General features: G+C 46.9%; 1 protein-coding gene and 3 long non-coding RNA genes across 5 annotated transcripts; 2 read left to right on the plus strand and 2 right to left on the minus strand.

Moving 5' to 3' along the window:
- Nucleotides 1–2,354: 2,354 nt before the first annotated feature.
- Nucleotides 2,355–3,430, minus strand: LOC119566036. The gene is made up of 2 exons (XR_005225013.2): nucleotides 3,194–3,430; nucleotides 2,355–2,626 (listed from the first exon to the last, which is right to left on the minus strand). It is a non-coding gene; the product is annotated as an uncharacterized LOC119566036 (long non-coding RNA).
- Nucleotides 3,431–20,945: 17,515 nt separating this feature from the next.
- On the minus strand, nucleotides 20,946–114,418 carry LOC119566013 (deleted in malignant brain tumors 1 protein). Its single transcript, XM_043545716.1, is given in 25 exon segments — nucleotides 20,946–21,712; nucleotides 24,117–24,431; nucleotides 26,837–27,151; nucleotides 38,238–38,552; nucleotides 41,977–42,291; nucleotides 45,308–45,622; nucleotides 45,782–46,096; nucleotides 48,370–48,684; nucleotides 51,798–52,112; nucleotides 53,124–53,438; nucleotides 55,133–55,447; nucleotides 58,237–58,548; nucleotides 60,084–60,398; nucleotides 65,513–65,827; nucleotides 70,248–70,423; nucleotides 75,926–75,928; nucleotides 76,914–77,049; nucleotides 80,913–81,227; nucleotides 83,581–83,895; nucleotides 84,341–84,658; nucleotides 87,469–87,783; nucleotides 88,235–88,549; nucleotides 108,522–108,771; nucleotides 108,774–108,835; nucleotides 114,062–114,418. Coding segments are annotated over 25 exon segments (6,567 nt in total). The 5' UTR covers nucleotides 114,327–114,418; the 3' UTR covers nucleotides 20,946–21,707.
- Nucleotides 37,044–38,314, plus strand: LOC122465611. Its single transcript, XR_006290584.1, has 3 exons — nucleotides 37,044–37,813; nucleotides 37,934–38,124; nucleotides 38,211–38,314. It is a non-coding gene; the product is annotated as an uncharacterized LOC122465611 (long non-coding RNA).
- On the plus strand, nucleotides 44,774–48,473 carry LOC122465604. 2 transcript variants are annotated; one of them, XR_006290564.1, is made up of 3 exons: nucleotides 44,774–45,194; nucleotides 45,281–45,557; nucleotides 48,340–48,473. It is a non-coding gene; the product is annotated as an uncharacterized LOC122465604 (long non-coding RNA). The 2 variants fall into 2 exon arrangements; XR_006290565.1 differs by having other exon boundaries at nucleotides 44,775–45,194; nucleotides 45,301–45,557.
- Nucleotides 114,419–144,179: the final 29,761 nt, after the last annotated feature.

Raw genomic sequence — 144,179 nt, forward strand, 5'->3', positions numbered from 1 at the left:
TTAGGTTAGACATTAGGAAAAACTTTCTATAAGGATAGTTAATCTGTGCAACAGGTTGCCACAGACCCACAGGCGAATGCTCTCTCAGCTTCGACAGCCTGTGGGAGGAACCGCTCTTTAGTGTATTGTCTGTACTCTCTGCTTGGGGCTTAAGTGGGAGACTCCTCCACCTCCCAGTACCACACTTCTGAGCCTTCAGCATGCCTTCCTCTCTGTGACCTCGCCTCAGTGAGTCGACTTGGCCTGGACCCCTGGAGAAGGCTTCACACCCAGAGGAAGCAACGTAACCCCCATCTCTGGACTGCAGTGACTCCCCGCCCGTGCAAAACAGAAGGGTTTATTGTACTCAGAACCTGGCACAGGTAGTTCTCAGGGGCCTTGAGCAAGAAACTCTCAGCACCGTCCTGCTGGGCTTGTCCCCACCCAGGTGGGCTCAGGCCGCTCTTTGTTCCCAGCCCAGCAGTGACTCCTCCTTCCTGTGTCCTCCACCCTGTATCACCTCCCAGGCCCCTCCTCCATCTTTCCCCGGGCAAACGGGTCTCCAGGGGACTCTCCTGCAGCTCTTTGTTCTCTCCGGCGACCATAACTGGCTGGCTCCAAGTTGGGATGGGCCTTCAGGTCATCAGTTACTAAGTTACAAAGTGTCCAGGCCATGGTCTGGGGTCCTGGCTGCTAGACTGAGGCCTGGAGCACCCACAGAAAAAAAAATAGGGGGTGCTGAGCACCCACTAGCAGACCCCTCCACCCCCCCCAGCACTGGGCCCCACCGATTAGCTCATCCCCGCCCCCCGCAGTGCCTCCTGCTGGCTGCCATCAGCTGTCTGGTGGCAGGCTGGGGGAGGAACGGGCCTGGCCGAGGCATGGCCCAGATGCGGGGAGTGGAAGGGGCAGAACCAGCCCCTTCCAGCCACTGAGACGCTGCTCTGCAGCCCTGCACGGCTGCTGCCTGAGAGAGCAGGGCTGGGGAGGTGACTCCGGCTGCCTGCCCGGGCTCGGGTGCTGGGGTCCCTGGCAGCTGAGCCTGGCGGGGAGCGGAAGCCTCCTCCCCCCCAGCCAGGCTCACTCAGGCAGCTGCTGGGCAGGGCTGCAGAGCAACGACCAGGAGGGGTTGGCGTAAAAAGGGGCTCCCGGGGAGCAGCAGAATGTGCCAGGAGGGCAGGCGCAGTGGGAGGACAAAGTGCCCCCCCCCGCAGGTAACGTGAGGCAGGGAGAGTGTGGTGGCCCCAGGGCTGGGCGCAGGGAGACATACACGTGACCTGCCCTTTTGCTCGTATCCCCCCACTATGGGGAGGCACCAGCTGAATATGGAGCACTCTCATGGGAGGGAGCAGAGCAGGGGCGGGAAGAGGTGGGGTGGGGGTGAGGCACTGGGCAATGGGTGGAGTGGGGATGGGGCCTAGGACAGAGCAGGGGGTCGAGCACCTCCCGGGAAATCTGGAAATTGGTGCCTATAGTCACACCTGGTCCTCTGCAACAATAAACACCCCCCACACCTTGGTTAGAAATGCAGCACATAGGGGAAACTGAGGCACACAGTATACATACGCAACATTAGGAAAGGTTTCAGAGTAGCAGCCGTGTTAGTCTGTATTCGCAAAAAGAAAAGGAGTACTTGTGGCACCTTAGAAACTAACCAATTTATTTGAGCATAAGCTTTCGTGAGCTACAGCTCACTTCATCGGATGCATAAAGTGGAAAGTACAGTGAGGAGATTTTATATATACACACAGACCATGAAAAAATATACATTGTAAGGAGAGTGATCACTGTACTTTACACTTTATGCACCGATGAAGTGAGCTGTAGCTCACGAAAGCTTATGCTCAAATAAATTGGTTAGTCTCTAAGGTGCCACAAGTCCTCCTTTTCTTTTAACATTATGAAAATACCCCACTTCGTCACACAGGTTGCCTAGAGAGGATGTGGAATCCCCGTCGTTGGAGGTTTTTAAGAACAGGTTGGACAAACACCTGTCAGGGATGGTCTAGGTTAACTTGGTGCTGCCTGAGATCGGGGCTGGACTTGATGATCTCTTGAGGGCCCTTCTAGCCCAGCATTTCTATGGCTCTATGAATGGTGAAAAGGACATTAGAGGCACTTACAAACTAAACGCAGACACTTATTCCTGTCCAACAGACGTCCTCAGCTGATGATGGCAACAGAGCGACCAGCTGCGAGTAGACGCGGCCATTTACCGTGTTATAATCATGAAATTCGGCAGGAAAAAAAGCCGTCCCAACCACAGACGCACAAGCAGTTACTGCTGACAGACCTAGCGCCCTGTCCAGGGTGTGCAGACAGCACCACGCAGCCAGAGTACGGCATGCACACACTGAATGGGGCAAATACTAAACTCTGACTAACAGAGTTTTTAATCCATTAAAATGTTGGAAATTATTTTGTGCAAATAAAACATTATTACAGAAAACTATGACACCTGAAAAGCAAAACGTGGTTCAGTGAGCAGAGAGACGAGGCCAGAAATCCCACACGGGACGCTCCAAGTGCCAGAGAAAAGCTAGGGAGGGGTTGACTGGTTCTTGTAGGGAGACAGAGCAGAGCTCATCCGTCTTCCTCTCGGGGGTCCCCTCAGGCCGTGGCACAGACTCCACCAGGCTCTGTTAAGCTGCAGAAGTTAAACACGGGCAACGTCTGTCAAAGGGAACCTGCCATCATGTTTTGCAATGACAGTGCACAGTGCGGTCGGGGCGGTCGCCCTAGTGGCTGCAGGGTTCAGTGGACAAAATCTCTAACCCAGCTGACAAAGCTTGTAGCTCCAGTGTCAGAGACCCGGGTTCCTGGAGCCCCAAGTGCTGGGCTCTGTCCCTGCTGCTTCCTCCCTGCAGTTCACTGGAGACTGTTCTCTGAATCAGCTGGAGTTATCCTTGCAAAAGCTGAGCTCAGCCCACGCTGTGTCAGCAGCCACAGAGAAATCCCTCTCACTAGAGTCTTTCACACCTAAAGTCATCGCAGAGAAAACAAGGGGGATTTGGCTGCAAACCTGTTCCTGCACCCCCAGTGTGAATAAAAGGGAAATAAGAAATCCAGAACTCCCCTGTTCTGCTCCTTGGGGTTGGTTTGCTCGAGGGGACGGGCCAGGGAGACTCAGGGTCCAATGACTTGGACTAGGTCTCTCTCTCCAGAGGCCTCAGTGAGAGCAGTGAACCCCTAGGCTAGAGCCCCCCTCACTTACCCTTGGCAGATAGGTCAGAGCCACTAGATCCTTGGTCGTTTGCTGTGCAGAGGAGGAGGAGAAGAGAGTATATTAGCGTCTCTCACAGGGCAGGGTTTCAGCGTAGTTAGTAGACACGAGGACTCCTATCCAAAGGGAACAGTCATCACCTCACTCTTCCCGAGCAGTGAGCTGGTTGGTGCACAGACCAGTCTACAGGGCAGCTGCCCAGGATTTCCATTATTCACTTGCAAAAAACCTTACCACTGCAGTGGGTCAGCACTGCTCTGTGCTCTTCATGCCTCGTCAGAACGGGAGCCCGGAATACGCAACATTCAACATTCAAAGTAGGAAATGCTGGGCTAAGGATACATAAGAACGGCCAGACTGGGCCAGACCAAAGGTCCATCTAGCCCAGTATCCTGTCTTCTGATAGTGGCCAGTGCCAGGTGCCTCAGAGGGAATGAACAGAACAGGGAATCATCAAGTGATCCATCCCCTGTTGCTCATTCCCAGCTTCTGGCAAACAGAGGTTAGGGACACCATCCCTGCCCATCCTGGCTAATAGCCACTGATGGACCTATCCTCCATGAATTTATCAAGTTTTTTTTTCAACCTTGTTATAGTCTTGGCCTTCACAACATCCTCTGGCAAGGAGTTCCACAGATACCCCTGCCAAACAACCTGAACTCTGCCCTCTTCGGTCTATGCCCAGAGGGGTCCTTCAAGCACACCATAGACTTCACCCTCACCCTGTGTGCCCTCTGAGCTCCGTGGCTGTGCAGCCACATAGGAGCGAATCAAATGCCACGCACTTAATTAGCAGAGCTGCGCATGGCGGCATGTGTTCAGGTGCCCCTCCACCCGCTGCTCTGCAGCCGCGTTGCTCCTGCCCTTTGCCTTGGAGCCCCTGGCCAGCTGCTCCCTGGACCCTCCTCCTGGCTGTGCAGAGCGGGGAGGAGGGGGGTGGCGCTGATGTCAGGGTTTCCCCCTCCCTCCACCCATGTGACCCATCTCTGCAGTGCAGGCGGGGGATGGGGGGACAGGGATCAGGAGTAGGAGAGCTCAGCTGCTGGGGTCTGAGCCTTCTGGTGTGAGTGCCTTAAAGAGACAGTCTGATATTCTCTCAGACTTCCCTAGCAGCCAGCACACATGCACATTGTCTCTCTCTCTCTCACACACACACACACACACACACACAGAGTCTGGTGTCTCATACACAAACTGTTTCTCTCTCTCTCTCTCTCTTTTCATACCAGGCATTAGATGGCCTCCGAGACGGTCCATCATTTATGTAAATATTTCCCATAGTTTTAGTCTTGGTCTGTTCCTAAAGCTAATGGCAGGGAAAGCAGGGATTTGAACTTGAGGTCATCGAGGCGACAGAGTGGTGCTGATCTGAAGTCAGTGGAAAGACTCCCATTGGCTTCAACAGGCTTTGGATCAGGCCCAGATTTCACAAGCACCAAAACCAACTTTCAGGTAAGTCAAAAGAAGTGTAACATTAAAAGCAGGTCAGACACCTTCAGGGTCACACTCAGCCACACACAGCACAGCCCTAGGGGGATAATAATTCAGCCCAAAACCACCGTATACATTCCTATCGCCTTGTCTACACGAGCAAAATTGGGACCCATACCTATCAAGCAATGCAATTCCACCAGTGATAGCAAAGGTGAGGAGATGAGGTTCTGGTGTTTTAACCACTGTATCATCTAGACTTTCTCTGAGCAAGGCTAGAGAACATGTGTCTACAGCCACTCTACACAACTGAATAAGACCTCTGCTGGGAAAATAACAAAGACAACAGGGCACAGATTATCCAACAAGTTCTTGGAATGTGTTGGAGACAATTTTTCTTTCAGAATGTGGAGAAAGCTACTAGGGGAGAGGCTGTTCTAGATTTGATTTTGACAAACAGGGAGGAACTGGTTGAGAAGTTGAAAGTGGAAGGCAGCTTGGGTGAAAGTGATCATGAAATGGTAGAGTTCATGATTCTAAGGAATTGTAGGAGGAAAACAGCACTATAAAGATAATGGATTTTGAGACGACAGACTTTAGCAAACTCAGGGAATTGGTAGATAAGATCCCATCATGGGAAGCAAGTCTAAGGAGAAAAACAGTTCGAGAGAGTTGGAAATTATTCAAGGAGACTTTATCAAGGACACAAGTGTAAACTACCCCAGTACATAGAAAAGAGATGGCAAGAGACCACCTTGGCTTAACCTGATCTTCAGTGATCTGAAACTCAGGATTCCTACAAAAGTGGAAACTAGGTCAAATTACAAAGGATAACTATAAACAAATAACACAAGCATGGAGGGACAAAATTAGAAAGGTCGAGGCACAAAATGAGATTAAATTAGCTAGAAATAAAAAGGGTAACTAAAAATCCTTCTACAAATACATTAAAAGCAAGAACAGGGTAGGCCCATTACTCAGTGAGGATGGAAAGACAATAACAGAAAATGTAGAACAGGCAGAAGTGCTAAATGACTTTTCTGTTTCAAGCTTCAGAGGGGTAGCCATGTTAGTCTGGATCTGTAAAAGCGGCAAAGAGTCCTGTGGCACCTTATAGACTAACCGACGTATTGGAGCATGAGCTTTCGTGGGTGAATATCCACTTCGTCGGATGCATCAGGCAGTGGGGTCGGAGTCCACTACCAATTGAAGCACCGCACGACTAAAGGCCACATCACCTCTGGCCTGGTGGGTAATGACGTAGTGTGGCGTGAACGTATGAATTGAGGACCATGTGGCTGCCCTGCAGATTTCCTGAGTGGGAACCTGAGCCAGGAACGCTGCTGAAGAAGCCTGGGCCCTGGTGGAGTGGGCTGTAATCAGAGGGGCAGGTACCTTTGCCCTATCGTAGCATTCACGGATGCAGGATGTGATCCACGAAGAGATACATTGCGATGAGACAGGGAGACCCATCATCCTGTCAGTCTGAGCCACAAAAAGTTGAACAGACTTTCTGAACGGTTTGGTTCTTTCGATATAGAAGGCCAGGGCCCTTCAAACATCCAGAGAGTGTAGCCGCTCCCTGCTGGAAGAATGTGGCTTGGGATAAAACACAGGGAGAAAAATGTCCTGGCCCATGTGGAATTGGGAGACCACCTTAGGAAGGAACGCCAGATGTGGTCTGAGTTGGACCTTGTCCTTGCGAAAAACAGTGTAGGGAGGCTCTGACGTGAGGGCCCTGAGCTCCGAAACATTTCTGGCCGAGGTAATGGCCACGAGGAACGCAACCTTATATGACAGGTACAGCAAAGAGCCCTTAGCCAAGGGCTCAAATGGGAGGCCCCTGAAGGCAGAGAGGACCAAATTAAGATCCCAGGCAGGGACAGGCTGACGAGTCTATCCAGGCCCCTAAGGAAGCGACTGACCAGGGGGTTCGTGAAGACAGAGAAGCTGTCAGCTCCTGGGTGGAAGGCAGAGATGGCATCCAGATGGGCCCGAACCGAGAAAAGTGAGAGGCCCTGCTGCTCCAGGTGAAGTAGGTAGTCCAATATAAATGGAACAGGGGTGAGCAATGGTGCCTGCCCTTGCTGCTCTGCCCAGGTGGAAAAACGTTTCCATTTGGCCATGTACGTGGCCCTGGTGGAAGGCTTCCTGCTACCGAGAAGGACTTGCCTAACTTGGTGGGAACAGGCCATTTCAGCGGGGTTTAGCCATGGAGCATCCAGGTTCTGAGGTGGAGCGACTCCACGTTTGGGTGCCGGAGGCGTCCGTGATCCTGCGTGATCAAGTCCGGGAGCAGGGGAAACGCAAGGGGCGCCGCTACGGACACCTGCAGAAGCGACGTGAACTTGTGCTGGCGCGGCCACGCTGGCGCTATCAGGATGACCCGTGCACGGTCTCTGCGAATCTTGAGGAGCACCCTGTGGACCACTGGAATTGCTGGGAAGGCGTAAAGCAGGCAGCCCCCCCAAGAGAGGAGGAAAGCATCCGTGATTGACCCCAGACTGCGCCCCAAGAGGGAGCAGAACCTTCGACACTTCTTGTTGTCCTGCGTGGCGAACAGGTTTATCTGGGGAGAGCCCCAGAGATGGAAGATTGAGACCGCTACATCTCGCCGGAGAGACCACTCATGGCCGTGGAATGACCGACTGAGAGTGTCTGCCAGACCATTCTGCACTCCTGGGAGGTAAGACGCCATCAGGTGAATTGCGTGTTTCACGCAGAAGTCCCACAGTGCGAGGGCTTCCCAGCACAGGGGAGAGGAGCATGCACCCTCCTGTTTGTTGATATAGAACATCGCCGAGGTATTGTCTGTGAGAACCGCGACACACCTGCCCGCCAAGTGGGATTTGAAAGCCTGGCAGGTGTGAAAGTAGAATGAATTATATTGAAATTATAATTCATTAAAGAAATGCTACTTGAAGGATTTGTTGAAATATAGTTGTCAGGAAGAGAAACATTAAGGAGTGTGAGACAACGGGTCCTCAAACTAATTAACTTAGAGCTCCTACTGAGCTAGGAGATTGGTAAATGTTAGTATGCAAATAAGATATGTATGTATATTTGTCAGTTTCTGCTTTCTTTTGTCTCTTATGTTAGATTGGCTTTGGCTTAGCTGTATAAATAAGTTATCTTGAGCCTCAGAGAGGGGCTCACATCTGGGTGCATTAGCTAGGTGTTTGCTAATAAACAGAGTGGTCTGACAAATTATGTGAGTCCTGAATCTGACTTTGACAATTTGGAGGTTCCACCAAGATGGCAACCGTCTTCACTGGGGCCGTGTGACTCCTGACTGTTCTTAGGACGGCCGTGGCATTTGGCCCGAGTGGTCCTCTGCCAGAACGGAAGGGTTCATGACCACAGTGAAGTCTACACCATCGAACCTGTTGGTTCCCACTCTGTTCTGGTAGGGATCCCGGGATCTGACATCAGGACTCTGGTCAGGTAATTATTTCTGTGTTTTGTCCGGACTGAGGACTGTCTTGTCTCTGTGTCTATCCGTCCTCCCTGTGGTGTGTTTGAGTCTGGGCGCCGTCTCCGTCCGGGGATCAGCTGACCAAAGGGTTCCTGTCCCCACGGTCTGAGTGAGTGAAATCTGCACAATCGCAGCCGCACCGCGCCTTGGGTAAAACCCTTGGTGTGAAAGCAAGGGCGATTGAGGCAGTAGCCTGTGAGCTCCTTTTGTGTGTTGCACCGGGCATCGCTCTGACGAACCCGACTTTCCTTCTTGTGTGATTGGTGTGTGAAGTCCTCCTGTATGGGTAACCAGACGTCTAAGTCGGGACAGTTCCCTAAAGGAACGCCGGCTCAGTTTATGTATTTTAGGAAGAGTCCGGACTCCTGTAAATTTCTGGAAAAATGGTCTAGGCTAAGGGGGTCAGGTAGAGTGGCTACTACCACCACTACGCTTCTGTCCCCAGAAGCCTTTACAGCTATTCTGAGGGGAAATGGGCCCTTTTCCCACAGAAATGGTCTATAAGGGACTGCTGCAGGCAGCAGGCAGAGAGAGAATCTGATCAAAATTGTTTGACTATTGGGTAATGTAATCAAAATCACTAAAGGATGTAAGGGGTTTCTATTGGAACTTAACTTGGCTGCTCCTGGTTGTGTCTAGTTGTACAAGATGGAAGTGTAATCGGGGTACAGTTGTGTAAAAGAGTAATCACAGCGCAAGGGATGTTAGGCAAAAGAGAATTTTGTGTGTGTGTATAGTGCTAAAATCTGAAGCTGTGTCTCAGCTATTTTACCTGAGAATAAACCTATAGCTTGGTACAGCAGAGAAACTATTGCAAACATGGTCTGTTGCACAAGAGGGGAAACTGAGGTACACCACCTCATGAATTTCATAAATGATCAGTGAGTGGGGTAATTCACTAGCCTGTCTATAGAACAGCCTGACTATAGAACAAAATAAGTACAGCCTGGAGGTAATTCTTCTGTTTTTGCTGCAATTAGCAAGGAAATTTGTAAAAGAAAGTGGTATTATTATGAAGCAATAATCTGTCCCCACCAGGGGGGTAGAAATTGTTTCTTTTGTTTTTAGACTCTACAAGCAAGCTGGCACCAGCGGAAGAAAAACTCAGAATACCATGGATCTATGTTTTGTGTTGTTTGTCTGTGGTGTTTGTCTTGTTGCTAGCATTGTTGTGTTTTAATGAACAGCAAACCTCATGACATGGGTGGGGGATGGCTTCAAAAAGCTGACCTTGGGGAGCAGGGGGGAGATGTGTATGGGAATGCAAAAGGCTAACTCAGGAGAATCCCAAAATTCAGTGGCCACTGTTAGGATCTTGGGACAAAGACCGAGTAGACGTCTTAAAAGACAAACTCGGCCAACCTAAAACTAAATTCGCAAAAGGAGAGGTTGATTGTTTCATGCAGTGGTGGGAAGAGGCAAATCATAGGTGGACAGAACCAAAACTTGCCTCTCTCAAAGATTCTGGCTTCTATTCCACCAGATGCAACTCATTTTACTGTTGTTGATTTGTGCTCTGCTTTCTTTGTGGTCCTGGTTCACCCTGACTCCCAGTTCCTGTTTGCCTTTTCTTACAAGGGGCAACAGTACACATGGACCACACTGCCCCAGGGGTATACTGAAAGCCCGTCATATTTTTCCCAGGCATTAGCCCGAGACCTTGCTGACCTTGTTTTCCCGTCCAGGTCCACACTAGTCCAATATGTAGATGATCTACTCCTCTGTTCCCCTTCATTGTCTGCCTCTGAAACTGACTCTTTAGTGCTCCTTACTGCCCTAGCAAATAAGGGTCACAAAGCTTCTCGCTCTAAAGTACAACTCTGTCAAGCTTCTGTCACATACCTTGGCTTTCTCCTCTCCCAGGGTTCCCGTGCACTTTCTCATCCAAGCTATCCTTAGCTTTCCCCGACCCCGCTCCCCACGCCAGGTCCGGAAGTTTTTAGGCATGGCTGGATTTTGCAGACAATGGATTCCCCAATATGCCTCCCTTGCAAAACCTCTCCAGGAACTCACTCGATTCTCTGTGCCTGACCCCATGCCGTGGCCCCCTGAGGCCAATTCTGCCTTTGTTTCCCTCAAACAGGGTTTGGCTTCTGCCCCTGCCTTCGGGCTGCCTGACTATTCTAAGCCTTTTACCCTTTTCTGCCATGAACAATCTGGGTGTGCACTTGGAGTTCTCACTCAGACGCATGGAGAAAAGAACCGCCCAGTGGCTTATTTCTCTGCCACTTTAGACCCTATTGCCCAAGGCTTACCCCCCTGCCTGCGTGCTGTAGCTGCTGCAGCGCGCCTAGTCGAAATGTCTGATTCCCTTGTTCTCTGCTCTCCTCTTACCCTCCTGGTCCCTCACTGACCTCACCCTGCTCCAAGACTCTGCCCCAGAAACCGAGAAAGAATCCTGGGTTGCCCAAGGTTGCTCTCTACATCCCGATTCCTTTTGGCGCTTGCCTACTGGCGCCTTTGTAGCCCCCTTTTCACTCTACCCATCTCTGGCCATCCTGCTACACGGTGTTTCGCATGTTGGAAAGGAGGGGATGGTCTCTGCTGTAACAAAGACAGGATGGTGGGCCCCCCCCATTTTAGCTCTTTTGCAGCCCGCCACTGTGCAGCCTGTACCATTTACCAAAGCCATAATATTGGTAAACCTGTAAAAGTGGCCCAGGGGTTCCGGGGCCTGCCTCAAGCACCGTTCTTGCACAAATGCCTAAGTGTCAACAATATGAATTTATATTGGTTATGGTATGTTTATTCTCTGGTTGGATTGAAGCCTTTCCTTGTCGCAAGGCTGACTCACTGTCTGTTGCCAGATGTTTGTTAAATCATATTATGCCTGCCAAGGGAATTCCTGCTACTCTGTCCAGTGATCGGGGTACACATTTTACTGGACAACTTGTTCAACAACTGGACCGTATATTGCATATCAAACACCTGTTGCACTGTCCCTACCACCCACAAAGTGCAGGTGCAGTTGAAAGACGAAATGGTGTACTTAAGAATAAGCTTGCTAAAATTTGTGACTCTACAGGATTAATCTGGCCAGTAGCCTTACCATTAGCCCTTATGGACATGAGATCCACTCCATCCCAAAGGCATAAATTAAGTCCCTTTGAAATTGTTACGGGACGCCCTATGCGAGCTATGACGACCATTACTCCCGTTCCAGATTTGAACTTGACTCACAGTGCCCTCCTTCAGTATTGCAAGGGACTAATGCAAGCTGTAAGTCACTTCCATTCACAGGTTCGAGCCGCCTGGCCCACGGAACCCACCTCCGACGCTTGCCACAACCTCGAGCCAGGTGATTGGGTCTATGTACGGCGCCATCATCGAAAGCACGCCTTGGAGCCCCGGTGGAAGGGTCCTCATCAGGTACTGCTTACTACACAGATGGCTGTTAAACTATCTGGCATCGCAGCGTGGATACATGCTTCACAGTGTAAGAAGGCACCATCCCCAGAAAACCAGTCATCACCTCAGGACAACACAGAGTCAATTTTGACTCCAGAAGAAGACGTAGAGGAACAGTCTGCAATACCTTACAATCTACGCTCTCATAAGGGTTGCCAGAAGCAGACGCTGTTCCTTGGCTGCTGGTATCTTACGGTCTGGGGAGACCACGATGACCATTCTTTTATCCAGCAGCAGGTATGGATAGCTCAGACCCTTAATATTTCTAATTGCTGGGTCTGCAGCCACATCCCAGCCCACTCTCAAACTGGTGTTCCTGTCCTGGCTATCCCACTCAAGTCCCCAGACCTCACTGAAGGGCCTCGTCCGTTTAACAGAATATGGAACAGCAATGACACTTGGGAAGCGGTGGGAATAAATGCATCTCAATGGATAAGTGTGGTGGAGGGAAAAGGTCACTGGTGTTGGGTGTGTAATGGGACAGGGCTGGATCTGGGGAAAAGCCGTTGCCTTCAGCATATTGTGGCCAATGGTGTATGGGATTATTCAAACAAAACTAAAAAGTGGCAGGCCGGGTATGGAGATATGAATTCAAACAGAGAAATCAATCTCATGTTCTCCCTACAGTCATGCAAATAACACCACTCCTTGTAAGGAGAATTACCCTGTACCCTTTGGGGGATACTCCTCCTCCTTTGCAAACACCTATATGACAAATGGGTGCAACCGACCCTTCCCGGCCTTAATAGGCCATCACTGGGTGTGTGGGACCAGAGTTTATACCGCACTACCAGCTAATTGGTCAGGAATCTGTTATCCTGCCCGACTCTTCCCACAATTCCGAGCGCTAGGAACCTTCCCTCGAGAACGCCTCCGCAATTTCAGGCGAAAAAGAAGGGACTTAACAGATGCCCAATGGTATGTAAATAACATAAGCCCCTTAACCTGGGAAGAGGCCATTGGCGGTTCCTTCATACCATTAGGGGGAGTAATACACCATGCAAAAAGGCTCCTAAGGTTACAAGCAGTAGTTGAAATAATGGCAAATGAAATCGGAGAAAGTTTAAGAGCCCTGGCCAAAGAAACAGGGGCAATCCAACAGATGGCCCTCCAAAACCGTCAGGCATTGGACACAGTGCTGGCGACAAAAGGAGGGACTTGTGCTCTCATTGGAAAAGATTGCTGTGTGTATATACCAGACAACACCAATGAGGTAATAGATCGTGCTAGCCACTTAGAACAAATCGCATATCTTCCCCACGAAGAGCCAAGTTCTTTATGGAAGTGGCTAAGTAACCTTTTCAATTTCTCTGGCATAGGAAACTGGTTGTTTCAGGGAGCCCTAACTCTCCTGTTTGGAATCCTAATAATTTTTGTATGTTTTCAGTTACTTTCCTGTTGTATCCAAAATTGTGTCAGGCATGCTACACAGATAGCTGCCCCAAACCAGAGTGCTAATTTGATGATTTTAAATATCACTGATGAACAAAGAGATAAAGAACGATTGATATGTGGAACCCAGTAATTGTTGGCCACTGTGTAGCTTGACCAAAAGGAGGGATTGTGAAAGTAGAATGAATTATATTGAAATTATAATTCATTAAAGAAATGCTACTTGAAGGGTTTGTTGAAATATAGTTGTCAGGAAGAGAAACATTAAGGAGTGTGAGACAATGGGTCCTCAAACTAATTAACTTAGAGCTCCTACTGAGCTAGGAGATTGGTAAACATTAGTATGCAAATAAGATATGTATGTATATTTGTCAGTTTCTGCTTCCTTTTGTCTCTTATGTTAAATTGGCTTTGGCTTAATTGTATAAATAAGTTAGCATGAGCCTCAGAGAGGGGCTCACATATCTGGGTGCATTGGCAAAGCGCTTTGCTAATAAACAGAGTGGTCTGACAAATTATGTGAGTCCTGAATCTGACTTTGACACAGGCAAGGCGCACTGCCCTCAGCTCCCTGACATTGATATGTAAGGTGAGGTCCTCCAGTGACCAAAGGCCCTGGGTCCTGAGACCCCCCAGATGTGCCCCCCAACCCAGATCCAACTCATCTGTCGCCAGTGAAAAGGAGGGCTGGGGGCTGGTGAAGGGCACTCCCGCACAAACCTCTCTTGGGTCGAGCCACCACCTGAGGGAGTCCAGCACCGCACGGGGCAGCATCACCACAGCGTCCAGAGCGTCCCAGGATGGCCGGTACACTAACGCCAGCCAGGACAGGAGAGGGTGGAGCCTGAGTCTGGCATGACGCACCACGTAGGTGCATGCGGCCATATGTCCCAGCAACCTCAGGCAGCTCCTCGCTGTAGTGGTCGGAAAGCGCCTGAGACCTAGGATGATGTTGGACAATGACCGGAACCTGGACTCCGGGAGATACGCCCTGGCTTGAGTCAAGGCCCGGACTGCCCCTATGAACGCTATCCTCTGCATGGGCGGTAGGGTAGACTTGGCCTCGTTCAGCAGGAAGCCAAGCTCTAGGAAGGTCTGCCTGATGAAGACCACCTGCACCTCTACCTGAACTCTGGAGCAGCCCTCGATGAGCCAGTCGTCGAGGTAGGGAAACACCTGGATATGGTGTTTGCGCAGGAAGTCGGCCACGACTGCCATGCACTTCGTGAAGACCCTCAGGGCCATCGACAGCCCAAACGGCAGGACTGCAAAGTGGAAATGGGTGCTGCCCACCACAAAACGGAGGTAGAGTCTATGTTGAGGTATTATTGCAATATGGAAATATGCGTCCTTCAAGTCGAGGGCGGCGTACCAGTCTCCTGGATCCATGGAGGGAATAATGGAGAACAGAGAGACCATGCGGAACTTGAGTTTCTTTACAAACTTGTTCAGACGCCGGGTCCAGAACGGGTCTGAGGCCTCCTTTTGCCTTCGGTATTAGGAAATACCGAGAGTAGAACCTCTTGCCCCTGAGCTCCTGAGGAACTTCCTCCATTGCCCCAACCGAGAGGAGGGACAGCACTTTCTGAGTTAGAAGCTGCTCGTGAGAGGGGTCCCTGAAGAGGGACAGGGAGGGGGGCTGGTGGGGCGGAAGGAATAGAATTGGATGGAATATCCCCATTCTACTGTGTGGAGCACCCAATGGTCTGAGGTAATTCGGGACCAGGCACGGTAGAAGGGGGATAGATGGGACAAGAAGGTAAGGCTGTGAGGATCCAGTGTCCTGATTGGTAGGTCGTCCTCGACTGCACCATCAAAACTGGGGTCTAGGCCCCGACGGAGGTTTCGGTTGGCCGGAGGACTGTCCAGCGGGCGGATGTTGTCTTCTCCTTCACTTCTACTCCGCCTGTGTGGAGCCTCGGGACAGTTTTGAGGCTGGTAAGGTCGTAGGGCAATTTGCGGCCTAAAGTGCCTGCACCGTGTGGCCGGCGTGTGCAGGCCCAGCGAGCACAGGGTAGCCCTGGAGTCCTTTAAACTATGGAGCCGTTTGTCCGTTTTCTCCGGGAACAGGGTGGGACCTTCAAAGGGGAGGTCCTGGATGGTTTGTTGGACCTCATAGGGGAGGCTGGAAACCTGTACCCAGGACCCTCTCCACATCACCACGCCAGTGGCCAGCGAGCGGGAGGCCGCATCAGCCGCGTCCAGAGCAGCCTGGAAAGAGGCTCGAGAGATCAACTTCCCTTCCTCCACTAGGGCAGAGAACTCCGTCCTTGAGTCCTGAGGAAGGAGTTCTGCAAACTTGGATAGGGCTGAGCATGCGTTGTGGCCATAGCAGCTCACAATAGCCTGTTGGTTGGCTATTTGTAGTTGCAGGCCCACTTTTGAGTAGACCTTTCTGCTGAAGAGGTCCAGCTTCTTGGCCTCTCTGTTCTTTGGGGTAGAACCCTGGAACCCCTGCCTCTCCCTTTGGTTGGCTGGATTGACAACCAGAGAGACCAGGGGAGGGTGGGCATACAGGTGCTCATGTCCCTTGGACAGTACAAACTATCGCCTTTCTGTCCTCCTGGCCATAGGGGCCAGAGAGGCTGGGGTCTGCCAGAGAGTCCGGGAGGTGTCCACGACTGTTTTGATCAATGGCAGAGAGACCTTGGATGGGCCTGAGGGAGCTAAGATTTCCACTACTGGGTCCACATCTACCTCCACCTCCTCCGCCTGGATGGCCAGGCTCTGGGCAGCCCTTCTAAGCAGCTGCTGGAGTATCCGGTTGTCCTCCAGGGCGGTCCCTGCAACCGCTTCGTCTGGCGAAGAAGAGGAGGAAAGCACCGGTAGGCGACCTTCCTCGCTACCCTCCACCCCGTAGGGTCCCGCGGCACAAGGTACTCGGGTTGCGTGGCCAGTGCTGATGGAGGATTCGGCACCGCGACTGGTACCGGGGTTGACACGGATCGCCGAGGCGTGCTCGAGGGTGCCGGCGTCTGATGAAGCGATGCCGGATCTTGTTGAGCAGGTGGTACTCCCCTTTCAGACGGCGCTACCGACGTCGAGGAGACCGACGCGGACCTGGGACGCGGGCCATGCACATGTCCCTGGCTCTGGTGGTAAGCCCAGGGAGTCCAGAAAGGCCACTGGGAGGGCAGTTGCCACGGTGCCGGGTAAGGTTGGTGGCTTCGTTGGGATGCGGACCTCCTGCTCCTCGATCTACTGGATTGGTAGGATTCCGCCTCCGACTCCGAGGTCTCCGAGGTGCCGCGAGGCCAGGGAACGGGGAGGTCCTCCTCTCTGCACCGGCAGTGCCGGAGTTTGCTGTGCCATCATGGCTGGTTTTCCCCTTGATGGAATCGGGGGTCGGGCAGTCACTGGCGGCTCGTCCTCCCTGCGTGGGGAGGCTGGTACCGGCAGATGCATGAGGTCCAAAGCCACCTCAAACGCCTCTATGCCATGTTGGATAAATACCCACAGTGCATAGAATCATAGAATCACAGAATATCAGGGTTGGAAGGGACCTCAGGAGGTCATCTAGTCCAACCCCCTGCTCAAAGCAGGACCAATCCCCAACTAAATCATCCCAGCCAGGGCTTTGTCAAGCCTGACCTTAAAAATATCTAAGGAAGGAGATTCCACCACCTCCCTAGGTAATACATTCCAGTGTTTCACCACCCTCCTAGTGAAAAGGTTTTTCCTAATATCCAACCTAAACCTCCCCCACTGCAACTTGAGACCATTACTCCTTGTTCTGTCATCAGGTACCACTGAGAACAGTCTAGAGCCATCCTCTTTGGAACCCCCTTTCAAGTAGTTGAAAGCAGCTATCAAATCACCCCTCCTTCTTCTCTTCCGCAGACTAAACAATCCCAGGTCCCTCAGCCTCTCTTCATAAGTCATGTGTTCCAGTCCCCTAATCATTTTTGTTGCCCTCCGCTGGACGTTTTCCAATTTTTCCACATCCTTCTTGTAGTGTGGGGCCCAAAACTGGACACAGTACTCCAGATGAGGCCTCACCAATGTCGAATAGAGGGGAACGATCACGTCCCTCGATCTGCTGGCAATGCCCCTACGTATACATCCCAAAATGCCATTGGCCTTCTTGGCAACAAGGGCACGCTGTTGACTCATATCCAGCTTCTCATCCACTGTAACCCCTAGGTCCTTTTCTGCAGAACTGCTGCCTAGCCATTCGGTCCCTAGTTTGTAGCAGTACATGGGGTTCTTCCGTCCTAAGTGCAGGACTCTGCACTTGTCCTTGTTGAACCTCATCAGATTTCTTTTGGACCAATCCTCTAATTTGTCTAGGTCCCTCTGTATCCTATCCCTACCCTCCAGGGTATCTACCTCTCCTCCCAGTTTAGTGTCAACTGCAAACTTGCTGAGGGTGCAATCCACACCATCCTCCATATCATTTATGAAGATATTGAACAAAAACCCGCCCCAGGACCGACCCTTGGGGCACTCCACTTGATACCAGCTGCCAACTAGACATGGAGCCATTGATCACTACCTGTTGAGCCCGACAATCTAGCCAACTTTCTATCCACCGTATAGTCCATTCATCCAGCCCATACTTCTTTAACTTGCTGGCAAGAATACTGTGGGAGACCATGTCAAAAGCTTTGCTAAAGTCAAGGAACAACATGTCCACCGCTTTCCCCTCATCCACAGAGCCAGTCATCTCGTCATAGAAGGCAATTAGATTAGTCAGGCATGACTTGCCCTTGGTGAATCCATGCTGACTGTTCCTGATCACTTTCCTCTCCTCTAAGTGCTTCAGAATTGATTCCTTGAGGACCTGCTCCATGATTTTTCCAGGGACTGAGGTGAGGCTGACTGGCCTGTAGTTCCCAGGATCCTCCTTCTTCCCTTTTTTAAAGATGGGCACTACATTAGCCTTTTTCCAGTCGTCCGGGACTTTCCGGATCACCATGAGTTTTCAAAGATAATGGCCAATGGCTCTGCAATCACATCCGCCAACTCCTTTAGCACTCTCGGATGCAGCGCATCCGGCCCCATGGACTTGTGCTCATCCAGCTTTTCTAAATAGTCCCGAACCACTTCTTTCTTCACAGAGGGCTGGTCACCTCCTCCCCATGCTGTGCTGCCCAGTGCAGTAGTCTGGGAGCTGACCTTGTTCGTGAAGACAGAGGCAAAAAAAGCATTGAGTACATTAGCTTTTTCCACATCCTCTGTCACTAGGTTGCCTCCCTCATTCAGTAAGGGGCCCACACTTTCCTTGGCTTTCTTCTTGTTGCTAACATACCTGAAGAAACCCTTCTTGTTACTCTTAACATCTCTTGCTAGCTGCAACTCCAGGTGTGATTTGGCCTTCCTGATTTCACTCCTGCATGCCCAAGCAACATTTTTATACTCTTCCCTGGTCATTTGTCCAATCTTCCACTTCTTGTAAGCTTCTTTTTTGTGTTCAAGATCAGCAAGGATTTCACTGTGAAGCCAAGCTGGTCGCCTGCCATATTTACTATTCTTTCTACACATCGGGATGGTTTGTCCCTGGAACCTCAATAAAGATTCTTTAAAATACAGCCAGCTCTCCTGGACACCCTTCCCCCTCATGTTATTCTCCCAGGGGATCCTGCCCATCAGTTCCCTGAGGGAGTCAAAGTCTGCTTTTCTGAAGTCCAGGGTCCGTATTCTGCTGCTCTCCTTTCTTCCCTGTGTCAGGATCCTGAACTCAACCATCTCATGGTCACTGCCTCCCAGGTTCCTTGTAAGTACCAGGGTATCTTTAATCATTCCAAATGGTTACAATTAGAGTTAGGTGAAATTTTTCAGCCAGAACATTTTTCACCAAAAAATACAAATTAGAGTTGAAAGAAACATTTTGTAAATTTGTGCTGAATTTGCTGAATTGTTTTGGTAAAAAATAAAAATTAAAAATTTTTTTTTCTGTATTAAATGTTCTGATTTTTCCATTTGAAACTAACTTTTGTTTCAAATTTTACTCCATTTTCATAACTTTCAAAAATAGGTTAATAAAAAAGCTCAGACATTTCGGGCCTACATGAAATGATTTCTTTTTCCAGAATGGCCAGGGCACTGAAAAATCAGTTATTCACCCAACTCTAGTCAGGACCTCTGTTTTGCATTTCCATTGAAAGAGGGCATTGGGCTCAGTACTGACACAGCTATAAGAGCAGCATGTGCTCTCACCCGCACCACTTCCTGTAGAAGCTGAAATAGTTTACCTTAGAAATAAAATGACATTAAAAATCCTATGTTAAAAACATTGTTTATGTTGCAAAATCAATTCTATATTAGCGTTATCAGGTCACTCATTGACTGAGATACAGTATATCCCTCTACATCATCTTCGGAGCCAAGAAGTACTATTGTCAGTCACTCAAATGTCAATACTTCTAACGATCAAATCCCCCACCTCCACAGCCTGTCTTTGTCACCCATCTGTACCCCTCTCTTGCAGCAACCTCCTTGGTTCATAAGAAATTGTCAACCTCCACTCTCTCAGGCAGAAAAGGAGTACTTGTGGCACCTTAGAGACTAACCAGTTTATTTGAGCATGAGCTTTCGTGAGCTACAGCTCACTTCATCAGGCAGAAGTCAGGTCTCTTCTAAGGGGTTTGTGCAGCAGCAGGGATACTAGGAGGGGCAAGGGAGGTAGCTGCACCCCCAATGGCCGTTATGGGTATGTGTGTGTGTTGGGGTGCCTTTTCATACACATTATGCAATTGAGAAAGGGAGGTGTACAACATGAATTTTCACATGGGGCTGGTAGCATGCCTGTCTCATACTCACTTAGAAGAGGTGGCTCCTGTCCTGTGGGGCTGAGCCAGCTTCCTAGTCTGGGTGATGTAACATGGTGTGCAGGGTTATGTGAAACTGTGACCCTGTATGTTGGGTCGCAGTGCCAAGAGCAGGAAGCTGGTCCAGCCCAGACAGAAGCCATTGCTTCCAAGTGAGCGGGGGGCAGGCGTGCTATCCAGTCTTAGGTTTCAGAGTAGCAGCCGTGTTAGTCTGTATTCGCAAAAAGAAAAGGAGGACTAGTGGCACCTTAGAGACTAACCAATTTATTTGAGCATAAGCTTTCGTGAGCTAGAGCTCACTTCATCGGATGCATTCAGTGGAAAATACAGTGAGGAGATTTATATACACACAGAACATGAAAAAATGGGTGTTATCATACACGCTGTAAGGAGAGTGATCACTTAAGATGAGCTATTTCCCCATGTTTATTTCCCCCACCCCCCACTGCTTCTCGGACGTTCCTGTTAACTGCTGGAAATGGCCCACCTTGATTATCACTACAAAAGGTTTTCTCCCCCTGCTCTCCTGCTGGTAATAGCTCATCTTAAGTGATCACTCTCCTTACAGTGTGTATGATAACACCCATTTTTTCATGTTCTGTGTGTATATAAATCTCCCCACTGTATTTTCCACTGAATGCATCTGATGAAGTGAGCTGTAGCTCACGAAAGCTTATGCTCAAATAAATTGGTTAGTCTCTAAGGTGCCACAAGTCCTCCTTTTCTTTTTATCCAGTATTAGAATCATAGAATATCAGGGTTGGAAGAAATTTCAGGAGTCATCTAGTCCAACCCCCTGCTCATGGCAGGACCAATCCCCAACTAAATCATCCCAGCCAGGGCTTTGTCAAGCTGGGCCTTAAAAACCTCAAAGGCAGGAGATTCCACCCCTCCCTAGGTAACCCATTCCAGTGCTTCACCACCCTCCTAGTGAAATAGTGTTTCCTAATATCCAACCTAGACCTCCCCCACTGCAACTGAGTGGACCATTGCTCCTTGTTCTGTCATCTGCCACCACTGAGAACAGCCTAACTCCATCCTCTTTGGACCCTGGGACTCCACCCTCCTTGCACCCTAGGACTTCCCCTCTGCACTGAGCTGTGATTAGGGTTGGGGTGCTGGGGTGGAGGGTGCTGCTGCAAGTGGTTGGTGCCCCCTCACCTCTCTTCACAGAGGTGACACTTGCTCTGTGATTTTGTTTAATCTCTTGTCCCTTGGAAGCTGCACAATTCATCTCAGGACAGAAGCATCACATTTTGGTAAGACTTTAAAAAAGATTTTAATAAGAAAAAAGCAGAAATTCAAGCTGAAAAAATTACATGAATAAAAAAAGCAGGAAAATTCTACACAGTTTGATCAATGGAAAATTATACAGACGAAATTTGGCAACGTTTTCCTAGATGCTCTTATATTTCCTGCAACTTTAGAAGCCTCTCTGTGATGGGATGTTAGATGCGGTGGGATCTGAGTTACTACAGAAAATTCTTTCCTGGGTATCTGGCTGGTGAGTCTTGCCCACATGCTCAGGGTTCAGCTGATCGTCATATTTGGGGTCGGGAAGGAATTTTCATCCAGGGCAGATTGGAAGAGGCCCTGGGGGTTTTTCGCCTTCCTCTGTAGCATGGGGCACGGGTCACTTGCTGGAGGATTCTCTGCACCTTGAAGTCTTTAGACCACGAGTTGAGGACTTCAATAGCTCAGACGTAGGTGAGAGGTTTATTGCAGGAGTGGGTGGGTGAGATTCTGTGGCCTGCGTTGTGCAGGAGGTCGGACTAGATGATCATAATGGTCCCTTCTGACCTTAGTATCTATGAACAGTATTATATCAGTGTGCCACAGCTGAGCTTTTCTCAGAGAAAGAAGCTGATCATAAAGAGTTTGCTGACTAATGCTGTATTTTATCTAAACTCAGTATTCTTCTATTGATGATCCAAGGGTGCTACTATGTTCAGATTCTTCATGGTCTGGGTCATGAGAGGTTGTCTTTCACGAACCCAGAACCATTTTCACTTCTTAGTGAATGCAGACTCTAACCTGAAAATAGTATATTAAATATATATATTATATTACAAATATATATAAAATATTCTAATCAATTTACTCGTTCTATATTTAGATGCACTAGTATAGCAAGGCTGTACACCCTACAGTATGGATAAGATGTTACCCCCTCTTTATTCGTCTAACTGGGCCCAGGACAAGTATTGATCCATTAGGTTTATGTGCATCCCAATAAACACTAGCAAGATTTGCTGAGTGACAAAACTTACTGCACCACATCGCGTGTAAAACTCAAGCACTTAAAAGCAAAGAACTGAATATCATACATTGACCAGTGGTTTCAGAGTAGAGAGGGAGGAGGTGGCTTCCTGGGTGGGGGCCACTGGCGGATTGTGCAATGGGAGGACAGCACCAAGGAGAACTGTGGTAAAGAACCTCACCATGTCTGGGTTGTACATTAAGAGACATTTCTGGGGAAAGAGCCAGAGGAAAGAGAGGCAGCACATTTATTCTTCTAATAAGATCCTGCCCAAGCTTTTGAAAACTTTGCAAAACAGATAAGGGCAGTTTGTACACAAACGGTGACATTTAGAAAGAGGGAGAACATCAGAGCCAGGAGAATACAGCACCCCTGAGTAGTGAGGTTTTGAAAATTCAGTGGTTGGGCAACTTGTCAAGTCTAGACAAACTGGATGCCAATGATAAGAGTAGGTTTGCAAAGACCAAACACCTCTCCAATTCTGCTGTGAAAGCAACACTTCTTGTCTTAGGACTGGTCTACACTATGGATACTATAACCATGCCATTGTAGCACCCTAATGTGTGTGTATGTGTAGATCAGGCCTGAGTTCCCAAAAGTGGGTGCCTAAATCTTCAATAGAGTATCCAAAGGAGAGCCTGTGAAAATTCCCCTCTAAATTGCTGTAATGGGCCTGTCTAAAGAGGAAACCCACTCAGAAGAGTGTGCGTGGACAGGTTCAGGTAGGTACAGGAGCACAATGATGGCTGGGAACAATTTAAAAGGAATCTGTCCCCCAGATAGTTTTTGTAAAATTAAATACAGAGATAAATCTTTTAAAAAAATGTGTTCTCTGTTTATCACTTGCACCCTAAACCTGACATCATTTACAAACGTTTTAATTTCAATACATTTCCCTGAAAAAGCACGGCCAATCAACTACCCTCAGTCTGCACCACACGGACATCAGTGGGAGATGAACCTAGTATTCAGGGAGGGATATGCCTGTTCCAGCAACGTCTGAAAGAGCAGCCAGAGGGAACTGAATCTGGCACACATTAAAGGCTCATAAGGGGCATTATGACAGAACAGAGGACTGTGCTTACCATTCTTATTGTTTCCTACATTTGCAAAACGTTAAATCAACACACTGGACCAGATTTTTCAACAGAGCTCATTTAGGCTCAGTAATAAGGGGCCAAATTTTCAAAAGAACTCTGCCTGATACAACTCTCTGCTGCTCCAGCTATTCACCTTTCTTGGGCAGAGATTCCCATTTATGCAGAATTGTGTGGTGAAATTTGTGGTATACTCAATGGAGACTAACGTGAAAAACACCGGACTACTCACTTCTGACCGAAAAATGGATTTGAACTCTGCCCTCAGGAGTTGAACGGTTAGTTATCATTCCAATGAAAAAATTCCAGAAGCCATCATGTGACAAGGAGAATGTTTCTCTTGTGTCACATACAGCTATCTTCTCATTCTACCGCTTCTCTCTTAGTTTTGTACCCAACATTATATTAATTCCCTGTTCAGCACAGCTTTTGAAGGATCCAGAGGTGAGGGACAAAGATGATCAAAGGGATGGAATGCAAGCTGTATGAGCAAAGGCTGAAGGAACTCGGTATGTTTAGTTTGGAAGAGAGGAGAGTAAGGGGGGACATGACAGTGGACTTCAAATACTTGAAAGGCTGCCACAAAAAAGATGGAGAAAAATTGTTTTCTCTTGCCACAGAGGGCAGGACAAGAGGCAGAGCGTACAAACTATAGCATAGCACATTTAGATTAAATCTCAGAAAAAAAACTTCTTAACTGTAAAAACAGTAGGACAATGGAATATGATGGCTGTCTACGGAGGTTGTGGAAGCCCCTTTGCTGGACATTTTGAAAAGGAGGCTGGATTCCACTAGATGACCCTTGTGGTCCCTTCTAACCTTGTAATTCTCTGATTTTAAATCACATTATTTTTAGACATTTTCTGATTTTGGGGGCCTGATTCATGATTTTTGAACACGGGTTTGCCAGAGCTGGAAAGTCTGGTTACCATTTCACAGGAATATATAACAAAAGAATTGTGTGACAAGGAAGGAGACTCTTCACTGTCATACTCATTTTATGGCTTTTCTGTTAGTTAACACCCACCTTTTATATGATCCCCCTATTAATTAGATTCAATAAAACTTTCAAAGAACAGACCTGAGCAGAGAACTCCAGCGTCTTCGCCGTGCCCACAGTTATGCTGACCCCATCCACCAGAGGAACAGTCCCGAAGATAGGATTCGCTTCCAGAGCAACTCACATCATCCAGCCAGATCTGCCCTGATCCTTCCCCATAATAAGCGGAGTCATGTGCTTTGATAGCACGTCCACATCCCAATTCTTTGCAAACGACATTGGCGTCTGATGTGTCCCAGGAATCATCACAGACTGTCCCCCAGGTGCCATTGTAATGAATCTCCACTCTCCCAGAGCAAGGGTCTCCCCCATTCACCAGTCTGATCTGTTTGCTTCCTATAGGGAAAAAATCCAACTTTTAATATCATATTCCTGTGTTCTTCTGACTAATTTGAATGAATTCAAGTCAGCGAGGCCCAATGTTGTTCACCTCTGTCTGCTAAAGGAATTAGCTGAAGAAATCTCAGCCCACTGGTAATAATATTTACAAACTCAGAGATGACAGGAGAAGTCCCAGAAGACTGGAGAAGGGCTAACATAGTGCCCATCATTTAAAAATGGGGGAAAAAGAAATATGGGGAACTATAGACCTGTCAGCCTGACCTCCGTACCTGGGTAGCCACTAAAGCAAAGTATAAAACATTCCATTTGTGAATACCTGCAGGATGAAGGGATGATCATTAGAGCCCAGTATGGATTTACTACAAACAAATCATGCCAAACCAGTTTGATTTCCTTCTTTGACAGGGTAACTTGTTTGGGCAAAGGGGGAATATGGTGCATACAATATACCTGGACTTTAGCAAGTTTTTGTCCCAGGTGACAATCTGATAAGTAAGCTGGACAAATGCCAGTTTGGTGGAACTACCAATAAGAGAATACATAATTGGTTAAACAATCATAAACAGGGAGTAACTTTTTAATGGAATGATGTCAGATTGGAGGGAGGTCTCAAGTAAGGTTCCACAGGGATCTGTTCTGGGCCCAGTGTTCCTTAACACATTAATTCTGTGACCTGGATGTAGGAATATAGAGCATACTGATCAAATTTGCAGATGACACAAAACTGCGGGGGTTGCCAACAATTTGGAGAATTGAGCTAAAATTCAAAAGGATCTAGATATATTGGAGAACTGGGCTATAGATAACAAAATAAGATTCAGCAAAGACAAATGTAAGGTGCTACAGTTAGGAAAGAAAAACCAAAGGCATAACTACAGAATGGGGGATAACTGGATTGGCACCAGCACAGCTGTGAAGGATCTGGGAGTTTCTAACCATCAGAGGAGTGAAGTTCTGGAAAAGCCTTCTAAGGGGATCAGTGGGGGCAAAAGACATATCTGGCTTCAAGACTAAGCTCGATAAGTTTATGGAGGCGATGATATGATGGGATAGCCTAATTTTGGCAATTAGTTGATCTTTGACTATTCATGGCAGATATGCCCAATGGCCTGTGATGGGATGTTAGGTGGGGTGGGATCTGAGTTACTACAGAGAATTCTTTCCTGGGTGTCTGGCTGGTGAGTCTTCCCCACATGCTCAGGGTTCAGCTGATCGCCATATTTGGGGTAGGGAAGGAATTTTCCTCCAGGGCAGATTGGCAGAGGCCCTGGGGGTTTTTCGCCTTCCTCTGTAGCATGGGGCACAGGTCACTAGCTGGAGGATTCTCTGCTCCTTGAAGTCTTTAAACCACGATTTGAGGACTTCAATAGCTCAGACATAGGTCAGGGGTGTGTTACAGGAGTGGGTGGGTGAGATTCTGTGGCCTGCGTTGTGCAGGAGGTCAGACTAGACGATCATAATGGTCCCTTCTGACCTTAAAGTCTATGAGTCTATGAGTTGGGGTGGGTCACAACCTCAACATGAGTCAGCAATGCAATGCTATTGCAAAAACAAGCAAATGCAATTTCAGGTTGCATTAATAAAGGCGTAGTATGCGACTCATGGGAGATGATAGTAACGCTCTACTTGGTGCTGGTAGAACCTCAGCTGGAGTAGTATGTACAGTTTTGGTCACCTGTGTATAGAAAGGATGTAGAGAAACTGGAAAGGATCCAGAGGCGAGTGACAAAGATGATCAGAGGGATGGAACACAAGCCATATGAGCAAAGCCTGAAGGAACTGGGTATGTTTAGTTTGGAAAAGAGGAGATTTAGGGGGTACATGATAACGATCTTCAAATACTTGAAAGGCTGCCCAAAAAGAGATGGAGAAATATTGCTCTCTTGCAACAGAGGGCAGGACAAGAGTGGGACAGGACAGGCAGGACAACTACAGCATAGCAGAATTAGATTAAATCTCATGAAAAATTTCCTAACTGTAAGAACAGTAGGACAATTGAACAGACTGCCTGGGAGGTTGTGGAATCTTCTTCACCGGAGGTTTCCGAAAGGAGGCTGGATAGCCATCTGTCTTGGATTGTTAGACAAAACAAATCCTACATCTTGGTGGGGGGTTCAACTAGGTGACACATGCAGTCCCTTTTAAGCCTATGTTCTGTGATTCCATAATTTTAAATCATATGATTTTCAGCCAATTTCCCCATTTGGGGGACCTGATTCATGGTTTTTGAACACTTGGTTTGGCAGAGCTGGAAAGTCTGGTTACTATTCTACAGGAATATATGTCAAAAGAATTGTGTGACCAGCAAGGAGACACTCCACTGCCATACTCAGGGTTCTTCTCATTTTATGGCTTCTCTGTTAGTCACCACCCACCTATAAAGCTTTCAAAGAACAGACCTGAGCAGAGAACTCCAGCGTCTTCACCATGACCACAGTTATGCTGACCCCATCCTCTGGAGGAACAGTCCCGAAGATAGGATTCGCTTCCAGAGCAACCCACATCATCCAGCCAGATCTGCCCTGATCCTTCCCCATAATAAGCGGAGTCATGTGCTTTGATAGCACGTCCACATCCCAGTTCTTTACAAACAACATTGGAGTCTGATAGGTCCCAGGAATCATCACAGACTGTTCCCCAGGAGCCATTGTAATGAATCTCCACTCTCCCGGAGCAACGATCTGCCCCATTCACCAGTCTGATCTGTTTGCTTCCTGCAGGGAAAAAAAAAATCCAACTTTTTATATCATATTGCTATGTTCTTCTGACTAATTTGAATGAATTCAAGTCAGCGGGGCCCAACGTTGCTCACCCCTGTCCGCTAAAGGAATCAGCTGAAGAAATCTCGGCCCACTGGCAATAATATTGGCCAATTCATGGATGACAGGAGAGGTCCCAGAAGACTGGGGAATGGTTAACATAGTGCCCATCTTTAAAAAGGGGGAAAAGAAGGAGCCAGGGAACTATAGACAGGTGAGCCTGAGCTCGATACCTTCAAAACTACTAGATTAATGTATAAAACATTAAATTTGCGAATAACTGGAGGATGAAGGGGTGATCACTAGCACCCAGCATCGATTTACTATGAACAAATCATGCCAAATCAGCTTGATTTCCTTCTTTGACAGGGTAACTCGTTTGGGCGTAGGGGGAATGCGGTGGACATAATATATCTGGACTTCAGCAAGGTTTTTGACATAGTCCCACATGACATTCTGAGAAGTAAACTGGAGAAATGCCGGCTTGACAGAACTACTGTTAAGTTGATACAAAACTTGTTAAACCACTGCAAACGAAGGGTAACTTTTAATGGAATGATGTCAGATTGGAGGGGGTCTCAAGTAAGCCTCCACAGGGATCTGTTCTGAGTATGATGTCATTTAACACCTTTATGGATGTAGAACGAGAGAGCATACTAATCAGATTTGCAGATCATACAAAGCTAGAGGGGTTTGCCAACATTTTGAGGTTTGAGCAATAATTCAAAAGGATCTTGGTAAATTGTAGAATTGAGCTAAAGACAACAACACAAAATTCAACAAATAGAAATGTAAGGTGCTAAAGTTAGGGAACAAAATTCAAAAGCATAAATACAGAATGGGGGGAAACCGGCTTGGCAGCAGCACTGCTGAGAAGGATCTGGGAGTTGTGATGGATTGCAGCCTCAACATAGTCAACAATGCAATGCTGTTGGGAAAAAAGGAAATGCAATTTTAGGTTGCTGTGATGAAGCAGAGAAACTGCCAAACTGCAGAGCAGGTGTTAGAGAGCCTTTGGGCCCAGCTAGCCCCACTGTGCTATACCTGCAGTCAATGCAAGGCCTGGAGGCAGCATGGGGAGAAGAGAGCCTGGCTTAGTTTGGGCTAACTGGTGAAGAAGCAGGAGCTAGCTGTCTCCCCACCTGAAGGGAAAAAGCACTAGCTGGCCAGCCTGGGCAGCCATCTGGGAGTAAGCACGATCTCCCAAACAAAGGTAGACTGTGAAGGAGGTGAGCCTCTAGCACCTTGGGTAACTGAGTGAGCAGACCACAGAGACACTGTGTTGTTCACTTTTACCAAATTGCTTCTGTCTGGGACCACAGCTAGGCACCGCCAAAGACCCAAGAGGGAGTCCTACATAAAACAAGCCGCCCAGCAAAATGGACTACAGGGTCCATACTTCAAACTGAACAGAGTGGTAGAAAGTAGCCCAGGACAGTGGATTCTGACTCCCAGCTGGGTTGGCCCCCCTCCATTCAGAGATTCAGCAGCAGTTGGTCCAGCAGATGGTCAGGGTACTATGGCCACACACTCCAATGGAGCCCCCACTGTGACTGCTGCCCCATCAGGCTTACCAAGATGGGGCCCGATGATGATCCCGAGGCCTTTCTTGAAACCTTTGAGCCGGTGATCACAGTAGCCCCCTGCCCTGAAATCAGTGGCATGTGGTGCATGGCCCATACTTAACAGGAGTAGCACAGATGGCGTATTGTGCCTTAGACCCTGGTGAGTCCAAAATTATATTTATGTCAAGGCAGCCATTTTCAATGCCTTGGACATTTCAGAAGAGACGTTCTGGCTACGCTTCCCTGGGGAGCAGTGCCCACCAGGAACAAGACCTGCCAGGTCACCATGGCTGGGGCGGTGGGTGAAGCTTCCATTTAGGGAGCCAGTAGCTTCCCAGACCGCCTCTTCTGCCTGTGGCCCTGCCCATACTCCACCCCTGCTCTGCCCCAAGCCCCACCGCCTGCTCCCTCCCCAGTCTCCCTCCTCTCTTCCCTCCCCCTCCCTGTTCCCCTCCCTCCCCCCCGCTCACCACATGCACGTCCCCTTCCAGCCAAACCCCTGAACCCGGGCAAATGATATTTGAAAATAACCCTCCACTTTTCTGCAATTTCCTTCCAAAGAAAATGGAGCATGTTTTGCACTGTGTGCCAGAGGGTGTGTGTGAAGACTGGACATGCAGAAGGTACCTAATTAAAAGCACTACACTTGGGAATAAAAAAATGTCAGTCACAGGTTTTTTGATATACCCTGACATGCAGGCAGCCTACAAAAAGGCCTTTTTAAGTGCCCCGACCCCTCTCCTTGATCCTGGGGAACGTATAATGGCAAGCAGCAGTTAGAGCTAATTGAGAAAGCTCTGCCCTTTCTTCACAAAGAAACAAGGTGTCAGGCCTCATCCTCAGCTGGCATTTGCACCCTGACAAGAAGAAAATGGCTGGAATCAGACTGCAAAAGCTGCCACCTCATTTTCACTTCTTCACACAGCCAAGCTGGAGCCTTCCTGTGTCTATTGTTTTAACAGCAGTAAGCACCTCGGCAATGAATAAGAACTGCCACAGGGACATGAATCCTGGCCGTAAAATAAAGGCTGGCTGCTACTTTAACAACAACACCCGCTCAGCTCACAGAACCAAGGAGGCAAAAAGTCCCACGGAGGCAGCATGGTGGTGCCAGCTCTGTGCACCAGACCGGCAGACCCGATATCCCCGGGGAGAAGGAACCAAATCCCCAGCCCCATTCTCATGAGAAACTGGCCAACAGCCAAATCCCATCCACTGAAAAGAGTTGAGTTTTACCCTACCAATGCCTTCTTTCCTCTCCTCCCCACACCACATCCCTCCTCCCTCGGCCTCCCTTTCTTCTCCCCACACCCCTCTCCCCCGAGCTGAGAGCTCCTCCACCCCACCCTTTGTAGAATTTGAACAAGGAACTTAATTGCCCCTGGTCCACTGCTTACCCCTGGGCACGCTCTGAAGGGCTCTGGCCCAGGGGAGGGGGCTGGGGATCCATTCCTCCTGGCCATTTATTGCTCAGCCTCAGCTGCCCAGTCCAGCTTAGCTGGCCCTGAGCACAGGACAGCATAGGGTGCCTGGTGCCACAAGTGATCCAGCCCTCCCTGCAGCACACTGACTGACAGCACACAGAGCATAAGGCTGGCTGGCCTGCCTGCGTCTTTGCCTAGCCCTCCCTCCTCCTACCTGGAAAAGTGACAATGGGGGCAGGCCCGGTGGGGCCCTGCTTCTGCCCCTTTCTGTGGAGTTGTACGGGAGGAGTCTTGGTCCCTACAGTCCCACACTGAAATTCTCCGGTGATCCAGGAGGAGGGCCTACTGCATGAATAAAGCATAAAGGTTGTGGAATTGTAAAAAGCACTCTGCAAAATTGTAGCACTTTTAAGCACTTTCCATCTGGTAACCTCAAAGCACCTATCCGAAACCAATGAAATTACACAAACTCCTGTGAGGCAGGCAAGTATTATTATTATCCCTGGTTTTGGATGGAGAAACTGAGGCAGAGGCTAATTAAGTCCCCTATCCGCTGCCTTTTTACATCAGTGGAAAGACTCTCCTTGAGATCAAGCCTTAAATGATGGGTCCAGTGCCACACTGGAAGTCTGGGATGTGGGGGGAGGGCATAAATAAAATCCCAGATCTTCACACTTCTACCTCTGCTTTCAACACCAAGCCAAAGCTGATGCTGGAGCAACTCAGGTAGGGCAAGCGAGGGAGGAGGAAGGCCGGTGGAAATGGAGAGCAGTGAGGGCGGTTGCAGGGGGAGCACAGAGGCAGGGGTGAAAGTAACTTAAATTTCTTACAGGTACTGTCCTATCACAACCCCCCTGGTGGGGGCTCAGGGCAGGGGTGCGGGGAGCTGCCTGGCTGCCAGATCCCCCAGGCTGGCCGGGGCAGAGGGGACCATGCTGCCCGGCCGCCCCAGCACTGGGGCTGGAGCCTGGGGGCGCTGTGGCTGTGCTGCCCAGGGGCTGTGGGTGCTGGCTGAAGCCCACCTGGGGCTGGGGGCTCGAGCCCACCACCCCGGCGGCCATCCAGCGCTGGGGCTGGGGGCCAAAGGGGGGTGGTGATTTGGGCTCCTGTGGGGGATGGCAGAGGGGGAGAGGTGGGCCAGCTATGCCCAGCACCGGGACAGGAACTTTACTGGTCAGCTGGCAGCATCCAGAGCCCTGCCCCCAGCCAGCCACTCTCTTACTGGTGCACTGCACCGGGGCGCACGGGCCTACTTTCACCTTTGCATGGAGGAGAGGACGAGGAGAGCAGTGGATGGGGGAACAAGTTGGGGGCGGGAAGGAAATCCACCTAGCGAGTGGGAGGGAGCCGAGGGCTGGCTGAGTGAATGGGGAGAGGGGGACTGCAATGAGTGAGTGGCAGGGGGCCGAACACGAGCAGAAGAGGAGAGGCCTCATCTGGAGTACTGTGTCCAGTTTTGGGTCCCACACTATAAGAAGGATGTGGAAAAATTGGAAAACGTCCAGCGGAGGGCAACAAAAATGATTAGGGGACTGGAACACATGACTTATGAGGAGAGGCTGAGGGAACTGGGATTGTTTAGTCTGCGGAAGAGAAGAATGAGGGGGGATTTGATAGCTGCTTTCAACTACCTGAAAGGGGGTTCCAAAGAGGATGGATCTAGACTGTTCTCAGTGGTAGCTGATGACAGAACAAGGAGTAACGGTCTCAAGTTGCAGTGGGGGCAGTTTAGGTTGGATATTAGGAAAAACTTTTTCACTAGGAGGGTGGTGAAGCACTGGAATGCGTTACCTAGGGAGGTGGTGGAATCTCCTTCCTTAGAAGTTTTTAAGGTCAGGCTTGACAAAGCCCTGGCTGGGATGATTAGTTGGGGATTGGTCCTGCTTTGAGCAGGGGGTTGGACCAGATGACCTCCTGAGGTCCCTTCCAACCCTGATATTCTATGATTCTATGAAGAAGAAGAACCCGGGGAGCAGGTGAACAGGGACGGGGGCGAGGAGGAAACCCATGCAGCAAGTGGCAGGGAGGAGAGGCTGGGCGGGGAGATGGGAGAAGAATTGTAGCAAGTGCTGCAGGGCAAGGGCAGGACAGGAGGTGCAAGCAGCAGCTGGGTGCATGAGTGGGGGGGAACCCACCGACCAGGCACTCGCAAGGGGAGGGAGACAGACTGAGGGGAGGGGACTGTGGTGACCGTGCGGAGCGGCTGGATGGGGGAAACCCCCATCACCACTCCAGGCACTAGCAAGAGGGGGTGGGGGAGGGAGGCTGAGCAGGGAGAGCAGGACTAGGGTGGGGAAGAGGGCAAGGGGAGGAGGACCCCAGTGAGCAGCAGCTGGGCTGGGGGAATGAGGCAGGAGAGGAGGAAACCCCACACAGAGCAATCGGGGGAAGCTGAGAAAAGACAGGGGGACTCCCTGGCTGTGGCTGGGGATGCCAGGAGGAAGCCCATTTAGCCGACCCAAGGAGCAGGACGGGGTCAGGGGCCAGCAGCTGGGAAAGCATACCTGACTTGAAATTTGAGCTTGCTTGCCCATTCAGGGGCAGCTGAGGAGACTATCTGCTACTCAGCCTTCCCAGCCACCCTGAGAACCTGCATGAACCACAAACAAACATCCGAAGTGTGGAAGGCAGGGAGGGGAAGAAGCGGAGCCACCAGGGTCCCAGCATTTGGCTGCACATCTGCGACACCTGTGTGGGAAGTCAATGCCTTTCCTTGCCTTTGATATGGGCCCCCCAGGCTGGTCACCCAGAAGTTACAGGATGCATGCTGGAGGTGGCTCAAACCCAAAACACGGATGGGGGCTCAGGTAGCCAAGCTGCTCCTACTTGAGCAGTTCACCCAGATACTGCCCACTTGGAGAAAGGAGAGGGTGTTATGGCATCTAGAGATCATAGCAGACATCATTCGCCTCACTGAAAATTACCTGGCTGCCAAGACCCCTATAAATGATCCTGCAACATTGGTCTGGGGGAACTTCAAGCCACACACAACCACAGGAGGGAGCAGCCCAGGGAAACCAGGATCTTGAGGCACTCAAATCTGGGGGTATTGCTGGAGCCTGAACTCAGGGGATTCCTAGGGGATGGGACCCCTCAAATACATGGGTGTGATGCCAGTCACCACAGCCAAGGCCAAGACTGGTATTTCACTTGTGACTGTCCCGGGCACTGGTCCCAAGATTGCCCCTCCATGGAGTGCAGTTTTGGAAGATCTGGACACTAGGGGGACAAGCTCGACAAGGCAGACCTGCAAAGTTGGCCATCCCTGTACAAGTGAATGGATAGAAATTGTGGGGCTTGTTGACTAAGGGTGTGGCCAGATCCTTGTCCAGACCTTGGTGATTCCTAATCCTGGACCAACTTGTGGCTTCATCCTGCTACAATGTGTCGATGGGGATGTGAACCTTATCCACACATTTAAGTGACTCCAACAGTAGGGGAACACAGAGTCCCTGTTGGCTGGCACTGTACCTGTGGCAAATGAGGAGGCAGGTAGCATCCTTTTATGGACACCCAGCCAGTTAGCTATAAAAATCCTTCTCAGTATTTGTACTCTTCTTGCCTTATCTGTAAAGGGTGAAGAAGTCTCACTGAAATGCTTAGGTAAGAGGAAGTGAGTTGGCACCTGACCAAAAGAGCCAACGGGAAGACTAGCAACTTTCAAATTGGAAAAAAATCTGCCCCTCTGTCGGCTGGTCTTTTGTCTTTTGTCTGAAAGAACCAAGCTAGCAGGTTTCCTGTAAGAAGCTCAGGACCAGGTCTGGAAATTTCCCAGCATCCATACCTAGAATAATTTATGTGGAACTACATAGATGTAAGTAGGGCAGGAAATGTTTAGATAGACGCGAACAAGTTTAACTCTTTATTTTGGCTCGTGAATTCCTCTGTGCTGAACACAGGTACTTCTGTTCTTTTGTAATGGTTAAGCTGAACCCCAGGGAAGCAATTCCTTGTGTTTAATCCTTCCAGTTGCTTTTTAACATCAAGCAGCAGCCCTGATTTTCCAGATGTGTTTTCTTTCTTTCTTTCTTTCTTTCTTTCTTAAAAATACAAATCATCTTTTTAAGAACATGATTTCATTCCTGTGTCTTAGGAAGAAGAGGGGGTCTGTGCACAGGTTATTCTTTTAGCTACTAAGAGGAACAAAGGATTCCAGGGTCAGCTGGTGACAACAGCTGGTTTCTTTGCGCTTTTCTTTTCTCTGCTCTTCTCCGGACGGGGGGGTGAAAGAGCTTGGGGGTACCCCACAGGAAGGAATTCCCAAGTGAGCCTTCCTGGGCTCTCAAAGGGGTTTTGCATTTGGGTGGCGACAGCGATTTTCCAAGGCCAGGAATCTGTAAACTTGGGAGTTTAATATAAGCCTGGAGTGGCAAAGTATTTTTAAGTACTTTGTGGGCCCCCCCCCTTCTGTACTCAAAGTGCCAGAATGGGGAATCAGTCTTGACAGCACCAATGTTTGCCTACCCTGCTATTGTTGGCTGAGGCTGAACTGTTTTGGGGAGTTGCTAAAAGAGCTTGTGAGACCCCCTTCAGACTGCGGGATCTCCCTGCCTCCAACCACAGGTCCTGCTGAGACCCCAACCCTTGCAGTTGAGTGGGCATCCCATGTATCTGGGCCAACCCAGCAAAACAGGGCCCTGTCACAGCACCAGGAGGAGGCCCCTCCATTACCTAAGTCTGATATTCTGACCCAGTTCTCCAACTTTGTAGAGAAACAATGGGCGGACAACATGCTGAGCTAAGCATACACTCAAGTGGCAGTAGTAAATGGGGAGACCATCAAGCCCCATGAAGCAGGACTGTATCCACACTTTGAAATTCAGGGCGAACACTCATACCACATTGAAAAGGACCAGCACACTGGGGAAGTTTGGAATCAGCTTCTGGTACCCAACTCTACTGGAGGGAGGTGATGCAACTCACCCATGCCATACCCTTCGCAGGGCACCTAGGGAAGGAGATGTTAGCTCAGATTCTAGCCTGGAGTCCACAAAGATGTTCCAGATTTCTGTGCCTCATGCCTGCAGTGCCAGCCTACAGCTCCTTAGCCCACAGAGAGCCTCTCCCTCCTGCTAGTAGGTATGCCATTTGGCTGGATTGGAATGGACATTTGGGGGGAGGGATAGCTCAGTGGTTTGAGCATTGGCCTGCTAAACCCAGGGTTGTGAGCTCAATCCTTGAGGGGGCCATTTAGGGATCTGGGGCAAAAAATTGGGGATTGGTCCTGCTTCGAGCAAGGGGTTGGACTAGATGACCTCCTGAGGTCCCTTTCAACCCTGATAGTCTATGATTCTGTGATAGTCAACTCCCTGGAGAACAGTGCCTCAGGCAACTAGTTCATTTTAGTTACAGTTGACTATGCAACTAGGTGCCCTGAAGCAATACCATTCCATTCTGTGAATGCCAAAATGGAGGCCACTGCACTCATGAAAATCTTTGCTTGGGTTGGGATGCCATGGGAGATCGCAACAGATCAGGGAATGAACTTTATGCCCCAGATGATCAAGCAACTGTGCTGACTGCTGAAAATCAAGGTTCTCAGGACATCTGTTCACCACCCCCAAACAGATGGTGTGGTGGAAAGATTCAACAGAACACTAAAGAGGATGCCCTGGAAGTTCGTCCTTACAGACGGATATGTGACACTGAGACCAGTTACTCCCTCCTCCCCTGTTCTCCAGGCAAGAAGTCCCCCAGTCCCCCACTGGCTTCTCACCATTTGAGCTGTTATATGGGAGGCAACCCCACGGGATTGTAGAACTCATTCGAGAAATGTGGAAAGAACAGCTATCTCGGGCCAATAACGTAGTACAAAACATCCTGGACTTATGGGAGAAGCTCAATGCCCAGGGACCTATAAGGTGGTGTGAAGAGTAGGGCTAGTAAACTACAAAATCTGAGAACTGAAAAAAGTGAAAGGTACACCAAATCTACCATATAAATCTTTAAATACCTTGGAAAGCCCAATAGCTTACCAATATTAGAATCAGGCCCTCAGGTTGGCGAGACCTCAGAGCCAGCAATGGTCAAGACTGGAAACAATCTCACCCAGACCAGAGACCCCAGACTCAACAGGTGATCAATGTCTTCTCTTTTGTATTTTCTACTCAACCTAGACAGACCCATAACCCATAACCTCCAGATGAAACTGGGGCTTAAAGTCAGAGAAAATCCTCAACCCCTTCCCCAGGAGTTGAGGGGAACCATGAAGCGAGAACCCCAATCAATGCTAGAACTAAGAGTAATTGGGGAATCATTCAGAGACTGGAAACGCCCCGTAGTATTGATCCCCAAGCCTGATTGGATGACCTGGTTTAGTAATGACTTCCAAAAGGTCAACACAGTCTCAAAATTTGATGTGTAATTCATGCCTTGCATTGACAAATTACTTGACAGGCTAGGGGAAACAGAGTACATCACCACCTGGATCTGAAGAAGAAATGTTGGCACACCCCCATCACTACAGAATCCAGGGGAAAGGCAGCTTTCTCCACTTCCTTTGATCCAGCCTTCCCCGCCCCGCCCCGCCCCCAATCAGGGGTTGACATACACAGGGCCCTCAGCTGGGAGGAGTGGAGAGGGAGGACCTGGGTTCCCCTACCCTGCAAGCCTTACAGACTTAGGTTGCTCAACCAATCAGGGGGAAGAGAGAGCCAGGCACTCCAACAACTAGGCCAACTGGCCCTCCAAGCCACCTGTTGCAATTCCATTAACAGAGGCACAGCATGCAGATCACAGGAGGTGACAGTAATGCTCTAGTTGATGCTGGTAGGGCCTCCGTCAGAGCACTATGTACAGTTGTGGTCACCAGTGTATAGAAAGGATGTAGAGAAACTGGAAAGGATCCAGAGGTGAGTGACAAACATGGTCAAAGGGATGAAGCGCAAGACGTATGAGCAAAGGCTGAAGGAACTGGGTATGTTTAGTTTGGAAAAGAGGAGATTAAGGGGGCACATGACAATGATCTTCAAATACTTGACAGGCTGACATAAAAAAGATGAAGCAACATCATTCTCTCTTCCCACAGAGGCAGGACAAGAGGCAGTGGGTTCAAACTGCAGCACAGCAAATTTAGATTAAATCTCAAGAAAAACTTCCTAACTGTAAGAGCAGCAGGACAATGGAACAGAGGCCTCAGGAGGTTGTGGAAGCTCCTTCATGGGAGGTTTTCAAAAGAAGGCTGGATTGCATCTGTCTTGAATTGTTTAGAAACAAATCCTTCATCCTGGCATGGGTTAGACTAGATGACCATTTCAGTTCCTTCTTATGCTATTATTCTATGATTTTAAATCACATTGTTTTTAACCAATTTCCTGATATTTTTGGGCCTGTCTCCTGATTTTTGAAAACTTGGATACGGCAGTGCGGGAAAGTCTGTTTACCATTCCACAAGACTATGTGAATGTGAAAGGCTGTTTTCCCTACAAGCTGAGAGGGAGTTACCCCAGGTCAGCTAGGGGCACCTGATCCCAATTAAGGGCCTTTTAAAACCCTCCTCTGAGTAGAGGAAAGGGGAAGAGAGAAACAAGTTGCTGCCAGGCTAGTGGCAGTAGGGAAATAAGCTTCTCCAGGGTGAGGGGCTGTGTTCCTCCCCATAGGGGAAACAGCCAAACCTGAGTGCCTGCTAAGTAAGGACTGAGAGCCCAGCGAAAACCAACAGAGCAACACCCTGCCCCAGTGAGGAGGCAGCAAAAGGTACCTTACTGGGGTTTTAGTTTATGAGACTGTTCCTTTTTTGTTTGGTGAAGGATCACCCCTTAGGCCAACTGTCAGGGCTACCCTGAAAGTATGGCCAAGGGAACACCGAAGGGGAAAGGCTAACCCTGCACAGAGAGGAGCTGATTAACCCCAGGCTCACCATTACCAGAGGGGAAAGCACTAAGGTCTGGTGAGACAAAGGAGGTGACTTGCCACAATATGTCAAAAGAATTGTGTGACAGTAAGTAGATTTTCCACTGTTCTTTTCATTTTATGGCTTCTCTGTTAGTTAACATCAACCTTTTACATTAACCCCCTATTAATTAGATTCAATAAAACTTTCAAAGAACAGACCTGAGCAGAGAACTCCAGCATCTTCATGGTGCCCACAGTTATGCGAACCCCATCCTTTAGAGGAACAGTCCCGAAGATAGGATTCGCTTCCAGAGCAACTCACGTCATCCAGCCAGATCTGCCCTGATCCTTCCCCATAATGAGCTGAGCCAGTTGCATTAAGGGCGCGTCCACATCCCAACTCTTGGCAAACGACATTGGCATCTGATGTGTCCCAGGAATCATCACAGACTGTGCCCCAGGTGCCACTGTAATAAATCTCCACTCTCCCGGAGCAACGATCTATCCCATTCACCAGTTTGATCTGTTTGCTTCCTGTAGGGATAAATTGCACATACTAATATCACATTCCTTTGATCTTCTTACTAATTTGCATGAATTCATGTCCGGAGGGCCAGATTTTATTCACCCCAGTGTGCTAAAGGAATTAGCTGAAGAAATCTTGGTGCCACTGGCAATAATCCTTGCAAATGCATGGATGACAGTAGAGATCTGGGAAGACTGGCTAGGAACTAACATAGTGCCTATCTTTAAAAAGGGGGGAAAGGAGAACAGAGAACTATAGACCAGGCATCCTGACTACATACCTGGGAAACTACTAGAGTAATGTATAAAGCAAGCAATTTGTGATTACCTGGAGGATGAAGGTATGATCACTAGCATCCTGCATGGATTTATTAAGAACAAATCATGCCAAACCAGTTTGATATTATTCGAAGGGCTTGTCTGCAAGTCAAGCTGGATCAACAGGCAGCAATCAATCCAGCGGGGGTCAATTTATTGCATCTAGTCTAGACGTGATAAATCGACCACCAAGCGCTCTCCTGTCAACTCCGGTACTCCACCAGAACGGAGTTGACGGGGGAGTGTCAGCTGTCAACTTAACGCAGTGAAGACACCGGCACCGTGGTAAGTAGGTCAGCTTCAGCTATGCTATTCACGTAGCGGAAGTTGCGTAACTTAGATAGACCCCCTTTGGTAGCGAGGACAAGCCCTAAGACATGGTAATTGGTTTTGTGGAGGAGGGAATGCAATGGCCATAATATACCTGGACTTTAGCAAAGCTTTTGACACAGTTCTACATGGACATTCTGATAAGTAAGCTGGAGAAATGCGGCTTGGCAGAACTACCACTCGGTGAATACGTAATTGGTTAAACAACCACAAACAAAGATTGACTATTAATGGAATGATGCCAGATTGGAGGGAGGTGTCAAGTGAGGTTCCACAGGGATCTGCTCTGGGTCTGGTGTTATTTAGCATCTTTATTAATGACCTGGATGGAGGAATATAGAGCATACTGATCACATTTGCAGATAGCACAAAGCTAGGGGGGTTGCCAACACTTCGGTGAATTGAGCTAAAATTCAAAGAGATCCTGATAAATTGGAGGACTGGGCTACAGATTAAAAAAAGGAAGTCAACAAAGACAAATGTAATGTTCTATATTTAGGGGAGAAAAACCAAAGGTACAAAGGTAGAATGGGAGGTAACTGGCTTTGCAGCAGCACTGCTGAGAAGGATCTGGGAGTTGTGGTGGATTACACCCTCAACATGAATCAACACTGCGATGCTGTTGGGAAAAAGGCAAATGCAACTGTAAGTTGCTTGATGAAAAAGAGAAACTGCCAGCCTGCACAGCAAGTGTTAAAGAGAGCCTTTGGGCCCAGCTAGCCCCACCAAGCTATATCTGCAGTGTAAGCCAGGCATGGGGGCAGGGGTGAAGAGAGCCTGGCTCAGTTTGGTGCTGACTGGTGAGGAGTCAGGAGCTAGTTGTCTCCCTCCTTGAAGGGAAGGAGCAGTAATCGGCCAGCCAGGGTAGCTGACTCAGAATAAGCACTGTCTCCACAACCAAGGGAGACTGTGAAGGAGCCTACAGCACCTGAAGTAACTTACTGAGTGGAAACCAGAGGCGTTGTGGGGTTTGCCCTGCCTGAAGGAGCTGGAGATCGCAGCCAGGCGCTGCCCTAGACCAAGAGGGAACCCTGCAGGAAACAAGCCATCCAGCAAACTGCACTAGAGGGGCCGTTCCTCAAGCTGAACAGACCAGTAGGAGGTAGCCCATGGAAGAGGATTTTGACTTCCTGCTGGGAGGGATCCCTCCCTGTTCCGGGGCTGACTTACTGAGGGACCTGGGTTTGGACCCAATGGAGAGGAAGGGCCCAGATCTCAATACCCCTCTAGGCCATAAACACTGAGGCTGCTCAACCAATCAAAGGGCTGAGAGCCAGGCACTCTAACCACTAGGCTGTTCGGCCCTCCAAGCTGCCTGCTACTGCTGCATTAACAGAGGCATGGCGTGCAAATCACAGGAGGTGACAGTATTGCTCCACTCGGCGCTGGTTGGGCCTAAGCTGGAGTACTGTGTCCAGTTATGGTCACCAGTGTATAGAAGGGTTGTAGAGAATGTGTAAAGGATCCAGAGGAGAGCGACAAAGAGGAGCAAAGAAAGAGAATGTAACCCATATGAGAAAAACTGGAGGAACTGGGTCTGTTTAGTTTGGAATAGAGGAGAGTCCGTGGGGAAGTGATAGCAGTCTTAAAATACTTGTAAGGCTGCTGTTAGTACATAGACCTGTTTGTTTGCCTGAGATAGAATTTTGAGTTTGATTTTTTTATACTCTTATATCCTTACTAATATGTGTGAACAAAGACCAAAGACGCTGTGTGTTATATTTCTCACAACCAAATGGGGCTTTTAGCACAATGAGAAAAGATAAGAAATAAAGTGTTACTGGGTATGCTGGGAGTATGTATGAGCATACACTGGAAGGCTGCCTGGCTCCTCTCTCAAGCCAAGAACAAGCAACCAGTTAGGAGGAGCAAGAGGGGGTGGGGAGAGACATAAGAAACATTAAAAGCCAAAGAAAGGCCTGGCGTTGGCCAATACACAACCTCACTCCCTACCTCTCCAGTGGGATACAAAAGAGGTGGGACCAACTCAAGACCTTCCAAAATGGATCTTGACCATAAATTGTAAGGGGTGGGACCAACACTATGCATTACAGGTGTAATTATGCCTGCTAAGGAAGGGGGAACTGGAACACTGGGACAAAGGCTCTGCAGTGTCAGAGCTATGGATATGCTTGCTTGAAACTAACCCCAATAATATCGCATTGCCTGCACTGCGGACTTCCGGTCTTCTGCTTTCTGTCAGCATGACACGAATAGATGGAGAAAAATCGTTCTCTCTTGCCACAGAGGGTAGGGCAAGAGGCATGGGTTCAAACTATAGCAGAGCAGATTTAGATTAAATCTCAGGAAAAACTTCCTAAGTTTAACAACAGTAGGACAATGGAACAGACTGCCTAGGGAAGTTATGGAAGCTCCTTCCCTGGATGTTTTCAGAAGGAGGCTACATAGCCATCTCTCTTGGATGGTTTAACCACAACACATCTTTCATCTTGGCAGGGGTCAGACTCAGTGACCCTACTCATCCCTTTTAACACTATGGCACTATGATTTGAGGATTGTATGATTTTAAATCTCTTTGCTTTTAACCAATTTCCTGATATTTTAGTCGTAACTCATGAGTTTTGAACACTTGGGTTAGGCAGAGCTGGAAAGTCTGGTTACCATTCCAAAGGAATATATCTCAAAAGAATTGCGTGACAGGCAAGGAGATTCTCCACTTTCATACTCAGTTTCTTCTCACTTTATGGCTTCTCTGTTAGTTAACACTGACCTCTTATATTAATGTCCTATTAATTAGATTCAATAAAGCTTTCAAAGAACAGACCTGAGCAGAGAACTCCAGCATCTTCATCATGCCCACAGTTATGCTGACCCCATCCTCTGGAGGAACAGTCCCGAAGATAGGATTCGCTTCCAGAGCAACTCACATCATCCAGCCAGATCCTCCCTGACCCTTGCCCATAATAAGCTGAGGCAAGGACATCAATGGCAGATCCACATCCCAACTCTTGGCAAACAACATTCGAGTCTGATGTGTCCCAGGAATCATCACAGACTGTCCCCCAGGCTCCACGGTAATGAATCTCCACTCTCCCGGAGCAACGGTCTGCCCCATTCACCAGTCTGATCTGTTTGCTTCCTGTAGGAAAAAATCCCAGCTTTTAATATCATATTCCTGTGATCTTCTGACTAATCTGAATGAATTCAAGTCAGTGGTGCCTGATGCTGTTCAGCCGAGGGTACTGAAGGAATCAGCTGAAGAACTCTTGGCACCACTGGCAATAATATTTGCAACTCATGGATGACAGGAGTGGTCCTGGAAGGCTGAAGAAGGGCTAATGTAGTGCCCGTCTTTAAAAAGGGAAAAAAGGAGAAGCCAGGGAACTATACACCAGTCAGACTGACCTCGATACCTGGGAGCTACTAGAACAATGTATAAAACATTCAGTTTGTGAATACCTGGAGGATGGAGGGGTGATCACCCAGTATGGATTTACTAAGACAAACCAAGCCAAGCCAGCTTCTTTTCTTCTTGGACAGGGTAAGTGGTTTGGTGGATGGGGGAATGCGGTGGACGTAATACACCTGGACTTCAGCACGGCTTTTGACACAGTCCCACATGACATTCTGATAAGTAAGCAGGAGAAATGCAGGCTTGGCCGAACTACCATTGCGTGGATACAGAACTGGCTAAACAACCGTAAATGAAGATTGATTATTAATGGAATAATGTCATATTGGACTGAGGTCTCACGTGAGGGTCCCCAGGGATCTGTTCTGGGTGCAGTGTTATTTAACAACTTTATGAATGACCTGGATGTAGGAATAGAGAGCAGACTGATTAAATTGCAGATGACACAAAGCTAGTGGTGGTTGTGAACACTTTGGAGGATAGAGCTAACATTCAAAGGAATTTTGATAAATTAGAGAACTGGGCTATAGACAACAAAAAGAAATGCAGCAAAGACAAATGTAAGGTACTCTACTTAGGGGAGAAAACCCAAATGCACAAATACCGAATGGGGGATAACTGGCTCGGCAGCACACTGCTGAGAAGGATCTGGGAGTTGTGGTGGATCACATCCCCAACATGAATCAGCAATGTGATACTGTTGCAGAAAAACCAAACAAACCCACAAATGTAATTTTAGGTTGCATTAACAGAGGCATAGCACTCAAGTCACGGGAGGTGATAATACCGCTCTACTCAGCACTGGTTAGGCCTCAGCTGGAGAACTGTGTCCAATTTTGGTCACCAACATATAGAAAGCATGTAGATTTCAGAGTAGCAGCTGTGTTAGTCTGTATTCGCAAAAAGAACAGGAGGACTTGTGGCACCTTAGAGACTAACAAATTTATTTGAGCATAAGGTTTCGTGAGCTACAGCTCACTTCATCGATGGATCTGTTCTTAAAGGATGTAGAGAAACTGGAAAGGGTCCATAGGAGAGCAAAAAAAAAGATCAAAGGGATGGAAGGCAAGCAGGGCCGTCCCTACCCACATGCAAAGTACGCACCTGTGTAGGGCACTAGGAAATTTGGGGCATCACATTTCCTGGTGCCCTGCACAGCTGCATTGCTGCTCTAGCCCCTGCCTTGCCTCTTCCCGCCCCTGCTCCGCCCCAGCCCTGGCCCACTCCAGCCCTTCCCCAAAGCCCCCACCCTGCTCTGCTCCTGCCCCACCCCTTCCTGCCCCTGCTCCAGCCGCATGGCCCCCGCCCCTGCTCTTCCCCAGTCCCGCCCCCTCTCCACCCCTTCCCCAAAGCCCCTGCCCTGCTCTGCCTCCGCCCTGCCCCTTCCCGCTTCTGCTCCAGCAGCGGGAAGTGCAGCGACCTGGCCCCAGCCTGCTCTGCGCCACCGGTGAGTGCTGGGGGTGGTGGTTCCCCGTGCCCCCCAAGCCAGCCCTGCCCCCCCATGGAGGCCTGCCCCCCCACACCCACGAGGGGGCTGCGTAGGGCCCCAGAATAGCTAGGGACGGCCCTGAAGGCAACTCATATGAGCCAAACCTGAAGGAACTGGGTATGTTTAGTTTGGAAAAGAGGAGATTAAGGGGGCACATGACAATGATCTTCAAATACTTGAAAGGCTGCCGTAAAAAAGATGAAGAAACATCATTCTCTCTTCCCACAGAGGCAGGACAAGAGGCAGTGGGTTCAAACTGCAGCACAGCAAATGTAGATTAAATCTCAAGAAAAACTTCCTAACCGTAAGAGCAGCAGGACAATGGAACAGAGGCCTCAGGAGGTTGTGGAAGCTCCTTCACAGGAGGTTTTCAAAAGAAGGCTGGATTGCATCTGTCTTGAATTGTTTAGAAACAAATCCTTCATCCTGGCACGGGTTAGACTAGATGACCATTTCAGTTCCTTCTTATGCTATTATTCTATGATTTTAAATCACATTGTTTTTAACCAATTTCCTGATATTTTTGGGCCTGTCTCCTGATCTTTGAAAACTTGGATACGGCAGTGCGGGAAAGTCTGTTTACCATTCCACAAGACTCTACGCATGTGAAAGGCTGTTTTCCCTACAAGCTGAGAGGGAGTTACCCCAGGTCAGCTAGGGGCACCTGATCCCAATTAAGGGCCTTTTAAAACCCCTCCTCTGAGTAGAGGAAAGGGGAAGAGAGAAACAAGTTGCTGCCAGGCTAGTGGCAGTAGGGAAATAAGCTTCTCCAGGGTGAGGGGCTGTGTTCCTCCCCATAGGGGAAACAGCCAAACCTGAGTGCCTGCTAAGTAAGGACTGAGAGCCCAGGGAAAACCAACAGGGCAACACCCTGCCCCAGTGAGGAGGCAGCAAAAGGTACCTTACTGGGGTTTTAGTTTATGAGACTGTTCCTTTTTTGTTTGGTGAAGGATCACCCCTTAGGCCGACTGTCAGGGCTACCCTGAAAGTATGGCCAAGGGAACACCGAAGGGGAAAGGCAAACCCTGCACAGAGAGGAGCTGATTAACCCCAGGCTCACCATTGCCAGAGGGGAAAGCACTAAGGTCTGGTGAGACAAAGGAGGTGACTTGCCACAATATGTCAAAAGAATAGTGTGACAGTAAGTAGATTTTCCACTGTTCTTTTCATTTTATGGCTTCTCTGTTAGTTAACATCAACCTTTTACATTAACCCCCTATTAATTAGATTCAATAAAACTTTCAAAGAACAGACCTGAGCAGAGAACTCCAGCATCGTCACCGTGTCCACAGTTATGCCGACCCCATCCACCAGAGGAACAGTCCCGGAGATAGGATTCGCCTCCAGAGCAATTCACATCATCCAGCCAGATCTGCCCTGATCCTTCCCCATAATGAGCTGAGCCAGGTGCATTAAGGGCGCGTCCACATCCCAACTCTTGGCAAACGACATTGGCATCTGATGTGTCCCAGGAATCATCACAGACTGTGCCCCAGGCTCCACGGTAATGAATCTCCACTCTCCCGGAGCAACGATCTGCCCCATTCACCAATCTGATCTGTTTGCTTCCTGTAGGAAAATATTCCAGCTTTTAATATCATATTCCTATGTAGAAGTTGAATACCTGCTTTAAGTGAGAATCTCAAGATAGCTATAACCATTTAGTCCTGAATGGTACCTTCACAGTTCCACTTTAATAAGATTCAATAGAGTATTCATAGAACATACCTGAGCAGAGAATTCCTGCATCGTCGCTGTGTCCACAGTTATTCTTACCCCATCTACTAGAAGAACATTCCCAGATATAGGATTCAGTTCCAGAGCACTTCACTTTGTCCAGCCAGATCTGCCCTGATCCTTCCCCATAATAAGCAGAGACAGTTACATTGATGATGTGTCCACACCCCAGTTGTTTGCAAACAACATTCGAAGCCAGTAGATCCCAGTAATGATCACAGACTGTGCCCCAGGTGCCATCATTATAAACCTCCACTCTCCCAGCACAATGATCTGCTCCATTCACCAGTCTGATCTGTTTGCTTCCTATATGGAAAAATCCCAGCTGTTAGTATAGCGTATTGCGAGTGAAGATTTCAGAATGAAAACATCTGAACAAATGACACCAATATTCTCAAGCAAAACTAATGCTATATAAAGACCAGGAAAAAAATATAATGATGAAAAATCCTTTTTTATTTTAGTCAAGAAAATATTAAGTGGAATCTAAGGTAATAATAATAATTCTGACATTGGATCTTATGACCTTTAGAACCCGAAGTGGGTTTGAAGCCTTTTATTCTTCATCAGAACATTCATACGTATATTGTTCTTTTGTTGCCTTTGTTTTTTTATTGTGGGTTTTGGTATTTAATACATATGAATTTAAACCAACAGCACATCAAATGAATAAATACAATGGGAGGAAATGGAGAACAGGGAGATTCCACTGATACTAGACCAGTGGTCTTATCTCTCATCTCTTGACAGAGCAAATACTTTGAGACAGAGCAGAGTAACGGTTACATCTGGATATGGTCAAACAAGCAAGTTTTTTTAAATTGAAAAATCAGGATTCTCTGACGAATTTTTTTGAAAAGTTCTGTCAGAAAGATAACTGAAGAAAGTAGATAAACATGGTGTAAGGGGAAATAGCCCTTCACCATGCTTCTTTGTTTCCAACCCTATGACCATTTTTTGATCTGTTACAAAGCTGTGTCTCAGCATGGTAAGAAAGTCCATTGGTAGAGAACTGAGTTGGGAGACCTGGAGTTAATTCCCTTTTCTGTTATAAACTTTGTGTGACCTTGAACACAGTCCCTTATATTCTTTTGCCTCAGTTTCTTACCTCACAGGAGTGTTGCAATGATAAATTCTTTAAAAAATTGGAGGGATGGGGATTATATGGGGATGGGGGCCGTAAAAGTACCTTAGTTAATTTGTAAAAAGTGCACACCTTACAAATCTACAAGTTTTCCTCATAGACCATGAGTTTTCAGATCTTTCTGTGGATGTACAGAGAAAATACTGGCACCCAAGGATGTTTACTGGGAGGGATGAGACTTCCACTGAAAACAGAGAAAACATCCTTCCCCTGGGTTTTACCTATCAATGCTAGGGCCTGTGTCTGAGTGTTCCCTTTTCTCACGTACCTTAGACTGTTTGGAACTGATTAAATTTGTGTGTGGAATGAGTGGGGAGATGTATTCAAAATGAAATGTGTGGAGTGGAGATGGGTGGATGTAGAATGGGTAGGTATAGAGTGTGGAGATGGCGTGTGTATGGAATGAATAGGGTTAGGAAGTGGAATAAGTTTTGTCTGGGGAATATGCGCACTGCCAGCACGTGGGGGAAAGATGGGTTGCAGTGAAAGTTGGTGCAGGATGAATGCCGATCAAGTTGCATGGAATACATGTATGGAGAAAGTATAAATAGGACAAATGGGCAGTGTGTTTGTAAACTAATATATGTTTATGGAAGTTAATGAATATTTATACAAATACATGCACATTAGAACATGGTGGGTTTTGTCTGTAAATGTGGGCAGGTATGGAAGTGTTTAATAGTGAGATGCTTGAGAAGTCTATGCTGGAGCCAAGGTTACTTAAGATATTTAAAACAACACATTCAGATATCATAGAATCATAGCATCATAGAATATCAGGGTTGGAAGGGACCTCAGGGGGTCATCTAGTCCCACCCCCTGCTCAAAGCAGGACCAATCCCCAACTAAATCGTATGGTCAGATATTAACAAGTTGGAGGTGCAGAGGGTAGCAAGCTGATGAGGTTTGCTGTTAACATTAAGGACAAAATTCTGCCAGTGCTGCATGGTATTGTATAAGGTAGAGAAGAAGTACTTGTTGAGTGGAGGGTGCCAAGTACGATATATCTGTGATTGATGCCCTTGCTGCACTGCTCTAAGTAAGGCAGGTAATGGGAGGCAATATTTGCAGCTCATACAGTTTGTTCAAAAACTAGGTTTTCCTAGTGCTAGGCAGTACCCTGAGGCACTCATTGGACCCTCTGATTAACTCTGGAGATCTGTAGTGGACAGCTATAGCATGAATATAATATGGGCAGGAACTGTGCAGGTTTCTACACAGTACACCACCCAGTACACCATCACTGCCAATACACCTGATTTGAGATTTGGAAATGTGCTCAGAAATGCCAGACAGTAATATGTGCGTGTGATGAGCAGGAAGATTTTCCTCTACTGTGCACAGCTCTCTTCTTATTGTATTGCTTCTCTGTCACTTAATACACAATTCTTAAATTAATCCCCAGCTAATCAGCTTCAATAGAGAATGAACAGACCTGAGCAGAGAACTCCAGCATCTTCACCGTGCCCACAGTTATGCTGACCCCATCCTCTGGAGGAACAGTCCCGAAGATAGGATTCGCTTCCAGAGCAACTCACATCATCCAGCCAGATCTTCCCTGATCCTGCCCCATAATGAGCTGAGCCAGGTGCACTGATGGCGTGTCCACATCCTAGTTCTTTGCAAACGACATTGGCATCTGATGTGTCCCAGGAATCATCACAGACTGTGCCCCAGGTGTCATTGTAATAAATTTCCACTCTCCCAGAGCATGTATCTATTCCATTCACCAGTCTGATCTGTTTGCTTCCTACAGAGAGGAATTGCAGATGTTAATGTCATTCCTATTGAAGAAGAAGATGTTTGTAAGATTTCAGGAAACACCTGGGCAAATGAACATGACATTCTCAGCAATTTACAACAGTGAATGTCTTCTATGGAGCTATTGCAGTGGCTGGTAGGTTTCGTCTCCCACATTCCTTGCATTTCAGAACTGCATAGGCCCATTCCACATTCAATCTTAGGAATGGTTAGAAGCAGAGTTGTATATTTTTTTCAGAATTCATGACATTTAGGTTTTTTTCACTCTCACCAGCTGGCTATTGAGCAAAAGTCCTCTACATATGTTACACTTTTGTCCTTTTATTGACCTAAAATGGGGTCAAAGCCCATTGAACTCGATGGAAGGAATCACACTGATTTCAACAGGTCCCACATAATTAATATGTTTGAGTATGTTTTTAAAATTGTGTTTAGCTGCTAGTTAAAGATTATTAAATGGTTCAAATCAATTTTGCATGAAAACAGATTATTTCACTTTTCATGATTCCTAATTTTTAAAAAACAATTAATTCTATTGAGTTCTGATTCTATTTTTTAACTAAAATTATGACAAGAAATTTTGTCATAACAAAGTCAGTTCTAAGCTTTCTCTCTATCTCTACACTACAGATACCGGCACACTGTACTGGCATCCCTAGTGTCATGCAGATTATTATCCAAAATTCTACTTCATACCATGCAAGAAAATCTCCATGCTCCGAGAACACTAATTTTCTACATTCAGCACTCTGTGCAAATCAGAATGATCTTTGCTCTGTAGGAATGGGAAATTCGGTGAATAACATTAATGGCTATATGCATTACCTACAAGCGCTTGTTAAACAAACATTGGTAGGTTACAGGGTCGAACACCTGAAAGTTGGGAAATGCCTGGTTTATGGTTGCCTGTTCCACCGTATTTTTCTCCCTTATGCATCCAGTATGTGCACTGAATGAGGCAGGGGTCTTGTGGAAATTAAAGACTGTTCTATAATGCGTACATCCAAGTGGATTGCACAAGGCAGGGTCAACTTTCTCTCACCAATACTGGTAGCTGGGGGAGCTCCCCTCCTGCCTATGTGTTGCCCCAGAGTGGGGAAGGATGGCATGTTGGGAACCATGCGCTGGGCTGAAAGGAATAGGAAAAAGGGCTGGATGGGGCTGGGGGGAGTGAGCTGAGCTCTTTCCAACCTCTCCTGCTACAGCTGCTGCTGCTGCTGCTTTGGCAGTGGCCTGAGCCCAACCTGGGAATCTCCAAGGCTGACATTTTTCTGAAGAACCCAGGGGAAAGAAGGGAAATGGTGACTTGCAACACTCGCCAGCTCAGCTAAATCGGAACAAAATTTCACAGGACAAAGACAAGACACTTTGCTACACTGAGAGAGTTTCCCCTAGTAAATATCCAAGCCTGCTGCAAACAATGAAGGTGTCAGAGCTTCTAAAAAAAATTAAAAAAAAGATTGCAAGAGTGCATTATATTGGGAAACGTGAGGCCGCCTACATCTAAAGGTTGCTACAGTTTTACCGTTTTGTTAGAAACTCCCGTTGCATCCAGGGTATTAATGATTCTGATAAGGATGAGAATCATTATACTTTAGTTCCAGTAGAGATCCCCCCTCGCTCTCATGCCACTGCAGGGACTTGAAATGAATATTTAACAGGTGAAGTCCTGGCCCTATTCCATTTGTTGGCAAACCTCCCATTGATTTCAGTGGGGTGAGGATTTCACTCTAAATCTCAGGAAGTACAGAATCATGCCTAAAGCTTCATTAGAAATGAGATTTTTATCAGTCTAACACCTTGAAGCTAAATTTGAGTATTCTGAGTCTGTTACATGCAGCTACAGTGCCAAGAAGATAACCCGGCTGTAGAGTAGGACAGACAGGATTTAAAAGCTTTTGAGAAATGGAATGGAGAAAAATGTCAGCCAGCCCGTGAAATAAAAGAACAGAACAATAAAATATTGATCAGAGTCCTGTAAAAGGATAATTTGTTAATATGTAAAAAGAAAGAGATCTTAGAAAACTTCAGTAAAATATTGACTGTTGGGTAATGAGCATTCCTTCTAAATCTGCAGGGGAGGAAGTAGAATAATTCACTGGTGAGTGTGTTACACTATCTGCCTGATCCACAGAGGACATGAGTCTGTTACAGCCTAAGCTCGAGAGCTTTAGTTCAAGCTGTAGCAACTTCTGTGTTTAGTTCTGGAGGTCTGTAATTCAATTTCCAGTGTGCTGGCCAAGAGGGAAGTTGTCATAGGTTATATTACCTGATAGTATTACTTTATTAAGGCATTCTTTAGAAGATTTCAATTCTTCCCTCCAGATATTGAGCATTTTTACAGTACTAGAAGTGGTTCATACCTAACGTCTCTGTCCAACTTACTTCTTTCCCCGATACTGCTGTTGCAATTTATATCTGTATTTCATCAGGAACATGTGATACTTGTTAGTCTAATTAAATATAGGCTGGTGTGACAATATGGCTAAATATAAGTACATAGGGTTGAAAAGGCATTTTTGTATGGAAAAACATGCTGCTCTGACATACGAGTTTTTAAAATATCACTAAAAGAGCAGCTAAAAGTGGAGAGATGTAATTTACTTGTATTTTTCAAAATCTTTGAATAAAATCTCAGAAAAATTATTAAGGAAAATAACCACAAAGTAAGAGAAAAAGTTTTGTAATGGTACACAGTCAAGGGCTAAAAAGCAAAGAATCATAGTAAGGGCTGCACCTCACAAAACGTGAATACTATGATGCCTCATAGGTTAGTACCACGCCTGATGTACTCATTATATTTTAAATTATTAATTCTTAACCTCAGACTACAAATGATTTGGAGCAGAGAGAGGCCGTGAGTTGGAGAAATCTGGTGATAACACTAAGGACAAAATTCTATCCCAACTTCATTGTGCTGTGTAGCGCAGAAACAAGGAATTTTAGTAGAAACAAATGTGAGAAAGAATTCTGGGCCCAATTGGGAGATTCTTCTCCATCATACTCAGCTACCTTCTCCTTTTATTGCCTCTTGTTTAGTTAATATTCATCTCTTATATTAATTCTGTTAATCAAATTCAATAGAGCATTCACAGAACAGACCTGAGCAGAGAACTCCAGCATCTTCACCGTGCCCACAGTTATGCTGACCCCATCCTCTGGAGGAACAGTCCCGAAGATAGGATTCGCTTCCAGAGCAACTCACATCATCCAGCCAGATCTTCCCTGATCCTTTTCCATAATGAGCTGAGCCAGTTGCATTGATGGCATGTCCACATCCCAATTCTTTGCAAACGACATTGGCATCTGATGTGTTCCAGGAATCATCACAGACTGTGCCCCAGGCGTCATTGTAATAAATCTCCACTCTCCCAGCACATCGATCTACCCCATTCACCAGTCTGATCTGTTCGCTTTCTATAGGGAGAAATTCCAGATGCTATCGAAGAACAGGACTTTTGTAGGATTTCAGAAAACACCTGAGCTACAAAGACAACCTCAGCAATTCATGACAGTGAATATCTGATCTGGAGGGATTGCAGCATCTGGTGGGTATCATCTCCGATTTACAATGTATTTTGCAACTGCATAGGGGAGTGAAATGCACATTCAGACTTGAGGGGATTATGAGTGAAATTTTATGTTTGTCATGGTCATGACAGAAGTCAATGGTGTTTGATTCCCCTCTCCCCACAAATTCATATTCCTTGTCATTCTGGTCTATCTGCTTGTAAACAAGTCTCCTTTGTGAATTTTTACAAATTTGGGTCTCTGTGTGTTCAGTATAGTAGATTGTGAGTTTTTAAGTGGTTTAAATTATTAGATAAATATTATTAGTTGGTTTCAAATTATGTTTCTTGTAAAATAAAGAATATTAAATTTCTCATAATATTTTTATAGCAAATAACTTAATGTGTCCTGGGACTTTTCTTTTTTCAATTTAAAATTATGACTTTTCTGTTTTTTGCCTTTAGAGACAATGAGGCTTAGTTGCAGGTTTTCTCTGCATTTCCATACTGTAGCTGACAGCTCCATTTCCAGTTTTAATTTCCCAGTTCAACAGTCTGAGTTTAAAACATTAGTTAGGTTGCAACATACAGCGTGGCCAACTCTGGCATGTAATATGATTTTGCCCCCTGCTATAAGTAACATGATGACATGAAAAATTCTGGGGTTCACACAATTTGGGGGAAGGTGTGTCCCCATCCCACAAAGCCCTACAGTCAAGGGGATGGATCTGAACTCTGCTCTTAAGAGGAGACTATTTATAAGTTTGCCGGAATAAATGCCAGAAAGAATCATGACCAGCAGAGAGATTTTTCTCCATCACACTCAACTGCCTTCTGATTTTCCATCTCCATTTTCTAACATTCATCTCTCATATTAATTCCTTGTGTATCAGTTAAACAGAGTGTTCGCAGAACAGACCTGAGCAGAGCACGCCTGCATCTTCATGATGCCCACAGTTATGCTGCCCCCAGCCCTGGGAAGGACATTTTGAGAGAGTGGATTCGGTTCCAGAGCACTTCAACTTGTCCAGCCAGATCTGCCCTGATCCTTGCCCATAATGAGCAGAGACAGCTGCACTGATGGCGTGTCCACATCCCAGTTGTTTGCAAATGATACTGGCATCTGATAGGTCCCAGTAATCATCACAGACTGTCCCCCAGGTGCCATTGTAAGAAATCTCCACTCTCCCAGCACAGTGATCGGTCCCATTCACCAGTCTGACCTGTTGGCTTCCTGTAAGGAAAAGTCTTTCAATGTAAGCAGTTCAGCATTTTTTAAAACCAAGCTACTTTTTAGTTATTATTATTATTATTATTATTATTTTATTTTCTTTATTTATTTGCATTACAGTACTGCTTTGGGGCCCCAATCAAGACTGAGACTCCATAGTGCTAGATATTTGCTAAACACACAGTCCCTGTCCTGAACATCTTACAATCTAGATAGACAAGACCGACAAAGGGTAAGGGAAAGTGTTAATACCCCCATTTTACAGATGGGGAACTGAGACAAAGACAGATTAAGATCCAGATTTGTAAAGATATTTAGGCGTTGTTCCATTTTGCATTGCAACAACTAAGTGATTTAGGAGTCTAAGTTACATTATCAAAAGTGACAGACATTTAGGAGTCAAATGGCACTTGAGCTCCTAAGAGCCAGATCCTCAGAGGTATTTAGGTGCTTAACTCCTACTGATTTCACTGTGAGTTAGGTGTCTAAATTGCTTTAAAGATCTAAGTGCCCAAGTCACTTTTGAAAATGAGTCTTAGGCTCCCTACTCAGTTAAGCATTGCAACACGGAGCAAAGCAACACCTAAATATATTTTAAAAACTTGGACCTAAGTTACTTGTCCAAGGTGAATAGAAAACCTATAGCAAAGCTGGAAATGGAAACTAGATCTTGGGAACCTCAAGGCAGTCCTTTAACAACAGCCACCATCCTGCTCCCATGGTGAGAGTGATAGATGGAAAGATGTCAGTGGCTAGTAAAAGCCTAAACATGGACCTTAATTTTAGGCATCCATTTTTGACCATAGTATCTAAACTCCTTGATAAGTCAGCTTTGGTCTTGGTGCTATTCTTGTCATTAATACCCCCCTTTTCACAGAAAATGAATAATGAGAAATGAATGGGAGATTTAAAAAAATTAATCACACTTAATTTTTTTGAGTTAATCACGCGCATTAACTGGATTAATTGACAGACCTAGTAATCATGAATGGGAAATCCTCATCGAGTGGGTGTAGTTTTAGTGGTGTCCCGCAGAGATCAGTTTTTGGTACTACGATATTTAAACATTTTTATCAATTGCATGGAAGAAAATATAAAGTTTGCAGATGATGCAAAGATTGTGGGAGCGGTTAATAATGAAGAAGACAGGTCACTGATACAGACCAATCTGGATCTCATGGTAAGCTGGGTGAAAGCAAGCAATATGTGTTTTAATAAGGTTAAATGTAAACGTATATATCTAGGAACAAATAATATAGGCCTTATTTATAGGATGGGTGACTCTATCCTGGGAAGCAGTGACTCTGAAAAAGATTTGGAGGTAGTAATGGATAAACAGCTGAACATGAGCTCCCAGTGCAACACTGGGGCCAAAAGGGCAATGCCATCCTTGGATAAACAGAGGAATCTCATGTAGGAGTAGAGAGATTATTTTACCACTATATTTGGCACTGGAGTAACAGCAGCTGGAATACTATGTCCAGCTCTGGTGTCTACAATTAAAGAAGGATGTTGATAAAATGAATAGTTCAAAGAAGAGCCACAAGAATGATTAAAGGACTGGAAAATGTGCCTCTAGTGATAAACTAAAAGTCCTATGTCGTTTTTTTTGATAAGTGGTAAGGTCCTTTCTGGCCTTGGAATCGATGATTTATTTTCCAGTTAATCAGGTTCAATAGAGAATTCATTGTCCATACCTGAGCAGAGAATTCCTACGTCTTCATAGTGATGACAGTTATGTTGATCCCATCCTCTGGAAGGACATTCCCAGAGCTTGGATTCATTCCCAGAGCAGTTCAAATCATCTAGCCAGATCTTCCCGGATCCTTCCCCATAATGTCCAGAGAGATTTGAAAGAAGAGTGTGTCCACATCCAAGCTGTTTGCAAACAACATTGGAATCTGATATGTCCCAGAAATCATCACAGACTGTTCCCCACATGCCATCATTATAGATTTCCAGTCTCCCAGAGCAGCGATCTGCCCCATTCACGAGTCTGAGCTGCTTGCTTCCTGTAGGGATAAATCTCTGCTGTTAATATGTCTTATTCCTATTGAACAAGAAGTCAGTATTTGCAAGTTATCAGAAATAAAACAATTAATCATGCTGACATCCTTGGTAATTCTTGATGGTGCTCTCTCAGGAATGGAGATTTTGAAGTGCATCAAAGGAGCTATGTCCTAAACACACTATATATTTCCAAATGTCAAAAGCCTTGTTGTTCCTCATTTAGATTTTAGGGTTTCTAAGTAAGGTGTACTTTATGCCCATGGGTTCTGTGCCAGAAATTTATGACATTTAAATATTTCCCCCCTTCTATACTGTCATGATGAGGTTCAACAAGGACAAGTGCAGAGTCCTGCACTTAGGATGGAAGAATCCCATGCACTGCTACAGACTAGGGACCGAATGGCTAGGCAGCAGTTCTTCAGAAAAGGACCTAGAGGTGACAGTGGACGAGAAGCTGGATATGAGTCAGCAGTGTGCCCTTGTTGCCAAGAAGGCCAATGGCATTTTGGGATGTATAGGTAGGGGCATTGCCAGCAGATTGAGGGACGTGATCGTTCCCCTCTATTCGACATTGGTGCGGCCTCATCTGGAGTACTGTGTCCAGTTTTGGGTCCCACACTACAAGAAGGATGTGAAAAAATTGGAAAACGTCCAGCGGAGGGCAACAAAAATGATTAGGGGACTGGAACATATGACTTATGAGGAGAGGCTGAGGGACCTGGGATTGTTTAGTCTGCGGAAGAGAAGAATGAGGGGGGATTTGATAGCTGCTTTTAACTACCTGAAAGGGGGTTCCAAAGATGATGGATCTAGACTACTCTCAGTGGTAGCAGATGACAGAACGAGGAGTAATGGTCTCAAGTTGCAGTGGGGGAGGTTTAGGTTGGATATTAGGAAAAACCTTTTCACTAGGAGGGTGGTGAAACACTGGAATGCGTTACCTAGGGAGGTGGTGGAATCTCCTTCCTTAGAAGTTTTTAAGGTCAGGCTTGACAAAGCCCTGGCTGGGATGATTTAGTTGGGGATTGGTCCTGCTTTGAGCAGGAGGTTGGACTAGATGACCTCCTAAGGTCCCTTCCAACCCTGATATTCTATGATTCTATGATTCTATGCTCTTTGTGATTCTGGGAATCTGCCATTGAGCAAGAGTCCTCCATGAATTTTTACAAAATTGTTTCTTGATATGTCCAGAACAGTAGAATAGGTGTTTCCAAGTGGTATTAAGCTATTTAAGTATCATAAAACAGTTTCATATTTTTTTCTTGTAAAATAATTTAAAAAAACCTTAATTTTGGAATTTCCTAACAGGCAGCTAGATTTTCCAAATTTAATTTAATGTAATGGTCATATTCTTGAAACATGCAGATTTGCATGTTTCAGGAATATGACCATTAAATTAAATTTAAGCCTAACGTCTTCTACAACTCCTAGAGCTATTATTGGTTGCTCATGCAGCTTTTTCAAATAGATCATGATCTTCACAAGGTAGAAGTGCTGGGGTATTTATTTTATCAATCTGATAAATTCTACCTCTATAATATGGAGGATTAAAGCAGGAAAAAAAAACATGCAAAGGCATCAAGGGCCAGATTTTAAGAAGGCAAGTAGGCACCTAAAAATGCAGACAGGTACCTAGTGGGATTTTCAAAAGCATCTCTAGATGTCTGTCTCCCTCCTTAGGCTCCTAAATACCTTTGGAAATCTGGCCCTAATTAATTTCTCATAGATTCATAGATATTTAGGTCGGAAGGGACCATTATGATCATCTAGTCTGACCTCCTGCACAACGCAGGCCGCAGAATTTCACCCACCACTCCTGCGAAAAATCTCTCACCTATGTCTGAGCTATTGAAGTCCTCAATCGTGGTTTAAAGACTTCAAGGAGCAGAGAATCCTCCAGCAAGTGACCCATGCCCTATGCTACAGAGGAAGGCGAAAAACCTCCAGGGCCTCTTCCAATCTGCCCTGGAGGAAAATTCCTTCCCAACCCCAAATATGGCGATCAGCTAAACCCTGAGTATATGGGCAAGATTCACCAGCCAGATACTACAGAAAATTCTTTCCTGGGTAACTCAGATCCCACCCCATCTAATATCCCATCACAGGCCATTGGGCCTATTTACCATGAATATTTATTTACCAAAATCATGTTATCCCATCATACCATCTCCTCCATAAACTTATCGAGTTTAATCTTAATGCCAGATAGATCTTTTGCCCCCACTGCTTCCCTTGGAAGACTATTCCAAAACTTCACTCCTCTGATGGTTAGAAACCTTTGTCTAATTTCAAGTCTAAACTTCCTGGTGGCCAGTTTATATCCATTTGTTCTTGTGTCCACATTGGTACTGAGCTTAAATAATCTCCTCTCTACATCCTAGGTCTGCTAGCATTCCTCATTCCAAACCTGGACCACACCACACTATTCCAGTCCGAGGTTTCCATACATTTCTATCAGTGCACTTCAATCCCGATCTATAGCACCCATTGCTGTTCGAGCCCTTTGCCTCTCCTGGGCAGAAATTACCAGTCGTGCAGAATTAAGTGATGAAATGTGTGGTTTCGATCAATGGGGATTCTGGTGAAAGACTCACCAGACTCTTGATTTCTGAGTCAAACCTGGATTTGAACACTACTCTCAGGATCTGAAAGACAAGTTATCAAGAATTGTGACCAGTAGGGAGATTCTCCTTTATCATTACCAGCAGCCTTATCATATTGTGTGTTTGTTAACATTAATGTATATTAATTCCCTATTAATCAGGTTAAACAGGGCATTTGCAGAACAGACCTGAACAGAGAACTCCTGCATCTTCTTTGTGTCCACAGTTGTGCTGGCCCCATCCTTTGGAAGGACATTCCCAGAGATAGGATTCATTTCCAGAGCAGTTCAATTCATCCAGCCAGATCTGTCCTGATCCTTCCCCATAATAAGCAGCAGTTATATTGACGGAATGTCCACATCCCAGTTGTTTGCAAACAACATTGGCATCTGATAGGTCCCAGGAATCATCACAGACTGTGCCCCAGGTGCCTCTGTAATTTACCTCCACTCTCCCTTCACAATGGTCTGCTCCATTTATGAGTCTGACTTGCTTGCTCCCTGTAAAAATAAATTTCAGCTATTAATAGATTCTATTACTGTTGAAAAATGAGGATGTTCCGGAAATTCAACAACTAAGAAAATAATGCTGACATCCTTAGCAATTCTTGACTGTGTTTTCTCAGACTTGGACATAACACAGAATGTTACACAGGATCTCACCTCCAACATACTTCATAGTTTTCAATCCTCTCAGGGCCTGTTCTTTATTTAGACTTACAAGGATGGTTATTTGTCATGGCTATGGTTTCTTTGACAAAACCTGTGACTTTTATATTCCCACCTTGACTCTCATAAATAGTCAAGCGCTGTGTCATTGTTGCTAGCCTAATGCTCAGCATGTGCAAAGGATAAATATAGTGCAGTGGTTCCCAAACGTTAACAGCCCGCGAATCCCTTTCACTAAATCGTGAAATCTCGTGAACCCCCTCCTAAAAATGAATATTTCCAGGGATTTAAGTTTAAATTTCCTCAGTGTGATGGATGCATTTGCTTTGCTCTGCACAGCTCTTGGAAGTCCGGAACTACTGGAGAAGATAAAGTCTCAGGTCTGGTTTGGCATCAAGTCTGTTTCTGTGTTTGGTTTTCAGATGTGCACACGAGGAAAACACTTTCTCGCATAAGTATGTTGTTGAAATTGGTAACAAAACTGCAGCAGCTTTTTCTGCCAGAAGGGGGTACTCGTTTCTTAAACTCAGCCAAAAGTTGATCAATGACAGATTTCTGAAACTCCTTTTCAGTTCGTAATCACAGGAGATCTCAATTAATTTCTCTTTTTCCTCAGTGTTCAATATCTGTGGTTCGGGCTGCCAGCTCCCCCACTGATGGGGGCAGAGCTTGGGCTGCCAGCCCCAGCTGCTCGGCCCCGCTCTCCCTGGGGCTCGGGCGGTCTGCCCTGCAACAGGTGCCTCCAATGCCCGGGGTCCTCTGGCCACCATGAGTGAAATTTTTCTGGCGAACCCCCTGTAATGTTCTGCGAACCCCCAGGGGTTCGCGAACCCCAGTTTGGGAACCACTGATATAGGGCAACTAGGATGTGAGTAGATACTGATTAACTTGTTGCTCTCTATGTCCTTGCTTCTACTAACACATATCTGTCTAGACCCACAGGACTTCTGCTATTTAACATCTCAGCCACCGTAAAGCTTTAGTCCGGTGTCTGTCTTGTTGCCGTTGGTGGTAAAATCTGTGGCATGAACAGTGGGGGATTAAAGAAAGAGTCACTTCTGAACCAAACATCGATTTGAACTCCACCCTCAGGAGTCGCACGATTACTTATCGTTCCACAGGATTGAATGCCAGAAAAAATCATGCAGCCCACATGGAAATGATCCTTTATCATACTCAGCTACCTTTCCATTTTATTGCTGCACTGCATTTTATTTTATTTATTTCAATATTTACAATACAATTTATTATTTTTTATTTTATGTTATGCTTTATATTTTATTTATTTAAATATAATTCTATTAGTTAAATTCACCTCTATCAATACTCTATTGTTTGGGTTAAAATAGAGCACTCGCACAACCTACCTGAACAGAGAACTCCTGCATCGTTGGTGTGTCCACAGTTATGCTGACCCCATCCCCTGGAAGGACAGGCCCAGAGACTGGATTCAGTTCCAGAGCAGTTCACATTGTCCAGCCAGATCTGCCCAGCTCCTTCCCCATAATGAGCAGAGACAGTTGCATTGATGGCGTGTCCACATCCCAATTGTTTGCAAATGACATTGGAGTCCAACAGATCCCAGGAATCATCACAGACTGTTCCCCAGATGCCATTGTAATAAATTTCCACTCTCCCAGAGCAATGATCTGCACCATTTACCAGTCTGATCTGCTTGTGTTCTGTAAAGATAAATGCCTGCTATTAATGTGTCTTTATTATAGAACTGGAGGATGTCTGTAAGATTTCAAAAATAAAATGGCAGAGTAAGAGACACTGACCTTGTCAGCAATTCCTTACTGTGCTATCTCAGATGTGGAGATTGTTATTCAGGGACTCATCTCCATCAGAAGTTGTATTTCTTTACCCTTTTAGGGCCTGTTCATCTTTCAGACTTTGACAGGGGTTAAAAGTGAGGCTATATGTTTGTTATGGTCATGACTTCTGGGGCAAAATCTATGATATTTTTTCCCCATAAATAATGCCACCCACCAGTTATCTGGGACATTGCCTACATGTCACGAACGGAAATCTCGACTCTCTCAGCACATGGATTATGTTAGTTAAACTCTCTCTGCAGTTCAGAATCACTTATGCTCTGGAAGGATGTTATCCACTGAATAAAACCCACTACCATATTTTAGAAATTAGGAGTTCTATACACAAGTATGAAATTATAAATGGTTAAACAAGAGCTTGCAGTACTCTATGCACTGCATTACTAAAAGGAACAGCCTGTGTTCAAGGTATAAATTTGTCTTTTGAATGGAGCGTTAAGGGGTTCAAGTACAGTCCATTCAAAGGGCTAGATGACTGTTATCCAAGGATTCCAAAGGAAATAAAGAATGAAATAGGGAAATTACTGACAAATTTATGCCCTATTCTTAAACAACTGTTCCTAGAACATCACCATCATGGTGTCTATTTAAAAAAATAAGAACAAAAAAGGAGACACTCTTGGTGCGGAAGTTAATAGGGGAACTTAAGCTTCCAGTTTCCCCCAAGGCATTCTGCAGCTGTCACGTATTTTTTGTTGCTACAGAGTAGGAGGACTGACATATCTTTGGCAGGGAGTAGACCTAATCTTACATGTGTTGTTATGTACTATTTTTGGTCTTGCTTAAGAGGAGTCTAGATTTACATGGGTGGTTTAAGATCTATGTACCAGTGTATGCATAGTTATTCTTGGGGGGGTGCATGCCTTTTCATGTTTTTAAATCTAGAATTACTTTTTAATTATTATTTGCATTCTGTTGGCTCAGTAATAGGTGTGGGCAGGAAATCATTTTCCACAAAATATTTCAAGATTTTGAAAATTTTCGTATTCTGTGTTGGGATGAAACTGAAACCTTTTGAAGTTTTTCATGAAAAATCAGAGCGAGAGTGAGCGCGCGAGAGAAAATAGCCCCAGAACAGCCAATAGCCTGATGGTTTGGGTGCCCACTGGGCATGTTGGTGGTCCAGATTCAAGTCCCTTGTCCAATAAATATTTCATTATTTAATAGAAAGTGGGAAAGCTCCAACAGGAGAGATGAAAAAAGCCAGTAACAAGGTGATTAGGGCATGTACCTGGGATATGGGTGACTGTGGTTCAGGTCCTTTGTCTGAATCAGGCTATTGGAAATTCTGGGGCAAGTGCACTCTCTCTGCACAGAAATCCATTATGGACTGGAGAAATCATTTAGTTGAAACTGCTGTTTTCCCACAACCAGTTTCAGTTTCAACAAATTGTTATTTTCTGGAGAGAAGTTGGGGGTTTTTTCGAAAAATTTACAACCAGCAGCCTATCTTGGAGTTTATATTCAATTTTTGAGTCTGTATTTACACTGTTTTGGACATGTGTAAGCAGGTACATTCTCCATTTGTATAATCTTTTTAATACTTTTACAATAGAGACAGAAACACAAAAATGAGAAGTCTAAGAATGCACTTTTGTTAGAAACCCACACAGCTAATGGTATACAGAAATGATGGTTGGTTGGGTGTTTTAACTCTGCATTACTGCACCTTATCAAATTTGGATTCCTTATGTAACCTTAATTCTGAATTTCCTGGGTTTGAAATGTTTAAGTTTGTGATAATTACAGATTTTTATGTTTAATTTACTGATATGTACTCTCAACCTGAACTCTGCTTCAACACTGAAAATGAGGCAGGTTCAGAAGCTAAAATAGGGAAAGAACAAGTTAAAAGTTGCTTAGACAACTTAGATGTCTTCAAGTCACCAGGGCCTGATGAAATGCATCCTAGAATACTCAAGGACCTGACTGAGGCAATATCTGAGCCATTAGCTATTATCTTTGAAAAGTCATGAAAGACAGGTGAGATTCCAGAAGACTGGAAAAGAGCACATATAGTGCCTATCTATAAAAAGGGAAATAAGGGCAACCCAGTGAATTACAGACCAGTCAGCTTAACTTCTGTTCCAGGTAAGATAATGGATCAAATTATTAAGGAATCAATTTGCAAACAGCTAGAAGATAATAAGGTGATAAGTGGTAGTCAGCATGGATTTGTCAAGAACAAATCATGTCAGACCAACCTGATAGCTTTTTTTGACAGGGTAACAAGCCTTGTGGATAGGGAGCAAGTGGTAGATGTGGTATATCTAGATTTTAGTAAGACTTTTGTTACAGTCTCGCGTGACCTTCTCATTAAGAAACTAGGGAAGTGCAGCCTAGATGGAGCTACTATAAGGTGGTTGCAGAACTGGTTGGAAAACCGCTCCGAGAGAGTAGTTATCAGTGGTTCACAGTCATGCTGGAAGGGCATAATGAGTGGGGTCCTGCAGGGATCAATTCTGGGTCCGGTTCTTTTCAATGTCTTCGTCAATGATTTAGATCATGGCATAGAGAGTACCCTTATAAAGTTTGCAGATGATATCAAGCTGGAAGGGGTTGCAAGTGCTTTGGAAAATGGTCTGAAGTAAATAGGACAAAATTCAGTAAGGACAAATGCAAAGTACTCCACTTAAAAGGAACAATCAGTTGCACACCATACAAAAAGGGAAATGACTGCCTAGGAAGGAGTCCTGCGGAAAGGGATCTAGGGTTCATAGTGGATCACAAGCTAAATGTGAGTCAACAGTGTAATACTGTTGCAAAAAAAAAACAAACATCATTCTGGGGTGTATTAGTAGGAGTGTTGTAAGGAAGACATAAGAAGTAATTCTTCCGCTCTACTCCATGCTGATTAGGCCTCCACTGGAGTATTGTGTCCAGGTCTGGGCACCACATTTCAGTAAAGATGTGGACAAATTGAAGAAAGTCCAGAGAAGAGCAGCAAAAATGATTAAAGGTCTGGAAAACATGTCCTGTGAGGGAAGATTGAAGTAACTGGGTTTGTTTAGTCTGGAAAAGAGAAGATTGAGAGGGGACATGATAACAGTTTTCAAGTACCTAAAAGGTTGTTACTAGGAGGAGGCAGAAAAATTATTCTCCTTAAGCTCTGAGGATAGGACAAGAAGCAAGGGGCTTACATTGCAGCAAGGGAGGCTTAGGTTGGACATTAGGAAAAACTTCCTCACTGTCAGGGTGGTAAAGCACTGGAATAAATTGCCCAGGGAGGTTGTGGAAGCTCCCTTATTGGAGATTTTTAAGAGCAGGTTAGACAAACACCTGTCAGGGATGGTCTAGATCGGGGTGGCCAACCTGAGCCTGAGAAGGAGCCAGAATTTACTGATGTACATTGCCAAAGAGCCATGGTAATATGTCAGCAGCCTCCCATCAGCTCCCCCAACCCCACTGCTCCCAGCGCCTCCTACCCACTGGCAGCCCAGCCGATCAGCACCTCCCCCTCCCTCCCCGCACCTCCTGATCAGCTGTTTCGTGGCATGCAGGAGGCTCTGGGGGGGAGGGGGAAGGAGCGAGGGCACTGCAGGCTCAGGGGAGTGGGCAGGAAGGGGCAGAGGGGATCAGAGCCAGGGGCTGAGCAGTGAGCACCCCCCGGCACATTGGAAAGTTGGCGCCTGTAGCTCCAGCCCCGGAGACGGTGCCTAGACAAGGAGCCACATATTAACCTCTGAAGAGCCGCATGTGGCTCCGGAGCCATGGGTTGGCCACCCCTGGTCTAGATGGTGCTGGTCCTGCATGAGTGCAGGGGACTGGACTTGATGGCCCCTCGAGGTCCTTTCCAGTGCTATGATTCTATGATTTTCTTTTTTCTTGGAACTTCCTTTGAAAAATACTATATTAAACATTTCATACCGAATATGAAACAAGAGAATGCTACCATTCAGTATATGTAATGATTTGAAGATTTATAATATCAACTTTAATAATTGTTTATTTCAACTTTTAAAGGCAGATTCACTGGTACGCCAGACTAGTAAAAGCAGTCAGGGCAGGAAAGCTAGATTTATAGCTGCTTTGTACCTCAAGAGCAGGACAAAGCAGCCAAAGTGTATTAGTGAATCTGGACTCTAATTTTCAACTGACTTATTAGTCCAAAGGACTATGTTTTGGAGTCTGGTTCTACATGAAGGGAGTCTATGGGCCCCAGTATCACTGCATTTTAAGGAATCTATGCTCCTGCCTCATTTCTCTTGGCAGTGTTGATAATAGTGTGCAGTGGGTCCAAGGTAGCAATGCCATGGGAAGCCTTTCAAGCATAGATCAGAGCATGTGGAACCAACTCTTTAAAGAGCACTGGCAGTTGTAGTCAAGTAACGTACCACTGAGAACTCTTGAAACATGTGCCCATTTTACCTTATATCAATGACTCATCTACAACCAACAGAATTGTTGCATGCAGTTTAGGTGTATAAGCAGAGCGGTGACTGATTGAGTCACCTCTGACGCTGCCATGATTCCAATAAAGAATTACATGAGCTGTTGATCTGAGCCTATCTGTAGCATATATATTCATAACGATTAGATAAAAGAAGCATTAATAACTTAGCTTAATTATAACCTAATTTCTTGAAATACAGTGTATGCACAAAATTTTAATAAATTTTAACAGTATGGAGAGTCTGAAGAATCTGTTTTATTCCATTATTAAAACCATTTGGGACAAAAGAAAGACAGACACATTTTTAAAAATTAGTACTTTAACGCAAAATGGATATTTTAACTCAAAAACTGGAATTACTTGTGATTTCTCCGAAAATTAAGTTTATACTCATAGAATAAATGTAGTAACTCTGGGGAGGGTGTGATGTAGGTTTTTTACAAAACAAAGAGGTTGAATGCCTGCTTGAAGTGCAAAACAGAATTCAACTTTAACTATGAAACTGTGATTGGTGCATTCATAATTCTTTGTTACCCCGGTTAAATAGAGCAGAAACAGAGCTAACCTGAGCAGAGCACTCCTGCATCTTCATGATGCCCGCAGCTGTGCTGACCCCATCCCCTGGAAGGACATGCCCAAAGGTTGGTTTCTGTTCCAGAGCAGTTCACACCATCCAGCCAGATCTCCCCTGATCCTTGCCCATAATGAGCAGACACAGGTGCGTTGATGGCGCGTCCACATCCCAACTCTCTGCAAACGACATTGGCATCCGACAGGTCCCAGGAATCACCACAGACTGTCCCCCAGGTGTCTTGGTAATAGATTTCCACCCTGCCGGCACAGTGATCTGACCCATTCACCAGTCTGATCTGTTTGCTTCCTGTAGGGTTAAATCTCAGCTGTTAATTTTTCAGAGGAACAAGCTGATGATTATGAGATTTCAGAAGTAAAATAGCTGAGCACACTATACCAACATCCTCAGCAGTTTCCTACTGTGCTGTGACAGAGACTGGTTCTCCTCTCCCACGTGGCTCATTCCTCAGTAAGTGAGGCAGTATGTTGATAATGCCCATAACCCCTTGGCCAAAATTCAAGACATTTAAAGTTGCTTCCCTGCTCAAATGGCTTCTCTTTGTCATAACAGGCAGCCAGCTACTGAGCTAGACTCTTCCATGAATTTAGAAATGTGGCTATCCCTAAGCCTGCTTTCAATTGGGCCCATATGCGGTCAATGTGACTCTTTCCATTTACTTCACAAGGCTTTTGGATCAAAACTGACAGTCCAGTGCAGTGCAGAATAGGTTAATACATTGTTTTAATCTATTATGTAAGAATTATAACATAGATTCAAAAAATGGTTGTGCCATGACTTATTGTTCACATATTGAAAGGATGACTTTTGCATTTTTGCTATGACAAACGTGCAGGATTTGTTGTATGCGTTCTCTGAATCTCCTCATTGTAGCTGCGTGCACACCACCTTGGCATTATTAGTGTTCCACAGGTCACCCAGGATATAGCATTGAACACCATGGAGATAAACCTTGACTCTCCCATCACTCCAACTTTCACCACTCTGAGCAAACCAGACCTGAGTTCTGGAGTGATGTGAATATGTTGAATAGCACTTACTACAGTATACTTCAAATTATACATGCTATGTGTATGAAATTATAATTATTAAACAAATGTCTACAGTAGTGAATTTGCTACACTGATAAAAGAAGCAGCCTCTGTCACCAGGTCACATTTGTATCCAGAATTGGAGAACTGAAAGAGTTAATGAAGTGTGAACCTAATTCTGCAAAGCAATTAAACGTGTGCTTACTTTGCAGAATCGAGGCCCAAGACAGGAAATTATACTCTTGAATTGAAGTCTCATTTTATTATTTACTTAATTACATTCTTAAAGCTGGTTGAAATTTTTTAACAGAAAAATTTCCCCAATAAAATATGTGATTTTGTCAACATTGATTCCCTGCCCCAGCAGGAAAATGTCAATTTCAATGAAATTTCCCAATTTTTCAATGGGAAAGTTAGACAAGAAACATTTAGCTTCAAATCACCATTCCGAAAGGTCAAAATTTTTAACACATTCAAACAAAATGTTTAATTTCAATCAAAAATGTCAAAAAAAAAATCATCCCAACATTTCTGAATAGAACCTTTTTGGAACTTTTGCTGACATGAAAATTATTGATATTTAAACTTTTTGTCCTGTTTCTGAATGAAAAGAAATATAGAAATATCTGAATTTCCCAAGGGATGGAAATTCCATTTTCTGGACAGCTCTACTGGAAATTCACTATTATGAAGTCTATTTTCACAAAAGAAACAGACAAAGAAAACCAAAAAAACCCGAAGAGCAGTCCTTGTTGAGATGGTTCCTTGTTGAGATGGTAGTGGGGAAAATGAGTTATACCCTTGAACTGAAGTGACATTTCATTATTTATAGGGCTGTCAAATGATTAAAAATTAATCGGAATTAATTGCACTGTTAAACAATAATAGAGTACCATTTATTTAAATATTTTTGGATGTTTTCTACATTTTCAAATATATTGATTTCAATTACAACACAGAATACAAAGTGTACACTACTCACTTTATATTTATTTTTGATTTCAAGTATTTTCACTGTAAAAAAAGCAAAAGAAATAGTATTTTTCAATGCACCTAATACAAGTACTGTAGTGCAATCTCTTTATCATGAAGGTTGAATTTACAAATGTAGAATTATGTACAAAAGAACTTGTATTAAAAAATAAAACAAATGTAAAATTTTAGAGCCTGCAAGTCCACTCAATCCTACTTCTTGTTCAGCCCATCGCTCAGACAAACAAGTTTGTTTACATTTGCAGGAGATAATGCTGCCAACTTCTTGTTTACAATGTCACCTGAAAGTGACAATAGGTGTCGCAAGATATTTAGATGCCAGATGCGCTAAAGATTCATATGTCTCTTCATGCTTCAACCACTATTCCAGGGGACATGTGTCCATGCTGATGATGGGTTCTGCTCGATAACAATCCAAAGCAGTACAGACTGACGCATGTTCATTTTCATGATCTGAGTCAGATGCCACCAGCAGAAGGTTGATTTTCTTTTTGGTGGTTCGGGTTCTGTAGTTTCTGCATCAGAGCATTGCTCTTTTAGGACTTCTGAAAGCATGCTCCACACCCTGTCCCTCTCAGATTTTGGAAGGCACTTCAGATTCTTAAACTTGGGTCAAGTGCCGTACTTATCTTTAGAAATCTCACTCTGGTACCTTCTTTGTGTTTTGTCAAATCTGCAGTGAAAGTGTTCTTAAAATGAGCAACATGTGCTGGGTCATCATCCGAGACTGCTATAACATGAAATATATGGCAGAATGCAGGTAAAACAGAGCAGAAGACATACAATTCTCCCCCAAGGAGTTCAGTCACAAATTTAACTAACACATTGTTTTTAATGAGCGTGATCAGCATGGAAGCATGTCCTCTGGAATGGTGGCTGAAGCATGAGGAAGGTTACGAATGTTTAGCATATCTGGCATGTAAATATCTTGCAATGCAGCTACATCAGTGCCACATTCTCACTTTCTGGTGACATTGTCAATAAGAAGAGGACAGCATTATCTCCTGTAAATGTAAACAAATTTGTTTGTCTTAGTGATTGACTGAACAAGAAGTAGAACTGAGTGGCCTTATAGGCTTTAAAGTTTTACATTGTTTTGTTTTGAGTAACCAAAAAAATCTACATTTGTACATTGCACTTTCATGATAAAGAGATTGCACAACAGTACTTGTATGTGATGAATTGAAAAATACTATTTCTTTACTATTTCTTACAGTACAAATATTTGTAATAAAAATAATATACACTGATTTCATTTACAACACAGAATACAATATATAGGTCAGGCTTGACAAAGCCCTGGCTGGGATGATTTAGTTGGGGATTGGTCCTGCTTTGAGCAGGGGGTTGGACTAGATGACCTCCTGAGGTCCCTTCCAACCCTGATATTCTATGATTCTATGATATATGAAAATGTAGAAAACCATCCAAAATATTTAATAAATTTCAATTGGTATTCTATTATTTAACAGTGCTATTAAAACTGTGATTAATCGCGATGAACTTTTTTGAGTTGCGATTAATTGACAGCTTTAATTATTTACTTACTTAAATTCTTAAATTTCCAGATTTGAATGTACTTTTGGTTGAACAGTTCCATAAAGCTTAATTGACATCCATAGACAGAGGGCCTATAATTATACTCTAAACATTTGAAGAAATGAATAAGTAGTGTAAGTGAAACTGACATATAATAGCCTAACTGGCAAATAGAGAAGATTCTGAACTGGAGATATATAGCTCAGTACTGATACCAAAATTGCCTACCTAGAATATTATAGAATTAAAGTGAGCACCTCTTTATAATAAGACTGATTTGATATAATACTTTGAATTATTATTTCTTGATAATTTCAATACCCAATGTTAAATTCAATATTCTGTGTCAACTCTTATATGTCCATCTTTATTTTTCTGTCTGTAATTTGTTGAATCAATATTATAGCAAAGCAACCTTAACTTCCATAAAGTCATACTGTACAAGGAGAAGGTAATGGTTTAATTAAACTCACTTAACCATCTTATGTCCTTATATTATATACTGTAGATGCTAAATTTTGCAGTTGAGAACTCCAGAGATATAGCTTTCCCTCTACAATTCCCAATCTACACTGGCAACATATATGAATTTCTGAATGGATCATGGTCTTCCTGGGGAGTAGGAGAAAGTAGGGACACCCATTGAACTAGTTTGATTAACTCTAGCTCTGTGCAATGAACGGGCAGCACAAGTACAAATGTGGCAAGATACTGATTAACCTGTGATTAACCTTTGTACCTCAATAAGTTCGGTGCTGAGAGTTCATATTAATCAAGACACTGGGACTCACATGCTATTTCTGTTCTGGGCCCCCAGGCAGCTCTGCCAGTGCATTTCTAACCTGAAGCAATCATTCAAGTTAACTACTCAAGTCTTTTGCCTCTCTTGATGAGTGTTTTGTCTTTTTTTAATATTAGATGATGAAATATGTGAGTAAGTGAATAAGCAAAGAGACACAGTAGACTCCTTCTCACTTCTGACTCATATATGGCTTTGAACTCAGCTCTCAGGATCTGAAAGGCAACAAATACCAAAACATTGGGTGACCAGCAAGGAGATGCTCCTTTATCTTTATCTGCTGCCTTCTTATTTTATTGCTTTAAATTTAATTAATCAAGTTAAAGAAAGCATTCATAAAACTGACCTGAGCAGATAACTCCAGCATCTTCATGATCTCCACAGTTGTGCTGACCCCATTCCCTGAAAGGACACACCCAGAGGTAGGATTCATTCCCAGAGCAATTCACATCATCCAGCCAGATCTTCCCAGATCCTGGCCCATATCGAGCAGAGACAGTTGCACTGATGGCGTCTCCACATCTCAGTTGTGAAGGGCCCATGTTTGGTCCATCCACCTGCAAACAGTCAGGGCACACCCTGACCGTTGTGAGGAGCAACACATTGCTCCGTCCAAGGACGAGGACCAGATATGAACCCTGGGAACTTGATTAAAGGTGGGAACTTGATTAAAGGACAGTAATCGTGGGAAGCTTCCTTGGCTTGGCCTTAAGGCCTGAGAATTAGGAATGTAGTAGATAGAGGCTGAAAAACAAGAATATTAATCAATGTCATGCATTCCTTTGCGGGGAAAGTAGGTAATGTGCAGGGGGGAGAAATATAATAAAGGAGAAGGTGGAAAGCTGACAGGCAGCAGCCCATTTTCAGCTGACCAGCTTGCTTGCTTGAATAAATCTGTGTTCTGTCTCATCATTGAACCGCCACAACTGGCGCCCAAACGTGGGGCCCTCAGCACTCACCTCGCCCGGCAAGGGTTTCAGACGCGTCACTCATCCGCTTCGTGGATCCCGGTGAGTATTTTTCGTTGTGGTAAGTATGGGAAGTTCCCTCTCTGCTTTGCAAGTGCAACATCGCACTGAGCTACAGTATTTGCTGCGTAAGGCTCAGCATGTCTGCCCCACTCGAGAACTCACTCTCCTGTTACAGGAGGTGAGTGCCCAGTGCCCGTGGTACCCTGAAGCCGGAACCCTTAAGCTAGCGGACTGGGAGCGTTTGGGCCAGACATTGCATGAAGAACCTCGGGCGCCCGTGCAGGCTCTACATGCCTGGCACCTCTGCCGCGATGCGATACAGCGTGTTGCCTCGGACAGGCCCTCCGTCGCGAGGCTGGTGATCTCGCCACGCCCGTCGGCTCCTGCAGTCACCCCCCCTCCTACCGATGCAACACAGTGTGTCGCCTCGGAAGAACCTTCTCTCGCGCCAATAGAGGGGCTGCCAATTCCGCCACCGCCGTCGGCTCCTACAGCCATCCCTCTCCCTGCTTTGCCCCCAGTGCCTTTATTACCACCGCCTCCCTTACCTTCCCCGCCGGAGCCGGTGTGTGATTACCCTCCCCCCCTAGGACCCCATGCTTCGGGGCCCCCCACGGGGTCGTCTGCATCTGCTCAGAGGCTTTCGCTGGTGCAACAAATGGTTCACGCAGCGAAGACTCGCTCAGATCTTACAGCAGAGGAGCTGGCTGAGCTGGTCTCAGTTTGTCCGGTGACCTGGCAGAATGACGACCAGGGCAACCCGGTGGGAACCTGGGTTTCATTGCCTTACTCGGTGGTTAGAGAGGTAAAGAAGGCGATTCGCGAGTTCGGTCTGACTAGCACGTTTGTGCGTGGTCTCATTGAAGGGCTAGGTAGTGGGTACTCCTTGATCCCTGAAGATTGGAAGGCGCTGTTGCGCATGATGTTGTCATCCAGTCAGTATGTTATTTGGGTCAGTGAGTATCGGCAGGAGGCAGACCGTCAGGCCCAGATTCATAGAGCAGCAGGTGTTAATGTTATTTATGAGCAATTGGCAGGGGAGGGACAGTTTGCTACCGTTGAGCAGCAGACCCAACTCCCTCAGGTCTTCTTCCCTATCATTTCCACCTGCGCCCAGCATGCTTTCCGGAGGGTCCCGGATTCAGGCAAGCCTACAAAAAGCTTTGTCAGTATCCGCCAGGGTGCATCAGAGTCCTTTCTGGATTTTACCAACAGATTGCAGGAGGCTATCCTCCGACAGGTGGATAATGCTGTGGCCGCTCAGGAGATCCTGTTAAAATTGGCGGTTGAGAATGCGAATGAGGATTGCCGCCGTGCTCTCCAGACGGCGCAAGTCTCTGGCGTTTTAGAGCTCTCAGACATGCTACGGGCGTGCCAGAACATCGGCACACAAGCCCATAAGGCTGGAGTTTTGGCTGCCGCCCTGAGAAAAACCGGGAGGCCGTGCCCTTGCTACTATCCGCCCTTTTGTGCTCCCTGTCCACCTCAATATTTGGGGCCGTGATTTACTTACAAAGCTGGACACCACCCTCGATATTAATATCTGATGGCTCAAAACCCTCCCTCACCCACATTGCCCTCCGCATTACCCTTGGTATGGCAATCCTTAGAGCCCGTCTGGATTGACCAGTGGCCCCTTCCTCTAGAAAAGCTGAAAGCGCTTCATTCCCTTGTGCAGCAGCATTTGCAGGCACAGCGCTTGGAGTGCTCTACTAGTCCCTGGAACACCCCGGTGTTCGTTATTAAGAAAAAATCTGGTGCTTGGCGGCTGTTACATGATTTAAGGGAAATAAATAAACGCATCCAACCTATGGGCCCCTTGCAGTTTGGCTTGCCAAATCCAAATTTAATTCCTCAAACCGATCAGCTCTGTGTGTTAGATTTAAAAGATTGTTTTTTCACCATCCCCCTTTGCCCGCAAGATCGCGAAAAATTCGCGTTTACGGTGCCACAATATAATAATCAGCAACCCTCTCAAAGGTATCAGTGGAAGGTCTTACCCCAGGGAATGCAAAATAGTCCAACCTTGTGTCAGCTTTTTGTGGATCGGGCCCTCACCCCTTTTCGTGCCCGGTACCCTACGCTAAAGGTCTACCATTATATGGATGACATTTTGCTTAGTGGTCCCCAGGTCACGGAACAACAGATTGAATCTTTGTCTCAAATTCTCGGCCAAAATGGCCTGTTGGTGGCACCAGAAAAAATCCAACGCTCTTATCCCTACCACTACCTCGGCCATAAGGTTTTACAAACCTATGCTGCTCCGGTTCGTCCGGCACTAACTCTACCTCAACCCCTAACCCTTGTTAAATTACAACAGATTTTGGGTCATTTAAATTGGATTCGGCCCTATTTTCGTCTCCCCACCTCGATGCTGCAGCCGTTGTTCGAGCTCCTACGTGGAGCCCGAGCACCGGGTGCAGTTATTGCCATCACTGAAGAGCACATTGCCTGCATTCGTCAAATTAATGCAGCATTGAGTCAGCAGTTTGTGGACAGACCCCCTGAGGTCCGTCCCCTACGGTTGATTCTTCTTGCCACCCCTCATACGCCCACTGCGGCTCTGTTTGTACCCCGTACGAATACAGCCGTCTCTATCATAGAGTGGCTGTACCTCTCCTCCACTCCTCCTCGGAATATTTACCCCTATCTAGATGCCCTGTCTGATCTTGTTCGTAAAGCCCGCCACCGTGCAGTGCAACTCACTGGCACTGATTTAGTTGATATTGTGTTCCCCTTGTCCCGTAGTGAATTTGATTCCTTGTGCCACACCTCTTTGGCTTGGCAGGTTGCTCTTTGTGATTATGTGGGAGAAATTTCTTATAACCCCCCAAAAGATCCTCGGTTGGTAATTACCCAAAAGGTGCCTCTAATTGTTCATCGTCTTAGCCACTCTCAACCCATTGTTTCTGCTGTTACTCTTTTTACTGATGGCTCTTCACATCGAGGTGTTGTCACCTATCAATCCGGTGACCCCCCTCGCTGGCATTCTCGTTTTACACTGCCTCAGCGTTCCGCGCAGCGCTCGGAACTGGCTGCTGTTATTTTGGCCTTTCAACTTTTTGCTGATTGTCCCTTTAATTTAATTGTGGACACCCATTATGTTTATCAAGTGATTGATCATTTACCCCTTGCCCTCATTACCCCTCAGGTCGATGCGGACCTCCTTCGTCTATTTTTGTCTTTGCAATATCTTATCTCCACTCGTAATTTTCCTTATTTTGTTGCTCACATTCGCAGTCATACCCCTTTGCCTGGGTCACTCACTGAGGGCAATGCGCGCGCCGATCGCGCGCTACGTGGTCAGGTAAATTCTCTTTTTTCTGACCCCATTGAAAGCCATGCCTTTTTTCATCAGTCTGCCTCAGTTTTGGCCCGGCAGTTTCACATTCCTACTGATCATGCACGTTCCATTGTTCGTTCCTGCCCCCACCGTGCCGCTGCTGCCCCTACCTTCTCTTATGCCGTTAACCCCAGAGGTACCGCAGCGAATCAGCTGTGGCAAATGGATGTCACTCACGTGCCACAATTCCGCCCCTATTCCTTTTTACATGTTTCTGTTGATACTTATTCGGGATTTCTCTGGGCAACCCCGCAGCGTGGGGAAGCCACTGCCAAAGTGATTCACCATTTGCTAGCCTGTTTTTCTGTTATGGGTCGCCCAAGCCAGATTAAAACAGATAATGCCCCAGCCTACTGCTCCACAGCCCTCTCCACCTTTTGTGCCCGATGGGACGTCCGTCTTAAACACGGGATCCCTTATAATTCCACGGGCCAAGCCATTGTTGAACGTGCCAATCGCACGCTCAAAACCTTGCTTGATAAACAATTAAAACAAGGGGAGCTGCGTCTCCGAACCTTAGGAGACATTCAACAACAAATGCATATCCTTTTGTTTACTTTAAATAACTTAACGCTGAACGCAGATCAGCAGACCCCCGCGGATCGGCATTTTCACAAATCTGAGGTACTGGAAAGACCGCGTGTCTTTTACCGTCAGCTGCCTGATCCGCAGTGGCTGGGCCCAGTACCTCTAATCACTTGGGGTCGGGGATATGCTGCGGTGTCTCTCCCTGCAGGACCGTTGTGGGTTCCAGCCCGGTGTGTGCGACCGGCACTGAAACAGCATGGCATGGCGCCAGGGGCTGCCGAACCCCATACCGGAGTTTCAGCTGACCTTGGAGGAGAACGCGGTGCCTCCCGGGTCAACAACGGCGGGACGGAAACGGAGGAGGCGTAGCGTCCCAAGCCAGCCCGTGACATGGGGAGCAGTAAAAGCATTGGTCGCGGCGGCTCAACGAAGACTGGCAGCAAACCAACAGCCAGAGACTCCTGAGACTTTGTTTGTGGCGATTCTCGCCCAAATCACTGCTAATTCTGTACTGATTGTTTGCTTTTTGTGCCTGCTGTTTCCTGTGGGGGTTGGCTCGGAAGCGCTTCCCCCGTTACGGGCCCGAATGACGTATAACATATGGGAAAGGTTGGCTTCAATAGCAAATGTTACCCACTTTTGTTTGTCTAATTCTGTAGAAGCCGGAGAATTGTTAGGTACATGCCTTATTCCAGTATGTCATCACCCTGAGGAGATAGGGAATGAGACGATGCTCGCTGCTTACGCGAATCTCTCTTCCCAGTACTCTGGCATGGCTAATTGGGGCCCGGCCTACTATACCTTGCCTCACACGGCTATATCCCTCCATACACCGTACCCGGCCGGGGCCACCAATGTCACCTGTGCGCGTGTGGTTAACTGCACTAGTACAAAGGTGCCCTTGGGCTGTCGGCAAATTCCTCAACCCTTTTTAAATTGTTCTCATGCTGTAAATGTATCACACAATTATGGCCATATTATCCTACCATTAGGGTGGTTTTTTACCTGTGGCTCGCGCACCTTTAGTTATATTCCTGCAAATTTAAGTGATGGCACCCTTTGCTGTCTTAGTAGAATGACACTTATATTGCCTTTTGCCAGCCAAAAACGCAGTAAAAGAAATATACCCCTTTCCGAAGATTGTGTTGCAGATGTCAATCTTCTCAGCCGCTCTGAGTACACCGCCTTAGCGGCCTCTATTGTTGGGGTCCCCGGGCTTGCCACTTATACAGCCAGAACCCTAAATGCCCTGGCGTGCTTTGCAGCGAAGGCAATTAATACAACATCCAAGGCAATTGCCCTACTTAATGCAGAGCAACACGAATTAAGGGATGCAATTTTAGATAACAGAGCAGCCATTGATTTTCTACTCTTGAAACATCACCTAGGCTGTTCCACGTTTCGGCATATGTGTTGTTTTAATTTAACTGATAATAGTCGTTCCATAGAGACTAGACTGGCCGAACTGGCCAATCTTACGGCACACATACGTCAAGATGTGGGGTTTGAGGGCTTTTGGAATTGGCTTACAGGTTGGCTGCCATCTCTAGGCTGGCTGCGACAATTTTTCGGTTATGCTGTGTTTATAATCATTGGGCTTATTTTTTGCTGCTGCTGTGTACAATGTATTCCCTCTTTGCTAAGGCTTTGTAGAGATACGCCCTGGCAAGCTCCCCGAGTTATGTCCTTGTCTGTTTGGGAGTTAAATTGCTCACAAAAGCAAATTGACGGCTCCCATGAGAGGGCCGAGTATAATTAAACAAAAAGGGGGAGATGAAGGGCCCATGTTTGGTCCATCCACCTGCAAACAGTCAGGGCACACCCTGACCGTTGTGAGGAGCAACACATTGCTCCGTCCAAGGACGAGGACCAGATATGAACCCTGGGAACTTGATTAAAGGTGGGAACTTGATTAAAGGACAGTAATCGTGGGAAGCTTCCTTGGCTTGGCCTTAAGGCCTGAGAATTAGGAATGTAGTAGATAGAGGCTGAAAAACAAGAATATTAATCAATGTCATGCATTCCTTTGCGGGGAAAGTAGGTAATGTGCAGGGGGGAGAAATATAATAAAGGAGAAGGTGGAAAGCTGACAGGCAGCAGCCCATTTTCAGCTGACCAGCTTGCTTGCTTGAATAAATCTGTGTTCTGTCTCATCATTGAACCGCCACACAGTTGTTTGCAGGCAACGTTGGCATCTGATAGATCCCACGAATTATCACAGACTGTTCCCCAGGTGCCATTGTAATAAATCTCCACTCTCCCAGAGCAGTGATCTGTCCCATTCACCAGTCTAATCTGTTTGTTTTCTGTAGGTATAAATCCTATTTGTTAATATGTCATTTTCTTATCCTACAACAAGAAACTTTTTGTAAGAATTTAGAAATAAAACATCTGAGCAAATGATATACATCTTTCTAACTGCTATTCCAGATCTGAAGATGTTTCAGGTTGCCAGATGGTTTCTCATCTGCTATACGCTCTGTAATTCTCAGTCCCTACAGGACCTATCCCTCAGTCAAATTTGAGGGGGGTGAGGGTTATATTTTGTCATGGCCATGACCTCTGTGACAAAATCCATGATGCTTAAGGGTTTAAATTTGCTCCCACAAAATGTCATCCTTTTTACCATTCTCAGTAGCCTGCAAGATTCCTCCATGATGTTTTGCAAATTTTTCTCGCTATATGCACTGTGTAGTGAAGTAATGGCTTTAAAGCCTAGCTGGAAATATTCATCTGTACACTGTTTTACTGGTCAAAGAGCAAGAGACTCTTTTGTACTTTTATTTCCATTTATCCAAGTGACCATTTTGTAATTCTACATTACATTCTCAGAAAGCAAATATTTGAGATAAGAAGCCTGTAAATGACTGAAATGCATAACACCTTTTACTAACAAGTTTTACCCTAAGCTTACAAATAATTTTAGTCTCCAAGTGGCTAACAACTTCCTGGTGCAAGTGCTGGAGGAACCAACAAGGGGCCGTGCTTCTCTTGACCTGCTGCTCACAAACAGGGAACAATTGGTAGGGGAAGTAGAAGTGGGTGGCAATCTGAGCAGCAGTGACCATGAGATGGTCAAATTCAGGATCCTGACAAAAGGAAGAAAGGAGAGCAGCAGAATACAGACCCTGGACTTCAGAAAAGCAAACTTTGACTGCCTCAGGGAACTGATGGGCAGGATCCCCTGGGAGGCTAATATGAGGAGGAAAGCAATCCAGGAGAGCTGGCTGTATTTTAAAGAAGCCTTATTGAGGGCACAGGAACAAACCATCCCGATGTGCAGAAAGAATAGCAAATATAGCAGGTGACCAGCTTGGCTTAACACAGAATATTCAGTGAGCTTAAACAGAAAAAGGAAGCTTACAAGAAGTGGAAACTTGGACAGATGACTAGGGAGGAGTACAAAAACATTGCTAGAGCATGCAGGGGTGTAATCAGAAAGGCCAAAGCACAGTTGGAGTTGCAGCTAGCAGGGGATGTGAAGGGTAACAAGAAGGGTTTCTACAGGTATGTTAGCAATAAGAAAAAGGTCAGGAAAAGTGTGGGCCCCTTACTGAATGGGGGAGGCAACCTACTGACAGATGATGACGAAAAAGCTGAAGTACTCAAATGCTTTTTTTGCCTCGGTCTTCACAGACAAGGTCAGCTCCCAGACTGTTGCACTGGGCAGCACAGTATGGGGAGGAGGTGAGTAGCCCTCAGTGGTGAAATAATAGGTTAAGAACTATTTAGAAAAGCTGGACACACACAAGTCCATGGGGCTGGATTTAATGCATCCAAGGGCACTGAGGGAGTTGGCTGATGTGATTGCAGAGCCATTGGCCATTATCTTTGAAAACACATGGAGATCTGGGGGAGGTCCTGGATGACTGGGAAAAGGCATATATGGTGCCCATCTTTAAAAAAAGGGAAGAAGGAGAATCCAGTGAACTGCAGACCAGTCAGCCACACTTCAGTCCCCTGAAAAATCATAGAGCAGATCCTCAAGGAATCCATTCTGAAGCACTTGGAGGAGAGGAAGGCGATCAGGAACAGTCAGCATGGAGTCACCAAGGGCAAGTCATGCCTGACCAGTCTGATTGCCTTCTATGAGGAGATAACCGGCTCTGTGAATATGGGGAAAGCGGTGCACGTGATATATCTTGACTTTCTCAAAGCTTTTGACACTGTCTCCCACAGTATTCTTGCCAGCAAGTTAACAAAGTATGGATTGGATGAATGGACTATAAGATGGATAGAAAGCTGGCTAGATCATCGGGCTCAATGGATAGTGATCAATGGCTCCATGTCTACTTGGCAGCCAGTATCAAGTGGAGTGCCCCAAGGGTTGGTCCTTGGGCCAGTTTTGTTCAACATTTTCATTAATGATCTGGATGATGGGATGGATTGCACCCTCAGCAAGTTTGCGGATGACACTAAGCTCCGGGGAGAAGTAGGTATGCTGGAAGATAGGGATAGGGTCCAGAGTGACCTAGACACATTGGAGGATTGGGCCAAAAGAAATCTGATGAGGTTCAACAAGGTCAAGTGCAGAGTCCTTCACTTAGTACAGAAGAATCCCATGCACCGCTACAGGCTGGGGACCGATTGGCTAAGCAGCAGTTCTGCAAAAGAAGACCTGGGGATTATGCTGGATATAAGAAGCTGGATATGAGTCAATGTGCCCTTGTTGCCAAGAAGGCTAACGGCATATTGGGCTGTATTAGTAGGAGCATTGCCAGCTGATCGAGTGAAGTGTTTATTCACCTGTATTCGGCACTGATGAGGTCACATCTGGAGTATTGCTTCCAGTTTTGGGCCCTCCCACTACAGAAAGGACGTGGACAGATTGGAGAGAGTCCAGCAGAGGGTAATGAAAATGATTAGGGGGCTGGAGCACATAACTTATGAGGAGAGGCTGAGGGAACTGGGCTTATTTAGTCTGCAGAAGAGAAGAGTGAGGGGGGATTTGATAGCAGCCTTCAGCTACTTGAAGGGGGGTTTCAAAGAGGATGGAGCTAGGTTGTTCTCAGTGGTGGCAGATGACAGGACAAGGAGTAATGGTCTCAAGTTGCGGGGGGGGGGGGGGAGGTCTAGGTTGGATATTAGGAAACACTATTTCACTAGGAGGGGGGTGAAGCACTGGAATGGGTTACCTAGGGAGGTGGTGGAATCTCCATCTTTAGAGATTTTTAAGGCTCAACTTGACAAAACCCTGGCTGGGATGATTTAGTTGGTCTTGGTCCTGCTTTGATAACCTCCTCAGGTCTCTTCTAACCCTAAACTTCTATGATTTTATGAGCTCTGAGACTGGTCATTTTATTTCACTGGTGCTGAAAATGATAAATTCATTGCAGCCACATCTTATAATTTCTGCTAAACAGGTTAATCTGATTAGGGTCTTAATTCAGGAAAAAAATTAAGCGCATATTATTCCTATTCAGCAAGGCTTGTAAGCATTTCTCACTTTAAGCACAAGCTTAAATCGTATTGATGTAAATGAGATTCAAACACAGAGTTACAGTTAAGCAAATGCTTAGGTGCTTTTCTGAATACGGATGGATCACTGACTCATGGGCTAGATGCAATGAAGAGCAATTGTGTAGTGATGGCATGCTAAAGAAATTAAACACTGAGATGTGGAGATGATCATCTGTAGTGGTCTCCCATGACTCTGAAAACTTTTGGTGTTTACAGCTGTTTTGACACTGGATAAATTAATGCTCCCTGTATTATTTATTGATTGAATTCAAAAGAATCAGGGTTCACTTTTGATTTAAATGGAACCTAAGCATCTACTTCAGTGCTTAGCTAAGTAGGGATAATTTGCTGACCTGGAGTCTTAGGTATGTCTACGCTGCAGTCCAAGTTCTGACTGCACCACACTAGTTTTACCCACAGTAGCACAGCTAAAAATAGCATTGTAGACATGGCAGCAGGAGTCAGCGCAGGCTGGCAATGCAAGTACCTATCCAGTGTCTCTGGAGTCTTTGTACAAACCAAGCTGAAGCCCATAGTACCACTTTTACAATGCTATTTTTAGCTCTGCTTATGTAGGTAAAGCTAACATACGTATTACCTGTGATGCACTTATACGGCAGGTTGCAGTATAGATGCATCCTTAGTTAACATTCACCTCACATATTATTTCCCAATTAAATGGGCTTAGTAGAGCATTCACAGAACAGACCTGAACAGACAACACCTGCATCTTCATTGTGCCTGCAGTTATGCAAACCCCATCCACCAAATGGACATTCCCAAAGACTGGATTCATTCCCAGAGCAGTTCACATCATCCATCCAGATCTGCTCAGATCCTTCCCCATAATGTGCAGAGATAGTTGCAGTGATGGCGTGTCCACATCCCAGTTCTTTACAAATAACATTGGAGTCTGACAGGTCCCAGGAATCATCACAGACTGTTCCCCAGATGCCATTGTAATAAATCTCCACTCTCCCGGCACAATGATCTGACCCATTCACCAGTCTGATCTGTCTGTTTCCTGTAGGGATAAATCCCAGTTGTTAAAATGTCATATTCCTATTGAACAAAAGCAGGTTTGTGAGATTCCAGAAATAAAAACACATAAACAAATGATACTGTCATACTCAGCAATTCCGGACTGTGCTGTTTCAGATGTGGAGATGTTGAAAGTTGTCAGATGGTCTTATCTCCTATGAACTTTATACTCAACCTGAACAGAGCTCATTCCTTACTCATACTTAAGAGTTAAGTGTTAAAGTGAGTCTGAATGTTTGCCATGGTATGAGTTCTGTGACAAGGTTTTAGGTTTTTTGCACAACAAAAAAGTTATGCTCTTTGTTATTCTTAGCAGCCTGCTTTTTACCTTCTATGGGCTTTGTCAAGGTTCCTTCCCCACTCTGGACTCTATGGTACAGATGTGGGAACCTGCATGAAAGACCCCCAAGCTTATTCTTACCAGCTTAGGTTAAAAACTTCCCCAAGGTTCAAACTTTGCCTTGTCCTTGAACCGTATGCTGCCACCCCCAAGCGTGTTAAACAAAGAACAGAGAAAGAGCCCACTTGGAGACGTCTTCCCCCAAAATATCCCCCCAAGCCCTACACCCCCTTTCCTGGGGAAGGCTTGATAAAAATCCTCACCAATTTGTACAGGTGAACACAGACCCAAACCCTTGGATCTTAAGAACAATGAAAAATCAATCAGGTTCTTAAAAGAAGAATTTTAATTCAAGAAAAGGTAAAAGAATCACCTCTGTAAAATCAGAATGGTAAATACCTTACAGGGTAATCAGATTCCAAACATAGAGAATCCCTCTAGGCAAAACCTTAAGTGACAAACAGACACAAAAACAGGAATATACATTCCACCCAGCACAGCTTATTTTACCAGCCATTAAACAAAAGGAAATCTAACGCATTTCTAGCTAGATTACTTACTAACTAACAGAAGTTCTGAGACTGCATTCCTGATCTGTTCCCAGCAACAGCATCACACAGACAGACGAACCCTTTGTTTCCCTCCCCCATCCCGATTTGAAAATTTCATGTCTCCTCATTGGTCATTTTGGTCAGGTGCCAGCGAGGTTACCTTAGCTTCTTAACCCTTTACAGGTGAAAGTGTTTTGCCTCTGGCCAGGAGGGATTTTATAGCCCTGTATACAGAAAGGTGGTTACCCTTCCCTTTATTTTTATGACAGGCTTTTTCATATTTTCTCTGGGAGCCCAATGCAAATTCTATTGAAGTCAACGGGAGTGTTTCCATTGAGTTCACTGCGCTTTGGATCAGTGTAGTGCACTAAGGGCTTACCAATAGTCAACTCATAGTTTAAAACTATTATTTCTTGACGTCAGTGTTTCATGTAAAACAAAGACTAGCTGATTTTTTTTAGAGTTTTGCATCACAAATGACGTCAGAGTATGTCATGACTCCTTATGTTTTTAAACTAAAATTAAGACTTTTGAATTTTTGTCTTGACAAAAATCTAGCTTTGGTTGTAAACTTTCTGCATCTTGACACTTAATGTTCCACAGACCATCCAGGACTCTGACCAACATACCATAAAAGGGGACTCTCATCTTACTCCACACACCAATTATGTTCATTAAAAGTTTCAGCTATTCAGAGAGAGTGTCCTATGCTTAGAGCCCTGCACAGATACAAAATTTGGATCTACATCGATCTGTGATCCATGTGGATATAAAGCATGTATCTGGATTTGCAGGGCTCTACCTATGCTCTGGAGTGGAAACAGTATAGGTCTGATTCATGTAAGCCCTTTAAAATATGTTCAAGTCTCAATGACTTCAATGGGATTGAAGTGCTTTTCTGAATAGGGGTCTAGAACTAACTACTGTATATTAGATTTGATATAGTCTGTACATATGAATTACCAATATAAGCTACTAAATCAGAAGGTTTAGTACCCAATTTACTGTCATAAGAAAAGGACCTGCTTGTGTCTCAAGGCTTCCATTTATATCCACATGTGGACAAATAAGACTCAAATCCAGATGAACGGCACTCATGGATTCTGGAGGAAGTGAAGTGTGAAATAGTGGAATTAATGACAACTTTATGCCCTATCCTTGAACAGCAACTGTTCTCAAGGCCTTGAAAGTGGCTATTGTGGTGCCTATTTTTTAAAAGGAAGAGAAAAATAAAAATAAAAAGGCAACAAGGATGCTGTGCGAAATTTGAAGATAAAGCCTCATTTGCGCCCCCAATGTGCCTGCTGTGTTTGCTCCTTTTACAGCTTGATTTAGAATCTAGACTACTATTCCTCTCTCTGTGCTCAGAGGTCCTCCTGTGCTAGAAGGCAGTGTCACGCACTGAGGGGCAGGTGTCATTAATCCTGCATTTCTCCTACACCTACCTGAACAAATCACACTGGCATCATTATCATGTGGGCACTGAGACGCCTCCAATGTGGTAACAGGGCCGTGACCGAAATGGGGTTCAAAACTGTTATAGTGAAGTGAGTCTGTCCAGCCAGAGCCATTTTCTTCCCCAAAATATCCTTCAGCCGGAGCCAATATGGCGAATCCACAGTCAAGCTGATTGCAAAGGGTGTTGGCAATGGCTAAGTCCCAATGTGAGTCACACAGGGCTCCCCAGGCACCATGCACCTGGATCTCCACTCTCCCTGAGCACTCTGTGCTGCCGTTCACCAGCCGGAAACCTGTGTGCCCTGGGAAGAAGGGAGAAGGGTTTAGAGTGGGACCCTTTGAGCTATTTATTATCAAGTATTATGAAGAAATTCCTTTATACCATCAAAATGTTTGTGTTTGTGTTTTAGAACAAATTTATACTAGCCCAGTGATCCAAGTTCCATTCAGAATAAGGACATTTTATGAGTATATTTATTAATGTAGTCCACAATACTTTCCATAATTGTTTAATCTGACGTAGGATTTAGGGAGTTTCTTTGTAACATCACTGTGCAGCACAGTTTGTGTTCCAAGTTTGCAGTTTATACAGCCGGGCAACCATAAGGCCTGTTTCCAGTGTCCTAAACAAACAAACACCTTTGCATTCACTGTAGCTGAGCCCTGTCTTTTTTTCTACTTCAAGGGATACAGCACACAGTAGCCTAGAATATATCACTGGTATTTTATATCCTTTTGAAGTCTTACGTGAGCATATGATGTTGACAGTATTAGCAGGACCGCATGTCTGATTCACATATGATGTTCTGGGACAGTACACAAGGTGGGATTCATTCCCTACACACTGGAATGTTTCTGTCCAGACTGTCCCATTTCCTTCTCCAAACTGAGCTCCTCCCAGGATAGATATGGCTGTTCCACAGTTTAGCTGGTTGCAGATAACACTGGCAGTATTGAGACTGAAGTTGGAATCACAGACTGTAGACCATGTTTCTTCTCCATGTCTTACTTCAACACGTCCTGAACAGACACTGTCCCCTCCAGCAAGTCGGGGTGTAATATGACCTGGAAATATTCAGTGAGAATATTATAACAATGTACAATATGTAGTATAATGTTAATTTCAATACAACTAGTTGTGGAGTAATATGCAATTCAGCATGAACAAAGGAATAAAATTTGTAAGGAATAGCTATATCATTAAAACATATGCATTGGATCTATTATCATAATTAACATTACATTAAATCACAATCTGCTACTGCCATTTAGAAAAGGGTGTTATCAATATTTTAAAAATTTTGTGTAATTATTACTTATTCACTGAGTGCTCCAAAGCATGCTAGACATCATTCTCTCACATAAAAATTCCAGTTTCTAGCCAGCATTGCTTCCAATTTAAAATATAGACAAAGACGCAATGAATGGTACTGAAAAACATGAGGAGGAGAATAGGCAGAGAGAAGAACAATGATTATTGATAGATGATCATAAGGATTTTTAAAAGTTGTTACATTCTGCTAAGTCTTGCATACGCATTCACACACACATACTCTGTATGTAAACAAAGGTAGAAATGGGCACATAAATTATGCAGCGTTTACACATACATTGCAAGCGTATGCAAGCGTATAGTTAAGATTTCCTGCCACTTCCCATTTTAAAATCCTGCTTTACATTGTTTGGCAATGGTGCCAAACTTTAACAATTTGCGCTGAAATTGTCCATGTCAAGCATATGCCTTATTTTGGTTTGTTTTTAAAGACAGTTGAGCTGTTTACAAGAATGAGATTAGACAAAACTATGTTGTTTTCCCCAAGTGGTGAATTGCTTATAACATTTTATTGAGAAGCTCTGGTCCTTCCTTACACTGGAGCAGGGCCTTGCAATTTGGAAGGGAGGTCACTCTGGTGTCAGGGATATGACTTTTGATTTTTTTCATTAAAACCTGCACAAATCTGGCCAAGTTAGGTGCCTTTGAATAACGGCAATTCTGCGGAGACCTGTTAGAGTTCAGTTGCTAAATTCTCTGAAGATTCCATACTGAGTACTGAAAATATTCCAGCCCCTCACAGCTCCTATATGTGACTGGACTGAGCATGCACCATCCCAGGGCTGCAGGGGCGTAGTAGGATTTTCCCTTCAATTGCTGTTCCAGGTTGAGGTGGTCTAAGCACCAGAACTGGGAGGGAGATGTCTCAATTCTTGCCCCCTGCTTACCCCCAGGCAGCAAGAAGGGGAAAGCAGCTTAACTTAGAATGCAGAGGGTGAGTAATGTGGAGGTAGACATGAGGAGAGCGTGAGGAGGAGCAAAGGAAGGAGAGAGTAGCCAAAAATGGGAGGGGGAAAGAAATTGGAGACAGGAACCAGTGGTAGTGGTGGGAAGTGATTTCAATGGAAGTTTGGTCCCTAGGCACTTCTGAAAATTCCAATAGGTGCCTGTCTTCTTCTTTAGTCACCCCAATACCTTTAAAATCTAGCCCTGTGTCTAGTAGTTATAACTCCCTGCTTATGCATAGCCACCCTCCTCCCCATGTCTGTCCCTGCCCCCTCACCACTGCGCATTCCAGTCGGGACTCAGGACCTTGCGGGAAGGGGCAAATAGGAGAAGAAACGTGTGAAAGGAAGAGAGAGTCAGGGTAACTTAGGAGACCAAGAGAAGTGGAGAGGGACAAGGGAACATTGGGGTTAGCAGAGTGAGGGGTGATGTTGCAGAGGTGGAAACAGAGGGACCTTAAAAGGTAAAGGGAATGTAAGCAGGGGGAGATGGGGATCCCAGAAGTAGGAAGCCCATTGAAGGAATGATGTGATACAGGTGCCCAGAAGAGGGAGAGCAGCCAGCTCTTGTATTCTGCTTTTTTATCTCCACCACTATCCTATTACGAGGAAGGAATGTGATTATTGCTCTAGAGAGTGGGAAGTGGAGGAGTGAGAGTGACCAACCAGGGCACCCCCAGAAATTTCCCACGGCATGCACTGTCACTCCCTGTGGAGCCATGCCCACTGCAGTTGCTAGCCCCATCACTTCGCCTATTGAACGCTCAGCCCCCACTTTCTAACCTGGCCCATCCAAGTGCAGTGTCACTCCCTATCTCTGAGAAGGGACATAGGCAGTTGGATGCTGGTCAAGGCTTGGCAGGCCCCAGGGAGGCAGTTTGAGTGCAGGAACTGCCCAATAGCAATGGTGAGGAGGAGCAGTGCTGGCCAGCCTACTGCCCAGTGTGCCCACTCAGGTTTGGCCCTGCTGCCCCCACTAGGATAGAAGGCCAAAGGGGCCAAACCTGAGTGGGCAGTGGGGCAGCCTGACTACTTTTCCTGACTGCTGCCAATGTTACACACTGACCATAACGTGCATACAGCTGTGGGCGCCTCTTCCGCCAGCCGCCTCCTCCCTCCCTGTAACTCTTCTAAGTGCCTGCATCCCTCCTCCTGCCCCTGCCGCTGCCCCAGATCTGCAAGGGACAGAGAACAGCGACAGGCGGCATGTCTCCTGGGCAGAGAGAGGAGAACCAGTGACATGCAATGCTCAGGACAGCAAACTGTCCAACAAAGAGGCCTCAAGCACCTGCACCATGGCCTTGGAACTCCTGGTGGGCTATGATTCCCCTCTGCCACTGGCTGGAATTAAGAAAATGAACTGTAAAATTGCTGTAAAATGGGAGGTGTATAACAATTGAAGCACGGCTGGAATAGTGGAAATCATTTACAAGTGACTGAGGATGTGAATTACACAAATGTTTCCCCAGTGTCCAGTGAGGTTAATAAGAATTACAGGTTTCTATTTTTATTTCTCATTAGGGTCAGAGGAATGTGACACTGTAGATTAATTCCCTTTTCTCTCCGGAGGATTTTACCTTTAAGGCTGGATTTCTTACCTGAACAGGTGACTCCAGCAGGTGTATGAGGATCACAGCTATGCACACCCCATCTGTGTTCGCACTCCAAGAGAGATGACTCAGCACCACCACAGGCAACTTCATCCAGCCAAAGTGGCCCAGAACTGGACCCAAAATGAGCTTGATTACGGACACTAACAGCAGATCCACATCCCAACTGCCTACAAACAACTTCAGCATCTTCCATTTCCCAGACACCATCACACACCGTCCCCCACTGATCCTGGTGTTTAACCTCTACTTTCCCGGCACAGGGGCTGCCTCCATCCACCAGCCTCAGCTTATCAGTAGCTCCTTCAAAAAGAGACACATTGTGGGGTTACTGGAGAGAGCATTGAGCCACATATCCATCATTATATTAATTTCAGAGAGAGAGATGCAAAGAAATTCCAGAATTAAAGTTTCCCATGTATCCTTCATTTGTTTCCCTTGGGCAAATGCATTATGACACACTCTTTAAATTACATGACTATTATTTACACAGGACCACTGCTCCTTACTTAATCCTTGCATGATCTTGGAGATAGGATCTCTTTGAATAATAAATATTTGAAGAAAATGAAACTGGGTCAAGAAGGGGGCTGATTCTTTTATTGTCATGACAAATGTTTTGGTATTTTTTGTTTGAAACAATTGAATACCAACCCAGTGATCTGAGCTCCCTGCAGTAAAGACATTTTATTGTTATACCATGAGTCTAGAACAACCATCTCTGGTATTTTAGAGTCATCACTTTAATTCTTACCTGAGCACACAATGCTGACATCATTTGCATGTGAGCATGTCTCATTCAAATACGATACCCTGGGACAATAGAAGAGTTGTGACTCATTCCCTGCACACTGAAGTGTTTCATTCCAGATTGGCCCATCTCCTTCTTTAAAGTGAGCTCCTCCCAGGATAGATACCACTGCTCCACAGTTTAATTCACTACAGATAACACTGGCAGCTTTGAGATCGAAGTCAGCGTCACAGACTGTAACCCATGTTTCTCCATGTTCTATCTCAACACGTCCTGAGCAGATACTGTCCCCTCCAACCAGCCGGGATTTAATATGGCCTAGAGAATCAATAAAGCCAGCAAGTGAGACACTGACATTCTGCAGCATCTTATACACCTTGATCTGGAGAAATATTACTTTCAAATATTTTCACTGGAAACCATAAGACAACACAGTGAGTATGTTTCAATGATACAGTGTCTTATATGCTTAAAATGCAGAGTTAGACAACATCATTTAAAAAACACAGTTGTTACCAGTGTCTTTAAACTAATCCATTATTTTTGTTAATTACTGTTTTATTACCGTGCATTCTTCACTTTGAATTCACACACAGACACTATGCACAAACATTTTTAAAGTCAGGTTATGCTTGAAAGACACAGGTCAGGATTTTCAGATATAAGTACCTAAATTTTGACTTATAAATTTATATTTAGGTACCCAAATAAATGCTCTTACTTAGATGTGTTAATATGGATTTAGGAGACTAACTTTAGGCATCTATGGGCATGTCTACACTATGAAATTAGGTCGATTTTATAGAAGATGATCTTTAGCAACCGATTTTTATAAAATCGATGGTGCATGTCCCCACTAAGTGCATTAGGTCGGTGAAGTGCATCCTCAATACCATGGCTAGCATCAACTCACGGAGCGGTGCACTGTGGGTAGCTATGCACAGTCCCCGCTGCCCATTGGAATTCTGGGTTAAGCTCCCAATGCCTGATGGGGCAAAAACATTGTTGCGGATGGTTTTGGATACATGTTGTCTGTCTCGCATCCCTCCTTCCCCCCTTGAAAACAACAGCAAACAATCAATTCATGCCTTTTTCCTTGGGTTATCCGTGCAGATGCCAGAGCTTGGCAAGCATGGATCCCGCTCCGCTGTACACTGCCTTGCAAGCATTGCAAACACCTCATGCATTATCCTGCACTACGTGCAAAGCCTAGCAAGGAGCCGCCAGCGTGAGGAAGACTGTGAGGAGAACATGCAGACAGATGTGCCTGAAGGCATGGGATGTGGCAACTGGCATATCATGGCGGCAATGGGGCTGGTTGATACAGTGGAACACAAATTCTGGGCCCGGGAAACAAGCACAGACTGGTGGGACCGCATAGTATTGCAGGTGTGGGACAATGACCAGTGGCTGCAAAACTTTCGCATGCGTAACGCCACTTTCATGGAACTTTGTGAGTTGCTTTCCCTCACCTGGAAGTGCAGGAATACCATGATGAGACCGGCCCTGACAGTTGAAAAGCGTGTGGCGATAGCCATGTGGAACTTGCAACGCCTGACAGCTACTGGTCAGTCAGGAATCAATTCGGAGTGGGCAAATCTACTGTGGGGGCTGCTGTGATCCAAGTAGCCAGTGCAATCACTGACCTTCTGCTAACAAGGGTAGTGACTCTGAGAAATGTGCAGGGCATAGCGGATGGCTTTGTTGCAATGGGGTTCCCTAACTGTGGTGGGACGACAGACAGAACACATATCCCTATCTTGGGACCGGAGCACCTTGCCAAACAGTACATAAACCACAAGGGGTACTTCTCAATGGTGCTACAAGCACTGGTGGATCACAAGGGCCATTTCACCGACATCAATGTGGGATGGTCAGGAAAGGTGCATGATGCACGTATCTTTAGGCACTCCGGTCTCTTCGGAAAGCTGCAAGAAAGTATTTTCTTCCCAAACTGGAAAATAACCATTGGTGACATTGAAATGCCAATAGTTATCCTTGGGGACCCAGCCTACCCCTTGCTCCCATGGCTCATGAAGCTGTACACAGGCTGCCTGGACAGTAGTAAGGAGCAGTTCAAGTATAGGCTGAGCAAGTGCAGAATGGTGGTAGAATGTGCCTTTGGCCTTCTAAAGGGGCGCTGGCGCAGTTTACTGAGTAGGTTAGACCTCAGCGAAAGCAATATTCCCATTGTTATGGCTGCTTGCTGTGTGCTCCACAATATCTGTGAGAGTAAGGGGGAGACGTTTCTGGCAGAATGGGGGGCCGAGACAGATCACCTGGTGGCCAATTTTGAGCAGCCAGATACCAAGGCAATTAGAAGAGCACATCGAGGCATGCTGCGCATCAGAGGGGCTTTGAAAACCAGGGTTTTTTCAGGCAATTGTGTGATATGTGTGTTTGCCATTGATGCAAAGCCACCTCCTTCACTGAATGTACTTCCCTGTAAACCAGACTCTGCTCTGACCACAGCTCATAATAAAGTTCATAAAAAACCCTGCTATCACAGGCACCACTGAATAGTAAAGGAAGCCCGGGTGTACAAAGGGTCTGATAACATGGCGGGGAAAGAGGCAAAGATAAGGTCACACAGCTTATTGTAGCCACATAGATAAACCAAAGCTGTTTGAATGACAGCCTTCTGCTGCTCGAATCATCCCCTGGAGTTGAGTGACAGGGTGCCTGGAGCCTCCCCCACGTTCTTGGACGTCTGGGTGAGGAGGATACTGAACTTGGTGAGGAGGTTAGGTAGTTCAACAATGGCTGCAGCGGGGCTCTGTAGTTTAGCTGCCTTTCCTGCAGCTCCACCAGACACCTCATCATGTCCGTTTGCTCCCCCATTAGCCTCAGCATCTCCTCCCGCGTGTTCCAGTCACGCTCACTGTTTGCTTTCCTGGCCTCTGCCACCGAATGACTCCATGCAGTCAGCTGTGCCCTATCGGTGTGGGAGGACTGCATGAGCTCTGCAAACATGTCATCGTGAGTGCGTTTTTTTCGCCTTCTAATCTGCGATAACCTCAGGGACGGAGTTGATGCGGGGAGTATAGACACATTTTCAGCTGCAGGGGGGAAAGAGCAAGGGTAGACTTTACAGAAGATACATTGTGAAGATACATTGTTGAAAACAAAAGGGAATCTCTTTTACAGAGAATGAAGCACTTCACAGCAGACAGCACATCTGTTTTAGGTACCAGGTCACATTTTGCCTTTTAAATTGAGCGCCTACCAGTATGGTGACACAACACACATGGCTGGGCAACAGAATTTGATTTGCAGGCAGCCATGGTAAGCAAAAGGGTAGGTGAGGTTTTTTGCTTCAGCATTGATAACATGTGGGAATGGTTGCAAACTGCAGAGCCCTCCTTCCCCATAGCAACCAATGCTTCTTGTGTTTGCAGTTGAAAAGGAGGGGCTGCGGTTTTGGGGTGGATGTGCACAACATGCACTGTCGGCATGCCCCCCCGCCCCTCCCCCCCCACACACACACAGAGCTTGGCTGTTCTCCGGGGCAATCCCTTTTAGCCAAGTGCAAACAGCCCAGCATACCTGGGGTCATAATGTATCGGGGATCAGCACACAGAGGGAATTACTCTTCCCTTATTAAACTTCCCCTATGCCAACCAGGTGACCATGAGCAATATCAGTCTCCTGAGGTTAAGACAGCAAGATAAGGAGTGCATGCTGCAGGAATGCGGCCAAAAGCCAGGACCCTTTGCTACTATGCTTTGTGCTGCAATGATTCCAGACTACTGGCTTGGCATGGTAAAGTGTCCTACCATGGAGGACGGAATAAGGCAGCCTTCCCCAGAAACCTTCTGCAAAGGCTTTCAGAGTACCTCGAGGAGAGCTTCATGGAGATCATAGAATCATAGAATATCAGGGTTGGAAGGGACCTCAGGAGGTCATCTAGTCCAACCCCCTGCTCAAAGCAGGACCAATCCCCAACTAAATCATCCCAGCCAGGGCTTTGTCAAGCCTGACCTTAAAAATATCTAAGGAAGGAGATTCCACCATCTCCCTAAGTAACACATTCCAGTGCTTCACCACCCTCCTAGTGAAAAAGTTTTTCCTAATATCCAACCTAAACCTCCCCCACTGCAACTTGAGACCATTACTCCTTGTTCTGTCATCTGCTGCCACTGAGAACAGTCTAGATCCATCCTCTTTGGAACCCCCTTTCAGGTAGTTGAAAGCAGCTATCAAATCCCACCTCATTCTCCTCTTCCGCAGACTAAACAATCCCAGTTCCCTCAGCCTCTTCTCATAAGTCATGTGTTTCTGCCCCCTAATCATTTTTGTTGCCTCCGCTGGACTCTTTCCAGTTTTTCCACATCCTTCTTGTAGTGTGGGGCCCAAAACTGGACACAGTACTCCAGATGAGGCCTCACCAATGTTGAATAGAGGGGAACAATCACGTCCCTCGATCTGCTGGCAATGCCCCTACTTATACATCCCAAAATGCCATTGGCCTTCTTGGCAAGAAGGGCACACCCGTTGACTCATATCCAGCTTCTCGTCCACTATAACTCCTAGGTCCTTTTCTGCAGAACTGCTGCCTAGCCATTCGGTCCCTAATCTGTAGCGGTGCATGGGATTCTTCCGTCCTAAGTGCAGGACTCTGCACTTGTCCTTGTTGAACCTCATCAGATTTCTTTTGGCCCAATCCTCTAATTTGTCTAGGTCCCTCTGTATCCTATCCCTACCCTCCAGCGTATCTACCTCTCCTCCCAGTTTAGTGTCATCTGCAAACTTGCTGAGGGTGCAATCCACACCATCCTCCAGATCATTAATGATGTCCCTGGAGGATTCCCGCTCCATCCCCAGACACGTAAACAGACTTTTCCATCAGCTGTACTGGCCGCGAATGCATCCCAATCGTTCAGGGCAGATCAAACATTAAACACAATTGCATTTAACCCCTGCAGTGTCATTACAAATGTGCACTCACCAGAGGTGCCTTCTCCACCATCAGGCTCCTGGAACAATAGGTCCTAGGAGGGTATTGGCTCCAGAGTGAGGAAATGATCCTGGCTGCCAGGGAGAACGGATTCTCCTCTTGCCTGTTGCACATTCTCCTCCTCCTCCTCTTCCTCATTGACAAAATCCTCATCCATATTTCCTGAGGCTGCCACCTTGCAGGTATCCACGGAGAGTGTTGGGATACTGGTAGGGTCCCCCCCCCCCCGAATGTCATGCAGCTGCTCATAGAAGCGGCAGTCTGGGGCTCCTTAATTTTCACGTGTCACTGCTGTGCGTCCCTGGTGTAGCCTCTCTCCACCATGCCCTGTGCAATTTTGGCATAGATATCGGCGTTTCTTCTGCTGGTTCAGAGTTCTGCCTGCACAGATTTTATTTCCCATACAGAAAACAGATCCAGTCTCTTGTGTTTGCTCCATGCTGGAGCTTGTTTGCAATTCTGTGCCTGCTCTGCATCTCACCTGTACTGCTGAGCTCGCCACGCCAAACAGGAAATGGAATTAAAAAGTTCCCGGGGCTTTTCCTGTGTACCTGGCTAGTGCAGCAGAGTTGAAAGTTCTGTCCAGAGTGGTCACATTGGAGCACTCTAGGACAGCTTCCAGAGGCCAAGAACATCGACTTGCACAGCGCTGCGTCTACACTACCCCAAATTTGACCCAGGAAGGTCAATTTTAGGACTACGCCTCTCATCAGGGAGGACTACAGCAGTAGATTTTAAGAGCCCTTTAGGTCGGCAGAATGGGCCTGGTTGTGTAGATGCATTAATTATAAATGCAACCAAACATGGATTACTTCAACCTAACCTCGTAGTGTAGACCAGGCCTATGTTTGATAATGTTTTTACTCCACAGATATGGGTTTTAAAGGGACACAGATATTGTGTCCACATATCTGTACTCATGGCCTTCTGCCATCACTTCCACAGTTACAGAAGATCTGACACTCACTGGAGTCCATTTGGTTTTGGGCAGGAGCAGGATGCAGAGAACCTCTGAGCTTGTGGATCTCCTCCTTCCCTGGAAATCAGAGTTTCTTTAGCGTGTGTCAGCTATAGATATTTAACAGAGGTGCGAACCCACGGGCTAAATCAGCTGCATGAGAAGGAGGGGGACAGCAAACACAGATAGCAGAATCTGCAGCAGTGACCCTGGATCAGTGCCACAGGGGGAGCTAAGCTGTAGGTGCTTAGCACTTGCCAGCATCTGCTCCTCAGCAGGGCTCCGTAACAAAGAGCTGGAATGCTCTGGGAAGCTACAGTAATTAGATCTAAGACAGCCAGCTCAGTCCCCAGCCTGGTCTGCATCTCTTCCCCTGAGTCTCCTCACTCTTTAGTTCCATTCAGTCCCTTGAGCTGTCTGGCAGACCATCTCCTTACTTCACAGCAGCTTGCTGTTCACCCTTCTCCACATAAGTTGTCCAAGAAGAGGAAGCACATATGGTGCCATTAAAGCCTTCTCCTACACCTCCACTGCAGGGAATGCTGCTGTGTTTATAGAATCATAGAAGATTAGGGTTGGAAGAGACCTCAGGAGGTCATCTAGTACCACCCCCTGCTCAAAGCAGGACCAACCCCAACTAAATCATCCCAGGGCTTTGTCAAGCTGGGCCTTAAAAACATCCCCCGATCACCACGAGTTTTCAAAGATAACAGCCAATGGCTCTGTAATCACATCAGCCAACTCCCTCAGCATACTTGGATGCATTAGATCTGGACCCATGGACTTGTACATGTCCAGCTTTTCTAAATAGTCCTTAACCTGTTCTTTCACCACTGAGGACTGCTCACCTCCTCCCCATACAGTGCTGCCCAGTGCAGCAGTCTGGGAGCTGACCTTGACTGTGAAGACTGAGGCACAAAAAGCATTGAGTACTTCAGCTTTATCCACATCCTCTGTCACTAGGTTGCCTCCCCCATTCAGTAAGGAGCCCACACTTTCCCTGACCTTCTTCTTGTTGCTAACATACCTCTAGAAACCCTTCTTGTTACTCTTCACATCCCTTGCTAGCTGCAACTCCAGTTGTGCCTTGGCCTTCCTGATTACACCCCTGCATGCTCTAGCAATGTCTTTATGCTCCTTCCTAGTCATCTGTCCAAGTTTCCACTTCTTGTAAGCTTCCTTTTTCTGTTTAAGCTCACTGAAGATTTCATTGTTAAGCCAAGCTGGTCGCCTATTGTATTTGCTATTCTTTCTGCACATTGGGTTGGTTTGTTCCTGCAACCTCAATAAGACTTCTTTAAAATACAGCCAGCTCTCCTGGACTCCTTTCTCCCTCATATTAGCCTCCCAGGGGATCCTGCCCATCAGTTCCCTGAGGGAGTTAAAGTTTGTTTTTCTGAAGTCCAAGGTCCGTATTTTGCTGCTCTCCTTTCTTTCTTTTGTGAGGATCCCGAACTCAACCATCCCATGGTCACTGCTGCCCAGGTTGCCACCCACTTCTACTTCCCCTACCAATTGTTCCCTGTTTGTGAGCAGCAGGTCAAGAGTATCATGGCCCCTCGTTGGTTCCTCCAGCACTTGCATCAGGAAGTTGTCCCCAACACTCTCCAAAAACTTCCTGGATTGTCCATGCACTGCTGTATTGCAGATGTCAGGGTGATTGAAGTCCCCCATGAGAACCAGGGCCTGCGATCTGGAAACTTCTGTTAGTTGTCCAAAGAAAGCCTCATCTGCCTCATCCTCCTGGTCTCGTGGTCTATAGCACACGCCCACCACGACATCACCCTTGTTACTCTCACCCCTAAACTTAACCCAAAGACTCTCAGCAGGCTTTTCTCCAGTTTCATATTGGAGCTCTGAGCAATCATACTGCTCTCTTACATAGTCCTCCACCATTTCTCTCTCAGGTGGTTTAGCTAGGTGTTGACGCAACGAAACCCATCTGAGCCCCAGCTGATGGCTGAAAGCTCCTGCATTCTGGCCCCTTCTCCAGTTCTCTAACCATTCATCTGAGATTTCCCCCTTTCTGGCCTTGGCATGTGGCTGAGACTCCCTTGTTACCCTGACAGATATTAAGGACCCTCCCTCACCTCCACTAGCAAAGTTTCAGAGGGAGCTGCGGAAGGAACCCACAAATGAATCACTGAACAGCAGGCAGGGGAAGAGGAGAAAGGGGAGGGAATCACAGCAGCAGGAGAAAAGCTGAATCTGTGTATGAGGGAATGGTGTCAGGGGGAACTGAAGACATGGTATGGGAAAAGTGGAGAGAATCATAGAATCATAGAATATCAGGGTTGGAAGGGACCTCAGGAGGTCATCTAGTCCAACCCCCTGCTCAAAGCAGGACCAATCCCCGACTAAATCATCCCAGCCAGGGCTTTGTCAAGCCTGACCTTAAAAATATCTAAGGAAGGAGATTCCACCACCTCCCTAGGTAACGCATTCCAGTGCTTCACCACCCTCCTAGTGAAAAAGATTTTCCTAATATCCAAACTAAACCTCCCCCACTGCAACTTGAGACCATTACTCCTTGTTCTGTCATCAGCTACAACTGAGAACAGTCTAGATCCATCCTCTTTGGAACCTCCTTTCAGGTAGTTGAAAGCAGCTATCAAATCCCCCCTCATTCTTCTCTTCCGCAGACTAAACAATCCCAGTTCCCTTAGCCTCTCCTCATAAGTCATGTGTTCCAGACCCCTAATCATTTTTGTCGCCCTCTGCTGGACTTCTTTGCAGTTTTTCCACATCCTTCTTGTAGTGTGGGGCCCAAAACTGGACACAGTACTCCAGATGAGGCCTCACCAATGTCGAATAGAGGGGAACGATCACGTCCCTAGATCTGCTGGCAATGCCCCTACATATACATCCCAAAATGTCATTGGCCTTCTTGGCAACAAGGGCACACTGTTGACTCATATCCAGCTTCTCGTCCACGGTAACCCCTAGGTCCTTTTCTGCAGAACTGCTGCCTAGCCATTCGGTCCCTAGTCTATAGCAGTGCATGGGATTCTTCCGTCCTAAGTGCACTTGACCTTGTTGAACCTCATCAGATTTCTTTTGGCCCAATCCTCCAATTTGTCTAGGGCCCTCTGTATCCTATCCCTACCCTCCGGTGTATCTACCTCTCCTCCCAGTTTAGTGTCATCTGCAAACTTGCTGAGGGTGCAATCCACACCATCCTCCAGATCATTAATGGAGATATTGAACAAAACCAGCACGAGGACCGACCCTTGGGGCACTCCACTTGATACCGGCTGCAAACTAGACATGGAGCCATTGATCACTACCCATTGAGCCTGACAATCTAGCCAACTTTCTATCCACCTTATAGTCCTTTCATCCAGCCCATACTTCTTTAACTTGCTGGCAAGATTACTGTGGGAGACCGTGTCAAAAGCTTTGCTAAAGTCAAGGAACAACACATCCACTGCTTTCCCCTCATCCACAGAGCCAGTCATCTCGTCACAGAAGGCAATTAGATGAGTCAGGCATGACCTTCCCTTTGTGAATCCATGCTGACTCTTCCTGATCACTTTCCTCTTCTCTAAGTGCTTCAGAATTGATTCCTTGAGGACCTGCTCCATGATTTTTCCAGGGACTGAGGTGAGGCTGACTGGCCTGTAGTTCCCAGGATCCTCTTTCTTCCCTTTTTTAAAGATTGGCACTACATTAGCCTTTTTCCAGTCGTCCGGGACTTCCCCCGATCGCCATGAGTTTTCAAAGATAATGGCCAAGGGCTCTGCAATCACATCCGCCAACTCCTTTAGCACTCTTGGATGCAGCGCATCCGGCCCCATGGACTTGTGCTCGTCCAGCTTTTCTAAATTGTCCCGAACCACTTCTTTCTCCACAGAGGGCTGGTCACCTCCTCCCCATGCTGTGCTGCCTAGAGAGGTAGTCTGAGAGCTGACCTTGTTCGTGAAGACAGAGGCAAAAAAAGCATTGAGTACATTAGCTTTTTCCACATCCTCTGTCACTAGGTTGCCTCCCTCATTCAGTAAGGGGCCCACACTTTCCTTGACTTTCTTCTTGTTGCTAACATACCTGAAGAAACCCTTCTTGTTACTCTTAACATCTCTTGCTAGCTGCAACTCCAGGTGTGATTTGGCCTTCCTGATTTCACTCCTGCATGCCCAAGCAATATTTTTATACTCTTCCCTGGTCATTTGTCCAGTCTTCCACTTCTTGTAAGCTTCTTTTTTATGTTTAAGATCAGCAAGGATTTCACTGTTAAGCCAAGCTGGTCGCCTGCCATATTTACTATTCTTTCTACACATCGGGATGGTTTGTCCCTGTAACCTATAAGGATTCTTTAAAATACAGCCAGCTCTCCTGGACTCCTTTCCCCCTCATGTTATTCTCCCAGGGGATCCTGCCCATCAGTTCCCTGAGGGAGTCAAAGTCTGCTTTTCTGAAGTCCAGGGTCCGTATTCTGCTGCTCTCCTTTCTTCCCTGTGTCAGGAGCCTGAACTCGACCATCTCATGGTCACTGCCTCCCAGGTTCCCATCCACTTTTGCTTCCCCTACTAATTCTTCCCGGTTTGTGAGCCGCAGGTCAAGAAGAGCTCTGCCCCTAGTTGGTTCCTCCAGCACTTGCACCAGGAAATTGTCCCCTACACTTTCCAAAAACTTCCTGGATTGTCTGTGCACCGCTGTATTGCTCTCCCAGCAGATATCAGGGTGACTGAAGTCTCCTATGAGAACCAGGGCCTGCGATCTAGTAACTTCCATGAGTTGCTGGAAGAAAGCCTCGTCCACCTCATCCCCCTGGTCCGGTGGTCTATAGCAGACTCTTACCACGACATCACCCTTGTTGCTCACACTTCTAAACTTAATCCAGAGACACTCAGGTTTTTCTGCAGTTTCATACTTGAGCTCTGAGCTGTCATACTGCTCCCTTACATACAGTGCAACTCCCCCACCTTTTCTGCCCTGCCTGTCCTTCCTGAACAGTTTATATCCATCCATGACAGTACTCCAGTCATGTGAGTTATCCCACCAAGTCTCTGTTATTCCAATCATATCATAATTCCTTGACTGTGCCAGGACTTCCAGTTTATAGAATCATAGACTATCAGGGTTGGAAGGGACCTCAGGAGGTCATCTAGTCCAACCCCCTGCTCAAAGCAGGACCAGCCCCCAATTAGATCCCTAAATGGCCCCCTCAATGATTGAACTCACAACGCTGGGTTTAGCAGGCCAATGCTCAAACCACTGAGCTATCCCTCCCCCCAAGTTCTCCCTGCTTGTTTCCCAGGCTTCTTGCATTTGTGTATAGGCACTTGAGATAACTCGCTGATCGTCCCTCTTTCTCAGTATGAGGCAGGAGCCCTGCCCTCTCGAGCGCTCCTGCTCGTGCTTCCTCCTGGTATCCCACTTCCCCACTTACCTCAGGGCTTTGGTCTCCTTCTCCTGGTGAACCTAGTTTAAAGCCCTCCTCACTAGGTTAGCCAGCCTGCTTGCGAAGATGCTCTTCCCTCTCTTCGTTAGGTGGAGCCCGTCTCTACCTAGCACTCCTCCTTCTTGGAACGCCATCCCATGGTCAAAGAATCCAAAGCCTTCTCTCCGACACCACCTGCGTAGCCATTCATTGACTTCCACGATTTGACGGTCTCTACCCAGGCCTTTTTGCTTCCACGGGGAGGATGGACAAGAAGACCACTTGCACCTCAAACTCCTTTTATCCTTCTTCCCAGAGCCACGTACTCTGCAGTGATCCGCTCAAGGTCATTCTTGGCAGTATCATTGGAGCCCACGTGGAGAAGCAGGAAGGGGTAGTGATCCGAGGGCTTGATGAGTCTCTGCAGTCTCTCCGTCACATCGTGAATCCTAGCTCCTGGCAAGCAGCAGACTTCTCGGTTTTCCCTGGTCAGGGCGGCGGATAGATGACTTGGTCCCCCTGAGGAGAGAGTCCCCGACCACCACCACCCACCTCCTCCTCTTGGGAGCGGTGGTCGTGGAACCCCCAACCCTAGGACAGTGCATCTCATGCCTTCCAATCAGAGGAGTCTCCTTCTGTTCCCTTCCCTCAGATGTATCCTCTAGTCCACTCTCCGCATTAGTAGCTGTGGAGAGAAATGAAAACGGTTACTTACCTGTATCTGCGTTGCTGGTACATGGACGCTCCCCTTTCTTCTTCTGGAGGTCACATGCTGCCAAATTTCTTCACCATCCTCCTGTCCCCGCTGCACAGCTTGCTCTGAATCTTCAGAACGTTGTGCCCGTAGAAGCATATCCTGACGTCTGTCCAGGAAATCTTCAGTTTCTCTTTTGCAACGCAGGGTCGACACCTGTTGCTCCAGACCTTGAACCTTCTCTTCCAATATGGAGACCAGCTTGCATTTGAACTGAGATAGGTGACTGAGAAGGGGAGAGGGAACTGAGGGACTGGCAAAGGAGGAGGCAGAGAGGAGTGGTGGAAGGCAAGAGATGTTAAGAGTAACAAGAAGGGTTTCTTCAGGTATGTTGGCAACAAGAAGAATGTCAAGGAAAGTGTGGGCCCCTTACTGAATGAGGGAGGCAACCTCGTGACAGAGGATGTGGAAAAAGCTAATGTACTCAATGCTTATTTTGCCTCTGTCTTCACGAACAAGGTCAGCTCTCAGACTACCTCTCTAGGCAGCACAGCATGGGGAGGAGGTGACCAGCCCTCTGTGGAGAAAGAAGTGGTTCGGGACAATTTAGAAAAGCTGGAAGAGCACAAGTCCCTGGGGCCGGATGTGCTGCATCCGAGAGTGCTAAAGGAGTTGGCGGATATGATTGCAGAGCCATTGGCCATTATCTTTGAAAACTCATGGCGATCGGGGGAGGTCCCAGATGACTGGAAAAAGGCTAATGTAGTGCCCATCTTTAAAAAAGGGAAGGAGGAGGATCCTGGGAACTACAGGCCAGTCAGCCTCACCTCAGTCCCTGGAAAAATCATGGAGCAGGTCCTCAAGGAATCAATTCTGAAGCACTTAGAGGAGAGGAAAGTGATCAGGAAGAGTCAGCATGGATTCACCAAGGGCAAGTCATGCCTGACTAATCTAATTGCCTTCTATGATGAGATAACTGGCTCTGTGGATGAGGGGAAAGCAGTGGATGTGTTGTTCCTTGACTTTAGCAAAGCTTTTGACATGGTCTCCCACAGTATTCTTGCCAGCAAGTGAAAGAAGTATGGGCTGGATGAATGGACGATAAGGTGGATAGAAAGCTGGCTAGATTGTCGGGCTCAACGGGTAGTGATCAATGGCTCCATGTCTAGTTGGCAGCCAGTATCAAGTGGAGTGCCCCAGGGGTCGGTCCTGGGGCCGGTTTTGTTCAATATCTTCATAAATGATCTGGAGGATGGCGTGGATTGCACCCTCAGCAAGTTTGCAGATGACACTAAACTGGGAGGAGTGGTAGATATGCTGGAGGGTAGGGATAGGATACAGAGGGCCCTAGACAAATTGGAGGATTGGGCCAAAAGAAATCTGATGAGGTTCAACAAGGACAAGCGCAGAGTCCTGCACTTAGGATGGAAGAATCCAATGCACCGCTACAGACTAGGGACAGAATGGCTAGGCAGCAGTTCTGCAGAAAAGGACCTAGGGGTTACAGTGGATGAGAAGCTGGATATGAGTCAACAGTGTGCCCTTGTTGCCAAGAAGGCCAATGGCATTTTGGGATGTACAGGTAGGGGCATTGCCAGCGGATCGAGAGACGTGATCGCTCCCCTCTATTCGACATTGGTGAGGCCTCATCTGGAGTACTGTGTCCAGTTTTGGGCCCCACACTACAAGAAGAATGTGGAAAGATTGGAAAGAGTCCAGCGGAGGGAAACAAAAATGATTAGGGGACTGGAACACATGACTTATGAGGAGAGGCTGAGGGAACTGGGGATGTTTAGTCTTCAGAAGAGAAGAATGAGGGGGGATTTGATAGCTGCTTTCAACTACCTGAAAGGAGGTTCCAAAGAGGATGGATCTAGACTGTTCTCAGTTGTAGCTGATGACAGAACAAGGAGTAATGGTCTCAAGTTGCAGCGGGGGAGATTTAGGTTGGATAATAGGAAAAACTTTTTCACTAGGAGGGTGGTGAAACACTGGAATGCGTTACCTAGGGAGGTGGTGGAATCTCCTTCCTTAGATATTTTTAAGGTCAGGCTTGACAAAGCCCTGGCTGGGATGATTTAGTCGGGGATCGGTCCTGCTTTGAGCAGGGGGTTGGACTAGATGACCTCCTGAGGTCCCTTCCAACCTTGATATTCTATGATTCTGTAAGGCAGAGAGTTGTGGAATTAGTGGTGAGACACTAATGGATTTGGGTGTGATGGAAATGTGAGAGACTGGAAGGGTAAGAACTGAGGGGCTTGGTGGGAGGGTAACTACAGTATTTAGAAAGAAGGCCTGGGGGGCAAGAGAGACTAGTATTAGGGTTGAGGGAACTGAAGGACTGGTAAGGGAGGAGGTAGGGATGAGAGGAGGACAACTGGGAGAATGGACTGAAGAGAATGGGAAGATAAATGGACCAACTGAAGAAGAGAGACCCGAAGCACAGTGAGTCCCTCAGTTCCTTCCAATTAAAAACAGATTTATAAAACACTTAGGTGGTCATATGACATGGCAATGACTACCCAACATGGCTTTGGCAAATTAAAATCATGTCTCATTTATCTATTCAAATTCTTTAAATGTCTACTGTATAGTAGATAAGGGAAAACTAGTTGACAATTTCTTTGGAGTTTCAAAAACCTTTGCCAAAATCATTCTCAAGAGGCTATCAAGAAAACAAAGACGTCAGGGGGTGAAAGGTAAAGTTCTGCCATGAATCAGAAGTTGTCTGAGGCAGAAAGCAAAGAGCAGGAAAAAACTGTCAGTTTTCATTGTGGGGAAAGTTTAAGGGTGGGGTGTCATTATGCCTGGCATTATTTAAAATATTTATTGCGTCCTTCAATTTTAGGTGGGGACTCACTTCTCCTGTTGGGATAGTGTAACTGTTTGGATGGAACCACAACAGTTCCATAAGGCTCTGAGGGCCAGGATTGTTCTTCAGCAGCCCACTGTGTCAGCAGATTGATGGAATTTTACACTCATTTGTCCTCAGCTGTTGATAGAGTGGGCACTAGGAACTCTCTTCTACTTTTGGCCTCACAGGTCACCTTGGCTCCAATTTGATTCCTCATGACAGATTTTTTTGAAATCTTTTATGCCATATATGTGAAAGTAGCAGAGAAATTGTTTTTTGCCTCCCTAGAGCATCCATAAAATCTCAGGCTTTAGATTTACTTTGAGAGATGGTTATCTTGGTTATTCCAAGCTACCTCCTTTTTGCTGTTCATTTGAGTACCTCTTACTATGAGGAATTGTGGGTATGTGTAAAATTTCTTGGATGTGATCAGTCATCTGCCCCTGTATGAGGAGAGTATGTGCTTGAGGGGACAAACTACTTATTTTCTTGTGTTTTAGCTGGTATCATTCTTGAGAAACTGGAAGCCCTTCAGATATCAACTTGTGCTTGAGAACAATGTCCTTCTTGCCAGGGGAAGATGTGTGGGGAAACATTAGGTCTTTTTTGGTGTGGACTTTGTCAACACTTCCTTACAGGAGGCCAGGTAGCCTGTTTCTCTTAAAGAAGCATATGGTCAACCTTCTTCAAAAAGTAAGTATACTTCATATTGACAATCTTAACAACTCTGGTCACGTATCAAATTTTGCACTTTGAGTCAAAATTTCTGAAAAGGTAGTGACAAGCTCCCTCAGATCCTTTACCTTTGTCAATCTAGTTATTGACTTGGTATGACACAAACAGTTCTGTTGGCACTGGTGGATGACCTCTCCCTGACAGGTTTCAGAGTGGTAGCCGCATTAGTCTGTATCAGCAAAAAGAACGAGGAGTAGTTGTGGCACCTTAGAGACTAACAAATTTATTTGAGCATAAGCTTTCATGGGCTAAAACCCATTTCATTGGATGCATGCAGTGGAAAATACAGTAGGAAGATATAGATATACACAGAGAACATGAAAAAATGGGTGTTGCCATACCCACTATGACGAGAGAGATCAGTTAAGCTGAGCTATTATCAGCAGGAGAAAAAAAACACCTTTTGTAGTGATAATCAGGATGGCCCATTTCCAACAGTTGACAAGAAGGTGTGAGTAACAGTGTGGGGGGGGGGGAATAGTGGCTGAAGACCAGGTATTCATAATGGTATTACATGTCTGTCATCTGCCTTTGATACTACTGACCATGATAAATGGACTCACGTACACATCATAGTAGGGGTGGATGGGACTGCTCTCAGGTCATTCTGTTCCTACCTTGCTGAGGGATCCTAGAGGGTGATGTGGGTCAATTGCTACTCTGCCCTCTGGGCCCCATCATGCCACCTCTGTTCAATGCATGCCTGAAGCTGTTGAGCAGATTAGTGAGGAGATCTGAGCTTTGTCTCCATTTTACCTGACCCCAGCAGAAGGGGTAATTGTGCTGGGGCATGGATGCGGGAAAACTGGCTAAGACTCAGTTCAGATACTATTGAGGTGATACTGGTTGGTTATGGAAAAGCAACAGGAATATTGCCCTTCTTGATCAGGGATGGTGCTGACCATTCGTTGACTGGTTTTCCAAGCTGGGGATTTGGTTAAACTCTTAACTACTGCTACTAATGAATCAGGGAGCCGCACCTGCAGGTTAGGTTTCTGTTTGTAAATTAAAACAAACAGTTAGGAGGCTGAGACAATTTAATTCTGATGTGGACCTTACAATAGTCACCTGTGTCTTTGTCACTGTATGTACTCTACCTGGGGCTATATCCTAAATATCCTAAATATGTCAGGAACCTGTTAGCAGCATTTCTTTTCATGACTCCATTTATACTGTGGTCTGTGATCTGCACTAGGCTTCCAGGTTAACATCCAAGATGTTGGTTTTGACCTACAATTAGTATGCACATTTCATGTACCATTATACATATTCACATGTAGTTTAGACAATTTTCATGCATTAATTATGTAACTCACCGCTATGCCTCGGGCCCAGGCTCACAAAAGGTACCTTATGCACCGAAGTCCCATTGAAGTCAATGGGCTTTAACCTTTTTCACAATTGTGGTTTTGCACAAATGGTGTCCTGCCCATTCTTTTTTCTGGCAGTGTGAACATGTTCAGATAAGCCCAGTTTACCAAGCAACCCAGATTGCTCTGCATCCCTGTGGAGACTGATCTGTCCCTACTGTTATGTACCGTGCTACCAATTACTGTGTCATTTAAAAATGCTGGAAGAGTGGCTATGCCCCTCCTCTCATCCCTAGCCTGTTCTCAGCTGGGCACTCAGCAGCAGAGTCACAGAGCTTAGGTGCTTAAATCCCACTTTAGATGTCTAAATCCAGCATTTAGGAGCCACTGGCAGTGACAGAATCCCTGCTCAGCAGCCATCTACCCCTGAGGCACCTAACTTCCCAGCTAAGCCCCTGCATTTTCACTGTAAAAGGCCCCTGGGCACCTAAGTTGCTGCTTCAGCACATGTGTACTGTTGCCTCAGGCAGAAGCCTGGATACCTATCTCATGCCTAACACCCAGCGGGATTCTCCAACTAGACCTGGCCCTGCCTATATTATCTGGGAGGCCTGGCCTGGAAGGTGTGCTCAGAACATGCTTAACTCCACATACTTTGCCCCTCTGCCATGTACATTGGCCAAACTGGACTGTCTCTACTCAAAAGGATAAATGGACACAAATCAGACATCAAGACTAGAAACATTCAAAAACCAGTAGGAGAGCACTTCAGTCCCCCTGGACACTCAGTAACAGACTAAAAAGTGGCCATTCTTCAACAAAAAAAACTTCAAAAACAGACTCCAATGAGAAACTGCAGAGCTGGAATTCATTTTCAAACTGGACACTATCAAGCTGGGTCTGAATAGAGACTGGGAGTGGCTGGCTCACTACAAAAAGTAAGTTCCCCCCTTTTTGGTATTCATGCTTTCTTGTCAACTGTTGGGAGTAGGCCACATCCACCCTGATTGAATTGGCCTCGTTAGCACTGGTCTTCCACTTGGTCAGGTAACTCCCATCTTTTCATGTGTTAGTATATTTACACCTGCCTACTGTAATTTCCACTCCATGCATCTGAAGAAGTGGGTTGTAGCCCATGAAAGTTTATGCCCAAATAAATTTGTTAGTCTCTAAGGTGCCACAAGTCCTCCTTGTTGTTCTCGCTGATACAGACTAACACGGCTACCCCTCTGAAACCTGACCATTTGGGTATCATGTCAGGGCTCCCAGGCTATCCTGTTGAAGCTCTCACTGTATGTTAAATAATTAAATATGCCTGGGGCCAAAGAGGGAGTGAAAATGACTTTGTACTTCAGGCACTCAAGTAATGGAATTGAACCAGGCCTCTCCTACTTCCATAGGTAAGTGCCCTAACCATTGGGCCAGAGGTTACGTGTAAGGCCTCAGTCTTGTTGTGTGTGTGGAGCTACTCACGCACTACTGACTCCAGAAGAGGGTTCACAGCTGTGAATCCCAAACAGAGATTGCCACCTCTCTCCAGCCCAGACTTAGGCACCTAACTCCCTTTGAGGGACAGGGTTTAGGACATACCTCTCTCCTTAGCGTCTTCGCTAGCTTAGGCAGCTTCTCACTCAACTTGCTGGCTGTTGTGAATCCCATTCTGGGGCATCTGACTTTTCCCATGCATTGTACAGGGAGCCTGGGTGCCTAAAAATCAGTCTTTGTGAATTCTGCTGGGTGATGAGGCACCTAAAAGTTAGGCGTAACACCTAAATCCCCTCAGGAAACTAACCCACAGGCTCCTTTAGGGCCATTTACACCCTATTTTGAAAATGCAAAGCATATCCAAAAGCGGGCTGATCTCTAGCTGCCGAAGCTTCTAATTTCGACTGTACAAACTACTGAAAATTCTTACTATGTTGCATTAAAACAAAACAAAATGAGAAGTGGAGATGAGAGATTTAAAAACAAATGTACAGCTTGGAGAGGGTGAAGAGGCAGAGAAAGAAACCAATCTCCTGGTTAAAGAGAAGGGGAAGGGACAGAAATATGGAAATTTTCCAAGCACTATTTTCACATAAATGCTAGTTAAGACAGTGGAGAGAAAGAACAGTTTTTGTAACACTGATGGAAAAGGTAATATCTACAATGCTTAAAAAAACCCACTTGTTTCCCACAGGAATCAGGTGAGATGCAATAGAAGGACTTAATAGAGGTGATTAGAAAAGAATAATAAATTTCACTCTTTATACAAAAGGCTTCATTGTGGAAGTAGCGGAGGATACAGCTTTAGGGCTGGATTCTTCTCCAATTGAAGGCTGAGGGAATTTTGCTATTGACTTTAATGGTACAAGGATTGAGCTCTTGAGTGTTTAAGTTCAAAGAAAAATGCTCTACCATTTTTGAAACACCTCTGCCCACTTGTCACGGGAAGGAAGGAAAACCTAATCCACTGGCCAAGAAGACTCAAGAAGACATAAGCGAATGAGATAGCTGCTTTGGAAACAATGCATGGAGTGAAGCTGTTTCTCCAGCATGTGGTGGTAAGAGGAGCTGTGCTGTCCATCCCTGAAACACCCACATAACAGTTCAGAGAAGAATGCACTAACAATCAAATCACCAATATTGAAAGGAATTAACCACCATTTGGCTAGGGAGGAGTCTACCTCGGAATCTCTGCCTTCTTATGATGGGCTCCTTCATGCCAAGACTGGAATTTGCATAATTCAGAACCTTTACAAATCACAGCAGTTACACCAGGATTTCCTCATTAGCCAGTGATATAAATGGCAACAGATACAGAAGTTAATCCAGATTGTATTCATTTCTTCCTCAGGTCATAGAAATGTGATACACACATGGGCGGTGGGTGAATGGCTGGCTTGGGGAGGCAAGCCACAGCCCCGCCCTTTCTGCCCAAGGCCACGCCCCTTCTTCACCCACCGGAACCCAGCCCCCGTTGTGGCCACTGGCCCCTGTCCTGCACCCCCAGCCTCCCACCCCAACCCCCACCCTATTATGGCCGCTAGCCCCTGCCCAAGGCTAGCGCCTCCCGCTCCCCCAGCAGCACCAGACAGCCGTGTGGCCCCAGCTCCCCCTCCATTGGCCCCCAGAGTGCCAGGCAGCCCCAGCTGCTCCAGCAGCCCGGCAGCTGCGCAGCCCCAGATCCACTGCAGCCCCCAGAGCAGCCGGGCAACCACGCCGCGGCTCCAGCGGTCAATGGCTCCAGCCCCTGGAGCAACCTGGCATCCGCGCCATGGCCCCAGCCTTCCTGGCCTGCTGGGCATGGGCAGGGCCACCCCTGGTTTTTTGGAAAGGCAATGCCTTCCCTTGCCTATGTTACCCGTCGCCCACGGATACACATCATTTTGCTTTGAGGGAGTTGGATGGCTGATTTCTTACCGGAACAGAGCACTCCAGCAGCATAAGGGCAGGATTTCAATTCCCATCCTCCATGTTTGCAGTCCCAGAGAGCTGACTCGTTACCATGACAAATGACTTCTGTCAGCCAAGTCAGTCCAGAATGTTCTCCAAAAATTAAAGCTTCAGATGTGGCAACAGGAGATCCACATACCAGCTGTTTACAAACGACTGAATGATACTGTCGCTCTGTTTCATCATCATCACACACCATACCCCACTGATCCTGGGTAGTTTAACCTCCACTCTCCCAGCACAGGGGCTGCCTCCATCCACCAGCCTCAGAATATCAGCACCTTCAGACAGATACAGAACAGGGTTACAAGAGAGAGCATCCTTATTGTTGTCAATTATCCCCTCTGGCTCTGTCAATATCATGAATCAAATCCCAGAGTGGGCTTCATCTCCCCTCTCCCAGTCATGTCCCTCACTATAATCAGACGATGGAAGGCAGGGGTCAGCAGCGTGTCTGTACACAGACACAAGTGTCCATGGTAAAAATTGAGGTCCGTGGTAATTTTAAAAAAATTTGAAAGACTGAATGACAACCTCCCCCACAATCAGACATCAAGAATTATAACATTCAAAAACCAGTTGGAGAACACCTCAATCTCTCGATTACAGACCTAAAAGTGGCAATTCTTCAACAAAAAAACTTCAAAAACAGACTCCAATGAGAGATTGCTGAATTGGAATTAATTTGCAGACTGGATACAATTAACTTAGGCTTGAATAGAGACTGGGAATGGATGGGTCATTACACAAAGTAAAACTATTTCCCCATGTTTATTTCCCTTCCTACTGTTCTTGTAAAGTGCTGGAAATGGCCCACCTTGATTATCGCTACAAAAGGTTCCCCCCCCCCTCCACTCTCCTGCTGGTAATAGCTCACCTTTCCTGATCACTCTGGTTACAGTGTGTATGGTAACACCCATTGTTTCATGTTCTCTGTGTATATAAAATCGTCCTACTAGTATTTTCCACTGTATGCATCCGATGAAGTGAGCTGTAGCTCACGGAAGCTTATGCTCAAATAAATGTGTTAGTCTCTAAGGTGCCACAAGTACTCTGGAATAACAGAGACCTGGTGGGATAACTCACATGACTGGAGTACAGTCATGGATGGTTATAAACTGTTCAGGAAGGACAGGCAGGGCAGAAAAGGTGGGGGAGTAGCACTGTATGTAAGGGAGCAGTATGACTGCTCAGAGCTCCGGTACGAAACTGTGGAAAAACCTGAGTGTCTCTGGATTAAGTTTAGAAGTGTGTGCAACAAGAGTGATGTCGTGGTGGGAGTCTGCTATAGACCACCGGACCAGGGGGATGAGGTGGATGAGACTTTCTTCCGGCAACTCACGGAAGCTACTAGATCGCATGCCCTGATTCTCATGGGTGACTTTAATTTTCCTGATATCTGCTGGGAGAGCAATACAGCGGTGCATAGACAATCCAGGAAGTTTTTGGAAAGCGTAGGGGACAATTTCCTGGTGCAAGTGCTAGGGGAGCCAACTAGGGGGGGCGCTTTTCTTGACCTGCTGCTCACAAACCGGGTAGAATTAGTGGGGGAAGCAAAAGTGGATGGGAATCTGGGAGGCAGTGACCATGAGTTGGTTGAGTTCAGGATCCTGACGCAGGGAAGAAAGGTAAGCAGCAGGATACGGACCCTGGACTTCAGGAAAGCAGACTTCGACTCCCTCAGGGAACAGATGGCCAGGATCCCCTGGGGGACTAACATGAAGGGGAAGGGAGTCCAGGAGAGCTGGCTGTATTTCAAGGAATCCCTGTTGAGGTTACAGGGACAAAGCATCCCGATGAGTCGAAAGAATAGTAAATATGGCAGGCGACCAGCTTGGCTTAATGGTGAAATCCTAGCGGATCTTAAACATAAAAAAGAAGCTTACAAGAAGTGGAAGGTTGGACATATGACCAGGGAAGAGTATAAAAATATTGCTCGGGCATGTAGGAAAGATATCAGGAGGGCCAAATCGCACCTGGAGCTGCAGCTAGCGAGAGACGTCAGGAGTAACAAGAAGGGTTTCTTCAGGTATGTTGGCAACAAGAAGAAAGCCAAGGAAAGTGTGGGCCCCTTACTGAATGAGGGAGGCAACCTAGTGACAGAGGATGTGGAAAAAGCTAATGTCCTCAATGCTTTTTTTGCCTCTGTTTTCACTAACAAGGTCAGCTCCCAGACTGCTGCGCTGGGCATCACAGAATGGGGAAGAGATGGCCAGCCCTCTGTGGAGATAGAGGTGGTTAGGGACTATTTAGAAAAGCTGGACGTGCACAAGTCCATGGGGCCGGACGAGTTGCATCCGAGAGTGCTGAAGAAATTGGCGGCTGTGATTGCAGAGCCCTTGGCCATTATCTTTGAAAACTCGTGGCGAACGGGGGAAGTCCCGGATGACTGGAAAAAGGCTAATGTAGTGCCAATCTTTAAAAAAGGGAAGAAGGAGGATCCTGGGAACTACAGGCCAGTCAGCCTCACCTCAGTCCCTGGAAAAATCATGGAGCAGGTCCTCAAAGAATCAATCCTGAAGCACTTACATGAGAGGAAAGTGATCAGGAACAGTCAGCATGGATTCACCAAGGGAAGGTCATGCCTGACTAATCTAATCGCCTTTTATGATGAGATTACTGGTTCTGTGGATGAAGGGAAAGCAGTGGATGTATTGTTTCTTGACTTTAGCAAAGCTTTTGACACGGTCTCCCACAGTATTCTTGTCAGCAAGTTAAGGAAGTATGGGCTGGATGAATGCACTATAAGGTGGGTAGAAAGCTGGCTAGATTGTCGGGCTCAACGGGTAGTGATCAATGGCACCATGTCTAGCTGGCAGCCGGTGTCAAGTGGAGTGCCCCAGGGGTCGGTCCTGGGGCCGGTTTTGTTCAATATCTTCATAAATGATCTGGAGGATGGTGTGGATTGCACTCTCAGCAAATTTGCGGATGATACTAAACTGGGAGGAGTGGTAGATACGCTGGAGGGGAGGGATAGGATACAGAAGGACCTAGACAAATTGGAGGATTGGGCCAAAAGAAATCTGATGAGGTTCAACAAGGACAAGTGCAGAGTCCTGCACTTAGGACGGAAGAATCCAATGCACCGCTACAGACTAGGGACCGAATGGCTAGGCAGCAGTTCTGCGGAAAAGGACCTAGGGGTGACAGTGGACGAGAAGCTGGATATGAGTCAGCAGTGTGCCCTTGTTGCCAAGAAGGCCAATGGCATTTTGGGATGTATAAGTAGGGGCATAGCGAGCAGATCGAGGGACGTGATCGTTCCCCTCTATTCGACACTGGTGAGGCCTCATCTGGAGTACTGTGTCCAGTTTTGGGCCCCACACTACAAGAAGGATGTGGATAAATTGGAGAGAGTCCAGCGAAGGGCAACAAAAATGATTAGGGGTCTAGAGCACATGACTTATGAGGAGAGGCTGAGGGAGCTGGGATTGTTTAGTCTTCAGAAGAGAAGAATGAGGGGGGATTTGATAGCTGCTTTCAACTACCTGAAAGGGGGTTCCAAAGAGGATGGCTCTAGACTGTTCTCAATGGTAGCAGATGACAGAACGAGGAGTAATGGTCTCAAGTTGCAATGGGGGAGGTTTAGATTGGATATTAGGAAAAACTTTTTCACTAAGAGGGTGGTGAAACACTGGAATGCGTTACCTAGGGAGGTGGTAGAATCTCCTTCCTTAGAGGTTTTTAAGGTCAGGCTTGACAAAGCCCTGGCTGGGATGATTTAACTGGGAATTGGTCCTGCTTCGAGCAGGGGGTTGGACTAGATGACCTTCTGGGGTCCCTTCCAACCCTGATATTCTATGATTCTATGATTCTTTTCTTTTTACAGATACAGACTAAGACGGCTGCTACTCTGAAACCTCCCCCACAATGTCTGTCACTAAGTATGGTAATTTTGTCAAGTGTCTGTCACACAACATAGTGGTGCCAACCCCTGGTGGAAGGTGTTGCCTTCTGAATCCCACTCATCTTCTCCTGTACCATCCAGCTGGGCTGTTGCATATTGAGCATAGTCACAGCCGAAAGATACACAGCAATGTTTCTGGCAGCCCGCAAGAGACCTTTCACTAGATCCAATTCCTCCAGACACCAAGTACCTTCCTTTCCCTCCAAATCACTGTAAAACATTCTCATTGGGAACCAGCAAACCTCCCCTTTACCTGAGCACCTGCAGTTACCCACTGCATCAGCCACCCCCACCAGCGGTTGAATCGCTTGCTTCTCACAGAACTCCCCAGCAAGGGGGCATTTCAGAAAAAAGTAAGGGGTGTGGGAATTATGTCAGCTTATAGACCTTTATATAGGATAGTCTGTCCTGCAAAGGCTTGGTGGCGCTGGAAGACGTTATGGGACATATATCAAAAGTTGGGGGTGGGGGCAACTGCTCCACTTGCAAATGGTTCCCCTACTCCCCAGCCTGCCCGTTTCCCTCATCACCCTCCCCTAATCAGTGCCGTGCATGACCTCTCTTCCCTGCTCACCCATCCTTCCTGTACCCAGTCAGTGGATCTCCCTCACGCCCACTGCTGCCCCTTTCCCTCCCCAGTCATTGCCCAGAGAGTAGGGTAACTAGATTTTCAAAGTGAAAAGACAGACATTTGACTCAGGTTAGGAGGCTGGGAAGTTTCCTACAGGATGGTTTAGTGTGGGTCAGAGAGGGGCATACAGGAAGAATTTGGCAGTTGGGGGAGAGGGTTGGAGTGAGAAAAACCAGCCAAAGGCCTCCCTCCTTTAGGGCCAGAGTCTCTTCCCCCAGGCTGCTCCTTTTCAGTCACTCGGGGAATGCAGAGTGGCCAGAGTCTGGTGCTAACTGCCCTGCACAGAATTCTCCCAGAGAAGAAGAGCTCTCAGCTGGTGTAAAGCCAGTGTACCTGGTTCCTATACCAACTCTGGGTGTGGGGAGCATTTAGGGGATGGAAGGAGACCTGCTGGAGTACAGCTACGCACTGCCATTTCCCAGGTGCTCTAAGTCAGAGTGCCATTTCCCAGGTGGTCTAAGTCAGAGCAGTCCCTAGGCCTGCCTCATTCTTCTGTCTTGTACAGAGGAGAGAATCTGGGCCTAATGCTTTTACTTGAGTGGTAATTAGTTCTGGAGTCATTGGGTCTGCTAATAAACAGCTCCGGGCTCACAGTGCTCCAGGAGCAAGATATTTTGTACAATATGCAGATTATTGAGTGAGAACAGTCCCTAATTATTGAAGTACCGGTATATAAACTTTCTCTCTGGTACTTATCTACAGGAGACAGACACAACTTTAGTTTAATTTTCTTTCTATGAGATGACAGTTCTTACTTTTTACATCACTGGTGACTGAAAGCAAAAAAAAATCACTAAAACCTATTGGACCCCCTATTACAACAACCCTTTAGGGTCAGTTTGTCTAAGTTCTATGTAAAAAGAAAAGGAGTACTTGTGGCACCTTAGAGACTAACCAATTTATTTGCGCATAAGCTTTCGTGAGCTACAGCTCACTTCATTCTATGTGTGAACAAAAGCAGGTACTTACCTGCGGTGGAGTGAAAAGAAAGGAGAAGCCAAAGCAACTGAAGAGGGAGAAGTCCCTTCATCGTCACCATGACCCGTCTCCCTCCGACACTGCACAGGTTGCACCTAAACTCCCGGCCAGGGCTTTTCTGCATCTGAGACCACAAAGAAGTGGAAGGGAACTTTATAGATTCAGCTGCTGGCGTCAGTAACAGGAAAAAACAAAGAACTCCTGAAACCTCTGACCCACAGAGCAGTGTGGGGGCCACCTGCAGGCGCACACACATCAGCTACATCAGAAAAGAGGAATTTCTTCGGCTCCTCCTATGGTGGCGTGAGAGCGTCATGCATGGACCACGAAGACCAGTCATGGAAACACAGGTTCTTAAGATTTCCTGTATGGCCCATGTCTATCAATTATAGCAGGTAGTAGAAGTTTTTCGGTTACTCTTTTCTGAGCTGTGAACATCGCCGATGGTGGGGACTCTGCTTTGGCTGTTATAATCAAAGATGATACCATTGATTTTTCTCCGTGCATTTTTTCCGTTCTTTTTACACGATTAAAAAACACTGTAGACAAATGCTAGCCATGCATAACCGATATTGTAGCAACGGTCCCATTTGACGTTTTTGGAATAGAACATTTCAATTTTTCATTTAGCAATTAATTGTATTTCACACTGTTTTTTTAAAGTCTGAATTGGAGCAAAATGTTTTGATTTTAGCAAAATGAAACATTTTGCTTGACCCAAAATGATTTCCCCCCCAGAATTCTGTTTTGTGGGAAATGTTGAATTCTTTGGGTTTTGGTCCATTTTGTTCAAAATTGCAGGATGTCCTGCAAAATGGAACAATCTAACTTTCATTCCTAAGTCATTTGCTGTTGACACTGTTTGACGTTGTATCCAATGTTTCTGTCCTCCCAGCCATTATCTTCAAAACATGCCATCTTGCAGGATGTCAGTTGGCAAGTGCTGAAACCTAATCTGGCTGCTCATGGAGTTCTGCAGCTGCCCTGCATTATTTATTTATTTATTTATTTATTTATTTATTTCCTAGAGGCTTCCTTTAGTGTTAGCAGCAGGAGCCCAGTGTCCATCTGATTTTATAGCTAAAAGGCAAAAGTGTATATATTAGAACTACCAACTTAAATTCATTCACCTCAATACCATCGAAATCACAATACAAAACTTTAAAAATAGATCGCTTTAAGGGTGCAATTATCTGTCTCTGTCTTTAACACCCATTAGCATAACTATAGGTATGGTGGGTTTGGGCATCTGTTTCATTGCAACTGAGCCTTGGAAAAAGACCAGGTTTATGTCCTCAAGTGACAAATGTGGAGAGAAATGGGAGAGTGAGCTCCTGAGACCAGCAGGCTTCTCTTTTAGCCTTCTAGTTCCCTCCCTGCATGACTGAAAGTGCTGCATTTTTTGCAGAAAGCTACCTGCCTGGCAGCTGGCAGTTGCTGGGAAAGAAAGATTTATTCAAGTGGACAAAATGAGGAAAAAAGAAAAGGAAGCCCAGGAAATCCTGGTATGAGTCACTGTCCCTAAAAGGCAAAGGGAACTTGATCAAAAATCAAACTAAAAATGGGAAGTGAATGTGCACTAGTCATGGACATTCTCTTCATTAAAATGCTTCCTCTCCAAAAGCAGTAAAGAATGAAAAGTTTGCTAACTGCTTTGTGCTGACATTACCAGCACCAACAGCAGTGCTCTGGGAAATGCCTGAAACTTCGCTCAACTAGTTTCTACAAGATTTTAGAGAGAGGAAGATGTTAGAATTCTTCTTATTTATGCAGGGTATTACTATAACACCAATTTCACCATAACTTCCTTTATTAAATAAAAAGGCTGAACTGTATTTATACAATTGCTCTAAACATGCCTAAAAAGCCTAAATAATAAGCAATTTACTACACAAACAGGAACAAAACATTGATAAGCATTTGATCAAGATAATTACAAAGAGGATAAACCCAGGAGTGCTTAGACCAATATTGGTCAGCTCCAGCTTGGTCAGGTAGCTATTAACAACGAACCTGTTAAGAGATTATTTTTTTATACTCTTGAGCAAATAAGTGGTGTCATTACCAATTATTTAGCTGGGGACAATGAAAGCAGTTTCTTAGATAGCCAGTTATTTCCTGCACCTGGTACCCAATGAACCATGTTTTATTTCTATTACTTCAGCCCAAACCTTAAATAAGGTAACACTAGTATTCTGAAGGGTCCCTACTTTGAAGTTTATTGCAATAACTTCTTTCTCATGATATCATTCTTTTTTATTACATGCTTTGGGCCTGTGGCTCATGCTAATATCCCAACTCAATTAAAAACCATAGCTCACCTAACTCTAATGTGGGCCTGTATTCCTACAGAAGGGGATCACTCTTAACATCTCATTTTGTGCCCCAAATGGAAAAAGATCTATAACTTGATAGGTCAATATGCTCTGAACGTTTCCACAGTCTAATACATCTTTTTGGAGATGGGGTGACGAGAATGGCATGCAGTATTCAAGGTGTGGGCATACCATGGATTTACATAGTGGGATTTGTGATGTTGCACTCCATATGCTTTATGAAAATACGCTTATGAATATGAATATGACATAACTGGAATATGCTTTATGCAAAATACCTCTCGTAACGTATCATTGAAAAAGTTATAATCTACTGAATGTGTTCATCCTATTTGTATGCATGTATCATTCTTATATGTGAAGTTAGAAATAAGAAGTATGAACTTGTGTTACTGATGTAGTCACACCAGGTGAGGGCCGTTAATGGGCCATTAGGAACTTGATCACTCCCATTTACCAGGACAATTGGCAGCAAATGGCCTTGTTTACCTGAAAGCCTTCCTGTGCATGTGTGGGCCAGCCCATGGGTAATGGAGATTGGGGTCTCACAGAGACATGTGACTATGTCACCTGATGCTGGAATCAATCTTAAACCTTGTACCTTTCCGTTCAGAAGTTGGGGAGGGGGTCAAATGGGGACACAAAACTTCTGCCAAAAATATGAAAGGGGGTGGAGCAGGACAAAGGGGCCTGCCAGTCATGAAAAAGCCCCTGTTTACCAACTAAGATGTCTGCTGGAACTAACAAAGATTGAACCAGGGGAAGGCTTGGGCCCAGACTAGGAAGGAGTCTAGTCTGTGAAAGAAGCGTATTGGAACATCTTTGAGGATGAGTTTCTTAGTGTATTAGGATACATGTAATCAGTTTCTTAGTGTATTAGGCTTACACTTGTGTGTTTTGTTTTATTTTGCTTTGTGACTTACTTTGTTCTGTCTATTACTTAAAACCACTTAAATCCTACTTTTTATACTTAATAAAATCACTTTTGTTTATTAATAAACCCAGTGTAAGTGATTGTTACTAGGGAGGGGGGCAAATTGCTGTGCAATCTCTCTTTCAGTGATAAAGAGGGCAAATATTTATGAGTTTACCCTGTATAAGCTTTCTACAGAGTAAAATGAATTTATTTGGGGTTCAGGCTCCCAAAAAGGTGGTACACTGGGCGCTGGACAAGTCCCTGTTAACTGAAAGAAAAGGAGTACTTGTGGCACCTTAGAGACTAACCAATTTATTTGAGCATGAGCTTTCGTGAGCTACAGCTCACTTCATCGGATGCATACTGTGGAAACTGCAGAAGACATTATATACACACAGAGACCATGAAACAATACCTCCTCCCACCCCACTCTCCTGCTGGTAATAGCTTATCTAAAGTGATCATCAAGTTGGGCCATTTCCAGCACAAATCCAGGTTTTCTCACCCTCCGCCCCCCCACACACAAACTCACTCTCCTGCTGGTAATAGCCCATCCAAAGTGACCACTCTCTTCACAATGTGTATGATAATCAAGGTAGGCCATTTCCTGCACAAATCCAGGTTCTCTCACCCCCTCACCACCCTCCAAAAACCACACACACAAACTCACTCTCCTGCTGGTAATAGCCTATCCAAAGTGACCACTCTCCTTACAACGTGCATGAAAATCAAGGTGGGCCATTTCCAGCACAAATACAGGTTTTCTCACCCCCCCCCCCCTTTTTTTTCCCCCCCAAAAACCACACACACACAAACTCACTCTCCTGCTGGTAATAGCTTATCCAAAGTGACCACTCTCCCCACTGCCCTGCCTCCCTCCTGGACCCCAGTGCCCCTTTCCTTGGGGTGCTGCCCCACAGCAGTGTCCCCACACTCTGGGTCTCCCCTCCTAGGGGAACCCCCAACCCTCTATCCCCACCTTGCCTCAGTGGCTACTGCCAGTCATCATCTCAGGGGCAAACTGCAGTCTGTAATGGCCACTCATCACTGGCAATGGGTTAGGACCGGCTGGTTTTTCCTGCCCTGACTGCATCCTTGGTACCTCCTCAGGCCTTTGCTGCAAGGCCTCACCCTGGGAGGTCATCAGGCCAGAGCTCCCCAGCTCAGCCTGCTCTTTCCCAGCACTGCTGTGTCCAAGGTACCCCTGTCTCTAAGCGGTAGCTAGGTCCTTCTTGCTCCACTGCTGGAGCAAGACTGACTTCCTTCTCCACAGAAGCCCTTAGAATCATAGAAGATTAGAGTTGGAAGAGACCTCAGGAGGTCATCTAGTCCAATCCCCTGCTCAAAGCAGGACCAACCCCAACTAAATCATCCCAGCCAGGGCTTTGTCAAGATGGGCCTTAAAAACCTCTAAGGATGGAGATTCCACCACTTCCCTAGGTAACCCATTCCAGTGCTTCACCACCCTCCTAATGAAATAGTGTTTCCTAATATCCAACCTAGACCTTCCCCACTGCAACCTGAGACCATTGGTTCTTGTTCTGTCATCTGCCACCACTGAGAACAGTCTAGAGCCATCCTCTTTGGAACCTCCTTTCAGGTAGTTGAAAGCAGCTATCAAATCCTCCCTCATTCTTCTCTTCCAAAGACTAAACATCCCCAGTTCCCTCAGCCTCTCCTCATAAGTCATGTGTTCCAGTCCCCTAATCATTTTTGTTGCCCTCCGCTGGGCTCTTTCCAATTTTTCCACATCCTTCTTGTAGTGTGGGGCCCAAAACTGGACACAGTACTCCAGATGAGGCCTCACCACATAAAGGGGAATAATCATTTCCCTTGATCGGCTGGCAATGCTCCTACTAATACAGCCCAATATGCCGTTGGCCTTCTTGGCAACAAGGGCACACTGCTAACTCATATCCAGCTTCTCATTCACTGTAATCCCCAGGTCTTTTTCTGCAGAACTCCTGCTTAGCCAGTCGGTCCCCAGCTTGTAGCGATGCATGGGATTCTTCTTTCCTAAGTGCAGGACTCTGCACTTGTCCTTGTTGAACCTCATCAGATTTCTTTTGGCCCAATCCTCCAATTTGTCTAGTTTACTCTGGACTCTATCCCTACCCTCCACCTGCCTACCTCTCCCCCCAGCTTAGTGTCATCTGTGAACTTGCTGAGGGTGCAATTCATCCCATTATCAAGATTATTAATAAAGATGTTGAACAAAACCTTCCCCAGGACCGACCCCTGGGGCACTCTGCTTGATACCGTCTGCCAACTAGACATGGAGCCATTGTTCACTACCCGTTGAGCCTGACAAACTGGCCAGCTTTCTATCCACCTTATAGTGCATTCATCCAATCCATACTTCTTTAACTTGCTGGCAAGAATGTTGTGGGAGACTGTGTCAAAAGCTTTGCTAAAGTCAAGATATGTCACATGCACCAATTTCCCCATATCCACAGAGCCAGTTCTCTCATCACTGGCCTGGCCAGGTCCTGATTGGCTACCTCAAGCCCGTTCGTGCTTGGCTTCCTGGGGCAGCCCTTTTCCAGGGCTGTTTTTAACCTCTTCCAAACCAGAGCGGGGTGACCGCCTGTCAAGGTTCCTTCCCCACTCTGAATGCTAGGGTACAGATGTGGGGACCTGCATGAAAACCTCCTAAGCTTACTTTTACCAGCTTAGGTTAAAACTTCCTCAAGGTACAAACTATTTTACCCTTTGCCCTTGGACTTTCGCTGCCACCACCAAATGTCTAACACCGGTTACTGGGAAAGAGTTTGTTTGGAAACGTCTTTCCCCCCAAAATCCTCCCAAATCTTACCCCTTTTCTCGGGAATGTTTGAAAAATATCCTCACCAATTTGCATAGGTGACCACAGACCCAGACCCTTGGATCTTAAGAACAATGAAAAAAAAATCAGTTTCTTAAAAGAAGAATTTTAATAGAAGAAAAAGTAAAAAGAATCACCTCTGTAAAATCAGGATGGTAAATACCTTACAGGGTAATTAGATTCAAAACATAGAGAATCCCTCTAGGCAAAACCTTAAGTTACAAAAAGACACAAAGACAGGAATATCCATTCCATTCAGCACAGCTTATTTTCTCAGCCATTTAAAGAAATCATAATCTAACGCATATCTAGCTAGATTACTTATTAAGGTCTAAGACTCCATTCCTGTTCTGTCCCCGGCAAAAGCATCACCCAGACAGACCCAGACCCTTTGTTTCTCCCCCCCTCCAACTTTGAAAGTATCTTGTCTCCTCATTGGTCATTGTGGTCAGGTGCCAGCGGGGTATCCTAGCTTCTTAACCCTTTACAGGTGAAAGGGTTTTTCCTCTGGCCAGGAGGGATTTTAAAGGTGTTTACCCTTCCCTTTATATTTATGGCACCGCCCCACTACACTGCCATTTTGTTGTGCAGTCAGCTAGTTTTGAGAGATCCTTTTGTAGTTCTTCGCAGTCTGTGTGGGTTTTAACTATCTTTAGTAATTTTGTATCATCTGCAAATATTGCCACCTCACTGATTACCCCTTTTTCCAGATCATTTAGGAATATGTTGAATAGGACTGGTCCCAGGACAGACCCCTGGGGGACACAACTATTTACCTCTCTCCATTCTGAAAACTGACCATTTATTCCTACCCTTTGTTTCCTAACTTTTAACCAGTTACCAATCCATGAGAGCACCTTCCCTCTTATCCCATGACAGCTTATTTTGCTTAAGAGCCTTTGGTGAGGGATCTTGTCAAAGGCTTTCTGAAAATCTAAGTACACTATATCCACTAAAAGAAAAGGAGTATTTGTGGCACCTTAGAGACTAACAAATTTATTTGAGCATAAGCTTTTGTGAGCTACAGCTCACTTCATCGGATGCATGTAACTCACAAAAGCTTATGCTCAAATAAATTTGTTCGTCTCTAAGGTGCCACAAGTACTCCTTTTCTTTTTGCGAATACAGACTAACACGGCTGCTACTCTGAAAACTATATCCACTGGATCCCCACTGTCCACATGCTTGTTGACCCCCTCAAAGAATTCTAGTAGATTGGTTTGGCATGATTTCCCTTTACTAAAACCGTGTTGACTCTTCCCCAACAAATTATGTTCATCTATATGTCTGACAATATTGTTCTTTATTATAGTTTCAACCAGTTTGCCCAGTACTGAAGTCAGGCTTACAGGCCTGTACTTGGTGGGAACACCTCTGGAGCCCTTTTTAAAAATTGGCATTACATTAGTTATCCTCCAGTCATCTGGTAGAGAAGCTGACTTAAATGATAGGTTACAGACTACAGTTAGTAGTCCTGCAATATTTGGTTTGGGCCAAAAGAAATCTGATGAGGTTCAACAAGGACAAGTGCAGAGTCCTGCACTTAGGACGAAAGAATCCCATGCACCGCTACAGACTAGGGACTGAACGGCTCGGCAGCAGTTCTGCAGAAAAGGACCTAGGGGTTACAGTGGACGAGAAGCTGGATATGAGTCAACAGTGTGCCCTTGTTGCCAAAAAGGCCAATGGCATTTTGGGATGTATAAGTAGGGGCATTGCCAGCAGATCGAAGGACGTGATCGTTCCCCTCTATTCGACACTGGTGAGGCCTCATCTGGAGTACTGTGTCCAGTTTTGGGCCCCACACTACAAGAAGGATGTGGAAAAATTGGAAAGAGCCCAGCAGAGGGCAACAAAAATGATTAGGGGACTGGAACACATGACTTATGAGGAGAGGCTGAGGGAACTGGGGATGTTTAGTCTTTGGAAGAGAAGAATGAGGGAGGATTTGATAGCTGCTTTCAACTACCTGAAAGGAGGTTCCAAAGAGGATGGCTCTAGACTGTTCTCAGTGGTAGCAGATGACAGAACAAGGAGTAATGGTCTCAAGTTGCAGTGGGGGAGATTTAGGTTGGATATTAGGAAAAACTTTTTCACTAGGAGGGTGGTGAAACACTGGAATGCGTTACCTAGGGAGGTGGTGGAATCTCCTTCCTTAGAAGTTTTTAAGGTCAGGCTTGACAAAGCCCTGGCTGGGATGATTTAATCGGGGATCGGTCCTGCTTTGAGCAGGGCATTGGACTAGATGACCTCCTGAGGTCCCTTCCAACTCTGATATTCTATGATTCTATGAATTTCACATTTGAGTTCCTTTAGAACTTTTGGTGAATACCATCAAGCCCTGGTGATTTATTGCTGTTTAATTTATCTATTTGTTCTAAAACCTCCTCTAATAATACCTCAATCTGGGACAGTTCCTCAGATCTGTCACCTAAAAAGAATGGCTCAGGTTTGAGAATCTCCCACACATCCTCAGCTGTGAAGACCGATGCAAAGAATTCATTTAGTTTCTCTGCAATGGCCTTATCATCCTTGAATGCTCCTTTAGCACCTTGATCGTCCAGTGGTCCCATTGATTGTTTAGCAGGCTTACTGCTTCTGATGTACTTAAATTTTTTTTGCTATTACTTTTTGAGTCTTTTGCTAACTGTTCCTCAAATTCTTTTTTGGCCTTCCTAATTGTATTTTTACACTTCATTTGCCAGTGTTTATGCTCCTTTCTATTTTCCTCACTAGCATTTAACTTCCACTTTTTAAAGGATGCATTTTTGCCTCTCACTGCTTCTTTTACCTTGTTGTTTAGCCATGGTGGCTCTTTTTTGGTTCTCTTACTGTGTTTTTTAATTTGGGGTATACATTCAAGTTGAGCCTCTATTATGGTGTCTTTAAAAAGTTTCCATGAAGCTTGCAGAGATTTCACTTTTGACACTGTACTCTTTAAATTCAGGTTATCTAATCTCCTCATTTTTGTGGAGTTCCCCTTTCTGAAATTAAATGCTACAGTGTTGGGCCGCTGTGGTGTTTTTCCTGCCACAGGGATATTAAATGTAATTATATTATGGTCACTATTACCAAGCGGTCCAGCTATATTCATCGCTTGGACCAGATCTTGTTCTCCACTTAGGACTAAATCAAGAATTTCCTTTCCTCTGGTGGGTTCCAGGACCAGCTCCTCCAAGAAGCAGTCATTTAAGGTGTCAAGAAACTTTATCTCTGCATCCCGTCCTGAGGTGACATGCACCCAGTCAATATGGGGATAGTTGAAATCCCCCATTATTATTGAATTTTTTCTTTTAATAGCCTCTCTAATCTCCCTGAGCAATTCGCAGTCACTATCAACATCCTGGTCAGGGGGTCGGTAATATCTCCCTACCGATATTTTCTTACTGTCAGAGCATGGAATTTCCATCCATAGAGATTCTCTGGTAAAGTTCGATTCATTTACGATTTTTACTTCATTTGATTCTACGCTTTCTTTCACATATAATGCCACTCCCTGGCCAGCACGACCTGTTCTGTCCTTCCAATATATTTTGTACCCTGGTATTACTGTGTTCCATTGATTATCCTCATTCCACCAAGTTTCTGTGATGCCCATTATATCAATATCCTCATTTAATATAAGGCCCTCGAGTTCACCCACTTTATTTAGACTTCTAGCATTGGTATATAAGCACTTTAAAAACTTGTCTCCTTTTAGCTGTCTGCCATTACATGATGTAACTGAATGGGACTCTTTTTATTTTACTGTTTCTGATCAGACCCTGCCTGTATTTTATCATTTTTCATCCTTTCGTCCTTACTAGGACATAGAGATTCTCTATTAATAGATCCTCCCCTAAGGGACGTCTCTGTCCGAACCACGTGCTCCTCCGCACCTGTCGGCTTTCCCCCAGCCCTTAGTTTAAAAACAGCTCTACGACCTTTTTAATGTTAAGTGCCAGCACCAGTCTGGTTCCATTTTGATTTAGGTGGAGCCCATCCTTCCTTGTAGGAGGGGTGCATGTCTCTCCCCTTCTGGCAGGGCGGGAGACCACACGTCCTTGCTCCAGACAAGCCCAAGAAAGAAACCAACAGAACTCCACTGGCCATCACAGTAACTCAAACAGGGAAAATTGGGTGGACGCTTGTGGTACCTCTCGAATAGTCTGTAGCAACGGTGGGAGGAGTTGGTCCCATCGGCGCACCTCTTCTGGGGGAAATTTTCACATCATCCCCTTTAGTGTCTGATGGAATCATTCCACGAGGCCATTGGTTTGAGGATGATAAATTGAGGTTTGCAACTTCTGGATCCCTGACAGGCGACAAACTTCATGGAGCAGCCGGGAGGTGAAATTCGTTCCCTGGTAGGTTAGTATCTCCCTCAGTAAGCCCACCCAAGCAAAGATCTTCAAAAGTTCCACCGCAATGCTCCGGGTGGTGATGGACCTCATGGGGATGGCCTCGGGGAAGCGGGTAGCATAGTCCATGACGACTAGGATGTAACGAAAGCCTGCTGTGTGCCTCACGAGGGGTCCGATTAGGTCCATAGCGACCCTTTCAAAAGGGGCCCCCACCACTGGCACAGGCACCAGGGGCACTTTCGGGACTCTGGCCAGTGTGACCCACTGGCGTTTGGGACAGGAAGCACAGAAGTTCTTGCTGTCCTGGTGTACTCCTGGCCAGTAGAACCTGGCTAGTATTCAAGCCAGGGTTTTGTCTTGGCCCAGATGGCCTACAGTGGGGATATCATGGGCCATCCTCAGCACAGTCTGCTGGTGACAGCGTGGTACCACCAGGTCCGAGCGGGGTTCATGGGCATGAGGGTCCTGGTAAACCCGGTAGAGGCAATCACCCTTGAGTAGCGACGCTGTCGACATATACCACCTGGTCATAGGCCCGGCTTAAGGTGAGGTCCTCTCTCTGATCTCGACAGAAGTCCCCCTCTATGCCCCAGAGGGGTCCCTGGTCTTCAGGCACCACCCGGGGTTCATCTGGAGGGTTGGTCAGACCTCCCTCGGGGAGTCTAGGGGTTCTCAGGGGTTTTGTCCTTCCTCGTCACCCTCAAGGGAATCTCCTTTCAACCCCAGCCTCTCCGGTCCAGTCTGGAGGGTTGCTGCATGCAGGACATGGCTGAACTCCGGCCAGTCTCTTCCAAGGATGACAGGATAGGGGAGGTTCGGGGCGATTCCCACCGTCATTCACCAGGTCACTCTCTCAATTGTGAGGGACAGCAGAGCACTGGGGTACACATTCACATCTCCATGTACACAGCGGAGTCGGATGGGCCTGAGGGTCAAGTGGTCAGCTGGGACAAGGCTTCCCTGCACCATCGTTAGGCTGCACCCCGAATCCACAAGGGCCTCCACCAGCTTCCCCCCCGAGACCGGCCAGGACGGTCACTTTGGGACTGGAATATTGGCAGGCATGGGTGTCTCCGGCACAGATCTCGCCGAAGGAACAATCCATGGCATGCCTCTGGAGGTGCCCTAATTGGCCACACCTGAAGCAGGGGCCGATCACGGTGGGATCCAGTCGAGCCTCCATCCGGGATCTCTCTCGGAGGAGTCCTTCATCCGCTGTCACGGCTCATAGAGGGCCGGGGGACTTCAGGGTTGAACTAGAGGGGCCCCCATCGTGTTGCCTGTTTTCGTGGCCTGAGGGTGGGCGAGGTGTTGCCAGAAGTACGGAGTGCTTCCCCCAATTTGGCAGGGGCATCAGCGCCGGGCCTGGAGGTCTGGGCTTCACCGGGGTCTCAGCCGCTAAGAAGTCTTCTATGAGTCCAACTGCCACCTTCAGGGTTGTAGGCCAGTGCCGCAGAACCCACGTCCTCCCTCGGCGGGGGAGGATGTGGATAAATTGTTCCCCTACCACCTGCCAGTTCTGTAGCCATGTGTCGCTCCGATTGGAGCCAGTGCCAGCAGGCATCCTTAAGCTCCTGGGCCATGACACAGGGTCATGCCCCCAGAAGATAAGTCTTGCCACAAAACCTATGCCAGAAGGTTTCAGGTGTTATGTCCAGAGCATCCAAAATAGCAGCCTTAATGGCCCTGTAGTGTCGGGCCTCATCGTTAGGGAGGCCCCGGTAGGCGGCCTGGGCGGCCCCCATCAAATATGGGGCTCGGAGCGTGGCCCATTGTTCTGGGGCCCAAATGGCAGCTGAGGCAACCCTCTCAAAAGTGATCAAAAATGCCCCGGGTCATCTTCAGGAGCCATCTTTGTGAGCCAGATGGGTAGGGTGGGAATCACCGGGGCTCCTACCCCTCTGGGACTGGGGTTCTGGGGAGCAGGGCGGAGAGTTGCTGGAAGCATTGCCTCTGTTGGTCTTGCTGCTGGGCCCCCAACTCCCGGCGTAGCTGCTGCTGCTGCTGGGTTTCAGCCCACCGTTTCATCAGTTGCTGGAGCTTCATCCTGCCGTTCAGGTCTCTCCTGGGTTAGACACACTCACAGTCCCCCCTCTGTCTCAGGGCGTGGCTGCTGCCTGCATTCTCCGCCACGTGTAGGAGAAGTGCGGGTCTCTTCCCCTTCCGGCAGGACGGGAGACCATGCCTCCTTGCTGTTTCTCAAGCAGGGCCAGCAGCCCCCGGGTAGTGCCCTGCTGGTGATCAATCCAAGTACTAGTTAGTCCCTCCGCCCAATCCCTCCGTCAGGACAGGGCAATTAGCAGGTCTGGCCCGCAATCAGCCCAGGCCTTAATTAGTCTTTTGGCCCCAGTCCCTCAGTCAGTGCAATTAGCAATTAGTGGGTCTGGCTGGCAATCAGCAAAGGATGTGAGAAGTCTTTCTGCCCCCGTCCTTCCCTCAGGGTGGGGCAGCTAACAGTCTATAGCTGCGGCTTGGTCCATACCACGCAGCCCAGTAGTTCAGGGTAGGGGAATTAGCTCCCAGGCGGGAGCAACAGCAACAGCGCCTGGCACCCTAGCTCCGGCGGGCGCCAGACCAATCCAGGCTTCCTGGCCTATCAGTGGGGAGGTGGCTACCCTTCATGAATGGGGTGGCCAGGGTAGGGGGACGCAAGCCTTCCCACTCCACTGCATCCCAGCCCAGGGCCTAATTAGTGGCAGGGTAGCATGCCACTAGGTTAGCGGGGATCCTCCTGCAACACACTGGCCAGTTACGTATAGTCCACAGCCGAACCCTATTCGGCTTCCCTGGGCTCCTTTCTACCCTTCCCAGCTTGGGGTACCTGGGTTCCGGGATCATCCTCGGCCTTCCCTGGGTAGACGGGCAATGGAAGCCCTGGCAGCTCATCAGTGTTGCTGGTCTCCGGCAATTCAGGTAGCTCCTCTGGTCCCCCAGTCAGGCAGTCATCTCCTTCCTTTCCTGACTCCGGCAGCGGGGAAGAGACGTTCTGCTCCTCCAGCAACTCTCCCCATACTGAGCTAGGGGGCTGGCCTTTTATAGTCCAGCTTCCTGTCCCGTCCCTCTGTTTCTGGCATTGTGGCTGCAGATGTCCCAGCTCTGCCCACCAGGGGGTGATTGCGGGTCTCTCCCCTTCTGGCAGGGCAGGAGACCATTCCTGTATAGGCTCCCCCTTTCCCAAAAGTTTCCCCAGTTCCTAATAAAGCTAAACCCCTCTTCCCTACACCATCGTGTCATTCACACATTGAGACCCTGCAGCTCGCCTATCGTTCTGTATGTCATTGGTACCTACATGTACCACAACCACTGGCTCCTCCCCAGCACTACACATAAGTCTATCTAGATGTCTCGAGAGAGCCGCAACCTTTGCACCAGGCAGGCAAGTCACTATGCGGTTCTCCTGGTCATCGCAAACCCAGCTATCTAGGTTTCTAATGATCGATCGCCCATAACTGTCACCTGTCACTTCCTAATAGCTGGAGTTCCCTCCTCCGGAGAGGTATCCTCAGTGCGAGAGGGTACTGCAACATCATCTGGAAGGAGGGTCCCAACTATGGGATCGTTTCCCTCTGCTCCAGTTGGATGTTCTCCTTCCCTGGGACTGTCATCCTCCTCAACAGCACAAAGGCTGTCAGAGCGGGCATGGGACCGTTCTACTGTGGCCCAGAAAGTCTCATCTATGTACCTCTCTGACTCCCCCAGCTTCTCCAGGTCAGCCACTCTGGTCTCCAGTGCCCGTACACGGTCTCTGAGGGCCAGGAGCTCTAACATTAGCAGGTTCCTAACATTTTGTTTGTTTTGTTGCCTGCTCCTGCAGGCAACTTTGAACATATGTTTTCAGAGAACTATGCACAATGACCCAAAGCTCTCTTTCTTGAGTGGTAATGGCTAATATTGACTCCATCATTTTGTATGTATAGTTGGGATTATGTTTTCAAATGTGTATTACTTGCATTTTTCAACATTGAATTTCATCTGCTATTGTGTTGCCCAGTCACCCAGCTTTGTGAGATCCCTTTGTAACTTTTCACTTAAGTATCTTGAGTAATTTTGTATCATCTGCAAACTTTGTCACCTCACTTTTTACTTCTTCTTCCATACATCATTTAAGGATATGTTGAACTGCACTGGCCTAATATGGCCTAGTCCTTGGGGGGCCCCACTATTTATCTCCCTCCATTGTGAAAACTGACCATTTATCCCAAAACAGCTTAGTTTGCTTAAGAGACTTTGGTGACAGACCTTAAGAGCTTTCTAAAAGGCAAAAGGAACTGGATCAAAAATAAAACTAAAATGGGAAGTGAATGTGCACTAGGAATGGATATTCTCCTCACCAAGATGCCTCCTCTCAGTTAGAAAATGCAATACAGGATGCAAAGTTTGCTGACTGCTTTGTGCTGACATTACCAACTTGCTCTGGCCCAGGACCCCAGGAAACCTTAATCCACCTCTGTTCGCTATGTGCTTATGCATGGAGCCAGGGAATGTGCATGTTAGACAGGAAGGTTTATGCTGCAGTTAATGGCTGTGTAACTGAAATATTTATTTCCAAAACCATTGAAGATTAACTCAATAACTTCTTTGTTCTCATGATCTCATTTCTTTTTGATCACATGCTTTGGACTCCTGGCTTATGCTAATATCCCAACTCAGTTAAAAACCATAGCTCACCTAAATTTATGTGGGCCTGTATTCCTACAGAAGGGGATCACCCTTAACATCTCATTTGGTACCCCAAATGGAAAAAGATCTATAACTTGATAGGTCAATATGCATGTGGTCCTTCCACTCTTAGCTCTTAATATAATGTACCTGGAAACAAAAGCTAGGAAAACAGACCCACATAGATTTAGGTGAGCTATGTTTTTCTTGTTTGCTCTGTCACCCCACAGCTTCTGCCAGGAATGGGTTGGGGGCGCTGGTGGGGGCTTCCCCCCTCCCGCAGCTGCTGCTGAGGAAAGAGATACTGTGGGGAGCTTCCCTTATCCTTCAGCTTCTGCCAGGGATGGGGTCAGAGGCTGCTGGGGATGGACTTTCCCCATCCTGCGGCTTCTGCCGGGTACGGAGTCGGGGGCCGCTGGGGAAGGGGGCTTCCCCTGCCAGCACTGCTGCCGCAGAGTGGGGTCAGAGGGCAGGGACGTCCCCTGTCTTATCCACCCGGCAGCCGGGGCTTCAGGTTTATGCCGGTGGTGGCAGATTTTTCTGGCAGGTCACCAGTTGTCCAGGACCTCTGGGCACGGGCCCAGTCAGCCACTAATAGTGAATATTCTAAGCAAACTGACGCTAATAGAGAATATTCTAAGCAAACTGTTTTACAACAGGTAGCATTAGAGGAAAACAGCCAGATTTCAAAGTGGAAGCCGGCTAGAACAGGGCCATGCAAATGCCTGTTCTCACTTTCAGGTGACATTGTCAATAAGAAGCAGGCAGCAGTATCTGCCATAAATATAAACAAACTTGTTTGTCTTAGCAATTGGATGAACAAGAAATAGGACTGAGTGGACTTGCAGGATCTAAAGTTTTACATTGTTTTATTTTTGCATGAAGTTATCTTAAAAAAATCTACATTTCATAGAATCATAGGACTGGAAGGAACCTCAAGAGGCCATCAAGTCCAGCCCTCTGCACTCATGGCAGGACCAAGCACCGTCTAGACCATCCCTGACAGGTGTTTGTCTAACCTGTTCTTAAAAATCTCCAATAAGGGAGCTTCCACAACACCCTAGGCAATTTATTCCAGTGCCTAACCACCCTGACAGTTAGGAAGTTTCTCCTAATGTCCAACCTAAACCTCTCTTGCTGCAATTTAAGCCCACTGCTTCTTGTCCTATCCTCAGAGGTTAAGGAGAATAATTTTTCTCCCTTTTCCTTGTAACAACCTTTTAGGTACTTGAAAACTGTTATCATGTCCCCTCTCAATCTTCTCTTTTTCAGACTAAACAAACCCAGTTACTTCAATCTTCCCTCATAGGACATGTTTTCCAGACTGTTAATCATTTTTGTTGCTCTTCTCTGGATTTCCTCCAATTTGTCTACATCTTTCCTGAAATGTGGGGCCCAGAACTGGACCCAATACTCAAGTTGAGGCCTAATCAGCGCAGACTAGAGCAGAAGAATTACTTATTGTGTCTTGTTTTCACCACTTCTGCTAATACATCCCAGAATGATGTTTGCTTTTTTGGCAACAACGTTACACTGTTGACTCATGTTTAGCTTGTAGTCCACTATGACCCCTAGATCCCTTTCTGCAGTACTCCTTCCTAGGCAGTCATTTCCCATTTTGTATGGTGTGCAACTGAACGTTCCTTCCTAGGAGGAGTACTTTGCATTTGTCCTTACTGAATTTCATCCTATTTACTTCAGACCGTTTCTCCAGTTTGTCCAGATCATTTTGAATTTTCATCCTATCCTCCAAAGCACTTGCAACCCCTCCCAACTTGGTATCACCCACAAACTTAATAAGTGAACTCTCTCTATGCCATGATCTAAATCGTTGACGAAGACATTGAAAAGAAACAGTCCCAGAACTGATCCCTGTGGAACCCCACTCGTTATGCCCTTCCAGCCTGACTGTGAACCATTGATAACTACTCTCTGGGAATGTTTCAGAGTAACAGCCGTGTTAGTCTGTATTCGCAAAAAGAAAAGGAGGACTTGTGGCACCTTAGAGACTAACCAATTTATTTGAGCATGAGCTTTCGTGAGCTACAGCTCACTTCATCGGATGCATACTGTGGAAACTGCAGAAGACATTATATGCACAGAGACCATGAAACAATACCTCCTCCCACCCCACTCTCCTGCTGGTAATAGCTTATCTAAAGTGATCATCAAGTTGGGCCATTTCCAGCACAAATCCAGGTTTTCTCACCCTCCGCCACCCCCCCCACACACACACACAAACTCACTCTCCTGCTGGTAAACCATATAATGTCTTCTGTGCATATAATGTCTTCTGCAGTTTCCACAGTATGCATCCGATGAAGTGAGCTGTAGCTCACGAAAGCTCATGCTCAAATAAATTGGTTAGTCTCTAAGGTGCCACAAGTACTCCTTTTCTCTGGGAATGGTTATCCAACCAGTTATGCACCCACCTTATAGTAGCTCCATCTAGGTTGTATTTCCCTAGTTTGTTTATGAGAAGGTCATTTGAGACTGTATCAAAAGGCTTACTAAAGTCTAGATATACCACATCTACCACTTCCCCCCCATCCATAAGTCTTGTTACCCTGTCAAAGAAAGCTATCAGGTTGGTTTTACATGGTTTGTTCTTGACAAATCCATGTGGACTTTTACTTATCACCTTATTATCTTCTAGATGTTTGCAAATTGATTCCTTAATTATTTGCTCCATTATTTTTCCTGGTATAGAAGTTAAGCTGACTAGTCTGTAATTCCCTGGGTTGGTCTTATTTCCCTTTGTATAAATGGGTACTATATTTGCCCCTTTCCAGTCTTCTGGAATCTCTCCTGTATTCCATGATTTTTCAAAGATAATTGCTAATGGGTCAGATATTTCCTCAGTCAGCTTCTTGAGTATTCTAGGATGCATTTCATCAGGCCCTGGCAACTTGAAGACATCTAACTTTTTTTAACTTGTTTTTTCCCTATTTTAGCCTCTGATCCTACCTCATTTTCACCAGCATTCACTATGTTAGGCGTCCAATTGCCACCAAACTACTTGGTGAGAACCGAAACAAAGAAGACATTAAGCACTTCTGCTATTTCCACATTTTCTGTTATTGTTTTTCCCTCTTCATTGAGTAATGGGCCTAGCTGTCCTTTCTCTTCCTCTTGTTTCTAATGTATTTGTAGAATGTTTTCTTGTTACCCTTTATGTCTCTAGCTAGTTTGATCTCGTTTTGTGACTTTGCCTTTCTAATTTTGCCCCTACATACGTGTTATTTGTTTATATTCATCCTTTGTAATTTGACCTAGTTTCCATTTTTTGTAGAACTCTCTTTTTTGATTTGTAGATCATTGAAGATCTCCAGGTGGTCTTTTGCCATATCTCCTATCTTTCCAATGCAGTGGAATAGCTTGCTCTTGTGCCCTTAATAATGTCTCTTTGAAAAACTGACATCTATCTTCAATTCTTTTTCCTCTCAGACATGCTTTCCATGAGATCTCACCTACCAACTCCCTGAGTTTGCTAACGACTGCCTTCTTGAAATCCATTGTCTTTATTTTGTTATTTTTCCTCCTACCATTCCTTAGAATCATGAACTCTACCATTTCATGATCACTTTCACCCAAACTGCCTTCCACTCTCAAATTCTCAACCAGTTCCTTCCTATTTGTCAAAATCAAGTCCAGAACAGCCTCTCTCCTAATAGCTTTCTCCACCTTCTGGAATAAAAAATTGTCTCCAATACATTCCCAGAACTTGTTGGATGATCTGTGCCCTGCTGTGTTATTTTCCCAGCAGGTGTCTGGGTGGTTGAAGTCCCCCCTCACCACCAAGTCCTGTGCTTTGGATCATTTTGTTAGTTGTTAAAAAAAGCCTCATCCACCTCTTCTTCCTGGTCTGGTGGTCTGTAGTGGACCCCAACCATGACATCACCCTTGTTTTTTACCCCTTTTAACCTTATCCAGAGACTTTCAACGAGTCTATCTCCTATTTCCATCTCAACCTCAGTCCAAGAGTATAAATTTTTAATATAAAAGGCAACACCTCCTCCCCTTTTTCCTGCCTGTCCTTCCTGAGCAATCTGTAGCTTTCTATACCAATGTTCCAGTCATGTGTATTATCCCATCAAGCCTCCATGATGCCAACTATGTCACAGTTGTATTTATTTACTAGCACTATGAGTTCTTCCTACTTATTCCCCATACTTCTTGCATTGGTATACAGACATCTAAGGTACTGATTTCATCCCCTGCCACAAACACAGTTTTCACTTGTCTCTCCTTTATCCCTTCTATTACAGCCCATGCTCCCCACGCCTCCTCCCCCCGCCCCCCCAATTTCTGACTCTTCTCCCAGGTCTCCATGTTCTTGACTTACCTGTGGGCTTTGGTCACCTGCCCCGGCTGAACCTGGTTTAAAGCCCTTCTCACTAGGTTAGCCAGTCTGGATCAAATATTTGTAAGTTGCACTTTCACAGTAAAGAGATTGTACTACAGTACATGTATGAGGTGAATGGAAAAATGCTATTTCTTTCATTTATTAAAATTCCACTGTAAAAAAAAGATGAAAAAATAATGTAAAGTGAGCACTATACACTTTGTATTCTGTGTTGTAATTAAAATCAATATATTTGAAAATTTAGAAAACATCCAAAATATTTAAATAAACAAATGGTATTCTACTATTAAAACTGCGATTAGTCACAATTTTTTAAAATCTTATGATTAATCACAATTTTGTAATCACTTGACAGCCCTACTTTTTCTTTGATAATTTGGGAATATCCAGGTGAGTTAATTTTTATTTTCAGGAACATTTATGGAAAGCAAAATGGTGTTGGAGGTAATACTCTCACAAATATCTAATTCTCACAAAGTATTCACATGGCAATTATTTGCACAGTCATCTGGAAAAGATTTTGATTTACTTAACATAAGAACATAAGAATGGCCATCCTGGGTCATACTAGTGCTCCATCTAGCCCAGTATCCTGTCTTCTGACAGTTGGCTGGAGCCAGATGCTTTAGAGGCAATAAATAGCACAGGGAAAGGATCATGTGATCCATCCCCTGTTGTCCAGTCTGAGCGTCTAGAAGTCAGAGTTTTAGGGACACCCAGAGCATGGGGCTGCATCCCTGACAATCTTAGCTAATAGCCACTGATGCACTTATCCTCCTTATCTAATTATTTTTTGAAGCCAGCTATACTTTTGGCTTTCACAACATCCCCTGGCAATGAGTTCTACATGTCAACTATATGTTTGTGTGAAGAAGCACTTCCTTATGTTTGTTTTAAACCTGCTGCTTATTAATTTCATCGGGCGACCTCCAGTTCTTGTGTTATGTGAAGGGATAAATAAAACTTCCTTATTCACTTTCTACACACCATTAATGATTATGTAGACCTCTATCATATCCCCCCCTTAGTCATCTCTTTTTCCTAAACTGAACAATCCCAGTCTTTTGATTCTCTGTTCATATGGAAGCTGTTTCATATGCCTAATCATACTTTGCTTAAGAGCCTTTGGTGACAGACCTTAAGAATTTTCTAAGTCCAAATACACTATTTCTACCAGATTGCCCTTGTTGACATGTTTGTTGACCCCCTCAAAGAATTCCCATAGATTGGTGAGGCATGATTTCCCTTTACAAAAGCTGTGTTCACTCTTCCACAACATAATGTGTCCATATTTGTGTCTGATAATTCTATGCTTTACTATAATCAATTTGTCTGGTCTGAAGTTAGGCTTACTGGACTGCGATTGCCTCTGGAACCTTTTTTAAAGTTGGCATTGCTTCCTGTGGTTTAGAAATATTTCAGTCATCCACTCAGTGAGCAGAAGCAATACCCTAATGACTTAGGGCAGAGGTTATGCAACGAGAATAGCAAGTCACTTATAGGGGACACTTGCATGAACATTCACAGCAAATGAACAATCCATTAATTAAAGCTTTTACAAAATATTGAACATGATAACAATTAGTTCATAAAATCTGTTGCTAATAATACAAGGGGGGCGTTACTGTGCTGAAGCCAGCACACTTTTTGTGTAGTGAAGTGATGAGGGAAATGCCTACAGCCAGCTGGTCTGAATGGAAGACGAAGCTCAACCGATGTTATCTAGCTCATTAAAAATTAAGTTTTGCAGGTAAGAAACGAGTGGAGGGAGTACAGCCCATATTCTTCGTAGTGGCGTCATTATGATATGATTTAGACATAGTTGTAATGCATTTTGTACAAGATGGGGCATGTAAGGTGTGTGGCAAATTGCCGACACTACTATGATGGGTCTCGCGCTTTCTCTTCTTGGGGGGGGAGGTTCAGGGCACCATTTCTCGCCCCTGAACTGGGGTATTAACTGCCCCACTAGTGTCCTAAGGAGGGGAGTGGAGAGGGAGGGACTCTGGCCCGCCCTCTACTCCAGGTCCCAACCCAGGGGCCCTAGGGATAGCGGTAAACCACTTGAACTAGTGGTTCCTTCCCCTGGGCTACTTCCCTCTCCTGCTCTTCAGCTTGTGGGGCTTCCTGCCCTCCCTCTGCACAGACCAGGTGTCCCTTTACCTAGGGTCTTGGTCTTAGCCCACCGAAGCACTTCTCCAAACTCTCCTCTGCTTCCCTCCAAACTGTTCTCTGCTCCAACATCAAGCCACTCTGCTTCAACTCCTCCTCTTGCCTGATTGAAGAGGGATTTTTTTATCAGGTGACTGGCTTCAGGTGCTCTAACTGGCTTCAGGTGCTTTAATTAATCTATAGCAAACTTTCTTCCCTCTACAGGGAAGAAGGCTCCCTTCTTACAGTCTCCTGCTGCCCTCTGGCCTGGGCTTTCCTTCCTTTTTGCCCCTGCTTTAGTTCCCGCCCCATCCCCCCACCCACTTCCCCCCTCGACCGGGCCAGACGCTTTTTCTTTTGGGGGTTTTTTGGTTTCTTTTGCTGCTGTTCGAGTGCTGGTCGGCTGCCAGCTTGCCTGCCAGCCCCCCCCCACACCTGCCCTCGGACGCTGCTATTGCTTCAGCTGCAACCCCCGGAGAAGGGGGGAAGGACTGCCGACCCACTCCCCGGAGGAGGGGAGTGGACGCCCCCAGACCCAACCGTTTTGCTGTTTGTTTGTGGACCCGCAATTAATCGTCTTCTTATCTTTGCTTGGCATTTTTGGAATGCTCCACAAAGACCGGGAGAGAAGACAGCTGACAGAGACATCGCCCAGGGAAGCTACAAATCATCATGGAGGGGGCCGTAAGACTGAGTAACTTTTGAACTGTACTCTCGTGTGGGGGGAGTTTGACTGTGTCTTAACTGCGTTTGTAGGGGCACAGGGGGTGTGGCACGGAGCTGCCCCCCGATCCATCGGTGCCCCCCCCAACCCTACTACAACCATCACGGCCCCCCCGCCATCCGTCCCTGCTGGCAACCTGCCATCTGCCTCTAGCCTCAACTGCTTGCTTTGAATTCCATCATCCGGACCAGACACAACAGCCGACCAAACGAGACTCTTTGGATAAACGTGCGTGGGTCCGCGTTCCCACCCCAACCCCCGGACTACCCACCCCACAGTTTGCCCCTACTACCTGACCCCAACTCCTGTTTCCTTCCCTGTCCAGTCCGACCCATTTGGCCCCCCCCCCCCCCGCCTGCAGCCCAACAGGGAGAAGTGGGTAATCTGCTTCCCCCTCCCCCCTCCTCCTTCTGGTGTCTCCCCGTCTCTCCCTGCTCACGATGGCAGGGAATGAGAGGGATGAGGCCCCTCTAACAACCTCAGTTCCCCCTCCCCCACCTACCCCCCTGCCCAACCCCCAAGCCCCCCTCCCCACCACTGCTACCAAAACACCTGCCACCGCCCCCGCTGGGGCATCGGCAGCCGGAGGCACCGGGGCAACTATTGCCGCCGCTACGCCCACCCCCCCCCAGATTCTAGGAGAGCCCCCCCGGTTAGCCGGAAAGGCCAGGGTGCGAAGAAGGGGAAGGGCCCCGCCACAACCACCAAGACCTCCATGGCAGGGGCTGCCCCCACCGCTGTGGCCTCGTCATCGACCATGGCGTCCCTCCCCGCTGTTCCCTCCACCAGCTCTGCGAGCCTCCCTCCCCCGGCCCCCAGGATGTATGCCCGGGCAGTTGCAGCCCCCCCGCACCCTGCCGCCTCGTCATCTCGCCCACCCACCGCCTCCGCTACCATCAATAGCAGCCGAGGCCCCTTTCCCACCATGACCAGGAAGCACGGCGTCCGTTCCCTCCTGGTGCCCGCCTCGCCCCACGTGGAGACATACGTGCAGGTGTTGGCGAGGGTGGTAGGACCCACGGCTATTGTGGCGGCCTCCAAAATGTACGGGAAGGTCGTCTTTTTCCTAGCATCGGAGGCTGCCGCCCAGGAGGCGGTGGAGAAGGGCCTGGTGGCGGGGGGTTGTTTGTCCCCCTGGAGCCGCTAGAAGACCTGGGCGTCCGCCTAGTCCTGACCTCCGTCCCTCCTTTTCTACCCAATGCCTCCCTGTTACCTGCTCTCTCCACCCTGGGGAAACCCGTTTCCGTCATCAGCCCTCTCCCTTTGGGCTGCAAGGACCCCACCCTCCGTCACATCCTCTCGTTTCACTGGCAAGTGCAGCTTCTACCGCTGCCGGCAGCGCGTGACGGAGAGGCGCTTGAGGGGTCCTTCCTAGTCCCCTACCAGGGAGCCCGCTATCGGGTCTACTATTCCACAGGAGAGGCCTGGTGCTACCTCTGCTGATCAGCGGGGCATGTCCGAAGAGACTGCCCCTTGGCCCGGCGGGGAGGGGCACCCGAGACCCCCGAGACCTGGCAGGACATCGGCTCTGTCGTTGCCGACGCCCCTGGCCGCCCGACATCTGAAACCACCTCTCCTCCTGCTCGATCCACCGCTGCTCCTGCCCAGGCCCGAGAGACACCTCCCCTACAACACCCAGACGAGCGAGGGAGCCCCGCCCTTGCTGTTAACAATCCAGCAGAGCCTATGGAGGAGGGTGCAGCAAAGATATTACCGAGTATAGGAGAGGGCCAGCCCCAAGGAGAACCGCCCCCCCCATGTTGCCTCACCGTTACCCCCCCGAGCCTCTGAACCATCGTCTCTGCCCCCCGACACGACCCCTGCTAACCAGCCCCCAGACGATGCCATGGAGGGCTGGACCCTAGTCCAGGGAAAGCAAGGTAAGCGGAAGGCTCGAGCTCTTCTGCATCCATCCGATGCAGCGGTCCCCCGGAAGACCAGGAAGGGAGGCACAGACACTGAGCCTTCCGCTATGCCCACGAGTGAGATCCATCCGCCGGTGTCAGGAGGGGAAGACAAAATAGCACTGGAAGGTAGAATCTCCCCTCCATGGGAGACCCTCCCCTCCGAGACCCCTGACGAAGCCCCTTCTGCCCGAATATCACCCGAACCCCTCGCGAACCCCGAAGCGACCGTTGTAGCGGGCGCCAGAGGGGAGTCCCCCGGGGTGGCAGAAGATGACCTTTCCTCCGTGTATGAGGAGATCGAGGCCCTAGGTTTGACCCCGGTCACCCAGGGAGAGAATGACCTACTGCCGGCTGGCCTCGATCTGGGCAACCTTACCCCAGTCCCCCTTTCCCCATGCTCCCTCCTCCTAACCGCCTTCCCAGGCGAGCACCCTGCAGAAGGTGGTCCACCACCTGAAGCCATGGATACCAAATCCACCACAGAGCCTGCGCCTAGCATCACTGGGAGCCCCCTGCCCCCCTCCCTTAACCCTCGAATCTGTTCGGGAGGCACCACCTCTTAGCTGCTTGCCTCCTGAAGCCCAGAGCCTCGCCTCTGCCCCCGCCCCCACCCCCACCCCTGTCCCTGCCCAATCCACCTCCTCCTGCAATGCTATTGATGCCCCGGGGTTATTTCTTTCCCATTTTTTGCGGATCCCCCCCAAGGAGCATCCTTTGCATTTTCCTGCCGCGACCCATTAGGAGCTGCAATTTTCCCTCCACCATCCTCTTCTACCCCAAGGCTTGAGACGGACCTAATAACTTTAGCCTGCCAGACGCCCCATTGGTGGTCTGCACCCTGCCTGTCCGCCTCAGCGGACCACGAGGCTGCACCAAGAGCCCCACCAGGGAATAACCCGGAAATCGCAACCCCACCCCCCCATGAGCTGCGAAAAGCGTTGCGACAGTTTTTAGAAGACATCCGCGGCTCCCGCAACAGGGTACAGCTAGCTCTCCTGCTATGGGGGGACTTTGATCACATCCTCCAGGCCACAAGGGCCCTTATAAAGGAGGGTAAAGGGAAAGGAAGGCACGGCGCCGTGGCCTACGGGTGGGCCCGCAGCTTCCGTGACGATTTACTCACTTACGGGATGGGTCACGGATTGTTGCATGACCCGCCGGGGGCTGTGAACACCCCCGCCAACAAGGAACCCCCACCACCCCAGCCCTCCACATGACGCCCCTCATTATTGCAACTTTGAACACCAGGGGCTGTAGGATGGCTCTCCGCAGGTCCCAGGTGCTCTCTTACATTCGGGAAGAGGGGTACTCTGTGGTTTTCCTGCAGGAGACCCATACGGATCCGACCGCCGAGGACAGCTGGCGGCTGGAGTGGGGGGACGGGGTCTACTTCAGCCACTTCACGATCCGACAAGCTGGAGTGGTGACCCTGTTCTCCTCCAATCTACAGCCCGAGGTGCTAGGGGTCATTGAGGCCATGCCGGTCCACCTGCTGCATCTTCGAGTCCGTATGGAGGGGCTCGTGGTCAACCTCGTCAACATCTATGTCCCGGCAACGAGCCCGAAGCAGCCGCAATTCTATCAGCGGGTGTCCGACTTCCTCAACACCGTAGATTCTCACGAGTGCTTAGTCCTGGGAGGGGACTTTAACACCACCCTCGAGGAACAGGACTGCTCAGGGGCCAAGCTGAGCCCGGCCGCTGCGAACATTCTCTGAGAAATAGTCGAACATCACTCCCTAGTAGACGTCTGGCGTGACCACCACCCAGATGACACTTCCACGTTCACCTTTGTCCTGGTGGAGGCCCATCGGTCACACCACTCTCGGTTGGACCGTATTTATTTATCCCGTTTCCATCTTTCACAGGCCCACTCCTCCAACATTCGGCCGGCCCCATTCTCCGACCATCATCTAGCCACCATAACGGCCTCCCTCCGTGCAGAGAGTCCGGGGCCGGCCTATTGGCACTTTAACAACAGCCTGTTGGAGGAGGAGGGCTTCGTGACGTCCTTCCGGGAGTTTTGGCTGGCCTGGAGAGAGCAGCGGCGTGCCTTTCCCTCGGCGCGGCGATGGTGGGATCTAGGGAAGGTGCGAGCCAAGCTCTTCTGCCGTGACTACACCCGGGGCACCAGCCGACGGAGAAATGCAGTGATAGAGCAGTTGGAACGGGAGGTCTTAGAGATGGAGAGGTGTCTGGCCGCCAGCCCTGAGGACCCGTTCCTCTGCGGAGCGTGCCGGGAGAAGCGGGAGGAGCTCCGGGCCCTCGAGGACCATCGGGCCCGAGGTGCCTTTGTTCGATCCCGCATCCGCCTCCTTCGGGAGATGGATCGCGGCTCCCGTTTCTTCTACGCCCTGGAGAAAATGAGGGGGGCCAAGAAACACATCACCTGCCTTCTAGCAGAAGACAGCGCCCCCCTCACGGATCCGGTGGAGATGTGTGGGAGGGCCCATGACTTCTACACAAGCCTTCTCTCCCCTGATCCGACCGATCCTGGTGCTTGCAGGGTGCTCTGGGAGGAACTTCCCCATGGTCAGCTTGGGCGACCGAGACCGGCTAGAGCTGCCTCTCACCCTGGCCGAGTTCTCGGAAGCCCTCCGTCGCATGCCCACCAATAAATCTCCGGGCATGGACGGGCTGACCGTGGAGTTCTACCGTGCGTTCTGGGACATCCTTGGCCCAGACCTAGCCACTCTCTGGGCTGAGTCTTTGCAGGGCGGGGTCCTCCCTCTTTCGTGCAGGCGAGCGGTGCTCGCCTTGTTGCCGAAGAAGGGGGACCTCCGCGATTTATGAAATTGGCGTCCCGTCTCGCTCCTTAGCACGGATTACAAAATCGTAGCGAAAGCAATCTCGCTGTGGCTAGGGTCTGTGATGGCGGACGTGATCCACCCAGACCAGACCTATACTGTCCCGGGTCGCAGCATTTTTGACAACCTATTTCTAGTCCAAGATCTTTTGGAACTCTGGCGTAGAGACGGTCTGTCGTTCGCCCTCCTGTCTCTTGATCAGAAGAAGGCGTTCGATAGAGTGGACCACGGGTACCTCCTGGGCACTCTGCAGGCGTTTGGATTCGGACCTCAGTTTGTGAGTTTTCTCCAGGTGCTGTACGCTTCCGTGGAGTGTCTGGTTTGGCTCAACTGGACCCTGACCGAACGGGTCAGCTTCGGGCGAGGAGTATGGCGGGGTGCCCCCTCTCGGGCCAGCTGTATGCTCTGGCGATCGATCCCTTCCTCTGTCTCCTCCGCAGGAGGTTGACGGGGTTGGTGCTGTGGGAACCGGAGCTGCGGCTGGTCCTGTCGGCGTACGCCGATGACATGCTCCTCGTGGTCCAGGACCAGGGGGACTTGGCGCGGGTGGAGGCTTGCCAGGCCATCTATTCGGCAGCCTCCTCCGCCCGAGTCAACTGGGTCAAGAGCTCTGGCTTGGTGGTGGGGGACTGGCGGCGGGTGAGATCCCTCCCACCCGTGCTTCAGACCATCCGGTGGAGCGCGGGTCCACTGCTCTACCTAGGCGGTTACCTTTCTGCCACGCACCCTTCTCCGCCGGAGAACTGGCAAAATTTAGAAGGCGGGGTGATAGAGCGGCTCTGGAAATGGACGGGACTACTCCGATGTCTCTCCCTCTGAGGGAGAGCACTGGTGCTTAACCAAATAGTCCTGTCCACGCTCTGGTACCGGCTCAACACCCTGGTCCCAGCCCTGGGTTTCCTGACAGACCTCCGGACATCGATTCTAGAGTTCTTTTGGTCAGGAATGCACTGGGCCCCTGTTGGGGTTCTTCATCTACCCCTGAAGGAAGGAGGGCAGGGCCTGAAGTGTCTGCACACTCAGGTCCGTGTCTTCCGCCTCCAGACCCTTTAGAGGCTCCTTTATAGTGCAGGTAGTTCGACGTGGAGCATATTGGCGCACGCCTTCCTGCGCCATTTCCAAGGGCTCCGATACGACCGGCAGCTCTTTTATCTTTGTCCGAGAGGTTTTCCACGAGACCTCTCCGGGATGCCGGTCTTCTACGTGGACCTCCTCCGGACCTGGAAACTGTTTTCAACAACCAGGTCCGTGTCGGCAACCACGCGGAGATCTGCTCGCGGAGCCCCTGCTACACAACCCCCAGCTCCGTGTGCAGGTGGCGGAGTCCCACCCGGTGCGCGAGAGTTTGGTCCTGGCGGAAGTCACGAGAGTCAGAGACCTCCTGGACTACGACCGGGGAGACTGGCTGGATCTTCTGACGCTCGCTCGGCGCATGGGGCTCTCCAGACCTCATACCCCCTGGCGCGTACTTCAGGAGGTGAAGGCCGCCTTGACGCCCACTGCTCGGGCTTATCTCAACCGAGCCCTGTGCGAGGGCGCACCCCGCCCACCCTCTACCCCAGGCCCGTCGGACCTTTCAATTGGGCCCTTACCCCATAGATGCCAACAAACCCCTCACCCTTTCACTGCAAGCCAGCTGCATGAACTGCAGCCGGTCAGCTTCCAAATCACACCACGGAAATATCTACACACACTCACGCTTCACATCCTTCATGCCCACACCCTGGTGTCCCACCCCGATACAAAGTGGCGGGACCTCCTGCCACCTTTAGAGGGTGAGCAACCCCGGTGGGCCAGCCTGTATTCCACCTTGGTCCCGAGGCCCGTCACGGACATTAGTTGGCGGCTCCTTCACAGAGCTGTGAGCACGGGCATGTTTTTGACACAGTTCACCCCTATCCCGGATACTTGTCCTTTTTGCAACGTGAGGGAAACCCTGGCGCACGTATATTTAGAGTGTGCCAGGCTGCAGCCCCTTTTCCGGCTCCTCACAAATATTTTATTACGCTTTTGGCTACACTTTTCCCCTCACCTTTTTATCTACACGCTCCCCATCCATGGCCCCACAAAATCACGAGATCTCCTGGTTAATCTCCTCCTAGCCCTAGCTAAAACAGCCATTTATAAAACCAGAGAGGGGAGGTTGGCTAATGAAGCATCCTGTGATTGTAGGGCCGTTTTCCGATCCTCAGTACATTCACGTATCCGGGTGGAGTTCCTCTGGGCGGCGTCCACCGACGCCCTTGACGCCTTCGAGGAGCGGTGGGCGCTGTCCGAGGTTCTCTGCTCGGTGACCCCGTCCGGTTCGCTCCATCTGACCCTTTGATTGAGGGGAAGAGCAAGAGACCCCAGCCCCAGCCATTGCCGCTGTGGATACCATCATCACTGTCACCTAGGATGGGTCCTATCACATGTGGTGTATGTCCCTCCCACCCCCAAACTGCCCACCCCGCAGCCGTGCCCATCTTGTCGGGCACTCTCAGGAGAGGGATAATCGGTGACACTGGGCGTGGCACTAGGTAACTCGAGGGGGTGGAAGACCACGAGTGTCGGGGAAGCCCCCACTCTGGGCCAAGGCTAGCCTGAACACTTCTCCCTCCTGAAGCCTGCTGTGTTATACCTTGTGTTTGCTTTTGTTTTGTTGCATAGTTTTGCTTTTTTCTTTTTGGTGATTCCTTGTAAGTGTTACACAAATAAAATTTTTTTTCTGCTTCAAAAAAAAAAAACAAAAAACCAGTCTCCTGCTGCCCTCTGGCCATGCTGTATCACAGGTGTCATTGGAAAAGTTATGATTTGATTAATATGATTATCCTATATGCATGCATGTATCATTTTTGTACATGAAGTTATGAATACTGACTATGTATCTGTATTTCAAATGTGCTCACTCTAGAAAATACCCACAGCTAGCATTTCAGGTACAACATAAAGAAGCTAAATAGTGCTGATGGCCCATCAGCAAAGACAATGGACTGTGGCAGAACAAGGTGCGAGTACGAACTTTGGGGTGAGTGAGTTTGAGTATTGAATTTGCTTGACTGTTTGTTTGTGTCTTTCTTTCCCTTTCAGGTTTATTT

Source organism: Chelonia mydas, chromosome 4, assembly GCF_015237465.2.
Source record: "Chelonia mydas isolate rCheMyd1 chromosome 4, rCheMyd1.pri.v2, whole genome shotgun sequence".
Taxonomy (NCBI): Eukaryota; Metazoa; Chordata; order Testudines; family Cheloniidae; genus Chelonia; species Chelonia mydas.